The 106,348-nt window shown below is 31.9% G+C and overlaps 6 protein-coding genes across 9 annotated transcripts; 4 read left to right on the top strand and 2 right to left on the bottom strand.

Annotated features, from left to right (window-relative positions):
• Positions 1–12,326: 12,326 nt before the first annotated feature.
• Positions 12,327–15,179, top strand: LOC129906554 (ankyrin-1-like). Its single transcript, XM_055982361.1, has one exon. The coding sequence runs from the start codon at positions 12,427–12,429 to the stop codon at positions 15,088–15,090; it is 2,664 nt and encodes an 887-aa protein (XP_055838336.1). The 5' UTR covers positions 12,327–12,426; the 3' UTR covers positions 15,091–15,179.
• A 3,910-nt stretch (positions 15,180–19,089) lies between these two features.
• On the bottom strand, positions 19,090–36,431 carry LOC129906552 (ankyrin-1-like). Its single transcript, XM_055982358.1, has 2 exons — positions 36,312–36,431; positions 19,090–22,513 (listed from the first exon to the last, which is right to left on the bottom strand). The coding sequence occupies exon 2, from the start codon at positions 22,435–22,437 to the stop codon at positions 19,258–19,260; it is 3,180 nt and encodes a 1,059-aa protein (XP_055838333.1). The 5' UTR covers positions 22,438–22,513; positions 36,312–36,431; the 3' UTR covers positions 19,090–19,257.
• Positions 36,432–38,910: 2,479 nt separating this feature from the next.
• LOC129906548 (uncharacterized) lies at positions 38,911–43,821 on the top strand. The gene has a single exon (XM_055982352.1). It carries the CDS (start codon positions 38,967–38,969, stop codon positions 43,470–43,472), a length of 4,506 nt encoding a protein of 1,501 aa, XP_055838327.1. The 5' UTR covers positions 38,911–38,966; the 3' UTR covers positions 43,473–43,821.
• A 2,657-nt stretch (positions 43,822–46,478) lies between these two features.
• Positions 46,479–62,094, bottom strand: LOC129906567 (uncharacterized). The gene is made up of 2 exons (XM_055982376.1): positions 61,433–62,094; positions 46,479–47,599 (listed from the first exon to the last, which is right to left on the bottom strand). The coding sequence occupies exon 2, from the start codon at positions 47,583–47,585 to the stop codon at positions 46,485–46,487; it is 1,101 nt and encodes a 366-aa protein (XP_055838351.1). The 5' UTR covers positions 47,586–47,599; positions 61,433–62,094; the 3' UTR covers positions 46,479–46,484.
• LOC129906564 (uncharacterized) lies at positions 51,673–58,599 on the top strand. The gene is made up of 2 exons (XM_055982373.1): positions 51,673–52,839; positions 57,222–58,599. The coding sequence occupies exons 1-2, from the start codon at positions 52,837–52,839 to the stop codon at positions 58,476–58,478; spliced, it is 1,260 nt and encodes a 419-aa protein (XP_055838348.1). The 5' UTR covers positions 51,673–52,836; the 3' UTR covers positions 58,479–58,599.
• A 5,683-nt stretch (positions 62,095–67,777) lies between the features above and the next one.
• On the top strand, positions 67,778–104,215 carry LOC129906568 (endophilin-B1). 4 transcript variants are annotated; one of them, XM_055982377.1, is made up of 7 exons: positions 67,781–68,013; positions 68,091–68,524; positions 93,376–93,439; positions 95,443–95,478; positions 95,587–95,777; positions 102,793–102,961; positions 103,029–104,215. In XM_055982377.1, exons 1-7 carry the CDS (start codon positions 67,936–67,938, stop codon positions 103,152–103,154), a joined length of 1,098 nt encoding a protein of 365 aa, XP_055838352.1. In that variant the 5' UTR covers positions 67,781–67,935; the 3' UTR covers positions 103,155–104,215. The 4 variants fall into 4 exon arrangements, with proteins under 4 accessions (XP_055838354.1, XP_055838352.1, XP_055838355.1 ...); XM_055982379.1 differs by lacking the exons at positions 102,793–102,961; positions 103,029–104,215 and adding an exon at positions 96,043–96,559 and having other exon boundaries at positions 67,778–68,013; XM_055982378.1 differs by lacking the exon at positions 95,443–95,478 and having other exon boundaries at positions 67,782–68,013.
• Positions 104,216–106,348: the final 2,133 nt, after the last annotated feature.

Genomic DNA, 106,348 nt, shown 5'->3' with positions numbered 1-106,348 from the left:
GGGTATTTGTATGGAAAAAATTCCAAACTGACACATCAACGTTCGGGTGTGGAATTTTTTTAATACAAATATCGTTGCCGCTACCCGAACCGCTACCGCGTACCCTCCGGTGTGGCCAAGCCTTCAAGCAAGAAAACGGAGTCCAGAAAAGACAGTCCGACCTCCGACCGAGAAAAGCGGGGTTGCACTCACACACTTGCAACTTTTTGTGTATGAACACAAAGTCGAACGAGAATCGTGGTGGAAAGTGAGAAATGGAAAAAAAAAGTGAAACAGACATAGCCAACAAGAGCAAAAGCGTCATTTTGTTATGTTTCGTTGAAGTGTATAGTCGCGTCGCGTCGTGTCTCGTGTCGTTGTTATTATAATATTAGTATAATTATAAACAATATCAAATTATAAACAATATGGAAACAAAAAAAGGTATGTTGTATATATCGCTCAAAGTGTTTGGGTTAAAATGTAGTTTCTTCTTGTGTTGTAGATGTAATCTCTAAAGCCTGGTACGCTGCTCGCGCTAAATTTTAGCTCCCATACAAATTATCGAAAAATTTTATCTGAGCTAAAATGGATCCCATAAGCCTGGTACGCTGCTCGCGCTAAATTTTAGCTGAGAAAACATTCCCATACAAGTTATCGATAACTTGTATGGGATCCATTTTATCTCGGCTAAAAATTTTCGATAATTTGTATGGGAGCTAAAATTTAGCGCGAGCAGCGTACCAGGCTATACAAATTATCGATAACTTGTATGGGAATTTTATCTCAGCTAAAATTTAGCGCGAGCAGCGTATGGGATCCATTTTATCTCGGCTAAAAATTTTCGATAATTTGTATGGGAGCTAAAATTTAGCGCGAACAGCGTACCAGGCTTTAATGATGAAGAAAAATCTAGAAGGTGAAACATGCGATTGGGTATCTAAAAAAACACCAACAACAGCAGCAGCATCAAATGAAATAAAATGAAAAAAAAATGTATTGTATTTTATATTGTATTTATTATGAAAATTTCGTTTGCCAAAATAAAATAAAAATAAAACTGGTTTAAGCCTGGTACGCTGCTCGCGCTAAATTTTAGCTCCCATACAAATTATCGAAAATTTTTAGCCGAGATAAAATGGATCCCATACAAGTTATCGATAACTTGTATGGGAATTTTATCTCAGCTAAAATTTAGCGCGAGCAGCGTACCAGGCTTTAGTGAAAAAAAAATAAATCTTGTTCTTTTTTTGGTCGCAAATGCGAAATGTCATCCCTTTCTTATTCCTCTTTCTGGTAGGTTTTCGCTGCTCCGGCTCAGGTCCGCCTTCGGCTCCGTTTTCTCGGAATGGAGATTTTCACCACACCAATACATATGCAATCGACTTCGCGGTGATTATAATTTCCATACTAATTTGAGCCGCCTTCGGACCAGTTTCTGATCCGAAGTCGGACTCAGCTCCGCCTCAGGCGGAGCGGATTCGGACCGAGGTCGGACCTGTTTGCTTGAAGGGTCGCGCTAAATTTTAGCTCCCATACAAATTATCGAAAATTTTTAGCCGAGATAAAATGGATCCCATACAAGATATCGATAACTTGTATGGGAAAATTATCTCAGCTAAAATTTAGCGCGAGCAGCGTTCCAGGCTTAAGCCTGGTACGCTGCTCGCGCTAAATTTTAGCTCCCATACAAATTATCGAAAAATTTTATCTGAGCTAAAATGGATCCCATACAAATTATCGATAACTTGTATGGGAATTTTATCTCAGCTTAAATTTAGCGCGAGCAGCGTACCAGGCTTAATGATGAAGAAAAATCTAGAAGGTGAAACATGCGATTGGGTATCTAAAAAAACACCAACAACAGCAGCAGCATCAAATGAAATAAAATGAAAAAAAAATGTATTGTATTTTATATTGTATTTATTATGAAAATTTCGTTTGCCAAAATAAAATAAAAATAAAACTGGTTTAGTGAAAAAAAAATAAATCTTGTTCTTTTTTTGGTCGCAAATCCGAAATGTCATCCCTTTCTTATTCCTCTTTCTGGTAGGTTTTCGCTGCTCCGGCTCAGGTCCGCCTTCGGCTCCGTTTTCTCGGAATGGAGATTTTCACCACACCAATACATATGCAATCGACTTCGCGGTGATTATAATTTCCATACTAATTTGAGCCGCCTTCGGACCAGTTTCTGATCCGAAGTCGGACTCAGCTCCGCCTCAGGCGGAGCGGATTCGGACCGAGGTCGGACCTGTTTGCTTGAAGGGTCGCGCTAAATTTTAGCTCCCATACAAATTATCGAAAATTTTTAGCCGAGATAAAATGGATCCCATACAAGATATCGATAACTTGTATGGGAAAATTATCTCAGCTAAAATTTAGCGCGAGCAGCGTTCCAGGCTTAAGCCTGGTACGCTGCTCGAGCTAAATTTTAGCTCCCATACAAATTATCGAAAATTTTTAGCCGAGATAAAATGGATCCCATACAAGTTATCGATAACTTGTATGGGCTTAAGCCTGGTACGCTGCTCGCGCTAAATTTTAGCTGAGATAAAATTCCCATACAAGTTATCGATAACTTGTATGGGATCCATTTTATCTCGGCTAAAAATTTTCGATAATTTGTATGGGAGCTAAAATTCCCATACAAGTTATCGATAATTTGTATGGGATCCATTTTAGCTCAGATAAAATTTTTCGATAATTTGTAATAATTGATAGCGCGAGCAGCGTACCAGGCTTGAAGCCTGGTACGCTGCTCGCGCTAAATTTTAGCTCCCATACAAATTATCGAAAATTTTTAGCCGAAATAAAATGGATCCCATATAAGTTATCGATAACTTGTATGGGAATTTTATCTCAGCTAAAATTTAGCGCGAGCAGAGTACCAGGCTTGAAGGGAATGTTATACGAAAAATAGGCATGCAATGACAAATAGTGAACAAGAAAAATAAAACAAACTTAAAAAATATAATTTTCGCACAAAATTAATGTTCTCGGCAAATATTTGTGTTCCGAAAAAAGGTAGACACTTCTCCAGGTAAAATGGTATAATTTTTAATTTCTCTAGTAGAACAACAGCGTACAGCAGAACGAAAGTTTTCTTTTACGATTTCGTTGTCATTTTTGTGGGATTTTTCGTTTCGCATCAGCAGTCGTGTACTATTGTGAGGGTCTTAAGACGATTGTGACTTGTGAGATTTGCCAGAATCGGCCAGTAAATAATTTGATATCCATAAGCTTTTCTTTATAAAGCCTGGTACGCTGCTCGCGCTAAATTTTAGCTGAGATAAAATTCCCATACAAGTTATCGATAATTTGTATGGGATCCATTTTAGCTCAGATAAAATTTTTCGATAATTTGTATGGGAGCTAAAATTTAGCGCAAGCAGCGTACCAGGCTTAAAGCCTGGTACGCTGCTCGCGCTAAATTTTAGCTGAGATAAAATTCCCATACAAGTTATCGATAACTTGAATGGGATCCATTTTATCTCGGCTTAAAATTTTCGATAATTTGTATGGGAGCTAAAATTTAGCGTGAACAGCGTACCAGGCTTAATTTGAGCCGCCTTCGAACCAGTTTCTGCCTCGAAGTCGGACTCAGCTCCGCCTGAGGCGGAGCGGATTCGGACCGAGGTCGGACCTGTTTGCTTGAAGGGCAGGCTTAAATCCTGGTACGCAGCTCGCGCTAAATTTTAGCTCCCATACAAATTATCGAAAATTTTTATCTCGCTCTAAAATCGGCGAATTAAATTCCTGACCCAACGCTGAACCACGTTTGTACAACTGGCCCTTAAGCCTGGTACGCTGCTCGCGCTAAATTTTAGCTCCCATACAAATTATCGAAAATTTTTAGCCGAGATAAAATGGATCCCATACAAGTTATCGATAACTTGTATGGGAATTTTATCTCAGCTAAAATTTAGCGCGAGCAGAGTACCAGGCTTGAAGGGAATGTTATACGAAAAATAGGCATGCAATGACAAATAGTGAACAAGAAAAATAAAACAAACTTAAAAAATATAATTTTCGCACAAAATTAATGTTCTCGGCAAATATTTGTGTTCCGAAAAAAGGTAGACACTTCTCCAGGTAAAATGGTATAATTTTCAATTTCTCTAGTAGAACAACAGCGTACAGCAGAACGAAAGTTTTCTTTTACGATTTCGTTGTCATTTTTGTGGGATTTTTCGTTTCGCATCAGCAGTCGTGTACTATTGTGAGGGTCTTAAGACGATTGTGACTTGTGAGATTTGCCAGAATCGGCCAGTAAATAATTTGATATCCATAAGCTTTTCTTTATAAAGCCTGGTACGCTGCTCGCGCTAAATTTTAGCTGAGATAAAATTCCCATACAAGTTATCGATAACTTGTATGGGATCCATTTTATCTCGGCTAAAAATTTTCGATAATTTGTATGGGAGCTAAAATTCCCATACAAGTTATCGATAATTTGTATGGGATCCATTTTAGCTCAGATAAAATTTTTCGATAATTTGTAATAATTGATAGCGCGAGCAGCGTACCAGGCTTGAAGCCTGGTACGCTGCTCGCGCTAAATTTTAGCTCCCATACAAATTATCGAAAATTTTTAGCCGAAATAAAATGGATCCCATATAAGTTATCGATAACTTGTATGGGAATTTTATCTCAGCTAAAATTTAGCGCGAGCAGAGTACCAGGCTTGAAGGGAATGTTATACGAAAAATAGGCATGCAATGACAAATAGTGAACAAGAAAAATAAAACAAACTTAAAAAATATAATTTTCGCACAAAATTAATGTTCTCGGCAAATATTTGTGTTCCGAAAAAAGGTAGACACTTCTCCAGGTAAAATGGTATAATTTTCAATTTCTCTAGTAGAACAACAGCGTACAGCAGAACGAAAGTTTTCTTTTACGATTTCGTTGTCATTTTTGTGGGATTTTTCGTTTCGCATCAGCAGTCGTGTACTATTGTGAGGGTCTTAAGACGATTGTGACTTGTGAGATTTGCCAGAATCGGCCAGTAAATAATTTGATATCCATAAGCTTTTCTTTATAAAGCCTGGTACGCTGCTCGCGCTAAATTTTAGCTGAGATAAAATTCCCATACAAGTTATCGATAATTTGTATGGGATCCATTTTAGCTCAGATAAAATTTTTCGATAATTTGTATGGGAGCTAAAATTTAGCGCAAGCAGCGTACCAGGCTTAAAGCCTGGTACGCTGCTCGCGCTAAATTTTAGCTGAGATAAAATTCCCATACAAGTTATCGATAACTTGAATGGGATCCATTTTATCTCGGCTTAAAATTTTCGATAATTTGTATGGGAGCTAAAATTTAGCGTGAGCAGCGTACCAGGCTTAATTTGAGCCGCCTTCGAACCAGTTTCTGCCTCGAAGTCGGACTCAGCTCCGCCTGAGGCGGAGCGGATTCGGACCGAGGTCGGACCTGTTTGCTTGAAGGGCAGGCTTAAATCCTGGTACGCAGCTCGCGCTAAATTTTAGCTCCCATACAAATTATCGAAAATTTTTATCTCGCTCTAAAATCGGCGAATTAAATTCCTGACCCAACGCTGAACCACGTTTGTACAACTGGCCCTTAAGCCTGGTACGCTGCTCGCGCTAAATTTTAGCTCCCATACAAATTATCGAAAATTTTTAGCCGAGATAAAATGGATCCCATACAAGTTATCGATAACTTGTATGGGAATTTTATCTCAGCTAAAATTTAGCGCGAGCAGAGTACCAGGCTTGAAGGGAATGTTATACGAAAAATAGGCATGCAATGACAAATAGTGAACAAGAAAAATAAAACAAACTTAAAAAATATAATTTTCGCACAAAATTAATGTTCTCGGCAAATATTTGTGTTCCGAAAAAAGGTAGACACTTCTCCAGGTAAAATGGTATAATTTTCAATTTCTCTAGTAGAACAACAGCGTACAGCAGAACGAAAGTTTTCTTTTACGATTTCGTTGTCATTTTTGTGGGATTTTTCGTTTCGCATCAGCAGTCGTGTACTATTGTGAGGGTCTTAAGACGATTGTGACTTGTGAGATTTGCCAGAATCGGCCAGTAAATAATTTGATATCCATAAGCTTTTCTTTATAAAGCCTGGTACGCTGCTCGCGCTAAATTTTAGCTGAGATAAAATTCCCATACAAGTTATCGATAATTTGTATGGGATCCATTTTAGCTCAGATAAAATTTTTCGATAATTTGTATGGGAGCTAAAATTTAGCGCAAGCAGCGTACCAGGCTTAAAGCCTGGTACGCTGCTCGCGCTAAATTTTAGCTGAGATAAAATTCCCATACAAGTTATCGATAACTTGAATGGGATCCATTTTATCTCGGCTTAAAATTTTCGATAATTTGTATGGGAGCTAAAATTTAGCGTGAGCAGCGTACCAGGCTTAATTTGAGCCGCCTTCGAACCAGTTTCTGCCTCGAAGTCGGACTCAGCTCCGCCTGAGGCGGAGCGGATTCGGACCGAGGTCGGACCTGTTTGCTTGAAGGGCAGGCTTAAATCCTGGTACGCAGCTCGCGCTAAATTTTAGCTCCCATACAAATTATCGAAAATTTTTATCTCGCTCTAAAATCGGCGAATTAAATTCCTGACCCAACGCTGAACCACGTTTGTACAACTGGCCCTTAAGCCTGGTACGCTGCTCGCGCTAAATTTTAGCTCCCATACAAATTATCGAAAATTTTTAGCCGAGATAAAATGGATCCCATACAAGTTATCGATAACTTGTATGGGAATTTTATCTCAGCTAAAATTTAGCGCGAGCAGCGTACCAGGCTTTAGCTTATGAGTTATCGATTTCGATAACGAAAGTTACTCATCCCTATTCATTCTGTTTGTGGTTTAAAAAAAAATCCGCTGAAGTGCTGATCTGCTGACAACAAAAATCATCTTTGAATTTAAAAAAAACATTATTAAAGAAAAGTGTTCGTTTTTTGTTTTGTTTAAGTTTATTGAAATTAATATTGAAACATCGGATATTAAAACTTTATTTTCAATCATTGGTAAGTAATTTATAAAATTAATCGTATTGTATTATTGTATTTATTATTATAATGTATGCATATTTTTATAATTCAACCCCTAGTAACTAAATAGTTAGATGACTATAATTGTAGGACTTTATTGTTTATAAACATTTACTTACAAATTTCTACCACATTCTCATATCAAGTTACGTAATTGAGATATCAGTTATATAGCATTGTTCCTTAGAGCTCCGGCATCTACTGCTAAGTACCTGCTTCTGGTAGCATTTAACTGCGTCTATAAGAAAAATTCTTGAATACATTCTTAGTAATACATAATAGCCGTTTTTTATTATCACTTGATCCATATAGATCATTAATTAAAATGTATTACAACAACTACATGAGATCTTGCAAGATCACGATTCGTGATCCTGATGAAAAGCAAGATCACGATTCGTGATCCTGATGAAAAGCAAGATCACGATTCGTGATCCTGATGAAAAGCAAGATCTCATGTAGTTGTTGTAATACATTTTAATTAATGATCTATATGGATCAAGTGATAATAAAAAACGGCTAATAATACGCAGTATATTCTGGAGCCAATAGAGAAAAAACAAGGTTTCTTCACAGAGTCCTAACGCTAATAGCGGTCCTAGTCCTAAAGTTAATATTCAAATCAGTATCAACTAGAGATGTTGCAAATAATCGCATACGCACCCGCAAATGCGGGTCTTACGTATCCGCCTCCGGACCCGCAATAATCAATGCGGTTTTAATGCGGATGCGGATGAAAAGAAGTTGCGACAAGAAAGAAATTGGGCGGAGCAGGCGAATGGCGCGTATCAATGGGAGTCACACTGATTAATGGTCTGTGACACAGAAAAAAGCAAAAAATCTTAGGGCAGAATTCATATTCGTCACTCAAATTAAGAAATATCTGAAACATTCGCTCAAGCGAATCCTTATTCATAGACATCACTACTTGAGGAAACACTTAAGTTTTTTTGTATTAAACAATTAAAATTTGTTTTAATTTTAAAATAAAATAAATGAATCGCGAATACTTGTTTGAGTTGTACGAGTGTACGACAAATTTGACGAGTATGGCTGTGTTCCTTTGGGCTCAGCAAAGTACTTTTTAGTACTTCTGAATCTATTCAAAGACATTTTTTCAATAGCAGAAATGGAGTTGAACACAACCAGAAGTGCTAAGCAGTAGATACTTAAGGCCAAAGGAACACAGCTTATGTTGGCGAATTAATAAAAAAATGTTTTTTTGATGACAGTTAATTCAAATCAGTCAAATTTTCGAGTTTGAGAAAAACTTTCCTCAAGACAAAATTTTTCTTTACTCAAGTGACGGTCCTATTTTTAATTCCCTTGGCTTACCGGAGTTGAGAAAATCTTAACTCGAGTTAGAACCTAATTAATTTTTTTATTATTCTTTTATTTGGGCTCTATTGAAAACGGGCACCAAAATCAAATTTGGGCTGTAGTGAAAAAAGGCTATTAATAGAGATCTTTCTTTTCGGACAAAAAAAAGAGCCAATGTGGAGAAAAACCCTCTTCATAAAGAAGACTTTGAAGACTATTTGTACCAACTCTATAAGGCAGTGTTCCTAGGGAACAATTATTTAGTAGCGTGGGCTTAAAGTAACCGACTGCAGAGAAAGTAGCGGTATTATTTTTTATTAAGTATTGGTCACCTATTTTCAATTTAATTATATAAATAACTGCATTGTTATTTAAATTCATTTATATTCATTTTTTATATAAATTTTTTAACATTCGAATCCGCATCTGCAGATGTGAGCTTTCAAAAATCCGCATCCGAATTCGCATCCGCGGGTGTGAAAAAATCTACATCCGCAACATCCCTAGTATCAACTAGTGATGTGCCTCGGGTATATACCAATCGGGTGGGTATTTATAAATGGGTATTTACCGGGTTTATACCGGGTAAATACCCAAATGGCGGGTATATACCCAAAATGAGGGTATTTACGATTTACAGGCGAAAATGAAACATGGCATGCCCTTTAGAACGTTTTCAATCAATATTTGTATTTTTAATAAGCTCTTATTAGCTTCACTTGTAACAAACAAACTAACTAGCAATGTAATAAAATCGAAGAAGTTAATTTTGACCGACTTCCGATTATCATATCAGATATCAAGCTGAAACTTTGTACACATATAAATGTAGTTCAGACGTCAACACAATATTTTGGTGGTCAGGGGAGGGCGTGGTTGAGTCGAAACACCCCAAATCAATTTTAGCCTGCAACTTATTGTAACAAACGGAAGCTTAGAAACATTGAAACATTCCAAATCAATTAAATGGAAAAAATCTTGGAGGCTTATACATATACAACCGAAGTCGAATTTTGCTTACTTTCAATAATGATAAAAATAAAAAGTAAAATTATATAGTTTTAAAAACAACGCTTTTATCACTCTTTAAAAACTATAAAATTATTTTGTTAATTTATTTCAAATAGTTAGTTTAAAAAAAAACAGAAAGCGCTTTGTTCAAACTTATTAATAAAACTACACACAACCAAAATATGCTTTTTGATCTAATCATTTTAGATAAGTTAGCTCCTGATTATCCCAATAGTAACAAAAAGTACGTTTTTTCTTGATTTAAAAAAAAAAAATATTTTTTTTCAAAAACCCACTAGATTTTTGTTTGAAATTTATTGAAGATTTCAAAACACTCCTTAATTTTCTTGTGCAATCAGCGGATGCTGATTTATTCATGGGTAAAGACAAAAAGATCCTTGCCCGTTCAAAATTCGATATCTCATCCATACTGTGGTTTGGAAAGATTTTTTCCAAGTTTTTAGACAAAAGAAAAAAATTTAACACAACAAAATAACCTCAATCAAGAAGACCGAACAAGTGTGCCCCTGTCATGTTTATTATAATATCTCGGGCCTATTTCAGAGCTTACTACGTTGTTTACATCAATGACTTTAAACATTAATTGCGGCGGCCTGTTGGACTTCCGGAAGCATTTTTTTGAACATTTGCACTATTTAAACCATAAGAATTTCAATCGGACTCAACTATTGGCTTTTGAGGTTGCTGATGTAGTTAATTTAGCTGATGTAGTTGATGTAGTAGCTCTCAAACAGGGCCCTGATGACAAACAATCGAATTTGTAGCGATTATAAGTAAATACCCGTATTTACCGTCGTTTTGGTAAATACCCGGTATATACCCAGGGTATAAACCCACAAATGGTATATACCGGGTATTTGCCCATCGCTAGTATCAACACATTTTTTCGCCCAATTACTAAGTCCTAAAACTGTCAATTTAGGAAAGAGTTAGGATTTAGTCGTAGCTAGCTCCTCAAAATCGGCGAGTACCTACCTGGTTGTTATACCAATTATTTATAAGTAATCGAATCGTTACCAAGTGATTTCTTCAAAAAATTACCAAGGACTCGGGCTTGTCTATAAGTCATGGTAAAATATTGCGAGTTGACTTTTATTAAAAAAAAAAAATATAATCCGCTTTATTTTGAGTGTTTTACTGACCAGATTTATTTCCCTGTCGTGTTCGCCGATGATGATAGACAAGATCTATTTAAACCCGTTCAAAAGTATTTAATAATTAAGCGTTTGTTATTTCGATTAATCAATAAGGAAATTTCATACAATATAGTTAATTGATCCATCTTTTACTGTCTCCTTAAAGTACAATATAAAATAGGTTGCATGATAGCGCATCGTGTATGTCCAGTTTCTATTCATTCAGAATACTTTCCTCACACCACATAATATTGGGCCCTATCGTGAATATCCAGGGGAATTTTATTTCCCTCGGAATTTTTTGTGCGATCCTGAATCTCCCTCGGAATTTATTTCCAGGGAACAAAAAATAGTACGAAATTATGTCTAAATTCCTCTGGAAAATTGATTGCCGATACCAATTAATTCCGAGAGAGACTTTTTATGATCATTTTCAGGGAAATTTTTATTCATGATAACCCCCATTATGAAGTCGTGCGTACATAATTATTTACATACATATGTGTATTATGTAGGTTGTAGGTACTTCAGCTGAGTTGGCATGTGCTCATGACTATAAAAATTTCAACCGGTAAGCCAACTGCACCAGAACTTGTATTTTAATTTGAGTCTTGATATTGCTATTCTTACATTTGTACTTCGGGGGGATTAATTATTTAGAAAGGGTAAACTTTTTATATCCTCAGCTTAAAGCCTTCTGGATTTGAAACGACGATGCAGAAGGTTCAACTTTGCTCATCTGGACAATACGCCTGTCGTCTACGGCGGCCTTTTTTCTTTTTCTAACGCGCGTTTCGGGTCTTTCGTTGAGTTTATTGCATTTGCTAGCATTGTAGTGGAGCATCCTAATATAACCTTGAATTTCCAAGCAGGTTTTCCCTTTTTCAAACAGCTTTCGTATAAGTTTCCGTTATCCGAACTGCAGTGTTTTGCTCTTCGAACTTTAAATAGATTAAAACCGAAACAAATCGTTTTTTTTTTTTTGAAAAATTGTTCAAATTATATGAGTACTTACTTTTAAACCAAAAATAAATATTTTAAGTTATAAACCGATTTTAAATTCTTCTAAAATAACTTGAACTACTTTATTTTGAACAGGTCAATTTAGAAAGAACAACCAAAGGTCAATGCCAAATTATTTGGCAACTTCTTTTTCATTTTAAAACTACGATACATTTATTAGTAATTGACCGTTACAAACATTGACATCAAAGAAATTAAATTTTTAACCGTAGAAGCACCGTAAATATAAAAAATGTTATTTTGTTGCAGGCACTACTATTATTTTGAACACAACTGTACGGGATTTCCGAATGTTACCTACCCAAACCATACAAAAGAATTTCTACCGTTTGTTTTCCCTATTGCTTTTTCTTATAATAATCTCTAATAATCTCTCCGTTTTTCGATGTAAATCTCACGGACTGCTCTCCCAACAATTCTAATCCTCATCCTTGTATGTGATTGTCTACATGTTTCATCCAGCCAGAAGTTTTTTTTGCCTCGGGGCCCAAGTAGCACTTTGTTCGCCTCTGATGTATATCATACAAAATGGCTCAACTAGTTTTACTGATAATTTAAATAAAATCAAAAAAAAAATTGGTTTTTTTTTTCTACTCAAGTATTTTTTTTTCTTATAATATAAACAAAGCCTTGATTTAAAATGTTTATAGTTATTGCAGCGATTTCCTTGTTAAATGTTGATATATAAAAAATCCTACTGAAGATTATGTTGCTGTTTATCGTAGCAACAAACCTTATGTTTCAACTTGTAAACACGAAAATTGCAAAACATGTTTCTTTTTTTCTTTCAGACTTCTATTGTTCGTCGTCTATTATTTCAAAAATCAATTGATTGTCCATCGATGTTAACAATTTTTATAAATTTTCCAAATATTAACACAAAAGTTAAATCCTTACAATGAACGAAATAAATGAAGATCTACTTTTTTATGTTAAACATGGAGACATAGAAGTCGTTAGAGATTTAATAATTGAACATGGCCTTCAGTATTCCGAAGAACATGGATACTTTCTTCTTCTTAAATCCATCAAGCGAAACTATAAAAAAATTACTGAAATACTTTTAAACGCAGGATGCAAAGTAAACATAGAGCAGAACAAAAGAATAACTGCAAATACACCTCTTCACTATGCTATCGAAAATGGTGATTTAAAACTTACGGAAACTCTCATAGCTCTCGGTGCCGATATTGATGCAGATAATGCATGGGGCTTGTCTCCTCTCGTGCTCGCTATTTTTATGAATAGAGAAGAAATTGTTGATCTACTAATGACAAAAATTACTAATCTTAATTATACATGCGAAAATGGTATAAGTCCTCTTCATGCTGCAGTTCAATATGGTTCAAGCCGTGTAACTGAAAAACTTTTACAAAGTGGGGCACATGTTAACATAATATCAACTAATATAGAGGGTAATACGCCTCTTCATTATGCCACTGTATGTGGAGATCTAACCACTGTTAAACTACTTTTGAAGAATGGAGCATGTGTTCATTCGAAAACTGTAGAAGGACTTACACCTTTCCATACTGCATGTCAAAATGGAAATGTAAAAGTAATCAAGTTGCTTTTAAGCAAAAATGCTGATATAAATTCTCGTACGTTATGCAATATGTTTACCCCACTGTACTTTGCTATTGAAAATTCTCACAGAGAGGCTGCAAAATTTTTAATGGACCACGGAGCGAAAATTAATGATAAATCCGACAACAAAAAGACGGCACTTAGTTGTGCTGTTGAAAAAGGCTTATCTTCGATAGTCCAAGACGTTTTACAATACTCTCCAGATATTAATAACGCAATCAATAAAAACTCATTTATAAAAGCAGCAAGTAAACCGAACGAGAAATATTTACCAATCGTTAAAAATCTTATGATGTATGGTTTTTCTGTTGAAGCTAAAGATATAAATGATTTTGTTTTGCTGCAAAATGCTATAAAAATGGGTTATATAGAAATTATACAAGATCTTATCAAACACGGTCTTGATTTAAATTCTTTTAAAGAAGACAATTTTCACATTGCTGTTAAAAACAAACAATTGCAAATAGCAAAACTCTTGCTTATGCATGAACCTGATGTCAATGCAACTGACGAACATGGAAAACCTCCGATATTTCATGCAGTGCAAAATTCTGACATAGATATGTACAAACTTCTGCTACTCCATGGAGCTAATGTTTACAAATGTCCTGATTTGCTTAGAATTGCAGTGAGAAGAGGATGTAAGGAAATTTTTGATCATCTAATTGAAAACAAAGTTGACATTGAAGCTTCGGATGAGTTTGGTAGGACACCGTTGCACTTAACAGTGCCACACAAATATTCCGAAAATGATAAAAATATTCCCAATTATAAAGGCGAAAATAAACTTCACCTGGTTCTGGCAAACCAGTCTTATATAAATAAAACGACAGAAATGGCTAAAATACTTCTAAGAATGGGTGCGAATGTTAACGCTGCAACGTACAAAAATAACTTAACTACTCTTCATATTGCCTGTGAGGAAGGACTTGCAAGTATAATTAAAGTTCTTTTAGAATATAAAGCTGATGTGAATTGTATCAGTGTGAATGGTACACCATTGCATTTTGCTGCTAAAAACGACAATGAATTTATTATTGAAATGCTCTTAGCGAAGAAGGCAGACATTGATTTAAAAAATAAAAATGGTGATACGGCTCTTCATATTGCTGCAGAATACGATAACACAAAAGTTTTGAAAACATTGCTTAAAAATGGTGCAGATGTGGATTCTAAGAACATCAAACTTGTAACGCCCCTTCACGTTGCTGTACAAAATACAAAATTTGAAACATTTTCCATTCTCTTAGAGCACGGAGCTTGCATTGATGCAAAAGATATAGATGGCAATACTGTACTTCATAAAGCTATTATTATGGCCAATATTCATGTAATTGAATCTATTCTTGATTTTGGATCTGATATTAATATTTTGAATACCAATAATCTCACACCTTTTCGTTTAGCAGATGATTTACGTTATTCTGATCGTGATCGATGTCTAAAATACGAAAATACAAATTATGAATATCTTTATAAAGGTTTTTATAATAATTCCACAAATATCGAAGCATTTAAAATGTTGCTGTTACACGCTATTAAGTTCAAAGTTGCAAAATTATACGATACAGAAGGCGACAACGATTTATATTCATATTTAGATGAAGATTATAATGATTTATTGGATTCACACGAAGAGAAATGTACAATAGAAATAGTACAATTAAAGCTCCAAAATGTTTCAAGTAAAAAATTAAATTTTTATGATATTTTGACAAAAAGTACACATGCAATGGTACGCTGGGCTAGGCATGAAGATGTTATGGGAATTTTAAAATCAGATGATTATATAAACCAGTTTCCAATATATGGTTCAATGATTAAAAGAAAATTCAAAGAGGCTATTCATAGGCGCCAATTGCTCGAGACTGCTTATGGAGTTTTTAACTGTTATTTTGGAATTCCATATGAATGTGCTGATCAAATTTTATGTTCCTTGAGTAATGCTGATTTGCGGAATTTTATAAATGCATAAAAATGCCTTAGACTTTAAGAACTTAATACACTTGTATTTTGCTTAAAATAATATGTATGAAAATGTATGTATAGAAGGTACTTATGATAAAAATTAATTGAAATAAAAGTTTTTGTTACATTGTTAAAAAAGAAAGAAACAAAATCTGTTTAACTTTGTCTTTAAATAGAAAAGGGCTAAAAAAAATTCAGCGTCTTGAGGTATTCCGAATACTTCTGAAAGCGTAATTTTCTTCTTGAAAAAAAAAAAATTGAAAATGGATTTTGAGTTTGATTACAGATTTAAAATCAGAAGCATATATTCAAACCGTTAAAATGCTTTAAAGAATAGAAATATACAAATCCATTATCAAGAGGCATTTTTTGCTCCTTTCGGGATCGCCAAAATAATAATATATTGTACAAGGGAAAGACAAAGGCAATACAACGATAGTCATGACATAGAGCGATTAACCCTCTGTGCGCGAAAAGCACACGGGTGCGAATTTGATTTGTACTTTTTCATGTCGCTATAACTTTTTTTCGGTTTCAATATTTTATAGGGAATGAAAGCTAATGCTGGATTTACATACGTCTGCATGCAGAAAAGTAGAGAGGGATAGATATAATACCTGAAATCCGTACGTATGAAGAAGAGGCATTGATGTTCGTCTTCGCTATAATCTTCCTATAATCTGCATTTCTGAAGATCTCTGCATTTTCATCTGCTCTCTCTATCCAACATCTGTGGTTCTTAAATACTGTGTCTCCTTTCAATGCACAGATCTGGAAATGCAGACGTATGTAAATCCAGCAAAAACTTATGACCGTACTAATACCAAATAGAAAAAATTTCTATAGCAACCAGATTAGAAAATATTAGCTTTTTTTCGTTCAGTGTATTTAAAATTTCATCATCTTTCGTTTTTGGTTACCACAACCACGAATGAATGAATATAATAAATTTCTTTTTTTTTATTATTTTCCACACTAATTGACTAAAACAATGAGCATTTCAAAATTTTCATAGCTGTTGCACCTTTATCACAAAGTGCACGATTTTGTTGCTAAGCCGCCCGACTAAAACATCTTTTTCAAGACATTGAATTTCGAAATATTGAAAATAAAAACCTCTTAAAATTTAAATATAGATATTTAATGCAGTCAAATAAGGGTTCCACCTCGGAATGAATGCTAATAGAATTTTTTTGCTCAATATCTTTGTTTTGGCATTCTATAAAATACCTCAAAAGTCTAGAAAAATCTTATTTCCGCAAGTCGGGATTTTCAAGGTCAAAGCGCGAATAGAAATTTTCAAAATTAGCAATAATAGACAATGGTATTATATACACATATGATATATGACACTTTGAGGTATTTTTTAATGCTGATGTCAAAAAATCTAAAATCAAGACAATCTGGTGTCTCTGAAAAAAGTTATACCTGTTTTTCATCTGTCAACCCATATTATTATAACAGTTGCAAACTTACTACCGAAAAACCCTTAAACGTTACGGTAGAGGGACCATATTTTGCATGAACATTTTTATATTCATTATTATCATTAAGAATCAAAACAATGCAATGAAAAAACATTAATGTCTATGGAAAATTGGTATTTTTTGAGAAAAGGTCAAATTTTGGGATATGCACTAAAAAACATCCTGGTACAATCTTGGAATTAGTGCTAATAGGCTAATTTTTTTGTTTCTATGTTTGTTTGGATATTCTATAATTAATGTCAAAAATCTAAAAAAGTCTCATGTCCGCAAGTCCTAATTTGCAGGTTAAACTAAGTTAGGTGCAGATTTTAAAAAATTAATAAGAAAAGTTTAAATTTGTATATGTATACCAACATAAACGACATGATTTTATGGTATTTTTTAACACTTATTCCAACAAAACTCACAAACAAGCCAATCTGACCATCCCTGAAAAGTAAGGCACCTTATACATGTTGATCTGACACAAATATCTGAAGTGTTGTTTTTCAATTTTTTAAAATATGCATCTGCACCTTATCTTCAAACCAGGAAAATTAGGACTTGCGGACATGAGATTTTTTTAGATTTTTTACATAAGTTATAGAATAGCCAAACAAAGATAGAAACAAAAAAATTAGCCTATTAGCACTAATTCCAAGATTGTACCAGGATGTTTTTTAGTGCATATCCCAAAATTTGCCCTTTTCTCAAAAAATACCAATTTTTCATAGACATTAATGTTTTTTTCATTGCATTGTTTTGATTCTAATGATAATGGATATGAAAATGTTCATGCAAAATTTGATCCCTCTACCATAACTACTCTACCATAATACATAATATGGGTTGACAGATGAAAAACAGGTATAACTTTTTTCAGAGACTTCAGGTTGTCTTGATTTTAGATTTTTTGGCATCAGCATTAAAAAATAGTCATGTATCATATGTGTATATAATACCATGGTATGTTATAGAATGCCAAAACGAAGATATTGAGCAAAAAAAATTTCTATTAGCATTTCACCTTATTTTACTGTATTAATTGTATGTTTTAAGTATATTAGATTTTTTCTATTTATTTGACATTTTTAAAAAATTTCTCCAACTATTACACTGGTTTACAAGGGTTTTGTTGTCGAAACAAAAATATATAGTTTTTCCTACTTTTTGCGTTATAGATGCAGTACAATGCTATACAGTACACTGCTCTTTTGTGAACAAACAAAAATTTTAAAAATGTTTGTATTTGTGACAAGAGTAACAGTAAAAATTAATCTTAATTTTTATAAAATACTTTGATTTGTTATTTGAAGTTTTGTGAAATAAATTTTAACGTTAATAATGAGAGCCTTTTTTCTTATTTGGGAGCTATTTTTATGAACACAACTGTACACCAGCTGAGACTCTCTCTATCTTTAAAATGTCGGGTGTTACCTCTTAATTACAGACAAGTGCTCGGCAACCCTACGCAAATGCTAAAAAACACGAAAGTACATGCATAGAACCGTTTTCTTAATTTCACACTTTTTTTTAAACATTTTTGAAAATTTGTATTCAATTTTTTTTTTAAACGGGCCAATGAATTTTGTGTGTCGATTAATATTTTCTTTTAAATGACATACCGATTTTTTAAACAAAACGTGGTGGTAATAAACATTCATTCAATACCCTCTGTTGCGTTTTTCAAGCCTGGATTAAGTTTTTCTTTTTTAAATTAGCCATTTCAAACGAAAAAAAATTAATTAAATAAAGCCCCCATTCAGATCCCGAGGACTTAGAGAATGGTTAAGAGAAGGATTTGAAAAATTCCCAGAATATCGTTCCTTTTCTGTTTAATTTTTGTACTCTTTTCGTTAATAATAATGAAAAAGCAAAAATGGAGCAAGATTTCCCTTTCCTCGAAATTTGTCGTAAATTTCCATTGTTATTGTGAACTCTTACAGCTAAATTCAAAGATGCTGCTAGCTATAACACATTTTTCAATTTCTTATAACTACTTACGAAGTTTTGAGGGAGCAAAATAACACACTGTTCTTAGAGTCACTCTGTTGCAATTTTTTTTAAATTTAAATAGATTGTTTAAGAAATTTATAACGATATGTTTTCACTGTTAAAAGCTTTAAGAAAGCTCAGTTGAGTTTACTTACAAAAATACGGCAGGAAAGAAGACTTCATATATTAATTAATTGTGACAGTTTTTATTGAATAAAAAAACTTAATAATAATAACATTAAGAAAATAAATACATTTTTTTTTAATTTTGGAAAAAACTAACATATTTTTTGTGAATGTTTTTATTTAATAAAAAAAAAAACTTAAAAACAATAACATTAAGAAAATAAATAAATTTTGTTTGAATTCTGCCAAAACTTAAGCTATTATTTGTGACTGTTTTTATTGAATAAAAAAAAAAAACTTAATAATAATAACATTAAGAAAATAAATAAAATTTTTTTTAACTCTGCAAAAACACATTAAATCTGACAGTTTTTATTTAATACACAAAAAAATTAATAATAATAACATTAAGAAAATAAATTAATTTTTTTTAACTCGCAAAAAATCAACATATTAATTGTGACTGTTTTTATTTAATAAAAAAAAACTTAATGATAATAACATTAAGAAAATAAATAAATTTTTGTTTAACTCTGATAAAAATTGACATACATACATATATGTATTAGTATAATATAAAAGTCAAATCAAACATTTTCTTCCATTTCAAATTGACAAATTGTCGATAAATCTGTGATAGTTTTTAAATCTTCATTATCTAAATAACTAAATATTTTTTCACTGCAAACATATGGCAATTGCAGATATTTTTCAAAAAATCCATGACTCAAATTAAGCAAAGCAACTCTATCAGTAGCTTTTGTTACTTTTTGTTCAATTATGCGACCATATATCGGATATTTATAATGCGGACGGAAAAAGCGACGTGTTTTTTTTCCTAAAAATCTACTAAATGAATTGGTATTTTTTGTCAATACATCATAATAAGACATTCTATTTTTGTATTTCAATGTCTTTAACTTTGTTAGTTCTCTTTCACAATTAGTCTTATACCACTCGCCATCAAAATTACGTAACGCATGTTGATTTTTTTTGATCATGTAGAAACCTGCAGTCTTTAACTTAACTAAATGAAGTTTAATAATTTGCAATAGAGATTCTCTGGCTTGCCAATTAGGTACTTCATTACCATAGTCTACAGAAAATCGAGCAGAATTATTAAAAAACGCCAAAGCTAAATCAATAGGTGCTTCATTATTGAAAGTTTTAATATTAACGTCTGACCCAAATTTGAGAAGAGATTTAACATTTTCATGTTTTCCAAATTTACAAGCTATATGAAGAGCAGTTTGTCCTTCATTATCTTTATCATCAATAACAGCCCCGCGATGTACAAGTCGGCGAACAATCTTAACATTGCTTTCAGCTGCAGCCACATGAAGTGCTGTCGAACCTTTACTATCCTTGCAACGAATTATGCTGGTTGCCCCTGCTTTAAACAACATATACATGACATCATAATTTCCTCCTTTTGCAGCTAGATGAAGAGGCGTCTGTCCATTCCGAAGTCTATTATAATTATTTCTATAGTTTGATGAAATTCTTAATCCTTGAATTGCAGAAATGTTATTATATTCCATGTTTTCGGTGTAACACTCAATATTTGCTTTGTAATGTAAAAGAACTTTGATTAGTTTTATGTGATTACTTAAACAAGCTAAATGGAGGGTTGTTAAACCGCAACTTCTTTCTTTAGCATTAACATTTGCTCCATTTTCAAGGAGCAATTTAGCAATGTCTGCTTTGTTTTTACTTGGGAAACGCTTAAATTCATTTAGAGCAGTTATATGTAACGCTGTTCTTCCAAATTCATCAAAGGCTTCAGTATTCACTTTGTTTTTGAGTAATATCTCAACAATTTCTTTGCAAGCATTTGAAGTAGCAAGGCATAAAAGTTCAGGCCATTTATTAATATTTGCCTTATATTTCATCAAAATATCTGTCATTTCCACATTGGAGGTTCTAATTGCATAATATATAGCAGGTTTTCCAAGATTATCCGTTTCATTAATATCAGCTCCATGATCAAGCAAAATTGTGATAGTTGAAAAGTTATTATTTTTAACAGCAACATGTAATGGATTGACATCTTTAAATTCATCCAACAAACAGGGAATTTGTTTAAATAAATTTTTTAAAATGTCATCATATCCTTTTCTAACAACGTGATACAATGAATTATGATTTAAATCACCCGACACAAAAGTAAATCCATAGTCAAGAAGACTTTGAACTATCATTTCGTTATAGTTACAACAATTGTTTAACGCAATTTTGAGTGATTTTTTATTGCTCTCGTTGCTCTTGTCTGGAGAATATTTTAGGACTTCATTTACCATGGAAGACCAATTACGAGTAACAGCCAAATTGAGTAATGTATTGCCATTCTGGTCTTGTGTATTAACATTGGCACCATGTTCCAAAAGTAAAATAGCAATGTTTGTATTCATATTCCTGAGTGTATTGAAAAGTGGTGTAATTTTGTTGTTGGCACAACAATTTACATCTGCATTGTTACGTAAGAGAAACTTTACCATTTCTTCACGCATATGAACAACGGCTTTGTGTAATGGCGTATATCCCTCAAGACTTTTGGAATTTATAAATGCTTCATGTTTTAAAAGAAGTTCTGCAACCGGTAAATAACCTTCCTTGGATGCAATATGAAGTGGAGTTTCAGCAACATTGTTTTTTGCATCTACATAAGCGCCATATTTTAAAAGCATTATAATACATTCTTGTTTATTATTTGAAACTGCACAGTGAAGAGGTGTGTAGCCTTGGCTTGAACATGAATTTACATCGGCACCATTTTCGCAGAGTAATTCAATAATAGTGCAAGAACCGTTTTCGGCAGCAATGTGTAGAGGAGTTATTTGACTGGCATTTAATATTTTGGCTCGTGTAACCGAATATTCTCTGAAATAATAATCACAAATTAAATTTGCAGATAGGCCAGCCTTTAAAAGTATTTTTGTAATTCCAACTGCATTTTTGTCGACTGCAATATGAAGAGGGGTCACCGCATGGTTATTGCCACTAAATTTGGCTCCCTTATTCAAAAGTAATTCAACAAGTAATTCGTTTTCTTTCTTGACTGCACAGAAAAGAGGTGTTAAATTTTGTTTATCTAATGAATTTATATTGCTTCCTTTATTTAACATTTCTTCGACAACCTCTATTTTACCTTCTCGTACAGCAGTGTGAAGTTTTTTATTCAACATTTCTTGTTTCATTGCAATTTTAACTTTTGTTGGAAATAGTTCGCGGTTTTTTGGAATAATTTTTGAATTTCTCATATTGTGAGCCGAACATTGAATGGAAAAACCAGCGTCTTTTACTTTCTTAATCATTCTTTTTAAAAGCGATTTAGATGTATAATCTAAATAAACCATACCATTGTTTAACCCATAAATGCTTGCACCATTTCTCAATAGTATTTCAACTATGAATTCTTGTTCGCTAACAACTGCATAAATAATTGGAGTCCAGCCAATTTTGTTTTGAACATTTATATAAGCTCCTCGGTCTATTAGCATTTGTATAATTTCCAAGTGACCATTTTGCACAGCTAAATGGAGTGGTGTGTTTACATTGATTCTGTTGATTGTATTTACTCTAGATCCATTCTTCAAAAGTAATTTTGAGATTTCAATATGATTATATTCAATCGATCTGCATAAAAGACTATATCCTCCTACCCATGGTTGACCACTGGAAATTTTATTTCGATCTAATAATTTTTTTAGAACTTCTAAATTTCCAGAACGGACAGCTTTCATTAAATCGCTATTTGTAGTATTCATTATTAGTCTTTAGCGAATGAGACTTGAATCGAGTGTAAAGCCAAATTTGATTAACTTAGAAGTTTTATGGTAAAATCTGTAAAAGAAAAAAAAAACAAAAAATAATCGATATTAGGATTCACAAGTTACAACGCAACAAATTACGCTGGTAAAAAAAATAATTTTTTTTTTTGCCACATGAACCAAAATATACTAAAAATTGTTCCATTCTATTTCTGCCTTCAGCACCCCTTAAACCTTCAGAAAAGTATATTTTGTGTATACAGTAATTTGCAAAACATATTTATTTTTTCATGCTTCTGCTCATAAAAGAACATTGCATTAGCTTTTTAGAAAAATTATTATTCGTTAATGGGTTTTAAAACTAAAATAACAAAAAGATCATTTAATTTATTTGTGCAAAACATAAACAACTTTGTCTCCCATTGTAGCAAAATAATTGAATCATTTATTTTTAAAACATGATGAGTCCATTTGTTCAAAAAAAGCTTCTGACTAAGTATTTTATATATTAATATCAAAGTATCTATTGATTAATATGTATTTAAATTCTTAAGGATTAATAAAATCAAAATCGTTAGAGCCGTTTTTTTTTTTAAACTAGTGTTTTATAAATGTTTTTTTTTTGGAAAAAAGTTTTAAAATAAAACAACAAATTCAATGTCCGGTTTTCGATAATTTGATTTTTCAAAAAAAAAAAAAAAAAAAAATTTACTCCAAAAGTTATTTTTTTTTTCAAAATTTTATTTTAAGCTTTATAAGGAATCGGACTTAAAAAAAGGTTCTATGGCAGGTACGGTTAATAATGATTTTCATAATTTTTACTTGCGCTAAAGGGCATGTATTGGTTTCGTGTAAAAAAGAAATCGAGGTTTTAATTAAAACTAACATTACGATAATGGAGAAGTCCGAAAAAGTGGTTTTCGTCATGACGTCTGTCGGTGTGTGCGTCGCCAAAAAAAGCTGTACAAAAAGCTGCAGCCTAAACGAGTGGACGAATTATCTTGAAATTTGGTACAGATTATTTTTTTGTAATTTCCAAGGTTGTTTTTTTTGTTTTGTTTTTTTAATATCTCACTTAAATTTGATTAAATTTAACACACGTAATGTTGTACGTAAATCTAACATAACTGCGTTTTTAGTTTTTCTCAAAAAATGTGGATAGGTAATGGAAATATGGCGAAAGAAATTACAAAAAAAAAAATTTTAAAATTAAAATATATTGGCATTGCTTATGAAATTCTTTAAAAACTCAAATTATAACTAATTCAAAATATTTTTTCTTTAATAGCTTTGACATAAAAGCTATTTGTATCATAAGAGCAAGTACGTGCAACCCCAGTCGTGCATTTTATTTTCTTATTAAAAGATACCCCTTCTCTTAAAACTTACATTTGAATTCGTTGGAGCCGTTTACGAGAAACTACAACTTTACTAAAATCGGTATATGAAAAGTACGCTTTTTTTTTGGTCCAAAAAAATAATTCCAAAAAGCCCTCTGGAGAGTCGCCAAATAACGCTACATACCAAGTTTGACATTAATCGGTCTATCCGTTTAGGCTATAGCTTCGTTTACAGACGGACTTCGGGGACCCACTTTTTTGGCGTTCTCTATCATCGTAATGTTATGTATGATTGTTATCTCAATTTTTTTTTTCTACGAATGCATAACTTAATATACATATTAGACTGATTCAAAAAAATTTTTTTTTTGTTCAAAGTAATACCGAAAATATTGTTGGAAATTACGAAAAAAAATACTGTAAAAGTTTCAGCTCTTAATATTTACATTAAGTACCGCCGCAATTTCTATCTTCCATATGATTTACATGGGAAAGGTTGCGTTTTTGAGTTTGGAATAACTTTTTAATGGTTCATCAAAAAGGCTAGATTTAATCATTTTCTTGTATAAAATTGAACGCTCACAAAAAAGCTCAACTTTAATATAAAATGTAATTTTGTCTTCATTTTTTTTTCAATTTTTTGACGAAACTATTAGGTTTTTCAAAAAGTTTGGCAAACTTTTCGAATATTTGAATTCTATGTTGTGTTTTGGTTTCACAGATCCTTTTATATAACTCTCAAACCCCTAATACTATCGTATTAGATTTCTTCAATAAATTAAAATTATTATTTTTTTCAACTAAAAATTATTTTAATTAATTTATAAATGCAATTTTGTAGAGCGTTCAATTTTGTACAAGAAAATGATTAAATCTAGCCTTTTTGATGAACCATTAAAAAGTTATAAAATTCCAAACTCAGAAACGCAACCTTTCCCATGTAAATCATATGGGAAATAGAAATTTGCGATGCGGCGGTACTTAATGTTAATATTAAGGGCTGAAACTTTTACAGTATTTTTTTTTCGGCATTTCCAACAATATTTTTGATATTACTTTGAACAAAAAAAATTTTGTTTGAATCGGTCTAATACATATAGTATCTATACCGAAAGTAATAAATATAGGCCATACAACACATCTCTCCTTACAAAAAACCACAATTGAAATGAGGGTTGCTTTTGGAAAATACTTTGTATTGAAGCCTAAAACTCAATTAAATTATTTTCTTTTTTTAGTTACCCTAAAAAACTAAAAATATAATTAAGCAAAAGCATTACAATAAAATAATTAATTTGAGTTTTTTATTTTAAAACAAAGACTGGCTACCGTTATATTTATTAACTATGTTGATCAAAGAAACAAAGAAACTTTTTAGTCTTAAATGAACCAAACTAATGAAAAACTCTAGTTATAATAAATTAATTGAATTTGATGCCAAATTTACCAGTCACAATTATTTTGCTACACAGAGAAACAAAGTTGCACATACAAATTGAATAATCTTGTTTTTTTTTTATTTAAAAAAAAAACATTGAAGAATGATTATTTTTCTAAAAAGCTAAGAGGCATAAAGTACGTACCCTCTCATATGTTCTTTTATGAGCAAAAGCATGCACAAAATAAATAAGGAATACTAAGTTGAAACGGTTGCTTATGTTTTGCACAATAATGTATATTAGGGCGTTTTAAAACAAAATTATTTGATTTTCTCGGATCCAGGCTCAAAAGTTTTGTTCAGACCCAAAATAAGGTCCCAGAAAATGTCAGCTCTTAATATTAATGTAAAGTACTTCCGCATCGCACTTTTTATTTCCCATAAGAATATTCGAATAACACAGGAATTTTGTTTTTACTTCTAATTCCTATAACTAATGAAGGATTAACTCCACTGACATGCGACTCAAAAAAAAAAGTGAACGCAAAACAAAATTAGAAAATTGAAACGATCTTTGGGGGAGAATCGAAGAAGCGTGGTACCATACTCCACAGAGTGGATACCAGACGTTAGTTGAAAGTTCACCAAAGAGGTGCCAATGAACTTTGAAAAACCGTGGTCTACTAACAAGTTACTAACTTGGTGGTATTGAATTTATTGGAAATTGTAAGAATTTTTGCTTAGAACTGATTATTTATTATTATTTTCGGAATGTATTATATTTCCTTGTCCACAGACAAAATGCAAAAAGTCTTAATTTTATAGCCCGTTTTCACTAGAGCCCAAATGAGATAATTTCGCAAATTATCTCATTTCCAATTTCAATTCGTAACCTAATTTGCCAAATCATCAAATTTGGGTTGTAGTGAAAACAGGCTATTAATAGAGATCTTGCTTTCCGGACAAAAAAAAAATAAAGATCCAATGGAGAGAAAAACCCTCTTCATAAAGAAGACTTAACGACAATTTCTACCCATTCGCATGAGCGGATGTGAAAATATCCACATCCGCAACACCCCTACATCAGACATTGATAGTTTAGGCTGCTGGGCTGTTGCCGATGATTGGGGTCATTAAAATGAGTTAAATGACACATTAAAGTGAAAATGTCAAAAAATGCAGATTTGCGGTTTTGACTTTGTGCCGACGATTATGAATGATGCACCATTTCGTATAGTTTGCAGCAGCGGACGCAATGGGTGCGTTCACGTACGTATAGGATAGGCCATCCAAGATACCTTCACGATGAACAATTTTTATAGTAACCTCTGATGACCTCCGAATAGTTCACGAGATATTTGCGAAAAACTTTTCGTGACCTTTTGACCCTTATAACTTTTTAAGCCGGCACGATATCAATGTCGATTTTTCACATCCGGGCGACCAATTGAAAACACAAGTATTCGATACGTTTGTGAACACGAATCAGGTGTTCTTCAAATCTCCCATCAGATACACGAGTATCCAGAAATTTTTAAGGATACCTTTCGATTTTTTTGCTCGTCAACACATGTTCACGATTAGCTGTGATTTAACATAGGATTTCAACAATACAAAGGTATACAGTAGGATGTTTTTTTTGAGGCGACCATCGATTCTCAACACTCCCATTTCAAAATTCGGTTGGAAATCCCCAAAAAAAAAAATTCCTAAAAATTTGAGCCCTTAAAATTTAGATTTAGCACTCGCCATTTGATATTTAAGATTTCCCATACAAGTACCTGGGCGAAACGCTTTATAAATTTTTGGCGTTGAGGTCACTTGAACTTATAAATTGAATTTTTTAAATTAAGCTCAGCTGAATTTAATGCTATCTTAATGAATCAAAAAGCATATTATTCAAAATTGATCGGTAACATCCACCAGTGAGACAGGACAGGTCATGAAAGCCATTTTTTCACGATTTTTTTTTTTTTTTGTTTTTCGGTCTTATTTCAGAAATGGGAAATTCTACAACAAATTTTCATACGAAAAAGTTGTAGATCAATTAATTTCCTACAAAAAAATTCTTAGAGTAGAATCATTATTATCATTGAATAATTATATATAGAAGTGACACCGGAAAAAACGTCCGCTATGTTTCAGGGGTGGAGCCACAATCGTTTGAGGAGTGGCGCCACAATCGTTTTAGGATTGTGTATTTGATGGCCGAAAAATCCCTGAAAAGGACTTTTGGTTACTTAGTAACCACATCTATAATATTATTTATATTTGGTGTATTTGTGTTAGTTTTGTTTTGTGCTAGTAGTGTGTTTGTTTATTTTTGTTTCTGTAATATTGAAATTGAATTTATTTTAAATTTTTGTATTATTTTGAATTGAATTTTTATTTTTGAATGTTTGATTCTTATTATTTGAAAGGATTTTGTTTTTATTAACGACTAGAAGATTTTCTTCAGTTATAGAAGTGTTTATTTAATTTTGATTAGGGTGCTTTTTGTAATAACATCTAGGCCAAAGTAGTAGTAGTAGTTCACATTATTTGAATGTTTTCCACATGCACTGTGGCATATACTTACTATTTTCTTAAACCGCATAATGCAAGAGTAGATTAGGATCAAGTTCTACAATATGGCCATATTTCACATTATTTTAAAGTATTTTAATACAATACGAAACAATCTCGTTTATTTGCTTAAACTGACTTATGTTTGCGAACAAGAACTTTGTTCAAATTTGCAACTGTAAATGAAAATTTAAAGTTTTTATAAAATGTTAAATTTTGAAAAACAAAATCTTTTCGCCGCATTTTTGGATACTTTTCTTTTTTTTTAATTTATTATATTTTTTTTTATCTTAAATTTAAACGATATTTATTAATAATGTGTTCAAATAAACTCAAAAGGTAAAAAGGCCTATTTTGACCGCAAATGCAAGACAATGTGGTTTTTGGATAGTTCCAATGATTTTTCTATTTCACCATTTGAAATAAAATATTTGGTTCTTAGATCCTAAAACTAGAAGAACGTAGCTTTTACATGCTTTTTATTTTGTCATGATAATATACATATATAGTCAAGCTATGCATTCGTACAGAAAAAAAAGTTGAGATAACAATCAGATATGGGATTATTATAGCCCTGTTCCACTGGAGGTGGTAGTCTTCTAGTAGTAGATTTTTTGTTTAATCTAGTACTATCATCTACCTACTCATGCTCTTCTTCTCGAGTGGATACGATTTGTATTGAATTCGTTGAAAGTGCGTTCCATTGAAAATCGCTAGTCAACTACTAGTAGTAGCTACTTTGCCACCTCCCAAAGGAACAGGGCTTATAATAGAAAATGCAAAAAAGTGGGTCACGGAATTTCCGTTTGTATGTCTGTCAGTCTGTCTGTCTACAGCTAAACGGATCTACCGATTAAAATCAAACTTGGTATGAAGCATTTTTTGGAGACTCTCCAGAGGGGTTCTTAGAACTAATTTTTTTTTTACCAAAAATAACGATACCTGTCATATACCAATTTCGGAAATGTTTAATTTTCTCGAAAACGGTACCAGTGATTTTGGTTAAAAAAAATATATAATAGTTTTTGGGCAAACATGGAAATTTTTAAAAATTATTGTTATTATCAACGAATTTTTTATACAACAGCAATTATATGTGCCCATGATTATGAAAGTGGACTAAGTCACTTTTTGCATTGTTTGAAGATAAACTTACATAATAATTTTCTTATAACGATTTAATTATATTTGTTTTATGAAAGCGCTAGAGGAGCAATAAAGAAGTTTATTTACTACAATTTCGCTTTCAAATAAACTTTAAATAATAAATTATTTTTAGGCTAGATTTGATGCCATTTTTAGGAGTGACTTAGTCCACTTTCATAATTAAGGGCACTATAGTCATGAATTAAAGTTATCAGGTGTAGGTTAGCCTTATAGTAATTAAATGTTTAAGAGTGGTCGAATTTTCGGTATGCGGCCGAATCATTATTCGCAGCATCTCTAGATGGTACCGTTAAAAAATTTCAATTTTCCCTCCTTGGAATTAAAAATAAACAAAAAGTTTTAGCCAAATCGACTTACGTTGAGTTTATCTTAACGCTTTTCTTTTTTTTTAAGGGCCATTTGCTGAAATGAACCTTAAATAATTTTTTTTCAACATAAACTTTCATGCTCTACTTTTTCTTCGGTGTAGACTGTCACACAAGGATTTATGTTGTAATTAAATGCTTAAGATTCGATTCAGCAAAAAACGGAGCTTATTGTTACGCATTTCATAATATTGCCAAAAAAATATAATATAAAAAAATAGCTATCTCTGTGGGGATACGAACTCAGAGAGCAAAATTAAAGAGCAATCACCTTGTCACCTACGCTAATAGGACTATTGAAATAAGGGTAACTTTCATGCCCTATAAGCTATAACGTGCCTAGGATATACAACAATAATATTTAATTTTGTTCAAATTATCGTCGTTAATAAAAAATTTCTTGTTTTTAGTTTCGAGTTACTATGGATACATTTATAATGTCAACTAACTTTTCAATATTTTTGTTTGATATTAGTGTGATTTTGTATGTATGAGTAAAATTTCCTTATTTTATTTTTTCATTTATAGGATGTCGATACGATTTATTTTTGTTTGATATTTGTTTTATATTTTATGTGTGAGTAAAATTTCCTTATTTTTTTTTCTATTATAGGATGTCGACGTGTCGATACAATTTATTTTTATTTGATATTTGTTTTGTTACGTTTGTATTAGTGAAGTTTCCTTTTTTAAAAACAAATTTTTGGAAAAATAATTTTCTAAGACAAGCCCCATTCTCTGTGGGGATTTTTTAGTACATCAAATTGCCGAAAAAAATAAAATTCTGTGGCGCTAGAAACTATCGGTGTCACTTCTATATATAATTATTCAATGTTATTATTGATATTTCTCGAGATAATAAGCTTAGATTCGTTCATAACTAGCGATTTTCATGACTGCGAATCAAATTTACCAGCACAGTAAAATACATTTTTTCAAGGAAACATTATTTTAACTTGCTGATTTTAGGTATACTTGTTGGTATTGAGTTAGCTAACAATCTATGAAAACTCCTTCGGCTAAGTCCGTTGCATGAGATCACAAGTCACAATAGTTTTTATTTTAAAAACCATGTTTTAATTTGGTTTGATATTTCTCATTTTTGAAAAAAATTATGTTCTACAAACTTGTAGCTTAAATTATTTTAAAAATAATTGCTATATAAAGTTTTCTTGTATCACTCACCGTTCAGAAATTATAACACTTCAACCATGATACGCAAAGTTATGAAAACCGGTAGTAATGAACGAATCTTAGCTTATTATCTCGAGAAATATCAATAATAGAGATTCAATTCAAGGAACTTTTTTGTAGGAAATTAAATGCTCTACAACTTTGTCTAATGAAATTTCGTTGTAGAATTTCCCATTTCTGAAATAACACTGAAATATGACTTTTTTATAGACCGATCAATTCTGAATAGTATCCTTTTTGATGATTCATTAAGATAGCATAAAATTCTGCTAAGTTGTATAAATTTTTAAAAAAATCTCTAAAACTTGCAGGTATTTTGTATGGGAAATCTTAAATATCAAATCGTCGGCTTAAAGCAAAATTGTTCTTAATCCACTCTTTACCGAAAAAGAGATGGAGTTTTACTAATTCGAGGGTGATCTTTCCGATCACGGTTTTTGTCTAAAAAATTTCTTTTCAGCAGATAATATAATTTAATGGGACATAGAACGATAAACACAGGTAAGTAGCCCTCTAAAAATGAGACCCGAGTATTCTTAATTTTCTAATTCCCATCATATTTTGTTCTGTTGTCCGCTTTTTATTTAGGGAAAGTGCATACTTGTATGGGAATTCTTCTATGAGCTTATTCTCTAGTGAAGTACGTAGGATTTTTTGAAATATTAATTTTTAAAGAAATGGCATTAGTTTGAAAAAATTATTTCATTCCAAAAACAAAATTCGTTGAAAAAAAGACCATAAAATCGTTAAATTTTAATATTTCAAAAAAATCCTACGTACTTCACTAGAAAATAGTATTTTTAAGCTCCGCACAAAATTTCAGCCCAATAGGAGAAAAACTGTAGGAGTGAGTTGGTCGCCCGATGGGAGCACAGGATTTTACTATCATCCTGAACTACACCGCTATTTAAAAAATTTCACATCATTAAAAAATTTAACATTAGCCTATTCCGTTACCTATTAATATACTTAATTAAAACAAGCACCAAAAGAAAATAATATTTCTTCTTTGTTTTATACGGTGATGAAAATGACGCTCGATTTCGTGGTTTACAAGGTGTTATTACCCCTTAAGTTTTGATTTAGAAGAAATATCATTTTTACCATTATTCTAAACGAAAGAATGTTACCTTCTAGGAATCTTTGGCATTGATCTTTCATTACAAACAAAAAATATTAAAAAAGCTTGTCTGTTATATTTGGGCAAATGGTTAGAAAAGACAAAAAAAACTAAGGAAAAGAAGTCAAATGCTATATAGGAAAAAGTATTATTTTTGAAAGCTTTAAAAATAAGAAAATATGATTGTTATTATCAAATGCTTGTTTTTATTTTTTTTTTGTTTAATTTTACCAACAAGCTCAGTTAGGTAGAAACAAAAAAATAATGGGCTTTCTCTAATAAAAAGTTTTGGTTAATTTTTTCAATTCCTAAACGACAAGACATTTTCGCATCCGGTTTCCTCTTTTTAAATTAAAATTAATAAAAGTATTGAATCTTGAAATTAAAATCAGTACTTAATTACATACTATTTTGAGAAAAATTAGTTTGTAATTTTTGTTTGAAATATTTTTTCGAAACATATTTTCCCTCCAGGCTAAACAGAGGGGAATAAAACACCCCTTCCCTTCCAATACGATGGTCTTATCTCAATCAAATCTACACGCTATGGCTTTCTGGCAAATTGCTGGTGAATTACCTTGTATAAATAATAAAAAATGTTTAAACAAAACATAATTCATGTTTTTTAAGTTAATTCCACAAATTCACTATACTATGAAGCATCCTGAATATTTAAATGCCGGTAGCGACCTCTAAATATTACTCAATTTTTATAAATTTGTCAGACAATTTTTTTTTCATGACAAAGAACAAAATGGCGTGTTGGGACGGTCAAAATTAACAAAAAAATTTGTTTACCCAATATAAGGCGCACCCTAATAAAGGCAATAGCTACCAGGACCTCCTGCCTATATAAATAAAATTATTTATTATAAAGACATATAACACATATAACAGATGATATAAATGAAAGTGAATATAAACTAAATAACTATAATGCTTTTAATTGTCTATCGAACTCAAGACATACTGGTGGAGTTACTATATTTGTCAATAAGAAAATGAAATCAGTTAAAATCAAATCAAAAGCTATTGATTATAAAATGTGGATTTTAATGATCAAAATTAAATGTGAAAATGAAGTCTGGAATCTTTTGGGAGTCTATAGATCAGTTATGATGAGTGTAACTGAATTTAACACATCATTTAGTGAATTTGTGGAAACCAACTTCAGCTTTAATGAAAATATTTGTATAGCCTGCGATTTTAATATGGACTATAAAATTGATAGTTCTGAAAAAAGAAGATTTGATGCAGACATATTGTTCAGATTTGGTTTAAAACAACTTATAAATGAACCTTCCAGAAACACAAGTTCATGCTCTGAACTTATAGACTACGTTTTAAGTGATCAGGTTTCGGGTATAAAAGTTGCAGTAAACAAGAACTGGATAATATCTGATCATGAAGCTATTAAAATAGATCTTCCTGTGAAAAATAAAGGAAATGTAAAATCAAATATTTTAAGGTTTGTTAAATACGACAAAACTACTTTGAGAATATACAATGCAATAATGAATTGAATATCCGACAGCAATTCAAAAATATTATAGAACAGTGATTAAAAACTTTGATTAAATCGGTTAAAATAAACAATTATTATGTTGAATGGTTTAACGAAGAACTAATTTCTCTTAAACAAAATAAAATACATTCATATAGTTTATATACACTTAGGAGCAAAAAAATGGAATCAAACTGGGTTTTGTAAAAACGATAATTGAACAGGATGTAGTTGACACACATGAATGTTAATGATACCACTGAAAAGCTTGAAATTAAAGCTTTAAGTAAATGATCTTAAAAATCTGTACACTTTATAAAGATCCCATCAACATAAATGAATTATGTGAGGAAAAAAGACTGAAATTAAAACAGAGTGTACCTCCTCTGGAAAATTTAACATTAAAAAAATGAAGTTCAATTTACTGACAAATAACGCTAGTACTATCGTAAGGAAAAAAAGACTGCAATTTGAAACAGACAGTATCTTGAAAATTAACATTTAAACAAAAATTAAGTGCAATTTATTGGAAGATAGCGCTAATACTATCGTATGCATTTTTATATTTTTCCCAACAATTCAAAGTAAAAAATTCAAGCTTTAAAATGAGACCATGAGACTTTGAAGAAAAAATATTTTATCCATTGCAATTTTTGTTTTTAATATAAGAATTTATTTGATTCCGTTTTTTTGCTCCTAAGTGTAGTTCATTGAAAACAAACGAAAGTTGGGAAAACTACAGAATTCGAAATAAATTTAAAAATAAATCACAAAAATTAAAAATAATTATATTGAAAAGAAAATTGAAGAAAAAGCTGGAAATCAGAAAGATATGTGGAGAACTATAAAAAAATATGTACTAAATAAAGACTATCATGAACTTTGTGAAATTGAAGTTAATAATATTAAAATAAATAATAAAATCGATATAGTGAATAACTTAAATGAATTTTTTGTAGACAGTGTGATTGGAATAAATGAAAGTATACCTAATTTCCAATATAATGATGCATAACAGAATCTGAAAGTGAACTAGAACAAATAATTAAAGGTGGTAACAATAAAAACGATTTCAACGGCCTTAATACAAACATTTTATTGGACTGTAAGAACGAGATCTTCCCACTATTGTTAAGTATTATAAATACATCAAAGAGGGAAGGAGTTTTTCCTAACTGTTGGAAGGAATCAATTGTTGTACCTGTTGAGAAAGAAAAGAATGCAAACAAATTGGAGAAATTTCGTCCTATTAATATGATGCCTATCTACGAAAACAATTTGGAAAAAATGGTGTGCATTCAGTTAGAAAGCTACATGACTCAAAATGGAATTCTTTGTGAGGAGCAATCTGGATTTCGGAAGGGACACTCAACCGAAACCGCCTTAGTATGGGTACTAAATGAGTGGAAAAGAGACCTTGATTCGGGAAATTCGACCTTGCACTATTTCTTGATTTGAAGCGAGCCTTTGAGACTGTGGACAGAACAATCATTTTAACAAAACTATTTAAATATGGAGTACGAGAAACTGAACTGAAGTGGTTTGAATCCTTTCTTTCATCAAGGAAAAGTGGTAAAATTGGGCGTTCCGCAAGGAACAATTCTAGGAGTTTTACTCTTTTTAATTTATGTAAATGATATAAAAAATTGTTTGAGGTTTTCAAAAGTTTCACTATTTGCAGATGATACTTATTTACATTGTTGGCAAAGATTTAAATGAATGTGAAAATAATCTAAATGCTGATACAGCAACATTATTTAAATGGTTATGTATAAACAAATTAAAATTAAATGTAACGAAAACAAAAATTTATGTAAATGATATAAAAAATTGTTTGAGGTTTTCAAAAGTTTCACTATTTGCAGATGATACTTATTTACATTGTTGGCAAAGATTTAAATGAATGTGAAAATAATCTAAATGCTGATACAGCAACATTATTTAAATGGTATGTATAAACAAATTCAAATTAAATGTAACGAAAACAAAAAGTATGTAGGTATACAGGTAATAGAAGTTTTGATATTAGCATAAAAATAGATAACTGTGATATTGAATGTGTTAAGCAAATAAAGTATCTTGGGGTCTTAATTGATTGCAAATTAAACTTTAATAGCCATGCTGATTTTATAAGCTCTAAAATTTCAAAAAAATTAATTTTCTGCATAGAATAAGAAAAAGAATTTAAAAAAATGTGCAATTTGTATATATAACTCTATCATATTACCACATATTGATTGTTCGTCAATCTTGAGTTTGTGTAACAACGGAAAAATTGAAAACCTTCAAATTTTACAAAATAGAGCTATGAGATGTGTTTTCAAATGTAACAGAAGAACCCATATATCTGATATGTTAAATGAATTGAAATGGATGAATATTATACAAAGACTGAAATTTAATTTATTAATTTTTATATTTAAACTTAAAAATGGATTATATCCTATGTATCTCCAAAGAAATCTCCAATTTGTTGGGAATTACTATAATTTAAGAAATGTAGGTGATTTTAGATTACCTTTGTTTAGGAGAACTTTTTCTCAAAATAATATCTTGTACAAAGGAACACAGATGTTTAATAATTTAGACATACATATAAAACAAGAAACTAATAACGAAATGGCGAGTGCTAAATCTTAATTTTAAAGACTCAAATTTTTAGGGAATTTTTTTTTTTGGGCATTTCCAACCGAATTTTGAAATGGTAGTGACGAAAATCGATGGTCGCCTTAAAAAAAAGCACCCTAGTATACCTACAGATTAATTAAGATATGCCCGTGCACCCAATGAAGCTTACAATTGCTATCACAAGGAAACTACAAAGCTAGGTGGTTTGTTAGTAAGAAAAGAGCTCCCGTGAGCCAAAAGAAAACATGAACATTAGACTCGAGTGTGTGATTAATTCGAATCATTTTCAAAAGAACTTGAAATTTACTCCATTTTTTTTTAAAGGTTTAGTTTCAAATTTAATAAGAGTGGACCCAGCAGTGAGGCAATGTTTTTGATGAGCCCGAGGTTTCAAATTTAATAAAAAGCTATCTAATCTAGACAAGATCGGACAAGATTCGCTATCAACAAAGAATTATTTCAATAATTATTTAATTACTGCATTTTTAGCGATTATTGAAAAGATTTATGCTTTTCAAATTCAAAATTGTTTGGAAAACCAATTTAGTTTTTGTAAAATAATAAATAATGTAAATAACAACTAATTAAACAACAAATAAAAAATATTTACCTTTTTGTTTTAAAAATCATCCGAAAGTTCCGTTGTCTTTTTTGTATTTGATTTGGAAACAGTTATGTTAGAGATGTGCTGCTATGGAGGTATCAAAAACCCTAACCGATAACTTTGTATCGATATCGAGAATAGGTTTGTTCCACAGTACTGTGGGTTTGTTCGATCTACCCGCCACTCAAGTGTTCGATGACACACCCTTTCCGATCGGCACCGAAGTGAGTTTGAGCTCGGCCTCGAAACGGGCTCCATTCCGGTTTAAATTAGTTTGCAAATTATATAATCACCGTCACCGCGGAGCCGATTGCTATGTATTGCTGTGGTGAAAATCTCTATTCCGAGAAAACTGAGCCGAACTAGTACACGACCGAGTTGAAGCAGAAAACATGCCAGAAAATAAATCGAAAAAGGAATGACCAGAGAGGAATGACAAGAGAAAATAAAAGAAAATAGCTGTATCAAATTTGCGTCTTCAAAAAAATACTACTTAAAGCCTGGTACGCTGCTCGCGCTAAATTTTAGCTCCCATACAAATTATCGAAAATTTTTAGCCGAGATAAAATGGATCCCATACAAGTTATCGATAACTTGTATGGGAATTTTATCTCAGCTAAAATTTAGCGCGAGCAGCGTACCAGGCTTAAGCCTGGTACGCTGCTCGCGCTAAATTTTAGCTCCCATACAAATTATCGAAAATTTTTATCTGAGCTAAAATGGATCCCATACAAATTATCGATAACTTGTATGGGAGTTTTATCTCGGCTAAAATTTAGCGCGAGCAGCGTACCAGGCTTTAATTCGAAGATAATTTCTGCGGTTTGCGTCTTCGTTTAAGCCTGGTACGCTGCTCGCGCTAAATTTTAGCCGAGATAAAATTCCCATACAAGTTATCGATAATTTGTATGGGATCCATTTTAGCTCAGATAAAAATTTTCGATAATTTGTATGGGAGCTAAAATTTAGCGCGATCAGCGTACCAGGCTTTAGAAGCAGACCTACCCAACTAACATTTCAGCATTGGTAAAGTTATTACAAAGTTACATTTCAGATTCTTTTGAACTTTTAAGCCTGGTACGCTGCTCGATCTAAATTTTAGCTCCCATACAAATTATCGAAAAATTTTATCTGAGCTTAAAAATCCCATACAAATTATCGATAACTTGTATGGGAATTTTATCTCGGCTAAAATTTAGCGCGAGCAGCGTACCAGGCTTAAAATAACAACTAAAGCCTGGTACGCTGCTCGCGCTAAATTTTAGCTGAGATAAAATTCCCATACAAGTTATCGATAATTTGTATGGGATCCATTTTAGCTCAGATAAAAATTTTCGATAATTTGTATGGGAGCTAAAATTTAGCGCGAGCAGCGTACCAGGCTTAAAGCCTGGTATGCTGCTCGCGCTAAATTTCAGCTCCCATACAAATTATCGAAAAATTTTATCCGAGCTAAAATGGATCCCATACAAATTATCGATAACTTGTATGGGAATTTTATCTCGGCTAAAATTTAGCGCGAGCAGCGTACCAGGCTTAAAGCCTGGTACGCTGCTCGCGCTAAATTTTAGCTCCCATACAAATTATCGAAAATTTTTAGCCGAGATAAAATGGATCCCATACAAGTTATCGATAACTTGTATGGGAATTTTATCTCAGCTAAAATTCCCATACAAGTTATCGATAATTTGTATGGGATCCATTTTAGCTCAGATAAAATTTTTCGATAATTTGTATGGGAGCTAAAGTTTAGCGCGAGCAGCGTACCAGGCTTAAAAAAACAAAAAGAATTTTCTTTTTTGATTGGTTTCGATTTTTTGATTTTAAAGCCTGGTACGCTGCTCGCGCTAAATTTTAGCTCCTATACAAATTATCGAAACATTTTAGCCGAGATAAAATGGATCCCATACAAGTTATCGATAACTTGTATGGGAATTTTAGCCGAGATAAAATTCCCATACAAGTTATCGATAGTTTGTATGGGATCCATTTTAGCTCAGATAAAAATTTTCGATAATTTGTATGGGAGCTAAAATTTAGCGCGAGCAGCGTACCAGGCTTTAAGCCGAGGTAAAATTTCCATACAAGTTATCGATAAGATGCATCCCATACAAATTATCGATAAGGTGCATCTTATCAATAATTTGTATTTGATCTAAAATTTAGATCGGATCTGCTTACCAGTCTTCAAAAAGTAAATTTTCATACTCCAACGCCCTAAAAAAAAGATATAACTTCAAAATTACGTTTGAAAATGTTCACTTTTGCACTTTTCAAGCATTTATAAATTTTTGTTTACCCAATTTTATCGATGAAAACGTACCATTAATTATTTTTTCTCATGTCGGTAATACAGATTTTAGTACAAATTTTCACATTCAGTTGTCGCTCGTGAACTGCATCATTTTGACAGCCATCGCTGTCACCAAAAAAATTTTCTGTATAATTATTTTTACTCATCTTTTTTTTTTTATTATTGAGCTAAGAAAAAAAAAGTGTTATTCTTCTATTTGTTTAATAAATATTTCCAACAACAAATCAATAATAAGTGTAAATTATACAAAAAAAAAAAAAAGTATTTATAAAATCTGTATTAATGATTCCCATAATTTACCTCAAATATTTTATTTATACTCAAGGTAAATAACAATACAGCAAAAAATGGATATCTACATCCGAAAAGTACTTCGTGTATCAGTGGCACAAATATGCCAAACAATTGGATACAATTCCTTTCAATCCATTCCACTCGAACTGCTTGTTGATAGTTTACAAAAATTCCTCCAAGAATTCGCCAGAGATCTCCATCAACATGTTGAATTATTCAATCGTACCGAAGCCAATCTAGATGATGTTGCACTTTCTCTGCAATCCCTCAACATTAGCGTTGGCGATTTATTGGAATACATTAATCATGTCCAACCAGTTAGTTGTAATATCGAAATACCACAGCTACCAGCTACAAAATCCTCCAATCTGAATTTCCTTAAACCTGGCAGCAAAGAAGTTCTCACACGGCCAGTTCATATATACGAACATTTGCCGCCAATTCTGCGAGATAATGAAGACGAAGAAGACAAATCAAATATAGTATTGGCATCGCCTAATCCAGGACAAATAAATACAAGTCTTGGTTCCATATCCCATGAATCTGGGGAGGAAATAGACAAAAAACTGCCTGTAGATTTAAATGATACCAAGCCAACACCTGGCGAAACGAACAACTCTAATCAACTCCCTTTAGATATATCATCAAAGTCTACTTTTCCTAGCAGTGCAACTAGAGAAATTAGCAGTGTAATGATGACTTCGGGTGGCTTCATTTCGCCTGCAATCGAAGGCAAAACTCCAGAAAGTTTCATTCCCGACATTGTCGAGAAGTATTTTGGTCTGGATGCTCCACCTTCAACACCACCATTTCAGCCTACTCAATCTTTGGGTAACTCTGAAACTGGTGCCAATTCATTGAACACAAATTCCTCTCATTCACCTAAACCAAATCCAAATCATGATCAGGATTTCCCACCAAAATCTATAAAAACCAATCAAAATTCTGATAAAAAGAAAAAAATGAAGAAAAAGGCTTTAAGTAGTATGCCACCAAATACATTAGGAACATCACCCAATGCTATTACTGATAAAGCTCAACGTAAACGATTTAAAATGCTTCAAAAGTCCATGGCCAAAAATGGCTCTGGAAGTAGTATTTCTAGTATGAAGAGCAAAAATCATAATAGTCTGGGTCATGGTTCACAGGATAAGCATCTGAAGAAGCAATTTAAGCTTAAACAGAAGCAAATTCGTCAACAATCTATTCAGAAGCAAACTGAAGCTGCTTTAAGTGGAACTTCTCAAGTATTTCGTGGTAATTTGGATAAAAGTCTAATGCCACCACAAGAAATTGTTGATAAAATCAAACCTAAAAAAGAATTACCACCACCAGTTTCAATCCCAGAAGATCTACCGGCTGTCCCAGAGCCAGAAGTTGCTACTCCCACTTTTGGTACACAAGTTTTTCCCCATTCGAAGGGAATTTATCCACCACAGGCACCATCGTCGTTGGTGGGGTCGCAGGATCTGAAAGTTATTCCACCAATGCCAGCAATTGTTCATAACACTTCAGTAGCTCCACCTTCTTCATTATTGCATAGTGATGAGATTAAGCTAAACAACGAACCAGATCGAAGTAAATTGAATATATTTAAAAAGATATCATCATCGGGCAGGAAAGAACGGGGCGAAGGTCAAATTCAACAACATCCAGAAATTAAACCAGTTACTGGTCCATCTGGAGGAGGAAACACGACAATATTCGGTGATTCTCAGGTTATAAGTCTACCCTCGGGTACAACAATAACTCCAGCTCCACCATCAGGCTCGGGACGACATGTTTATGCTCCTCCTCCATCATCGTCACAACAATCGGGTGACTTTAATTCGGTCATTTCAGTTGATGATGGTAATGGAATTCCCGAGGGAAGTGCTGTTCTAATGCAGCGAGGTGATCTTATGATTCAGAAGCCTAAAAAACGTGGTCGAAAGCCTGGTAGTAAAAATCAACCAAAAATTCTCGGTTTGAATACGAAAAAGCCGAAAAAGATGAAGAAATCTTTCTTCGGACATCATTCGACTTCGAATCTTATGGAACCGTTGAATTTATCTCATAATTCAATTGACAATATAGCCAATATCCCATTGGGCATAGCAAGTACATTCCCCATTGATGGTGGAGTTAGTTTAAAAATGAAAAAAGAGCGAAAGAAGTCGAAAATGGGCAAGGAATCGGGTTTCATGCATAATCATAGCAAGTCATCATCATCGATGTCTAGTGGACGAAATATGGCTCCAACAAAAGAGGAATTCGGAACAATAAATCAAAAATTGATGATGATGAATACGGTTTTGCAGCCTGCTCCACCATTGCCAACTAGTAATAGTACGTCATTGCCTGGCAAATCGTCGAGTGGAGGTCGTTCGAGTTCGCCATCATTTTCGCCTGGTTCGATGCCGCACGATGTTGATTCGGCAATGCGAGCGAAAAAAGAACGAAAAAAGCAAAAACAAATGAAAGATCAAAATAAACAAGGTATGCAACAAGGAATTCATCAATATAACAGTCATCAGACAAATCAACCGAGTGCGGTGGGAAGAAGTCCATCGCCATACTCAACTCAGAATATGCCAAATGGCATTCCTGGTATGGACGGTATGCCGATGTTTCCTTTCTACCCATTTCCAGCTCGTCCTGGTCTGATTCCATCACACAATCTATTTTCTCAGCTGCCTAATATGCATAATAACGGTTTATTTATGCCTCCCCTAATGGGTTTTCCACCTTTGAATCACTCGATTCGGTCGTTTTTCAAAGATGATAAAACAAATGCTGCACCATTGCCAATGGCTCCTGAAGGGAGTTATAGCAAAGTTGCTCCTTTGGTGCCGGATACTATGAAATTAGAACTCTCACCGGGTGCAGGTTCGTCCAAATCAAAGACAATTTCACCTCGCGGCAGTGGTGGACAAGTTTTGCACAACACAAATGAACCTATGTCCTTGTTGTCACCGGGACATGTTGGTGTTATTCGCAAGAAGTCAGATGATCACACTTCACCAATGTCGATGAATGCTCTTAAAAATTCAGAAACTATTGAAGTTTCATCGGATGATTCGGTTCAGGACGAGATAAGAAATCAGCACTCGACGCAGTCGTTTGCAAATCGTCCTGCGGTGCCCTTAACCGGCATTCCATCGGGTCTATATCGACAGTCAAGAAATAATCAACCAACACCGACTAACAATACTGATGTGAATGTTTTGGGAGAGATTGATCGATCTATATCGGCGGAGCGTCGGACAAAAGAGCATAAGAAGGTTAAGAAAATTAACAAACAAGGAAAGAAACAATCTTCTCCAAGTGGAGGGGCGACAATAACTGAATTAAAAAATCCAGTTCGATTAGAATTGGGATCGGGAAGTGAAGCTATGGATATGAGCTCGGAATCTGGTAAGAAAAATGACGACTCGGCCAATTCATCTGGAAATGTAGCTATGGATTATGAATCGTCTCCGGAAAAGCGGAAAGATCATAAAAAAATGAAGAAATTGCTGAAAGAAACTAAAATTAAAAAGAAAAAAGACAAAAAGGATAAGAACAAAAATAAAGAAAAAAACATGGAAAAGATTGTGAAAAGCGAGAAATCGGAAAAAGAAAAACGCAAAGAAGAAAAGAAGGATAAAGAGAAATTGAAAAAATTGAAAAAGGACAAGAAGAAATGTAAAGAAGACAAAGAACGAGTCGATGGTGGCGAGGGAGCAGCACCAGGTGGAGTAGTGAAATTCACATCAGCTGGAGGGGATGGAGCTGGCTCGTCCACAGAAGCTTCGTCAGTTATTCCAAAAATTACATTAAAACTAGGTCAATCAGTACAATCGCCAACATCACTCAAAGCTGGATCGAAATCGTCTCTAATGAGTAGTGGAGGATTTAATATTTCCGAACGGGAGCAATCACCAGAATTGGCCAGAATATCACCATTAGTTACCCGGCCACCAAAACACAAGACAGGAATTGAAGACCTAGGAGGCAGTGTTGGTAATTTGGTTTCCGGGGCAGGCACTGGAGCATTTCATCACACTCCTTCTCTATCCGCTTCTTTAAATATCCTCAATGATTCGGTGATAGACATTGATAGCAATAGTGGTGGGCCTTCGACTTTTATGCTTCCTGCATCAGCGACGATTTTGGGTGGACTTGGATTGCCACAACCTAGTACCAAATCTCCTGGAAGTAACAATGCAGCGAGCTCAGCTTTCCACAATAGTTCGTCAAGTAATAGTCAACATACTTCTTCTTCAAGTAAACATTCGTTGCCTGTATCATTGATGTCGGAAGCTAATCGTCCAACTTCGTATGTTGATACATCGACCAAGGACGCTGAAGGCAACCGGGTGTGGATATGTCCGGCGTGTGGCAAAGTAGATGATGGGTCTCCAATGATCGGTTGTGATGGTTGCGATGCATGGTATCATTGGGTCTGTGTTGGTATATTGGTAGCTCCCGATGACAACGAGGATTGGTATTGTCGTGTCTGTATCGCTAAAAAACGCGGCGTTCATGGTGGTGATAAAAAACGCAAGCGAAACAAAAAGAAAAATGCAGATTTTTAGAAGTTTCCATTTTATTTATACTTACTTACATATATATTAATTTAAAAATTTTATTTTATAGAGTTAAGTAAAAAATTGGGCGTTTTAGTTTGTATCCATTAAAATTTTGTTTAAGTTAAATATGGCAAATTTTTTTCCCGTTTTTATTCAAATGACAATTTGTACATTTATACTTTCTATTAAGACGCAATGTTTAGGTATTTCTATAAAAAAATTAAACATAAACAAAATATAAATTTTTAGAATTAAAAAAAAAACGCAAAAATTATTCTTTTTAATCAATAGATTTAAGAAATAAGGAAACCATGAAATTGAACTTTTTACTATCATACAACGTTGTAATTTTTTATTTACACATTATTTGGTGTTTTTTTTTTTCATATTTTTCAGTTTAAATTTTTACAAATTTGTATTATGAAATATGTATATTTAGAATCAATTTATAGTAGGTTTATCCTTATTGCTCACAGCTCATGTAATTGATTGTATTGTTAAAAATATTAAAAATTAAAAATAGAAGTATTTCAATGCTATATACTTGTTTTTTTTTTGTTTGGTTTTTATTTGTCAAATATTTATAACATTGGTTATCGTTATTAGATGTCCGCTGGCACTCCTAGTTCAACAAATATTGGATAAGTTTTTCGCATGTGTGAATAATTGACTGTATATGTATTTTTAAATGTAAATGGAGTATCATAGTGTGGGGAGCCATTAGTCCAAATAAACCAAAAAGGTGTATTTTTTCGTATGTGAGTATGTTTATAAATACCTCTGATGACCTCCGAGCAATAGGTCGCGAGATATTTGCAAAAAACTGATTTTTGTGACCTTTTTTCGCAGATTGGTGTTAAAAATTACAAAAACTACTGGACTACTTTTAGGTGCACAAATTTTCATTGATATCTAAATCAAGAAAACGGATATTTTCCCTAAAAAGAACTAAGTTTAAGCGTTTTTTTCTTATACATTGCAATAAATCCCTATCCCACCCATTACTCTTTTTCTTTTAAATACAAAATTACCACTTTTCCCGACTGCGGTGTTTCCTAGCCAGGCGAGTAGCTCTATTAAATTGTTAAATGTTTATAATAGTTGTGTTTTATGGCAAAGCTACCCGCACACAGAGATAAATAGACCACATAAAATAGAACAAAAACAATATGATTTCTCTATGGTTTTCACCCAAGAAGGAAACCTAATTAAAACAATCGAGTTTTCCTTATTGTTATAAAATCTGCACTTATAAGGTTTTGCAAAAAAAAAAAACACGACCAGGCGGCAGGCCGAACTGAAGACTTTAAATCATTAGTCGCACACCTTACCACCTGAACCAACCTGCTATACAAATTTTATTGATCGCGACTTTTATTCTAGTTCCAAGTTGAAGAAAAAAATGAAATGAACTCAAATTTTAAGAAGATTTTCTCTATAAAAATAATAAGAAATCTCCTTAAAAGAAACTTCTTAATCGTTGATTTTAATGAGATTTCCTTATAAATCATATAGACAATAAAACAATGAGGCATATGCATAAAAAAAAGTAATTACTAGTAGTAAAAGGTTCATAGTAAATACTAGTACTACTAGTAGAAGCTGAAACTAATAGTATTTACTACATTCGGTATGCATAAACCTTAGTTTCTACTAGCTAGTACAAACTAGCAGTAAATACTGGATTCATCCCAGTAAATACTACTAATTCATCTGAAAGTAATAGTATATACTAGATACCTATATAAATGCTGTTGCTTTTTTTTGTTCTGTATTTTTAACGTTCTAAAATTTTCTTCTTTTGTAACCAATTTGTTGATAATAACAATTGGAGTCTAAGGCGGTTAAGGAGTTTTATACGCATAGGACAAATGGCGAAAAAAGCATTTTAATTTTAGTACACATAATTTCCTTCATGTTGCTCCTCCCCTTCTCTCAGATTGAGAACCTTGAGATTTTTTTTTGTAAAAAGGATAAATAAATTTATCAGATTCAATTAATTGCAAATAAAATATCTTACCCATAAAATATTCGCTTAGCCACTCAACGTTATCTTTCTCAAAACGGTAGAGCATTTTAAAATTATTATTCGCCGGCGTTCTTCGCTATTTATAAATTTTTTCAGATCTTAAATTGAAAAAAGCTGCCATTTTTATATTCGAAATAAATCCTCTGCAAACCGATTGCTTTGAAAGTAAAGTCGCGACTGATGATGTCGGCATTTAACATAAGAAAGTTTTTACTAGTAAATGTTCAAGTTGGTATTTAGAAACTTGAAAAATTAGCAGTAAATACTAGAAAGTAAAAGTTCGTACTAGTTTTTTATGCATACCAAAACCAGTATTTACTATAAAAATTCATCCAAAACTAGTAAATACTATTCTTCTAGTAAATACTACCTTTCCAGCATTTACTATGTTTTTTATGCATATGGAAAGTAGTAAATACTATTAAAATTTACTAGTAAAAGCATATGCTACCTTTTATGCATACGGCTCAATAGGGCAATCTGTTAGTTTTAAGGTGGTCATATTTTCTTCTTTGCAGTAGGATTTCCCTTATATCAACCCCTAGGGCAATTTTGGGCATGCCTTAAAAAACGCTGACTTTAATTTCTAACTAAACTATTCAAGAACAATACGTTACTTAAAATAAAACTTAACTGTTTTTTAAAGTTCATTTTCTAATTTAAGAGTCGACAGCATATTTTTGATGTAGAATTTGAATTAAAATGTAAGATCGAAGATTAAGCATGTCCAATTTTGCCCCTTGTTGCTGTCAAAAAAAAAAAAAATTTTCACTATAAAATTGCACTGGAGTATCAAAAACTATTCGTTTTAATTCTTTTTTTGGCTTTGTCCAAAGATACCCCTGTTCTAAACTGCCCCCCTATCCTTTAATTTTTTTTTTGATAAAATTAATCTGATTAAAACTCATCCGAAAGACCTAGACTCAGGTAATCCGAAATCTGTCAGCAACGCTGACTTTGCTATTCAGTAAAAAAAAAAACTATTTAATTTATTTAAAATTTTTAATTATTTCTTCAATATTTTTTATCATTTCAACGGCTATTCGGTACCTGTTTTCACATGTTCCATCCATGCAATATACACATTCAAAAAGCATTTGTTCAAGTTGGGAAAATTCGTCCGGTATCGGATATAGGAACCCTTTTGTGCGATCCTGTAATAAATTTTCACGAAGTAACTGGCATACGGAAAATATATTCACATCACTTTGGCCACTGGAGCAAATTTCCGATGGTGAAAACGCAAAACAATCATAACACTCTAAAAACTTATGCTTATGAATTGACTTTGAATTTTGCTGACCATCTACAATAAATATTGTATCCAAGTCTACGAATGAGATCTTATTTTCCAGGAGATTGTAAACGACGTTATCTTTATTAAGATCAGTTATGTATATTCGAAACCCATTGAATCCTTCGGAAAACTTCAATGCTCCTACAAGCAACTGCCTTGCTATTTGAAGCTTGATTATGAAGTCACTTGAATACAGATCAGTCAGAGGAACTCCATCTACAGATTGAAATATTGTAAAACCACAAGTGGCGTACGTTTCAGGCACAGGAAATCCTAATGAATGCATGTAAGGCAATATTATTGGTTGAATATTAACATTCATATGCATCCAAATCTTAAGTTCAGTATGGTTTTTTGTAAAAACATCAAGGAACCTTTTCACTGTTGATTCGGGACAGTATTGCATGCCCTCCAATCGAGTTTCATTAAAGAATCGTTGTGAAAGTTTTTTCACTAATTCCATTTCGTTCTTATGTTCTTTATAATGACTAAAATCGAAATTTTTTGCTAAATACTTTGCAAAAACTTTTTTACTAGCGTTGTTTTTATCATTTAAAACTCGGTTTTGTCGCACCCCAAAGAGTATGTTGAGGTTATTTGTAAGATTTTCATCAAATTCGTACTCCAGTTGGACTCGTTTACAAAAACTTGATTGGTTTGCGAAACACTTGGGACAACTTTCTATATCGTTGAGAATATGAGACTCAAACTTGATGAACTCTTGGTTGTCTTTATCAATTAGGTAACGAAGAATGAAAATTAGAAGCAACAAAACTTTTTGATTTGAATACATACTGGCGTTGAGATCTGAAAAATAAAAAATTTGTGAAAAAAGAATAATTATAATATTCATGTGATTCAGGAGTAATGTGCCAAAAAGCTAGAGCGTGTAGGTTGGGTCGATACAAGATAAAAATTTTATTGGAGAGGGGTTTTGGTTTTTTCTTAATTTCTCGAAAATGACAAGATATTTTTGGATCCAGTTTTCAGTTTTTGTTTAAAAACAAATAAGAGCATCGAATTTTAAAAATTAAATTAGTACTTAATTTCAAAAAATTTTGAAAAAATTTGATTGAAATTTTTTTTCGAATTTTTTTTTCAAAACTTTGATTTAAAAAAATTATTTTTCAAAAACTATGCAATAAAATGGCTTAATTTAAACAAATTTTTAAAAGACTAGGTTTTTGACTTTACACAAAGGTATAGCACGATATTGTAGGTATAACCAGAATAAGTCAATTTTTTAAATTGCCCCTCCCCGCTAAACGAGGGAGAATAGCCCCCCCCCCTCCTATACGATTTTTATCTTGTCGATCCTACCTACACGCTCTAGCTTTTTGGTACATTAATCCTGAATCACCCTGTATATAAAAGTGAAGGTGGAAAAAACAACAGCTATGAACGAGTTTTAGCGCCATCGTAGTTTTACAGGATTATGTATTCGTTAGCCAAAATATCCCTTAAGAGGGGGTGTCCCGTCACATAAACGGCTCAACGCGTTGCAACGTTTATAAATTGGTGGATAACTCGCATTTGTAAAGAAAATCGAATGAAATAAATTTTATTATTCAGTTAATAAACAAGGCTTAAAATATTTGATCTTCTAAATAAAAAAATATTAAGTTTTTAAGGTATCAAACAAAGAAAAATATTCAAAAAAGAGTTTTTATATTTACTTTTTCAGAAATCATAATTTAAATATTTTTTTTTACAAAGTAAAATTTTGTTCTTCATTTTACTTCTTTTTCCCTTAAATTCTCAAAAACAAAGATTTTTTTTTTGAAAAAAATCAAGGTCGTAATATTTGAGTTGAGCTTCTTAAAACTGTTTATTTTGATGAATTATATTGATGTATGCAGAAGTAACACCTGTCCAAACATTGCAAGGTCAAGAAAAATAGCATAATAGCTTTACTCCTAAGATTGATTCAATCTCAATCCAAAATAGTATTAAGAAAAATAAAATTTTTAGTCGGAGTAAGAAACAAAACACAAAATAAATAGGTGGTACTAAAACAACGACCAAAATTGTCGCTTTTTATGCTCTCTAAATTACAATTGCTCAAATTTAGAAATTGTAAGATCAAATATACTAAGCCTTGTTTATTAACTAAATAATAACATTTATTTCATTCGATTATCTTTACAAATGCGAAAGTGATCCACCAATTTATAAACGTTGCAACGCGTTCAGCCGTTTATGTGACGGGACCACCGCTCTTAAGGCTGAGGAATTATTTTTAGATATTTGATTCTGGATTGATGAAAGGATTTTGTCTTTAAATTTATATTAATTAACACTGACGACAGAAAAGATTAAGATTTTTTTTCAATTGTTGCCCCCAATTTGGATATGTTGGCACCTAGGTCAAAGTTTTAGTTTATATTATTTGAAAGTTGTCCACATGCACTGTGGCGTATACGTGCTCTATTTTGTATTTATTTATTGTTTTTTTTTTCAATGTGCATGAATAGGAGATATGGTCATATGACAGATTATTTTAAAGTATTTTATAATGCGAAATGGAAAAAATATATTGTAATCTTTTTTAAGAAAAGATGAATAAAAGCAAAACCTGCGTTGCAGTATATACTTTAACGAAGAACAAAAAGCGTTAATACAAATAATATCCAAGGTGAAAACGTGCTTTTTTCGACAATTAAAAGTTCGATTTTATAAATAAAGTTTTATTTTGTAGTAGGCACCTACCTAATGCAATTATGTTGTGCATGATTTGAGGCTATTTTTTAATGTTGACTGTTGAGATATAGAAAAACAAATCTTTTAATGCATTTTTTTTTCAGGTTGGCAAACACGCTTGAATCATGCTCAATCAATCATTGCTCCGAAGTTAAATTTAAGCCATAAAATCTAACTTTTCATTCTTCTCTAAAGAACACCCTTTTAATTTGGATAGTTACCAAAATTTTAACACATTAAAAAAAAGGTATGCTATCCTAAGGAAATGTTTTTATTTGAAACATAAGAGCGAAATTTCAAAAAAAAAAATCATCTATTTTCAACTTAGAGCATATAATATATGGAGTGCTTGTGCTGTTAGTTCCGTGAGCTTTTAAAGAGGGCTCTAGTTTCTTTAAGTTTTTCGATGAGTGCATGCCTCCATTTTATTTTCATTTGATGGCTGTCACCAACAAGCGTGTTTATTTACAGCTGCGGAGCCGAACTCGCACTGAAAAACGAAGGCAGCGACCCCTATTCATGCATATGGCGTTACAATGTATTAGGTATAGGAACAAGCACTCCATATATTATATCCTCTAAGATTTTCAAGTTTTCTTTAATCCAAAAATGGGTGTTTCCAAAATTAAAAATTTTATACCTATTATATTTAAACACTTCCATATAAATATTTGTGAAGAAATCGATTAGGTCACTTACGTGAAAGAGAATGCAAGAAAACGGTTTTATTACAAGTAGGGCAGAGGGGGGCATTTATAAAAATAAATAAATATTTATAACTCGAAAAAACCAAAATTTTAATCTGCAGTCGCTACTTTTACTTAAATGAATTCCAATGAAAAAAACTCGCTACTTTTTTCCGAAAAATCGATCCTCTTTAAATCTAATTTTTGAGACGGATTTACACAGATTCACACACACTACAATTTTGACAAATGCAAAACGTAAAACCAAATAGATTTTTGTAAAGAAACAAAGAATCATAGCCAATTTTTGTTTAATTGTGAAATTTAAATTCTTTTTAGGGAACAAAATAAACAAATTTTACGTTGTTTTGTTCTTACAATGAAGTTTTGAATATTCTTTTGTTTGTCATCGGTCACTTGGACACACACAAATTCACAAAAAGAAATCGCTACCTTTTCAAATTCCCTAAACAGCCAAAAAATAATTTTTTCTTAATATTTTTAATAACGGATTTTTTAATTTTTTTTTAATTTGTATTAAAACTACATATTTAAATATATACATAAGTTAATATTACCCGTGTTTTATTTTCCTCATGATCCAGATCAGATCATTGTTTTTATTAGCTTTACAACAAAAGCAGGATTTTGTTTTGTTATTGTTTCGCAAATAAATTAATGATCTAATCCGGATCACGAGGAAAATAAAACACAGCTATTAATGATTCGAGTATTTTTAAGCAACTTACATATTTAAATTTTGAACAGAAATGCGCATCTACCGGCAATATAGTCGAACCTAATGGTTTTTTTACAAAAACTCCTCATATTTTTAAAATTAAAGGAATATAAAAAAATTATACTAATATGAAATTAAAAGTAAAAAGTTTAAATATTTAAGTTAACTGATTTTATTTCCAAACCGTTCACTTTCATTTTTTGTCTATTAATGGTCGCCTTTCGTAGAATTAATTAATTTTTTGATAAACAATTTTTTGCTATCTAAATTATCTAATTAATTTATTAGCTTGTAACTTTTTTAATATTTCGAATATTAAAAAGGGTTCTTACTTCATTTTTATATCAAAATTGTAAGTAATCTGTAAGATTTATATCCGTAGATGAATAAATAAATAAATACTTCTTAACATAAAAGACGCAAAATTTAATTGTCTAAGTTTTTTGTATTATCAACTTTTAACTAGGATTAAGAGAAGTCGAGATATTTAATAAAAAACTAAAATCCAAATGGCGGCCAAAAGGTGAATTTCACGAATGCGAAAAATTAGGGTTTTGATATTCAGCCAAATCTCTATTGAATGAGCAAACGAAAATTGTTTCAACTCTGCTGCGTCACGAAGATAGGAATAATAAATTGAACATCATAAATACACTGTACTAATTTATAATGTAAATACAATTCGATTTGTCCACCTTACATTTTACATATCGACGGTTAAAGTTCATTACCTCGTAGGTCGAAAAATTCGAAAAAAATATTATTAATGCAAACAATTCAGAAAATTCAGAGCTATCTTTTGGTATATTCAGTTAAACAATGTTGTTTTGGACATTTTTCAGGATGACGAAATTCAAAAGCTCGTATTGATAGATCCCATACAAAAACAAGAAACACAACATATTGTTTTTTGATTTCTGAAAAACTTGTAAAAACGACTTACGACGGTCGATATGTACATACATACGGAGAAAAAAATTTAAACTCTCCGTAATGGTGTTCGACAACAAAGAAAACTGGGAGACTTTTGAACTCAGTATTATAAGGTCAAAACTCATAAACCTCCAAACCAAAAGAGTTTTTTTTTCTTCCATGAGGGCCCGAACATAATGGGCCCTCTGTACTCTTAATTTCTCAGTGGCCCTGGAAACCTAAATCATTATAACCAAGGTTTTCAATCTATTAGCTTCATCGATGCTGGGCAACTCGAATGCTCATTACTCTTTACATACTCTTTCTTAGAACTTTGGTAACCTGCAAACAATGAATTCGCAGTCGCAGAGCACACACTATCGCTTGTTTCTACTGAGTGATGATGCCAATTGCCAGGCAACATCCAGTCATGGAACAAATTCAATTGGTTCTAAAGACTGAAATCAGTCGGTGTTGCTTCGTCGCTTGGACAAGAACTGGTATAGAACTGCTTGTGACTGAATAAAAACTTCTTCTCATAGATAACTTTATGAAACAAAGTATTAAATCAAATTCATAAACATATCGAGTTAATGTTTTGCTACACTCAAATAGCTAAATACGCAATGAAACTTTAAAAACTCTTTGTATATTTACCCCACTCTGCACATCAAAACTAAAGAAACGCTCGACTCAATGAATCGTCTAAAGACGCGAGATTTATCGACTAGATAAACTTACTATCTATCAGTCTTTAAGATTTAAAAAAAAAACGAAGTTTTTTGTGATGATTTATAGTCTCCAACCTGTTTAACAATACAAATTAAAAAGCGCGCTGTGATATAGAATCTAAAAATACAACTAATTACCTATTCAATGAAATAAAGTAAGACTCATATTGAATTATAATAAATAAAAAAAACGAGTGAGCAGCCTACAAACAAACATCAGCATCATTGAATCAACTGAACGAATTAAATATAATCGTAAGGAGCAGCTAGAAATACATGGTAATGATTTTGTAACAAAACAATAACAAATAATAATATCGGCACTAAGGTTATTTGTATAAAATGTTTTTTTTTTCTAGTGTTTGCATTTTTTGTTTTCATATTTTTAAGTATCTACAGTGGTGATAAAAAGTGTAAGGTTAAGAATAAGCTTTTTGTAATATTCTATTTGAGGATTTATAAGCTATGTAAATGAACTTACGTAAAATTATTTACAAATGCATACTTAATATTAAAGTAACTAAAGCTAAAAAAGTACTTTGATTTGTTTCAAGAAAAAATCTTAGTTTTTGAGGGAAAAAAAAGAAAATGAAAAACTAAAATTTTACTATGTATTAAAAAAAATAGTTAAGTTATTATTTCTGAAAAAAAGTAAAAATAAAAATCAAGGTATCAATATTTGAGTTGCGCTTCTTATTTCTTTTGATGAATTATATTGATATATGCAGAAGTTACACCTGTTCAAGCATTGCAAGGTCAAGAAAAATAGCATTAGTTCCGATTAATTTTTTTCTATAAAAAACAATTTTTTTGATTCAATCTCTTTCCAAAATAGAATTAAAAAAAAAATAAATTTTTATTCTGGCTAAGAAACACAAAAACAAATAGGTCGTACTAAAATAACGACCTTAATGATGGGTTCTTACACCCTCTTAGTTACAATTGCTCAAATTTAGAAATTATAATATTTTAAGCCTTGTTTTATTAATTGAATAATAAAATTTATTTCATTCAATTATCTTTACAAATGTGAAAACTAACTTTGAGTCGTTTGTGTGGTGGTCCCACCTCCCCTTAAAGCAGTAGCATAGAAGGTCGCCTTAGAGCTTAGAAAAACAAAAACGTATTTCAAATAGGTTATTCTGAGGGAGTAAGATTTTGTTTGCAGATTTTTTTTTGTATTTTAAAAATTTCCCTCCATTGAAAAAAATTGCAACTATAGAAAGGCCAAATATTTCCAAAAAATCTTATCATTAAAATTTGTTACAAAATTTAATACACAAATTGAATATCTATACCAAAAGCGTTTAAAATAGTTACGTTTTTGTGCCACTATGACGACGTAAATTTCTCACAAATTGACAACAAACATAAAAAATAACATGCTCTTGAGTTCAAACTGCAAAAAACTTTTAAGATATTTTATATAGAAATAAAATTCGTTTTTCAAAAGAAGAAAACAGCATCTTAAATCAAATTAAGCTTCAAACAAGAGTATGCAATTTAATTTCATTTATTATTTTTAGAAAAAATCATTTCAAAACAAAACAAAAAAAATCCAAATTTTTTTAAAAGACCAAAAATTATTTTTTTTTTCAAAATCTTCCTTTTGATTTATGTATATTTAAATAATTGAAATCAAAATACTTAAACTTAACTTTTCAGGAGAGCGTTTTTAAACTTTAAAATGGTGGTTTGCTTATTTTTTTTTTAGCCTAATCACAGAGATTTGTATGTTTTTTGAAAAAAAATTACTCTCATTATGTTCTATCACTCAAGAAAAAGGAGTAAAAATTTAGAATACTCCTTAATAGAGTGAAAGAAAACGGCATAAGATAAAAAATAAAAAAATTTTTTTTGGCCAAACGAAGACAAAAATTGTAAAAATCAGTTTTTTGACAGATCGTCACGTGAGTTCTTATTTGTCCTGTAAACCCAAAACTTAACTTTTCAGGAGAGCGTTTTTAATTTTTAAAGTGGTGGTTTGCTTATTTTTTTTAACCTAATCACAGAGATTTGTATGTTTTTTAAAAGATTAGATATTTTCCCAACTATACATAAAGCAATCTGCACATCCTTCCAATTTAGGTAATTTTATTGGAAAGCTGACTGGAAAGTTAGGCAAGAAATTTTTACCTAAAAAATTAGGAAAGTTTTTTTTGTCAACATGACAGCTGATTGTTTTTAATTACAGAATTTCGGTAGCAGAATTGAATTTAATTTATGTGAAAAACGAGTAAAAAGTGCATTATCGGTTATAATTAATATTATTTATTTATTAAAGTGAAGTGAAATTTGGTGTCTGCCCCATGCAATCTTTAAAATTCTCAAGTAAATTTCCAAATTTGACAGTAATGACTTATCCAAACTAATTTAGTCAATTTAATTAAATTTCCGTTCAGAAAATGTCGTTACCTAAATATCTAGTCCCTAATATTTCCTGAACGTGCCCATTTTTACAGATCGCATGGGGCAGACACCAAATTTCACTTTTGATTTAAAAAATAAATAATATTAATTATAACCGATAAAGCACTTTTTAATCGTTTTTCAAACAAATAGATTTATGTCGTTTTCGATTGGCTCTCCGGAAGCGTCCGGAATCATTCAGAAGACTTCTGAAACCGTTTTATTGGCATGAAAATGACAGCCAGAACGCTTCTCAGAAGAGAAATTCTCTTCTCGATTTCAAATCAGAATCAAATCAAGAAGCACTAATACATGAATACTCACATGTCAAAGATACACTCAATCATTGTTTATTATTATTTTTCATTAATTTTTTTTTTCGTTTTCTGAAATTAATCTGTTTATTTATTTTCAAACAAATAAATTAAGCTTTTAAAATATTTTGCAAAACGAATTCCCGATTAATTTGTTGAATATTAGGTACTATTTTCTTCACATATTAATTATTTTTCAAGTCTTATGCCATTTTTGACATTTTAAATTTCACAGAAAAACAAACACAAACACAAAAAAATAGAATTGAGTGGAAGCAATTCAAACTGTTTTATTGGATTTCAGAATGAGTGAATCCTTGAGTGATTCCAATCGAAAACGACATTAATTTTGCTAACGTAATTAATTAATTAAAAATAATCAGCTGTCATGTTGACAAAAAAAACTTTCCTAAATGTTTAGGTAAAATTTTCTTGCCTAACTTTCCAATCAGCTTTCCAATAAAATTACCTAAATTGGAAGGATTTTTTTTGACAGTTTACCAATCAGAGAGCGAGAAACTACCTAAATATTAAGGCCCTAACGTTTCTGAACCTGCCCATTCTTTATTTGAGTTTAAAAAAATAAATGAAAATATTATACAAGGGTTTTAGTTTAGAGACAACTCAATCAATATGTCCTGAATATAACTTCATTTCCTTTTGTTCAATTCACATTTGTAATTTCAAAAAAAATGTATATTTCTTTTAAGAACTGAACAAAATTTGCTGTGTAGATACATGGTTCACGCAGAAACGGGACGATATGGATGATGTCCTTAATTTTTTCATTAGAGATGGTTACCTTAGCATTAAGCAACGATACTTTTGGCAATGCAATGACTTCAAAATTTGACTATTTCGCCTCTTCCTAGGAGGAGCTATTATGACGACGTTATTCATTTTGTGTGAAAAATATGACTTCATTGGATATAGGACATTTAAAGCCAGTATTTGTCCTACTGCATACAAAAACGTATATAGGACAAATAAGCATAAAATTCATCGAAAAAATTTGGTCTATAGGACCAAATTATTTTTTTTTTTATCTCGAAAACTAAAAGAAATAGGACGAATCTGATTGCAGCAATCGAAAGCGCGTGGTCGAAAATAACAGATGGCATCTATAACTCATTTTCGGCATAAATGGTCTATAGGACAAATAAGAACTCACGTGACGAGATCTCAATCAAAAAATAAACTGATTTTTGTACCAAACGAAAGCCCAATTAATTTACCAATCGAAAACATCATAAGTTTTGGGTCAGTTTTAGTTTCGTTCATTTGAATAATTTTTTCTTTTTAAATATTATGAAGCTTATAACTGATGAAATAATGACACATTTAAATTCTTTATCAAAAATCTGTTCTGCTGAAAAGTTAGGGCTGTATGCTTACTTCTGTGATTGATTGACTGAAAGTTCAGTGAGGAGAGAGGGGGTTCCAGATCTTCTGAACGGAAATTTAGTAAAAAGAGTTCAAGATATTTTTTTTAGCTAACTTTCTCATTCTCATTTCATCGACACTAAGCCAATCAGAGACCCTAAACTTTCCCAACTTTGTTCCTAACGTTGTTCAACCTGTCCATAGCGATAGCTAATCTACGTCGAATTGATTGTAAACATTTTTGGGAAAACCCGAATGTTCTGCATGTTTGAAGTTTGAACTGCTAATAAATAAAAATATTATTAGATCAGGGTACTCATCACTAGTCAAATTATTTGACGACTACTGGCTGATAGTTTGTAAAAAATACAGCAATATCGGGTAACCCCTTACATTCACATGCATGCATTGAATAGTTAAGCATATTAATAAATCTAAGTTATCTATATGTATGTGGATTCAAATTAATTATAACTATGAATATCTAACAATAAAAGAATTGGGTAAATTCAGCAATTAATCGACTATCTTTATTCATTTCTCTTTTTTATTTAGATGTCAATAGAACTTTATCAACGGATCAACACCTTCAACACTCCTGCGATGGCTTCGCTTAGTTCTCGATATGAAAAACTTCTCTTATCAGAGAATCACTCTGATTGTGTATTTTTAGTCGGTACTTCTATTTTCCGATGTCATAAACTAGTTCTATCAGCTGCCAGTCCAGTATTCGATGCAATGTTCTTTGGTTCTATGCGTGAAAAGGATGCCATTGAAATTTGTGACATGAACCCGAAAATTTTTCAAAAACTCATCTTCTATGTCTACACAGCTCGTTTAGACCTTGATAGCGACTCTATTGAGGATGTTTTAGAGTTGTATTATGGAGCAGAGAAATATCTTTTGAATGACCTCATTGTTGGATGTTTGAATGCAGTCAAACAAAAGCTACGGTTTGATAACATTTTGCCTGCACTGGAATTAAGTTTTTGCATAAATTTAAAACCTCTCATACAGATCTGCACACACTTCCTCACTCATTGCTGTCTTAATGATGTTCAGTTTATGACATATCTAAAGAACAACTATTTCCATATAACAAAAGACTGTGTCAAGGCAATTATATCCCACAATAAGGATTTAAAATCGTTGATATGGTTCGTCTTTGAATGGTGCCATCACGAATGCGAGTATCTTGGGTTGAAGCAAAATGATTGTGAGTTGATTACTGAGGATCTTCAACTGGATTTGTCTAAGTTGAAAACTGGTTACGAAGAAATCTGTGTTCGAATCAAAAAACTGTCTAACACAGTCGAGAGAAGTTACTACAAGGCGTGTCGTCCTTTTAAAATCGATTCGGAGGATTTCGAATGGAATATGACATTGAGATCTGACAGATTTATATCCCTATTAGGACTGATAATAAAAAGTCGTTTGAAGCCACTTTCAAGAGGAGTGGCTGACGATGCCACTGTAAGTTCAAACGAATACAGAGAAAATCTACAGATTGAGATACGAGCAAAAATGGCAGTGAACAATGAAACCGGCAACGAACGAGTGATTCTGCAGCATATTGTGGACAAAGAACACACCAGATATAATTGCGATCTAAACATTGTTTGGGATGACGCTGTTGTTCTTTCACCTGATGCAGAATATAGAGTTAGGCTCACTTGGCAAACAAATGCTTTTGGAGCTGAATACCCTTGTAGCCTTCAATCAGATGAAGTTGATGGTATACAGTTTAAAGACATCACTCATCACTTCGGCAGTATAGTCAAAGGCCTGAAATTCTTAAACTTAGTTGTTTAGTATAAAGTATTTTGATGCAAAATTACAAGATCCACTTTTCATTTTATTTTACATATTTATGCTTAGTTTATATTCTAATTTAAGTTAATTTTTGTCTGAAAAGTAAGGTCAATAAACTTGTGCCGGCTTTTTTTTTTTAATTTTTGTTTTATTTAATCATATTCTTATCTTCGACTTCGAAAAAAAACTTGATTTTTTAAGACGGAGCTTTGACCGTTGATGAATTAATATATTGAATATTATTATTTTGCTTTATAAAAAAGGTATTTATGGGTCACATACTAAGGGAAACTTGTTGATTAAATATAACAGGTTTTTAGGTCCATGCAGATTATATGCAAGTTTCTTTTATTAATAGAAATCTGAGACTATGAGTATTTAAGTTAATGATTCGAATTTAGATTTTGGGGTCTTGATTTGCATTATACTTTGAAATTTCAAGTGAAATTTTTCCGGAGCACAGAAGAGTGAAATCGATTCATGATGATCAATTAAATTAGATTCAAAATGTATACAATTTTGTCTTAGTCAAAAATATTTGTTTAATAGATACATAACTTCATATAGGCACCCATTCAGAAAAACAAAGAGAAATGATATATATCTGAAATTGAACCTCATCACTATTGTGTACTAGTACACAATTTCATAGGTATGGCCACAACAACCAGAAACGCGAGAGAATAAAGATACATATTCCGCATTCAATATACGAACGCACCTGATGTACCTATTTGTATAAACGAGAGGTCTTATTAATTTTTTTTTTAATTTTTCATATATTGAAATGATATACTATTGAAAAGATTAATTTGGGTAACATATTGCATTTTTATTGGTTTTAAAATCATACAAACATTTTCCTAAGCGTTTTATTTTGAAATCAAACAGTTGCGAAACCAAAAAGCACGGGTGCTTAAAGTAATTACCCTAAAATATAGAGGAGAAGAAAAATTTTCAAAAATTTTCGTTTGTCCACCTTTCAAAAATGTTTTTTTTTGCAAATTCTGAAAAATGAAAAATCGTCTAAAACGCTCAGATTTTGAGATGGACGTTTGCAACCAACCGCAAGTTTGCCCATCTCCATTTCTATATACATACCAAATTTTATCGTTTTTCAACCCTACGATTAGGAGATATTCAAAAAACCAATTTTCAAAATTCCCAAAAAAAGTTACGCATACACCACAGTGTTCCTATTGAAAATTTCAAATTCCCTAAAATTCCTAAACATATTTTTTTTTTTTAATTCAAACAACAACCGTTTGTCCACCTCGAGAAATGGATACAAACCAAAAATCATCGTTTGTCCACCCTACTTTTAAGAGATATTCAAAAAACAAATTTTGTACTGAAAAATTCAAAGTCCCATAAGATCCCCCAAAAAAAAAAGTTTTCCAAAAATTCTAGCACTAAAGGACGTATGCAATAAAAATGAGCTTAAGTTCTTATCTCACTTTTCAGTACATTTTCTTGAGATCTATCTCATTTTCTTTAGATAGATCTCTAAAAAATGTATACTGGAAAGTGAGATAGAGCTTAAGCCCATTCTTTTTGCATAAGAGCCTAAATCTTATTAAAAAAACCTAGCACTTTCATCACTAGATTAACCTAAATGTTTAACTATATGTTTTTATATTTATTTTTATTTCTTAATTTAATTAATATTTTTTTGTATTTTAATTGTTTATTTTTAAATTCAGGGTGATTCTGAAGAAATGTGCCATAAAGATAGAACGTGTAGGTTGGGTCGAGGCCAGAAAAAAATCGTATGGGAAAGGGGGTCTATTCCCCTTCGTTTAACCGAGAGCGGCGATTTTCTAAAAACTTGACTTAATTTGGAAAAAAAAATCATTAAAAATCAAAATCACGTTATACATTTTTGTAAAGCCAATAACCAGGTTCTTTAATTTTGTTTGTTTTTCAAAGTAAAGTTTAAAAAAAAATTTGCAAGCAAAAATTTCGAATCTATTTTTTTCAAAAATTTAACTAATATGGTACAAATTTAGATTTCAAAATTCGATGCTATTATTATTCTTTAATCGAATGCGTTTTTTACGTGGCTGGACTAAACTAGTAAACTAATTTAATTTGTTTTTTTAATAACTTCTTAACATAGGGTGGACAAACGATGATTTTAAGTTTGAATCCATTTCTCGAGGTGGACTGCCGTTTGAATTTAAAAAAAAAAGTAATTTTTGGTTAGGTATTTTGAAATTTTCACTGTGGTAAACTTCGTTGGTAACGATTTTTCAGTTCAAAATTTGTTTTTTAAATATCTTCTAAATGTAGGGTGGACAAACGATGATTTTTGGTATATATCCATTTCTCGAAATAAACAAACGATGGCCGTTTGAATTTTTGAAAAAAAAAAAATAATTTTTGGGTATTTTAGAAAAAATCATATTTTGTACCTATGAGAGTTGCTATAGTAAAAATCTTTTTGAAAATCACCTAAACAGAAGGATTTTTTGTATACGTAAAGAACCCGAGGTGGACAAACGACAGCAGTTTGGATTTAAGGGGAATTTCAATTTTGCAGCGAAAAATTTGTTTTTTGAATATCTCGTTGAAAAACGAAAAAATTTGGTATGTACATATATAGAACTCGAGGTGGACAAACGATTGCAGTTGGTTTTATACTTCTATCTCAAAAATTTGAACGTTTAGACGATTTTTCATTTTTCAGACTTCCTATAAAAAAAAAGAATCTGCTATAAAATTTTTTTGAAGGGTGGACAAACGAAAATTTTGGGTGGACAAACGAATTAGACAAGTTTGGTTCAAAAATTTGGAGTTCGCAGTTTTAATAAGAAAAAATTTTAAAAAAGTGAGCTATCAGCTGAGAACTCTCTGAACTGAACTCTCTATTGACACTCTGAGTACGATGATAAAAAGTAGACGAACAGAACTGATTCTAAATAAATTTGAAGCTAATTTTTGTAGTGGCCTACCTGTTTTGTTTTCGTTTTTTTTGAAAACTTTACTTCTTTCGCTTCTATCCAATGTGATCACTCAAGTCAATTTTTGCTCAAAATAATTTTGAATTCTAAACAAAATATTTCATAAGGAGGCACCAGAAACATAAACAATTCTAATTAAATAAAGAAATTTGTCGATGATGTTCACATTGATTTAGGCGCGATTTGATTTAAACGTGAATAGTTTTTTCGATCGGACATTCAGAACTGTTATTTGATATGACTCATTTTGAAATCCACCGGTCGCTTTCAAATTAAAATACAAATCTCAGTCGATGGCGAAATATAATAATTTTTTTATTTCATTAATAATTTTTCTAAACAACAAAAGCTCTGTTCACTGACGCTGTGCTGGACTGTTCTAGGCAGAAAAGTACAGCTTTTTGCTGTTCATTGAGGTTTTTTCTGTGCTGCACTGTTCTAGTTTGCTGTTCATTGACAAATCTAGAACAGTTTAGAACAGGATTTTCTGTTCTTGCTTTTGAGTCAGATCAGGTTAGAACAGATTCGTGAGAAGTGTCAAAATCAAAGCTGTCATTTGTTGTTTTTTTTTTATTTAATTGTACGAATATTTCTCGGGTGCTCGTGGTTTTTATAACTAATAAATAATTTATAATTATATTTTTCACAATAAAATTACAAAAAAAAATAGAAAAAATAAACGAGAAACGATAAACAAAAAATTCATATAATTAACAATTTGTTTTTTTTTTTTATTTTGACAAGTGACGTTTAAATGACTGTTCTAACTTGTTCTGACGTTTCTCACGAAACTGTGCTGTCCTGTCCTGTTCTGATCTAGAAAAATCCTCGTTGAACATACTTAAAGTTTCGGGCTGCTAGAAAAAACAGGTTTGTTCGTTTAATTTTTGGGACAAAAACTGTCGGATATTAAAGAACTGCAATTAGACCAGTTCAGATATTTGATGTCGAATTCCTTTTAATTTTTAAGATCTTAAAAATCAAATTTAACTGTTCTTCCGATTGTGGCGTGTGTGTGTCATTTAATATTAATTTTTACAGTAATGTCAAGCTAAAAAGTAAAACTATAACGGGCACTTTTAGCAAAGAAGTGAAAAAATGACAATTTTTCCGGTAACAGAATGGACTATGAGTTGGAAAATAAACAAATATGAGCGAAAAATATATGAATATAAAAAAATGTAATTCTATTTTAATCCACATCGATTAAAAGCCTGGGGTCGAATTACAGCACACGATTACGATCTGATTTGACTATTTATGTCTCTATTTAATTATTAGAAAATGATAGTTAAGCCTTAACTACATTGGCTCAAAAAGTGAAAAAGTACAAAAGTGAAAATTTTCAAAAGCATTTTTGTATAGTTTTTCGTTCTGAAAAATTAAAACAAATGATGCAGAAAGCTTATTTTTTGGTCTAATAAACAATTTTTTATACTCTTTTTCACAAAACAATTTCGCTAGGCAGAAAAAAAAATATTTTGACTTTTGTACTTTTTCAAAAAGTGGTGTATGAAGTTTAAGCCTTTACACATAGCAACCATTCGTTAACGAACGTCTGCCGTAGCCAGGGCTGCCAGAAATCATGATTTTGCGTGATTTTCATGTTTTTTTTTACTAAAATCATGTTTTAAGGTTTTTCTTGCCAAATCATGTTTTTTTTTTAATCCAAGAGAAAAATCTTTATAATCTTTTTGTAAACCAACAATCTTTTTCACTAGATGAACTGTTATTTTTAATGGGGGTTAAAGGCTTAACTACATACACCACTTTTTGAAAAAGTACAAAAGTGAAAATATTTTTTTTCTGGCTAGCGCAATTGTTTTGTGAAAAAGAGTATACAAATTGTTTTTTAGACCAAAAAATAAGCTTTCTGCATCATTTGTTTTAATTTTCCAGCCCGAAAAACTACACAAAAATGCATTTGAAAATTTTCACTTTTGTACTTTTTCACTTTTTCACTTTTTGAGCGAATGTAGTTATACCTTAAAGGCTTAACTACATACACCACTTTTTGAAAAAGTACAAAAGTGAAAAGATTTTTTTTCTGACTAGCGCAATTGTTTTGTGATAAAGAGTATACAAATTGTTATTTAGACCAAAAAATAAGCTTTCTGCATCATTTGTTTTAATTTTCCATCCCGAAAAACTGTACAAAAATGCATTTGAAAATTTTCACTTTTGCACTTTTTGAGCCAATGTAGTTAAGCCTTAAAGGCTTAACTACATACACCACTTTTTGAAAAAGTACAAAAGTGAAAATATTTTTTTTCTGGCTAGCGCAATTGTTTTGTGAAAAAGAGTATACAAATTGTTTTTTAGACCAAAAAATAAGCTTTCTGCATCATTAGTTTTAATTTTCCAGCCCGAAAAACTACACAAAAATGCATTTGAAAATTTTCACTTTTGTACTTTTTCACTTTTTGAGCCAATGTAGTTATACCTTAAGGCTTAACTACATACACCACTTTTTGAAAAAGTACAAAAGTGAAAAGATTTTTTTTCTGGCTAGCGCAATTGTTTTGTGAAAAAGAGTATACAAATTGTTTATTAGACCAAAAAATAAGCTTTTTGCATTATTTGTTTTAATTTTTCAGGCCGAAAAACTATACAAAAATGAGTTTGAAAATTTTCACTTTTGTACTTTTTCACTTTTTGAGCCAATAGCTGTGTTTTTTTGTTTATCTATATAGATTTTGTGCAAAAAAACGACATCAAGATTTTTGAAATCCATGCAAACATTTGGCACCACTGTACATATACTTTGGCAGCTGTCTGTCCAAAATGTTGCTTTTGTTTTTTTTTTTATTTTAACTACGAAGTGGGAAGGCCATTACATCCATGTTGGATGCTAACAAAAATTTTCATATGGCCATGGCATCCATGTTGGATTCAAAAAATTTTTTTTTCACAAAAAACCAAAAATTATCTGTATATTCTTAGCTACATTTTAAGACCATGACCATTAACATTAGTTGCGTCGTTCTTGTGTTATAAGGGTTTGAAGGTAGCCATATTGAATTTTTTTCGATTTTTTAAAAATCAAATGTGAAAACTTTTTTATTTTTATTTCTAATTTTTCGAGAAAACTTTGGTAATTTTATATACATATCTGTTCAACAATCTTATCAGGATCCATTTAAGACTTTTATCTGAAAAGTGCATTGCGTATATCCCGAGATATTAACATTTCAATGCAACCATGTCAAACAAATTTTTGATTATTTTTTTCTATCAGAGTTTTTTTCAAACCTCGTTTTCTCCGCTTTTTTTTTTTGTTAATATTTTCAGATATTTTTGTATGAACACAACAAATAAAGTACCTTGGCACTACTGTTTTTATCGAGAGAAAGTAAAATCTGGATAATTATCTGGATTTTTGAAAAATCTATACAGATAAAGTTTTTGTTGTTTTTAACACGTAAATTGTTTTGATTTCAAAAATCTCGATGTCGTTTTTTTGCACAAAATCTATATAGATAAACAAAAAAACACACCTAATGTAGTTAAGCCTTTAAGGCATAACTACATACACCACTTTTTGAAAAAGTACAAAAGTGAAAATATTTTTTTTCTGGCTAGCGCAATTGTTTTGTGAAAAAGAGTATACAAATTGTTTATTAGACCAAAAAATAAGCTTTCTGCATCATTTTTGTTTTAATTTTTCAGGCCGAAAAACTATACAAAAAAGCGTTTGAAAATTTTCACTTTTGTACTTTTTCACTTTTTGAGCCAATGTAGTTGAGCCTTTATCATGAATAAAAATTTCCCTCGAAATGTTTCCCATGTTTTAAATATGGGAGCGAAAATGATCATAAAAAGTTTCCCTCGGAATTTATTGGTATCTATCGGCAATCAATTTTCCAGGGGAATTAAGACATCATTTCTTACGATTTTTTGCTCCCTGGAAATAAATTCCGAGGGAGATTCAGGATCGCACAAAAAGTTCCGAGGGAAAAAAATATTCCGAGGGAAACAAAATTCCCCTCGAGATTCACGACAGGGCCCAATAAGTCATTCAATACCTACATGAAGTATGTATATATGAAATTAACCTTAAATGAGTACAAATTATAAACTGATTTATGTTTTCAAGTTTTATTCCCGCCATTTTTGTAATTTAAGTTATAATTACTATGGCCACCTTTTGAAAAAAAAAGTGGGTAAATTACAAAGGCAAATAATTATTTTTTCCTTCAAAGGGCTTCTACCTAACCTTCAAAGGGCAATTTTTCCCGAAAAAAAAACTATAAACGTTTTGAAGCCAAGATCTAAGAATTCTCCATCATAAATTGAGTTTGATAATTTTTACTTTAAGAATTTTTGCAAAAAGTACCCTGTGTAGTTATACCTCTGAAGGCTTAACTACATTCACCACTTTTTGAAAAAGTACAAAAGTGAAAATATTTTTTTTCTCGCTAGCGGGATTTTTTTGTAAAAACGAATTTACAAATTGATTTTTGGACGGAAAAATAAGCATTCTGCATCATTTATCTTAATTTTCTAGCCCGAAAAACCATACAAAAATGCGTTTGAAAATTTTCACTTTTGTACTTTTTCACTTTTTGAGCCAATGTAGTTAAGACTTGATACCTTAAACTATTTTCTAAAATGAACTCGAAATAAATTGTTTTATTCCTCCCTATAGTCACGATCATTTTCTTTCAAAATTTGCTTTTTTTATAAATCATGTTTTTTTGAACTGAAATCATGTTTTTTTAAATTTCGAAATGGCAGCACTGGCCGTAGTTTGACCCCCGTTTTCACTCTTCACTGAAGCCCCAATGAGATAGTTTCACAAATTAGATCAGTTCAAATTTCAAATTCAATTTTTTTTCTATAGAATTTCAAATTCGAAATGAATTAATTTGTGAAGTTATCTCTTTTTGGCCCAATGAAACCAGGGGTGGAATCGGCTAAAATGATATTTGACTATCATATTTTTTACTATCAAATTTGATAGTCAACTATTTTTTATCTGTGTAAGGTGATCGTCTTTAGATCATTTTTAATTTTGGTTTAGTTGGTATCACTTCGGTTTGACATCTGTCAAACGTCATTAAATTAAAAAAAAAACAATGCAGAGTTTCAGTTTTTCACTTCCATAGCTACAATAATTGAGAAGACAATTATTAAAAACGTAATTTAATATTTTTTAAAACGCTTAAAATAATAATTTATAACTTTAATATCTATCCAGCAAACACAACTCGAAAAGGATCGCTTACAAAGAATCCCACAAAATATTGTATAAACTTTGAATTCGATGGCAGATCCAAAATGTGTATTATACTCATAAAAAGTATCTTATGTTATTCGAAAATTTTGTTCGAGTCTATAAAAAGCACTAAATATTATTTCAAATTATTTTTTTTTTTTTTGTGTACAAAGGTGTGATTGCACATTACTTTGAGTCGGGGATGTAAAATATAATTTAATTTGTTCCTCAAGTCTGACTCTTCTATTTTCTATTTCATATTCAGTTACTTTATTTTAATTTTGTAGTCTTAAAATAATTGCACAGGCACAAAAATATTCATTTTTCCCAAACAAAGTAAAAGCACCACGAAAACCATGAAAAAAATATGCCACAAATGTTAAATTGTATCAAATTGACACCTAAATAGGTGTCAGCTGAAAAAGTCAAAAAAATATGATAGTCACTTTTGACTATCATCTTACACAGACGAATTTTCTTGAATTTGACAGTCAACTATCAAAAATCATCTTACACGATTCCACCCCAGGCTATAAAGAATAGGTGCGTCCCACAAAGAAAAATTCTGTGGGCTCAATAGGGGTATTCACGATCCGGTTCAACAAAAAGGTGTAAAATTGCTAAATTTTGTTTTTCGACTACTACAACTACAACAGACAAATTTTGCACCATTGTATTTTATTTTTGCAATAGTGTTAGTGTATAGCAAAAGTGTAAAAGTGTACAAAAATTGTAGTCTGTGTATTTGGTTGTTTTATTTTGAGAAAATGTTAAACTTTTGCACTTTAACAACTATACAAGACCATTTGCATCGAATCGTGAATACCTCTAATGTCATTTTGAAAGAGAGCAAAATAATTTTGTAGGGCAGTTTCTCACATGAATCCAAATTAAGACTTTGCCACACCGAAATGGGTATGCGGTAGCGGTACGGGTAATTGTATGGAAAAATTCCCACAGCTGAATATTGATGTTCCAGTTTGGAATTTTTTTCACTTTTTCCGGTGTGGTCTAGCCTTGATTCAGATTTTTCCATTGACCGCGACACGAATTTCATTTTGAAAGTTCAATAATTTTTATCAAAATTCCTTACAAACAGATCTAAATGTCAATTAAATTTCTTTTATTTTTACTGCTACTGCACTGTCGCAGTACAAAAAATAAAAAACAGAAGAAAAACGAAAAAAGCCCTTCAAAGAAAAAATTTAATCCAGCATTATAAATAAAACAAAGAAATTATTAAAATACAAATTGTTAATTCTTAAATCTATCCAAAATGAATATGAAAATGCCTGATTTCAACATGAAAAAACTTGTCAAAGAAGCTGGAAGTACTCTTTCCAGAGTTGTACAGGTAAATTCTACTCATCTTCACAGCCAACTATTATAACATAAAATAATCTGTCCATCATCCATTACCATTTAATTCAGCTAACTGAAGAAAAATTAGGTACATCCGAACGTACCGAATTGGATTCAGACTTTGAAAATCTTGCCGAAAGGGCAGAATGTACCAAGAACTGGACAGAAAAAATAGTACGCGACACAGAATCTGTGTTAATTCCTAATCCTGGTAATAGGGTGGAAGATTATATATTTGAAAAAATCGAAAAGAAAAAACCATCACGGCTGTCAAACTTGGAGTATCTGGCATTGGATATGATCGAAGCAGGTGGAGACTTCGGCCAGGATAGTCCCTATGGAATGGCACTCATTAAAGTTGGTCAGGCTGAACAGAAATTGGGTAATTGCGAGCGAGATTTCATTGCTTCGACTGGTATATGCTTTACACAGCCTCTTAGGAAGTTCCTCGACGGTGAAATGAAGACAATCACAAAAGAGAAGGGTATCTTAGAGACGAAGAGGTGAGCGGGTATCCATTAACATATTTATATCGTCATTTTAATGGATTTAAATTATAAATTATGACACTCATTAGGTTGGGTGGGTAACTTTGTATTCACACGCCAAATAAAAAAATAGGGACCAGCAACAAAATTGCAATCAGATCGATTTTTAACAATTTTTAACGTGTCAAAATTAAAAGAGGATTTTAGGCTTTTAAATTTTCTTTATTTGGGTTTTAATTTACTGTGAATTAAAATGAAATTTTCTTAAAAATTTGCAAATATCAAAGTTAGAGTTAGCAAAATCATTGACCTTGACATTATTCTATCTGAATGGTGACTTCTTATCTCAACGAGTTCGATTTTGTTTTTTATTTCATTATAAAAATCTTAGATGTGACATTAACATAACTTTCCTAACACATCTTTGATGAATAGGCAGATAAAAAATGTATGGGATTTTAGTAGGTATAAAGCGATGCTTTACGTCATTCGATCGAAAAATTGGATTCACGTGAATGAAAAACAAAATTATTTCTTTTTCAGTTCAAAATCTTAATTGCATTCAGTTTTGGTATACCACGTCGCACACTTGGGTACATAGTTTGGGAGACCGGAAAAAAGCTCATTTAAAAATGTAATACTGAAGAAAGAAAGGTGGAGGTAGTCAATAGAAAGACAAATCTAAATCAATGAGCACCCATTGTCACGCCGACTCAGAAAAAATTACATTAATAAAACTGAAACCCAGTTTTGTTTTTTATTTTTCGGATTTTGGAAAAACACCAAATTTTACTTAAACATTGCGTGATAAAGCCCTAGTACGTAGCTGAAGCTAAACGAAAAGTTTTTAAGTCTCCAAAGACAACAGCGAACTAGTTAAGGGAAAAAAGCATGAAGTGTTATGTCAAAGTCAAAATAATAAAAATACAAATAAAAAAATTCTAGAAAAAACATCAGAAAATAAGTTTTTAAACAAAGATACAAAAAAAAAATTCGCTCAAGATTTCGTTGTGCTATTTTTGTATAGAAAAGGAGAATGGGCATTTTGGACGTTGAGCGGCCATCAATAAAATTGGTATCAAACGAAAGGATTATAGCCCAGGAAAAACTTTTACTAAGGACGTTTCGCTGTATTGCGTTAAGAATGCAAGATAATGCAGTATTAGTATTGTTAATGCATTGTTCAATGTATGAAGGAAAAACTGATTTGTATTTTTATATGGAATATAAAATATGATGCTCTGTCATTTTCCCTGAGCATGAAGACATTAATCTTGAAAATCCGACCAATAGAACTCATAATATAAGATTTTTAAGACAACCATTTCAGGTTCGAAAGTTTTCAAAATATTCAAAGTAACAAAAACTTGAACAACAAAACTCTAAAAATAGGCTTGAATTTGTTGTTTTAAAATGCTTATAGTTTGGGTTCTAGTGGTTGGATATTCAAGATAAAGGTCTTCAGACTCAGGGAAAATCACAGAAAATAATATTTTGCACTTAAAATACAAAATTGAGTTATAACATTGAGACATATATAAAGTGTTAAATGAAAAAATGCATTTTATCCGTTATTGAAATACGTCACAGGGATAAAACTTCTGCACAATATATGTAAACCTTAATTACATCAAAAAATAACAAATTCATTCCTGGCCGCGTAACGTCCATGTTTCATACAAACTTGCCCATTCTCCTTTCGTTTCGTTTAGGGGCTTAAAAAGTTTCAATTTCATTTAGAAATATGTACAGAAATAGAAATATGTATATATATTTAGTATATGTACAAATTTGTATGGAAAGAGGTGTTGTATGGCCTGTAATTTTTAGATGATTGTCAAAAGCATGACTTCAAATTGTGGTTTTATCCTTATTAAGTTAAGTTTTAATTATTTAACACTTTCGTTTGAACTAAATAACGGTTGTTTTCCTATAAAGGTGCGACTTTGTCCATCAACATGTTTTTTGACATACACAGTTGCATATGTTTTGCACAGACAAATTTAATGATTTTTTGTTATTTTATTTTTAAAGCCCATTATTTTTTTTAAATAAAAAGTTGAGAGATACAAAGTATATTCCTAGTGCGTTTTCCCTCATAAATTGCATATTTCTTTTGTGAACAGAAATATGCAGAAAATAAATACGAAACAGTAAGTTGAAACAGTTGCATATGTTTTGCACAGCACTCTACATATGTATGTATGTACATAAAATCAATTAAAAATAATAATTAATATAACGTATATTATGATGAGGGAAACCCTCTTAAGAGCTATAACTACCAATATTAAACTTTTCCAACAATTAGCGGGACTCTAAAAATATTGTCAAAAATACATAAATTGCACTGGTTAACAAGGGTGTAACGTATTATTTTAGGCTTTCGGTCAGTGCTGATATGCTAGTTCCCATTTTAGCTCGTCGGTGGGGTGGGTTGTTTGACCTTATTATACCTTACAAAAAAAAATTTAATCATATCAGACTTTAAGCATCTATAGGTGTTTGAAGATGCGCAAGAATCCTTCTTGCCCTCCCTACCATTGTCGTCGTACTCGCTTAGACGATCCCTTAACTAGGTATCTTCTCACTCCCAGAACATCATTCTCTCAAACTGCCCTCCCCATCTCTATAAAATTACTCTATTCACTCTTAATAGTGAGATTCTCAAAATCTTCATGAAAATAGATATATTATATTCATATTGGTTTTAAATAAGAAAAATTTATTACTTAGGCCCATTTGCTGAAACGAGTCTTAAATATTTATGTGAAACATAAACCCTTAAGTTCTACATTACGGTTTGCACGAACTTCAAACTGTGTCATAAATTCCTCTAAGTTTAACATAACTTAGGGGGAAGAAATAGTAGAACTTAAGCTGTTATGTTCTACCTAGGCACTTTTATTTTATGAAAAAAGCAAGAATGTCGCTCAAAAATTGATGTCGGTAGTACAAAGGACATGAATTATTATCAATTTAATAAAAATAAACTTACATTCATTAACTTAAACCATCCACAGATGGTACAATTTACACCACAGTTTTTTGTATGAGGCACTATTTTGCTGTCATATTTCATTGACTAATTTTGACACACCAGCACATTTACACACACACACGAATAATTTTTGTTTAACCAATTAACACTTATTTTTGGCTCAAATATACTTTTTTACACTTTTATTCCGCAAGATAAAGACACAAACTTGAAAATTTAACGATATTGTTGTATATTAATTGCTAAATTGCTCAAAATCTATTTAAATTATTTGAAGTTTCTATTGATTTGACTTTTGAATTTGAAGTTCTCAGCGATTTATATCATGAAAGTAAATCATTGCTAGGTTAAACATAAATATTTTTTAGCAACTTAGAATAAACTAAGTAAAACACAAGAGTTATGTTCGACCTAGCTAAGATGAGAATTTATGACTAGTATGAGCAAATGGGCCTTAAAGTTTTATTACATTTGTTTTATTTATGATTATAAGTTTGTGTTTTTAATTCGTTTAAAAATTCAAATGTAAATCAATATTTATAATAAAAAAATTAAAGTTTAAGTTTCTTAGGCCCATTTGCTCATACTAGTCATAAATTCTCATCTTAGCTAGGTCGAACATAACTCTTGTGTTTTACTTAGTTTATTCTAAGTTGCTAAAAAATATTTATGTTTAACCTAGCAATGATTTACTTTCATGATATAAATCGCTGAGAACTTCAAATTCAAAAGTCAAATCAATAGAAACGTCAAATAATTTAAATAGATTTTGAGCAATTTAGCAATTAATATACAACAATATCGTTAAATTTTCAAGTTTGTGTCTTTATCTTGCGGAATAAAAGTGTAAAAAAGTATATTTGAGCCAAAAATAAGTGTTAATTGGTTAAACAAAAATTATTCGTGTGTGTGTGTAAATGTGCTGGTGTGTCAAAATTAGTCAATGAAATATGACAGCAAAATAGTGCCTCATACAAAAAACTGTGGTGTAAATTGTACCATCTGTGGATGGTTTAAGTTAATGAATGTAAGTTTATTTTTATTAAATTGATAATAATTCATGTCCTTTGTACTACCGACATCAATTTTTGAGCGACATTCTTGCTTTTTTCATAAAATAAAAGTGCCTAGGTAGAACATAACAGCTTAAGTTCTACTATTTCTTCCCCCTAAGTTATGTTAAACTTTGAGGAATTTATGACACAGTTTGAAGTTCGTGCAAACCGTAATGTTGAACTTAAGGGTTTATGTTTCACATAAATATTTAAGACTCGTTTCAGCAAATGGGCCTTAGTATAGATTTATAAGTTCAAGTTTTTTTTTTTAGTATAGATATATAAGTTTAAGTTTTAAGTAAGTTTATGTATTAATTTGCTTTATTATGCCACGGAATCACTTTCTTAAAATAATTGTTCTTCGCAATCTTATAAATACGTCTTCGATTTATTATATAGTTCTGGGATATAAAAATCCTCTTTAATTCAATTTTAATATTAATTAATTTATCATTGATCCCCACACAATATATACCCTTTTAACTCCCGCAATTATTATAATAAGTAGATATATATATATAAGTAAATAGGTATTTATGAAATCAATTTTAAAGAGAAAACTCACCCTTTATTTCCTTCTTAAGTGGCCACTGCTGAAGTAGGTGTTGATTTTTTGATTTTGAGGATTTCAACCCTCGTTCACTCACAAATTTCAAATTTTAATATTATATATATAACACTTTTAATTTCGTGAGTTACTTTACTTTAAGTACGGTTCGCGTACTGATAAAATTGTTCCAACACTTTTTTTTTTGAAGTAACGCGGTGAGCAAAATTATGGCAAATTATCAGAAACACTACTTATTAAACAAAAAATCTTATTTTAAAAATTAAAAAAATATAAAAAAAATTAAAAAAAATAATTTTTGAATTGGTTCGGCTCGGGATTTGAACGTCGAACCTTCCCAGCTCGTTCGCATATATCGGAGCGTAAGACCTCTGAGCTATGTACTTGCTGAAGAATCGGTGGACTATTTTTAGTCGACAGGTATTATGTTTCGGTCGGTTTAAATTTAGTTGATTTCAACTTATGTATTTCCTTGTTATGTCACTGCCTAATTTTCCTGCTCGCCTGGTATTATTAGGGATATTCGGTGAGACTTTTCCGGGTTTTTCCGGAAGCAATTTTCCTAATGGAAATTTCTTGTCTAGCACCAGAGTAGAATAGATGACGGCTCTTATATTCAAGAACCGCCTATAATTTAAAAAAAAATTATTAATTAAACAAAAAAAATTCAAAAACTAAGGGTCAATTAATTTACCTTAAAACTTGAGTTCACAACTTATATATAAAAAGGATAGTTTAACAACTTCACTGTCCAATGAATCATTTGTGATTCATGAATTGTATTTTTTTCATGTTTCCTACGTTCATGAATCATATAAGATTCAACAATATTACTAAACGAATATTATTCTACGTCCCCATATAAACTTGTAGAAAAACATCTCTACGTTCTTGCTTGGAAAGAAAACATCAATATGACGTCCTATGAATCACATTTGAACATTAATTATTTTTTGTACCGCGTTTACAGTGTCCATGAAGCATATGTGAACATGTATTTTTAATAACGGATATATTTTATACAAAAAATCAGAGAAATAATGTCCTTTTGTAGGTTTATACAGCCCCTAAATATGACTGCAGTAAAAATTGATATATATTTAAGAAAACGCATTTTCCCTCAATGAGATTTTTTTGTATATTCTAATGAGTAAATTCATTTAAAACGAACAAGAAAACATAAAAAAAATTAAATAAGAATGAACACACTTTTGTGTGCGGCGTTAAAGCATGTTAAGCAGTAGGTATGCAATACCGTCTTCACCATAAGGACACACGGGGTCCGTGCCTAGGGCCCGCTTTCTCAGGGGGGCCTTGAAGGAACGAAAATTTCTCTCACACATTAATTGTGCCCTTAATTATGAAAGTGGACTAAGTCACTCCTAAAAATGGCATCAAATCTAGCCTAAAACTAATTATTATTAAAGGGGTAAGGTTTATTTGAAAGCGAAATTGCAGTAAATAAACTTATTTATTGCTCCTCTAGTGATTTCATAAAAAAAATATAATTAAATCGTTATAAGAAAATCATTATGTAAGTTTTTCTTTAAATAATGCAAAAAGTGACTTAGTCCACTTTTATAATTATGGGCACAATTCTCAAAACATTTTTGTCGGGCAGACCATTTACCAAAAAATTTTAGTTTTTAAATGTCAACCAAACAAAGCTTTTTCTACACCTATACCAACATAACCCATATGATTTCAAGGTATTTTTTAACGCTGGTTTCAACAAAACCCACAAACAAATCAATCTGACCATCCCTGAAAAGTAATGTACCTACCTTATTCATGTTGATCTGACACAAATATCTGAAGTGTAGTTTATCAATTTTTTAAAATCTGCACCTTATTTTCAAACCAGGAAAATTAGGATTTGGGGACATGAGATTTTTTAGATTTTTGACATAAGATATAGAAGATCCAAACAAAGATAGAAACCAAAAACTAAGCCTATTAGCACTAATTCCAAGATTGTACCAAGATGCTTTTTAGTGCATATCCCACAATTTTCCCATTTCTCAAAAAATACCATTTTGCCATAGATAGGTACATATGAATGTTTTTTTTTTTTTTGCATTGCATTGTTTTGATTTTTAATGATAATGCATTAAGGGTTGACAGATGATATCATGTATCATATGTGTATATAATACCATCTTCTCCATTTCGCGGTTTGATTTTGAAAATCGCGAGTTGCGGAAATGAAATTTTTCTAGACTTTTGAGGTATGTTATACAATGCCAAAACGAAGGTATTGAGCAAAAAAAATTTCAATTAGCATTCATTTTTAGGTTAAACCCTTATTTGACTGGATTAATAGACGACCTGATCATTTCAATCTAATCTAAATTGAGTATTTTTATTACATGTTCTTAGAGTGTATAATCATTTTTAATGAGACCAACTATAACAATCATCTTAATCGTTTTTGGTCAATAATCATATTTGATTCATAGGAGGTGTTCATATGATATGAACACTTACTACGTCCATGAATCATATGTAAACACAAAGTAAAACTTCATTTTTAACAAATCAACAAAATTATTAATGGTAAAAAAGCATTTTGCCTCATATCTGAGTCAGTCGCAGTACTTTCTACCAAAAATAAATTTTGGACGTAGAGAAGATTTTGAATCAATTTATTTAGGGACGTAGAATATTTTTCATATTTATGATCATATATGATTCATGGACGCTGGAAATACAGTGCAGAAAACTTCTATGTATCAAATGTTATTCATGGGACGTAAAGAAAATGCCTGTTTTTCTGATACGAAATTATGAACGTAGCTACTTTATTTTACCAGTTTGTATAGGGACAGTGAAGTTGTTAACTATCTTGCAATCTTAATTGTCTTAAATTTCTTTAAATTTCTTTAAATTTCTTTTCACACACGAGAAGTACCACTTTTGTGTTTTCGTAATGACGGTAATTTGTCGAATGTTTTTTCCTACCGTAAGATAGCGTTGAATATATTTAAAATAAAAAAGAAAGCTTCTTTTACTGAAATCATTGGACCTTCTCTTTGGGCATTTGTCGCAACAGTTGTTGCCGCAACTTCACTCACAGCAACATGGTTGCACAATTTATTGCTACATTGTTGCACTATCGAGTGCAACATGGTTGCAGTAGCGACTACAACATGAATCTATCGATTCTTTTAAAACAAAGTGCCTTCTTATGTATATTAGATACAATTTTTAAGATACAATAACTAAAACGGTTACAGGGCTAAGCTTGTTTTTGAAGACAAAATTCTCGAAAACAACGCTTATGAACCCACGTTCGATAATCGTCAATCTATCCATGAGGATACACTCAAAACCAAGTGATAAAAAAATTCAAGGAGTAAGTTATTAGTGATATTATTATTTTTTTTTTTCAAACGTTAACATATAACCTACAATTAACTAAACAAATATAAACTAAACTCGATACGTCATTCAACCAAAAGAAACGAATGCTAGCAAATCACAAACGATGTTGTGTGACTTAAAATTTAACTGATTATATCTCCATCTTAACAACGTGGGAGCCGTACCTAACGCCCTAAAGTCTCTTGCCGGGCATTTCAGATAAGTCAAACAAACAAATTTTTAGTAGATGTTAATTGTGAACATTGTAATTTTCTTCCTTTTTTTTTCAGATTATTGTCTTATATCTTTAGAGTGGAAAACACCTAAACGCTTGCCATCACGAGTTTCGAGTTCGTACATACATGAACCGACTTTTCTAAGAACTCAAGATTTGAGAAACTTAGGCAATAATTTAGCATTTATACCTTGCGCAAAGCTACTTTGAGCAAAATTTCGATGAAAGACTTCCTGTCCAATTTTGTAATCAACCGGCTTGGAACGCAAATTGTAAGTATTTTTAGATTTTATGTGAGCTTTCTTCAAATTATCAGATAATTTTTGCCGCGATAGAATTACTTTTGCTTCTTTTGGTGTAGTTGTTATTTCGGGATCTGCGAGTGCCTTTAAGTTTCTCATTATTTTGTAAGAAGATGCATGAACTACCATGTTTTGCCCAAATAGTGCAAAATAGGGTTGACAACCTATTGCATCATGTACATCCGAGCGTAAAGAACACGCTATGCTCGACAAGTGTATATCCCAGTCGTTTTGTTCCTTAGAGATGACTATTCTTAATTTGCTCAAAATATTTCGATTTACTCTTTCAGAATTATTAGCTTGTGGAGAGTATAAGGCCGTTTTTTGATGTTTAACACCGTATTTATTTAAAAAGGTTTGAAAATCTTTCGACACAAACTGCCGACCATTGTCTGAATGAACTATTTCCGGAGTTCCAAATTGGTGGAAGATGTCATTTTCTAAAAATTGAATAATTTTAGTGGAAGTTGCTTTCGATAGCGCTTTCAAGAAAATAAATTTAGTAAAGTGATCTAACACTATAAAAACGTAAACGTTACCACTCTTTGTCCTTGGATAAGGTCCTAACAAATCTATAAAAATTCGTTGCATCGGCCTTTCGGTCATAACCTGGTTTTTGATGGGAGCACGTAACGAAATGTTTGGGGCTTTTACCGTCTTACAAATTTCACATTCATTTACGAGATTTTTAATATCTGCGGCCATTTTAGGCCAAAAGTATTTTTCACGGATTCTTTCATAGGTTTTCGCGAAACCACTGTGTAAGGATAGTCTACTTCCGTGAGCTAACTCTACTACTTTCTGTGTAAGTGTTTCGGGTAACCAAAGCCTCCAGAGAGAATCTTCTTCACCTATTTCACCACTTCTAAAACGAATTCTTTTGTAAACATATTTACCGGAGACCACTACGTCTGGAAGTGCATCTTGTTCCGAGATAATATTTTCTCTTAATTTAGAATATTCTTCTGAATCGAAATCTTCTGCTTCCAAATCTACTTCATCCCCAATGCATGTCACAAAAATCTCATCAATGTTTTCATCTAATTCAAACCCTGTCGTTGAAATATCTTCCATATCCATTCGAGATAAGGTATCGGGCACTACGTTGAGAGATCCTTTTCGGTGTTCGATGCTGAAATCGAAGCCTTGCAGCTCCAAGCTCCACCTCGCCAACCTCCCACTCAAGTCTTTCAACGACATTAACCATTTCAGACTTGAGTGATCAGTTATCACTCGAAAAGGTAATCCCTCAACGTACGCTCGAAATTTCCTAATGCTTAAAACAGCAGCCAGACATTCCAATTCAGTAACTGTATAATTTTTTTGGGCTTTGTTGAGTTTTTTTGACATATAAGCAATGGGTTTTTCATTTTGATTCTCATCTAGTTGGAAGAGAACCCCTCCAATTCCTTCCGATGAAGCATCGCATTGTATTGTAAAGGGTTTCTTGAAATCTGGTTGGTTTAATACTGGTGCTGAAATAAGTGCTTCTTTTAGATTACTGAAAGCTTCTAATGCTTTTGTAGTTAGCTCAAACTTTTTCTTCTTCAGACAATCTGTTAAAGGGGCTGCTAGGTCAGAATAATTTTTTATAAAACGCCTATACCACCCAGTGAGTCCCAAGAATCTTCGAACCTGTCTTTGAGATTTAGGGATGGGGAAGTCCACCATTGCCTCAATCTTGTCAGGATTAGTCTTCAAAGTACCTTGGCCGACTATGTATCCAAGATACTTAATCTCCCGCATGCAGAACTTGCTCTTATCGAGGTTTATGGTTAGATTAGCCCGGCGCAAACAAGAAGCAACTTCAGTAAGGATGCTAATATGACTTTCAAAATCTTCTGTACAGATCAATAAGTCGTCTAGATACAGGAACACATTGTCTCTCAGATGCGATGGCAGAACCTTATCCAGCGTACGACACAAAGTCTGTGCCGCATTACTCAGTCCGAATGGCATGACTTTAAACTGGTAAAGCGGTTTCCCGGGGACTGCAAACGCAGTTTTAGGCCGAGAACTTTCTTCCAATGGAATCTGCCAATACGCGTCCTTGAGATCAATGCCCGAAATGAAATGCGTATCTTTTATACGACTTAAAAGACCATCGACGTGAGGCATTGGGTAAGCATCTTTTACCGTGACAGCATTGACTTTTCGAAAGTCTAAACACAAACGAACTTTGCCGGGTTTTCTAACCAAAACCAATGGGCAACACCACGGAGAATTACACTCCTCGATAACACCAAGTTCTAACATGCGGTCCAACTCCTTGTAAACTTCTTCCTGACGGACCGGGGACAATGGGTAATGTCGTGATTTAATAGGAACCGCTGTACCTGTGTCTATGGAATGTATACCTATATTAGTTTTCCCCAAACCTAACTCTACAAAGTTGGGAAACAATTTTTTTGTTGACTCTAGCTTTACTTTCTGTTCTGGAGTAAGATCTATAAGCTCTGCCTCTTCCTTAAAACTCGTTTGATTTTCGTTATCGTGTAAGTCGGCTTGAATTTCATTTATCTGTGGTAACAAATTGAACTCTTTCCAAAAATTCATCCCTAGATATAGTTTTTGGGTTAAATTTGGGATTAAATAATAAGAAATGAGCTTAGATACGCCATTATATTTGGTAGGAATATTACAATACCCTACAATATCGTGGGACTTGCCGTCCGCTGTACGTACGAGATTTTTGTATTGTTTTACTTCGACTCCAATTCTTTTCACTAAATCCCAACACCCGTTACCTAACACCGAGATAGATGCTCCACTATCTAACAACCCGAAATTAGCTTCATCCTTAAGTAGTACGTTAGCGTACATCCTACCATCTGTTTCTGAACAGATTATCGAGTCTACAATGAGTTTTTTTATTTTTCTTCGATTTCTATATCTACCTCTACACCTTTGTATTTTTTTATTTACTAAATTTTTTGTTCCCATAATTCTAGCACGGGCTTTTTCGTAATTTAGCTTGCGATCATGGAGAGACTTAAGTTCATACGTGTGCATGGGATGACTATGAAGCTCTTCTGATACTTCACGTTTCAAGATTTTTGTTGGAACTAACTCTTCGATTTTACTCCCTAATTCCTGACACTGCTGATCTGCTCCCGGTTGTTGTAGGGAGTCAATTTCTTCAGAGGTGAGATTTTTATTATTATTAATGTTATTTATTGTTTGGAAGGGCCTTGATTGGTTTTCGAGGGACGACTTTCCCAGCCCTTCTTCTCGTCCCGTCGAAAGTTTCCCGCATGTTTTCCACACTCAACTGTAGTTACGCCTTTTGCTCCACAAATGTAACAAAACAAGTTACGTGTGTGCGAAGGACAATATAAATAGGAGTGTCCCTTTTCGTCGCAATTATGGCAGCTATAACTTGGTGATGACCCTACCCTATTTTGATGCGAAAAGGCCGCAATTTCTTCACCTTCTAGGTCTGGTTGGTCTAGTTCTTCTTCAAAAGTTATTTCATGAACTTTTGGCGAAGAAACCCGTTTAGCCAGGTATCTTTCTGCTTCCCTTGCCTTATTTCTTACTTGTTCTAAGGTTTTTACATCGGCAGAAAGCAGAATCTCCCCCAACTTATCTCGAACATTACTTCGTATGACGTTTGCCAACTTCTTGTTGTCGAAAGGTTCTTTCATTCTATCATTGATAGTAATAATGGCATTATAAAATTCGTCAAAGGATTCTTTAGACCCCTGCTTCCGAGTAAGTAAACGCATATAAATATCTACATCACTTTCAGGTCTTCCAAACTCCTTCCGCATCTCAGATTTTACTTCTGCCAATTTCGCTTCCGGTTTTTTGCGCAAATATCTCCAAAACCAGACATTAGCACTGCCACTGAGTATTGTGTGAAACTTTGAAGTACTTTGCTTATCTGAGTATCTGGAAGAAGCTTGACACGTATCTACTTGGAATAGGAAATCCCCTACATTAGTTGTGCCATCGTAATTTATGTGCCATCTATCGAGACGGCATTTTTCAGAATCATCTGAGTTTGCTAACGACATTGCACCAAAATCTCCAGTCAAAGGAGACATGAAGTGGTGTCTAAATTGTTCAGATGCAGCCGGTTGCGGATTACTTCCCGCAAAATCAGTGGTACCCTGTGCATTTACAGGTTTGCTGAGTGCATCTATGCGTTTATTAACGCTTTCCATAAACTGTTTCATTTGTTCGAATACCCGCATTTGATTATCGATAAGACTTCTCTCGACCCTATCAGCAAAATCATCACGTTCAATGCTTCCTGTACCAGTGACTGTGTTGGAAGTCCCTGCCCCAGGTGGGACAGCCTGTACTGTCCGTGTAGGATCTATTCCATTCTCAAACGTTTTGTTTGCTAAGTCTACATCTGACTCTGTGCTTTGATTCACCTCAGAAGGTTCTACTGAACCCTCTGCATTCGACATGTCGGCGCTATACTCTGAAATAATTGAATTTAATTCTCTTGAAAAATCTACTGACTGATCTAAGTTAAATCTATCTATCGTGTTATTAAAACGACGTACAAAGCTTTCGAATCTCGCTTCAGATATTGCTCGAAGATTTCCCCAACTACTGCCAAGAAAACTTTTCCTTGGTCCGTTTTGGCTCATGCTTTTGAACCCCAAAAAGATAGTTCTAAACACCTTTCAATTTTTCGTATTGAGTAACCGAAAAGTTTATTCACCAACTCGAACCAATTCAAAATTGTATTTGTATTTTGTTTTAATGAATAGATATGTTTATAATTCAGTTATAAAGATATGTTTATGTATAAATAAATAAGAAAAAAAATCAAAATCTATTTTTAAATATATTTTGTTTAAAAAAATTTAATGTAAAAACCAAACGTTTTTATATTTGTTAAATTATTTCCTTTTCAGAAACTTTGCATTGATTACTAAAGAGATGAGGATGACGATGTATGAGAGGATTAAAATCTTAAGAATGAGAAGACACCGTAGTCCTGCGAGCCAAGATATACAAAATTAAAATAAACTATTGGTATGTATCTGAAACTAATGTTACAATTATTAATAATGAAATTAAATTCTTTTTCTTTCAATAGGACATCAACAGACGCTTCCCATCTGAAAAGACTCTAAAAAAAAGAATAAAAGAATTCTGAGAATTTGTGGGAAGGACTTCTGCAAACACTCCCGCATTGGCGAGTCTTCTTCCCACTTAAATCTCCAAGCAAGGGCTAAATTTGTTCGGCGTTACGAGTACCAAATCGATACTCACAGACTCGAAACCTTATACCTTCTTGTATATGGATATTTCTTTGGTTTCGTCTTTCTTGTTGCAACTCGATACCGAATGCTCTACATCCAGTCATAGGGACTCACAAGAACGACTCTACCCAGTTGTTCAAAAATCAAAACAAAATTAAAATTCAATTAAAAAATAAATATTAAAAAAAATCAAATTGAAGTGGCTCAGTAAAATATTAGCCTCACTATATTGTAATAGTGGGCTCCACGTTGCGGGCGCCATTTTGTAACGTATTATTTTAGGCTTTCGGTCAGTGCTGATATGCTAGTTCCCATTTTAGCTCGTCGGTGGGGTGGGTTGTTTGACCTTATTATACCTTACAAAAAAAAATTTAATCATATCAGACTTTAAGCATCTATAGGTGTTTGAAGATGCGCGAGAATCCTTCTTGGCCTCCCTACCATTGTCGTCGTACTCTCTTAGACGATCCCTTAACTAGGTATCTTCTCACTCCCAGAACATCATTCTCTCAAACTGCCCTCCTCATCTCTTTATAAAATTACTCTATTCACTCTTCATAGTGAGATTCTCAAAATCTTCATGAAAATAGATATATTATATTCATATTGGTTTTAAATAAGAAAAATTTATTACTTAAAGTTTTATTACATTTGTTTTATTTATGATTATAAGTTTGTGTTTTTAATTCGTTTAAAAATTCAAATGTAAATCAATATTTATAATAAAAAAATTAAAGTTTAAGTTTCTTAGTATAGATTTATAAGTTCAAGTTTTTTTTTTTAGTATAGATATATAAGTTTAAGTTTTAAGTAAGTTTATGTATTAATTTGCTTTATTATGCCACGGAATCACTTTCTTAAAATAATTGTTCTTCGCAATCTTATAAATACGTCTTCGATTTATTATATAGTTCTGGGATATAAAAATCCTCTTTAATTCAATTTTAATATTAATTAATTTATCATTGATCCCCACACAATATATACCCTTTTAACTCCCGCAATTATTATAATAAGTAGATATATATATATAAGTAAATAGGTATTTATGAAATCAATTTTAAAGAGAAAACTCACCCTTTATTTCCTTCTTAAGTGGCCACTGCTGAAGTAGGTGTTGATTTTTTGATTTTGAGGATTTCAACCCTCGTTCACTCACAAATTTCAAATTTTAATATTATATATATAACACTTTTAATTTCGTGAGTTACTTTACTTTAAGTACGGTTCGCGTACTGATAAAATTGTTCCAACACTTTTTTTTTGAAGTAACGCGGTGAGCAAAATTATGGCAAATTATCAGAAACACTACTTATTAAACAAAAAATCTTATTTTAAAAATTAAAAAAATATAAAAAAAATTAAAAAAAATAATTTTTGAATTGGTTCGGCTCGGGATTTGAACGTCGAACCTTCCCAGCTCGTTCGCATATATCGGAGCGTAAGACCTCTGAGCTATGTACTTGCTGAAGAATCGGTGGACTATTTTTAGTCGACAGGTATTATGTTTCGGTCGGTTTAAATTTAGTTGATTTCAACTTATGTATTTCCTTGTTATGTCACTGCCTAATTTTCCTGCTCGCCTGGTATTATTAGGGATATTCGGTGAGACTTTTCCGGGTTTTTCCGGAATGGAAATTTCTTGTCTAGCACCAGAGTAGAATAGATGACGGCTTTTATATTCAAGAACCGCCTATAATTTAAAAAAAAATTATTAATTAAACAAAAAAAATTCAAAAACTAAGGGTCAATTAATTTACCTTAAAACTTGAGTTCACAACTTATATATAAAAAGGATAGTTTAACTATCTTGCAATCTTAATTGTCTTAAATTTCTTTAAATTTCCTTAAATTTCTTTTCACACACGAGAAGTACCACTTTTGTGTTTTCGTAATGACGGTAATTTGTCGAATGTTTTTTCCTACCGTAAGATAGCGTTGAATATATTTAAAATAAAAAAGAAAGCTTCTTTTACTGAAATCATTGGACCTTCTCTTTGGGCATTTGTCGCAACAGTTGTTGCCGCAACTTCACTCACAGCAACATGGTTGCACAATTTATTGCTACATTGTTGCACTATCGAGTGCAACATGGTTGCAGTAGCGACTACAACATGAATCTATCGATTCTTTTAAAACAAAGTGCCTTCTTATGTATATTAGATACAATTTTTAAGATACAATAACTAAAACGGTTACAGGGCTAAGCTTGTTTTTGAAGACAAAATTCTCGAAAACAACGCTTATGAACCCACGTTCGATAATCGTCAATCTATCCATGAGGATACACTCAAAACCAAGTGATAAAAAAATTCAAGGAGTAAGTTATTAGTGATATTATTATTTTTTTTTTTTTTCAAACGTTAACATATAACCTACAATTAACTAAACAAATATAAACTAAACTCGATACGTCATTCAACCAAAAGAAACGAATGCTAGCAAATCACAAACGATGTTGTGTGACTTAAAATTTAACTGATTATATCTCCATCTTAACAACGTGGGAGCCGTACCTAACGCCCTAAAGTCTCTTGCCGGGCATTTCAGATAAGTCAAACAAACAAATTTTTAGTAGATGTTAATTGTGAACATTGTAATTTTCTTCCTTTTTTTTTCAGATTATTGTCTTATATCTTTAGAGTGGAAAACACCTAAACGCTTGCCATCACGAGTTTCGAGTTCGTACATACATGAACCGACTTTTCTAAGAACTCAAGATTTGAGAAACTTAGGCAATAATTTAGCATTTATACCTTGCGCAAAGCTACTTTGAGCAAAATTTCGATGAAAGACTTCCTGTCCAATTTTGTAATCAACCGGCTTGGAACGCAAATTGTAAGTATTTTTAGATTTTATGTGAGCTTTCTTCAAATTTTCAGATAATTTTTGCCGCGATAGAATTACTTTTGCTTCTTTTGGTGTAGTTGTTATTTCGGGATCTGCGAGTGCCTTTAAGTTTCTCATTATTTTGTAAGAAGATGCATGAACTACCATGTTTTGCCCAAATAGTGCAAAATAGGGTTGACAACCTATTGCATCATGTACATCCGAGCGTAAAGAACACGCTATGCTCGACAAGTGTATATCCCAGTCGTTTTGTTCCTTAGAGATGACTATTCTTAATTTGCTCAAAATATTTCGATTTACTCTTTCAGAATTATTAGCTTGTGGAGAGTATAAGGCCGTTTTTTGATGTTTAACACCGTATTTATTTAAAAAGGTTTGAAAATCTTTCGACACAAACTGCCGACCATTGTCTGAATGAACTATTTCCGGAGTTCCAAATTGGTGGAAGATGTCATTTTCTAAAAATTGAATAATTTTAGTGGAAGTTGCTTTCGATAGCGCTTTCAAGAAAATAAATTTAGTAAAGTGATCTAACACTATAAAAACGTAAACGTTACCACTCTTTGTCCTTGGATAAGGTCCTAACAAATCTATAAAAATTCGTTGCATCGGCCTTTCGGTCATAACCTGGTTTTTGATGGGAGCACGTAACGAAATGTTTGGGGCTTTTACCGTCTTACAAATTTCACATTCATTTACGAGATTTTTAATATCTGCGGCCATTTTAGGCCAAAAGTATTTTTCACGGATTCTTTCATAGGTTTTCGCGAAACCACTGTGTAAGGATAGTCTACTTCCGTGAGCTAACTCTACTACTTTCTGTGTAAGTGTTTCGGGTAACCAAAGCCTCCAGAGAGAATCTTCTTCACCTATTTCACCACTTCTAAAACGAATTCTTTTGTAAACATATTTACCGGAGACCACTACGTCTGGAAGTGCATCTTGTTCCGAGATAATATTTTCTCTTAATTTAGAATATTCTTCTGAATCGAAATCTTCTGCTTCCAAATCTACTTCATCCCCAATGCATGTCACAAAAATCTCATCAATGTTTTCATCTAATTCAAACCCTGTCGTTGAAATATCTTCCATATCCATTCGAGATAAGGTATCGGGCACTACGTTGAGAGATCCTTTTCGGTGTTCGATGCTGAAATCGAAGCCTTGCAGCTCCAAGCTCCACCTCGCCAACCTCCCACTCAAGTCTTTCAACGACATTAACCATTTCAGACTTGAGTGATCAGTTATCACTCGAAAAGGTAATCCCTCAACGTACGCTCGAAATTTCCTAATGCTTAAAACAGCAGCCAGACATTCCAATTCAGTAACTGTATAATTTTTTTGGGCTTTGTTGAGTTTTTTTGACATATAAGCAATGGGTTTTTCATTTTGATTCTCATCTAGTTGGAAGAGAACCCCTCCAATTCCTTCCGATGAAGCATCGCATTGTATTGTAAAGGGTTTCTTGAAATCTGGTTGGTTTAATACTGGTGCTGAAATAAGTGCTTCTTTTAGATTACTGAAAGCTTCTAATGCTTTTGTAGTTAGCTCAAACTTTTTCTTCTTCAGACAATCTGTTAAAGGGGCTGCTAGGTCAGAATAATTTTTTATAAAACGCCTATACCACCCAGTGAGTCCCAAGAATCTTCGAACCTGTCTTTGAGATTTAGGGATGGGGAAGTCCACCATTGCCTCAATCTTGTCAGGATTAGTCTTCAAAGTACCTTGGCCGACTATGTATCCAAGATACTTAATCTCCCGCATGCAGAACTTGCTCTTATCGAGGTTTATGGTTAGATTAGGCGCAAACAAGAAGCAACTTCAGTAAGGATGCTAATATGACTTTCAAAATCTTCTGTACAGATCAATAAGTCGTCTAGATACAGGAACACATTGTCTCTCAGATGCGATGGCAGAACCTTATCCAGCGTACGACACAAAGTCTGTGCCGCATTACTCAGTCCGAATGGCATGACTTTAAACTGGTAAAGCGGTTTCCCGGGGACTGCAAACGCAGTTTTAGGCCGAGAACTTTCTTCCAATGGAATCTGCCAATACGCGTCCTTGAGATCAATGCCCGAAATGAAATGCGTATCTTTTATACGACTTAAAAGACCATCGACGTGAGGCATTGGGTAAGCATCTTTTACCGTGACAGCATTGACTTTTCGAAAGTCTAAACACAAACGAACTTTGCCGGGTTTTCTAACCAAAACCAATGGGCAACACCACGGAGAATTACACTCCTCGATAACACCAAGTTCTAACATGCGGTCCAACTCCTTGTAAACTTCTTCCTGACGGACCGGGGACAATGGGTAATGTCGTGATTTAATAGGAACCGCTGTACCTGTGTCTATGGAATGTATACCTATATTAGTTTTCCCCAAACCTAACTCTACAAAGTTGGGAAACAATTTTTTTGTTGACTCTAGCTTTACTTTCTGTTCTGGAGTAAGATCTATAAGCTCTGCCTCTTCCTTAAAACTCGTTTGATTTTCGTTATCGTGTAAGTCGGCTTGAATTTCATTTATCTGTGGTAACAAATTGAACTCTTTCCAAAAATTCATCCCTAGATATAGTTTTTGGGTTAAATTTGGGATTAAATAATAAGAAATGAGCTTAGATACGCCATTATATTTGGTAGGAATATTACAATACCCTACAATATCGTGGGACTTGCCGTCCGCTGTACGTACGAGATTTTTGTATTGTTTTACTTCGACTCCAATTCTTTTCACTAAATCCCAACACCCGTTACCTAACACCGAGATAGATGCTCCACTATCTAACAACCCGAAATTAGCTTCATCCTTAAGTAGTACGTTAGCGTACATCCTACCATCTGTTTCTGAACAGATTATCGAGTCTACAATGAGTTTTTTTATTTTTCTTCGATTTCTATATCTACCTCTACACCTTTGTATTTTTTTATTTACTAAATTTTTTGTTCCCATAATTCTAGCACGGGCTTTTTCGTAATTTAGCTTGCGATCATGGAGAGACTTAAGTTCATACGTGTGCATGGGATGACTATGAAGCTCTTCTGATACTTCACGTTTCAAGATTTTTGTTGGAACTAACTCTTCGATTTTACTCCCTAATTCCTGACACTGCTGATCTGCTCCCGGTTGTTGTAGGGAGTCAATTTCTTCAGAGGTGAGATTTTTATTATTATTAATGTTATTTATTGTTTGGAAGGGCCTTGATTGGTTTTCGAGGGACGACTTTCCCAGCCCTTCTTCTCGTCCCGTCGAAAGTTTCCCGCATGTTTTCCACACTCAACTGTAGTTACGCCTTTTGCTCCACAAATGTAACAAAACAAGTTACGTGTGTGCGAAGGACAATATAAATAGGAGTGTCCCTTTTCGTCGCAATTATGGCAGCTATAACTTGGTGATGACCCTACCCTATTTTGATGCGAAAAGGCCGCAATTTCTTCACCTTCTAGGTCTGGTTGGTCTAGTTCTTCTTCAAAAGTTATTTCATGAACTTTTGGCGAAGAAACCCGTTTAGCCAGGTATCTTTCTGCTTCCCTTGCCTTATTTCTTACTTGTTCTAAGGTTTTTACATCGGCAGAAAGCAGAATCTCCCCCAACTTATCTCGAACATTACTTCGTATGACGTTTGCCAACTTCTTGTTGTCGAAAGGTTCTTTCATTCTATCATTGATAGTAATAATGGCATTATAAAATTCGTCAAAGGATTCTTTAGACCCCTGCTTCCGAGTAAGTAAACGCATATAAATATCTACATCACTTTCAGGTCTTCCAAACTCCTTCCGCATCTCAGATTTTACTTCTGCCAATTTCGCTTCCGGTTTTTTGCGCAAATATCTCCAAAACCAGACATTAGCACTGCCACTGAGTATTGTGTGAAACTTTGAAGTACTTTGCTTATCTGAGTATCTGGAAGAAGCTTGACACGTATCTACTTGGAATAGGAAATCCCCTACATTAGTTGTGCCATCGTAATTTATGTGCCATCTATCGAGACGGCATTTTTCAGAATCATCTGAGTTTGCTAACGACATTGCACCAAAATCTCCAGTCAAAGGAGACATGAAGTGGTGTCTAAATTGTTCAGATGCAGCCGGTTGCGGATTACTTCCCGCAAAATCAGTGGTACCCTGTGCATTTACAGGTTTGCTGAGTGCATCTATGCGTTTATTAACGCTTTCCATAAACTGTTTCATTTGTTCGAATACCCGCATTTGATTATCGATAAGACTTCTCTCGACCCTATCAGCAAAATCATCACGTTCAATGCTTCCTGTACCAGTGACTGTGTTGGAAGTCCCTGCCCCAGGTGGGACAGCCTGTACTGTCCGTGTAGGATCTATTCCATTCTCAAACGTTTTGTTTGCTAAGTCTACATCTGACTCTGTGCTTTGATTCACCTCAGAAGGTTCTACTGAACCCTCTGCATTCGACATGTCGGCGCTATACTCTGAAATAATTGAATTTAATTCTCTTGAAAAATCTACTGACTGATCTAAGTTAAATCTATCTATCGTGTTATTAAAACGACGTACAAAGCTTTCGAATCTCGCTTCAGATATTGCTCGAAGATTTCCCCAACTACTGCCAAGAAAACTTTTCCTTGGTCCGTTTTGGCTCATGCTTTTGAACCCCAAAAAGATAGTTCTAAACACCTTTCAATTTTTCGTATTGAGTAACCGAAAAGTTTATTCACCAACTCGAACCAATTCAAAATTGTATTTGTATTTTGTTTTAATGAATAGATATGTTTATAATTCAGTTATAAAGATATGTTTATGTATAAATAAATAAGAAAAAAAATCAAAATCTATTTTTAAATATATTTTGTTTAAAAAAATTTAATGTAAAAACCAAACGTTTTTATATTTGTTAAATTATTTCCTTTTCAGAAACTTTGCATTGATTACTAAAGAGATGAGGATGACGATGTATGAGAGGATTAAAATCTTAAGAATGAGAAGACACCGTAGTCCTGCGAGCCAAGATATACAAAATTAAAATAAACTATTGGTATGTATCTGAAACTAATGTTACAATTATTAATAATGAAATTAAATTCTTTTTCTTTCAATAGGACATCAACAGACGCTTCCCATCTGAAAAGACTCTAAAAAAAAGAATAAAAGAATTCTGAGAATTTGTGGGAAGGACTTCTGCAAACACTCCCGCATTGGCGAGTCTTCTTCCCACTTAAATCTCCAAGCAAGGGCTAAATTTGTTCGGCGTTACGAGTACCAAATCGATACTCACAGACTCGAAACCTTATACCTTCTTGTATATGGATATTTCTTTGGTTTCGTCTTTCTTGTTGCAACTCGATACCGAATGCTCTACATCCAGTCATAGGGACTCACAAGAACGACTCTACCCAGTTGTTCAAAAATCAAAACAAAATTAAAATTCAATTAAAAAATAAATATTAAAAAAAATCAAATTGAAGTGGCTCAGTAAAATATTAGCCTCACTATATTGTAATAGTGGGCTCCACGTTGCGGGCGCCATTTTGTAACGTATTATTTTAGGCTTTCGGTCAGTGCTGATATGCTAGTTCCCATTTTAGCTCGTCGGTGGGGTGGGTTGTTTGACCTTATTATACCTTACAAAAAAAAATTTAATCATATCAGACTTTAAGCATCTATAGGTGTTTGAAGATGCGCGAGAATCCTTCTTGGCCTCCCTACCATTGTCGTCGTACTCTCTTAGACGATCCCTTAACTAGGTATCTTCTCACTCCCAGAACATCATTCTCTCAAACTGCCCTCCTCATCTCTTTATAAAATTACTCTATTCACTCTTCATAGTGAGATTCTCAAAATCTTCATGAAAATAGATATATTATATTCATATTGGTTTTAAATAAGAAAAATTTATTACTTAAAGTTTTATTACATTTGTTTTATTTATGATTATAAGTTTGTGTTTTTAATTCGTTTAAAAATTCAAATGTAAATCAATATTTATAATAAAAAAATTAAAGTTTAAGTTTCTTAGTATAGATTTATAAGTTCAAGTTTTTTTTTTTAGTATAGATATATAAGTTTAAGTTTTAAGTAAGTTTATGTATTAATTTGCTTTATTATGCCACGGAATCACTTTCTTAAAATAATTGTTCTTCGCAATCTTATAAATACGTCTTCGATTTATTATATAGTTCTGGGATATAAAAATCCTCTTTAATTCAATTTTAATATTAATTAATTTATCATTGATCCCCACACAATATATACCCTTTTAACTCCCGCAATTATTATAATAAGTAGATATATATATATAAGTAAATAGGTATTTATGAAATCAATTTTAAAGAGAAAACTCACCCTTTATTTCCTTCTTAAGTGGCCACTGCTGAAGTAGGTGTTGATTTTTTGATTTTGAGGATTTCAACCCTCGTTCACTCACAAATTTCAAATTTTAATATTATATATATAACACTTTTAATTTCGTGAGTTACTTTACTTTAAGTACGGTTCGCGTACTGATAAAATTGTTCCAACACTTTTTTTTTGAAGTAACGCGGTGAGCAAAATTATGGCAAATTATCAGAAACACTACTTATTAAACAAAAAATCTTATTTTAAAAATTAAAAAAATATAAAAAAAATTAAAAAAAATAATTTTTGAATTGGTTCGGCTCGGGATTTGAACGTCGAACCTTCCCAGCTCGTTCGCATATATCGGAGCGTAAGACCTCTGAGCTATGTACTTGCTGAAGAATCGGTGGACTATTTTTAGTCGACAGGTATTATGTTTCGGTCGGTTTAAATTTAGTTGATTTCAACTTATGTATTTCCTTGTTATGTCACTGCCTAATTTTCCTGCTCGCCTGGTATTATTAGGGATATTCGGTGAGACTTTTCCGGGTTTTTCCGGAATGGAAATTTCTTGTCTAGCACCAGAGTAGAATAGATGACGGCTTTTATATTCAAGAACCGCCTATAATTTAAAAAAAAATTATTAATTAAACAAAAAAAATTCAAAAACTAAGGGTCAATTAATTTACCTTAAAACTTGAGTTCACAACTTATATATAAAAAGGATAGTTTAACTATCTTGCAATCTTAATTGTCTTAAATTTCTTTAAATTTCCTTAAATTTCTTTTCACACACGAGAAGTACCACTTTTGTGTTTTCGTAATGACGGTAATTTGTCGAATGTTTTTTCCTACCGTAAGATAGCGTTCAATATATTTAAAATAAAAAAGAAAGCTTCTTTTACTGAAATCATTGGACCTTCTCTTTGGGCATTTGTCGCAACAGTTGTTGCCGCAACTTCACTCACAGCAACATGGTTGCACAATTTATTGCTACATTGTTGCACTATCGAGTGCAACATGGTTGCAGTAGCGACTACAACATGAATCTATCGATTCTTTTAAAACAAAGTGCCTTCTTATGTATATTAGATACAATTTTTAAGATACAATAACTAAAACGGTTACAAGGGTTCTGTTGCCGGAACAAAAATATACTTTTCTGAAGGTTTTTGGTGTGCTGAACTCGAATCCGAAGTCAAAAAAATTCTAGCAGCTCCCGTTTTTGAGATATTACCGTTAGAAAATGCAAAAAAAACGTTTTTTTGAGTTTTTCGGACCTTATTCTATTGTATAAGGAAAATTGTTTGAGCATATTTAGTAACGGTTTCTATTTCCCATCTTTCGATACCTGTTTAAATCTTTTCAATATCTTATGTATTGCCTGAGATATCTTAAACTGAAGTCAGTGGGTTTGGCTTCATATATCATAAAGAAGATAATGACATTATAAAATTTTTAAAAATATCAAACAACTGAGGATATCTCGGGAAGTAAAAAAGATATCGGAGAGATTTAAACAGATTTAAAAAGGTGGTAAATAGTTCTTATAAAAACCGTTACTAAATATGCTCAAACAATTTTCCTTATATAAAAGAATAAGGTCCGAAGTGCTGCACTTTCTAACGGTAATATCTCAAAAACGGGAGCTGCTAGAATTTTTTTGACTTCGGATTCAAGTTCAGCATACCGAAAACCTTCAGAAAAGTATATTTTTGTTCCGGCAACAAAAAAAAAGTTTAATTTTGTAAACCAGTGTTATCATTACAGTAAAATAAAAAATCTGGTATTGGGCTTTTCCATAATTATGCTAATCAAAATTCGCCCAAAGTTTTGTAAAAAATGTCTGAAATAAATAAATACTTTTAAATAATAAATAACTTTAAAAAAAAGTACTTAACAATAATACTTAAAATTGTGTTAAATATCTATTTTGTCTTCTTTTTTTTAGGTTAGATTTGGATGCCTGCAAGAATCGTGTGCGCAAAGCAAGGAGCATGTTGGGTCAGCAAACTGTAAGTACCTTTATGCATGACGACAATTTATTAAAAACAACATGTGTGCGTTTGAATAAAACGAAATAATTCTGTATGATTCTCTTTCGCCATTACTTTTTACAATTTGCAACGATGCTGTCACAAATTCCCAGTCCCGAATCCTTCCTCTACATTATATTTTCTCTTTTTTGAATAACTTAACTTAAAGGGTAATAACACTTTGTAAGCACGAAATCGAGTGTCATTTTCATAAGCCTATAAAACAAAGGAGAAACATTATTTTCTTTTGGAGTTTGTTTAAGTATATCATTATAGGCTAATGTGAAAATTTTTAATGATGTGAAATTTTGTAAGTGGCGGCGTAGTTCAGGGTGATCGCAAAATCCTGTGCTCCCATCGGGCGACCAACTAACTCTAAGAAATGGCATTAGTTTGAAAAGATTCATTCGTTCCAAAAACAAAATTCGGTGAAAAAAGACCAAAAAATCAAATTCAGTTCTAGAAGGGTTAAAAAATTAAATAATATGGAAAAATTACCTAATAAAAAAAGTCGGATTTCTTAAGAAAAATATTTTTATTTCCGTTATTTATGGAATATTCTCAACAATGTTATACTATTTTGAAAAGAGAATTGAACACACCAACTTTTAAGGTAACTTGCCGAAATGTCGCAGTGCATTTTTTACACTACGGTTCATTGAATTAGGGTCATGTAAAATTTGTGTTTACTTAGTTGGAAATTTGCTTTAAAACTGATGTAGCTGAGTTAAAATTTTTGAATGCACTTGTTAGCAGGGTTATTCAAGGTTCCGTATCAAAAGAAAAAATTGAGAAAACTTAAGATTTGTAGTCACGGCACATGAAAGACCGTCACAGGGTGACCATTATTTCGATTTTTTTTTTCGAATGCCCATAACTTCCAAAATATATGTCTGCGATTTTTTAAATTATTTTTCTGATAACAGTCACCACCTAACCTATCAACCGTTTTCATTTCAACGTTGACTTTTGGGGCACCCTGTATGATAAAAGTTTTCTTACAAGACCTCACAAATATTGAGAAAAACGTAAACAAACCTAAACTTCTCCAAACCCAAAAGTAATATAAGCAGAGAATAATGCTGGATTTACATAAGTTTGCATGCAGAAAAGTAAGGGGGATAGATATAATACCTAAATCCGTACGTATGAAGGAGAGGCAATGATGAAGACGAACATGTTCGTCTTCGCCATAATCTTCCTATAATCTGCATTTGTGAAGATGTCTGCATTTTCATCTACTCTCTCTATCCAACATCTGTGGTTCTTAAATGCTGTGTCTCCTTTCAATGCAGATCTGGAAATGCAGACGTATGTAAATCCAGCATACAAATCATAAAGTTCAGTTCTTATGTGTAGTTCATTTGGTGCTTTTATCACTTTTACTAACACAGACTTTCTTACTAACACAAACTTTCCTTCTAAAAATCATAACTAAATGTCACCTAACTTTTTAGGACATCTGAACAATCAGAGTCTTTAAAAATTCGGAATATAAGTTAAAGTGACCTGCGTTGAACAATTATCGTAACAGAAAACAACAACAAACTCATTTGGCAGTTCTCACGAATCTTTTCTAACCCTTGACTCAAAAGCAAGAATAGAAAATCCTATTTTATACTGATCCAGACAGCTTCAATGAACTTTTGTGTTCGGAACGGTCCAGAACAACCTCGTTGAACACACATATTATTAATTCCCTTGGACCTCAACATAATGTCCTTGAGTCATTTGCATTGAGTTTGAACAATTGAACGGTCCAGAACAACCTCTTTGAACACACATATTATTAATTCCCTTGGACCTCAACATAATGTCCTTGAGTCATTTGCATTGAGTTTGAAAAATTCATTAATTCAGCTTGAAATACAAGATTTTTAAATAAATCAGAAGAGGCATTTTTTTCAAATTCTAATGCCCTTAAAATATAAAAATTTATATATTTTTTTTTTTTATTTTCTTGCCGCTTGGAATAACCACAGAAAGATGGTATTTCTCCAGAGGCTGCTTTGGAGCAGGTATAACTATAAAATATTCAGTTTAAAACTGGTTATTTCTATACGTTCTTTAACACAAACGCTTATATTCTTTTATATACCAAAATATTTATTTAAATTTAATTATAGGCTGAACGAGATTTACGCGTCGCGCAAGCTGAGTTCGACCGACAAGCTGAAATAACTAAACTTCTCTTGGAAGGCATTAGCACTTCTCAAGCCAGTCACTTGCGTCATTTACACTCGTTCGTTGAAACTCAAGTTCGATATTACTCACAGTGCGTCCAAGTAATGAATGATCTTCAAAACGATCTAGCAAGGTAAAAAATATAGTTGCATCATTTATAAACTTAAATTTGTTTAGAATGTGCTAGTAATGAGTATGGTAATTTTTATTTGTAAAAGCATATTCTTTGCCTTATTTTTATTTATTTATTTATTTTTTTATACTCTCTATATTATTTTCTCCTCATTTAAATTTTTTTTTTTTTCATTTCCAATTAGAAACATTATTACATAATTTATTATAAAACTTAAGAAAAAGACAAAAACAAACGAAAAACATCTTCCTTCCTTGGTTTGCAGCATGCGGCCACACACACCTCGCTTACGTATAAACAGCGAAGATGTAGATGGGCCTCCCACTGTCCATCCCAGCAGCGAACAAACCATATCCTCATTTCACAATCAAAATTCACATATATTAAACGACATGAATATCACCTATGACACAAGTGATATATCCATACTTTAAACTACATCTTAATACTCCGGTTCGGTTTTTGTCCTAATTGTTATTCGTGTTCGTAATTCTATTCTCTATCTTTATATCTCTTTGGTCAAATACAGTATACAGACAAATTACACATTATCTTGTCTTATTATATAGTATGTACTATTTTTTCTGTGTAAATGTTTTTCTTTGTAAATTCTATGTAGTTATTATTGTTATTATTATTATTATTACTAAAAATGCTTATACCATTTTAAAATATAATATCAATATATAAAAATTAATGCGCATGTTATTTAATCTTCTCACTTACAAAAACAAAAATTATTATAATAAAAAACATTTTTTTTAAATTCTGTTGAAGTGTGTATAAAAGTTGGAACTACATTTGAATAATTTGTAAATTAATAGTTTAGGATAAATATATTTATAAAAAATATTGTTGAATTATTAAAATGATTAAATAATATATTAAACACTAGCTGACCCGGCGGACTTCGTTCCCCCTTTTCCAAGTTTTATTTCCAATTTTTGATTTTGTAATGTGTTAACCTTTTCCCATTACACATAGGTACATACATATGTAAAACTGTTTAAAATATTAAACAAAGCAAATCATTTGTTTGACAGCTATTACAAATTTTTATCGGAATTTATTCAACCAATAAAGGTTATATAATTCACAAATATACAAAAACTGGCTCTGGTTTCACTTCTTATTTTTTTTTGCAAAAAGTGCCTAAATCGATGAATCCCGCCTGCCATTATAGAAAAATATGACTCATTCTCCCTTTCTTTTGTGAAACTGTTAATGATTTGTGTTTTGCACCAGAGGCCTGGAATTCCAACACCAAGAACGATCTTTTTACTTTTTTTTTGTTTAAACAACCTGTTTTCTTATGACGTTATCACGTAAAATTATCGTCCGTAAACCGACTATACAAACAACCATTGTTTTTGTTTTGTTGACTTTCGTTTTAACTTCCAAAATTTTTATTTGCGGAATGTAGCATCCACTTTCAACGCTCATTTTTAATCCACTTTAAAAATAGTATTCTCTCTCTTACATATTTTGGTTTCATTGAAGTTTGTATTTGTTCGTTTCTAAACCGTTACCGTGTGAGTAATGTTGGAGCCAGTAACCGAAACAATAGCAATAGGATAAAATCTTAAAAAAAAACGATTAAAAATGAAAAGATTTCGTCTTAATTCTATTCATACATACGTCGAAATATTTCTTTAAAAAAAATAAATCATTTGATTTTTATGCGGAAATTGTATTAATGGTAGTTGAAACAACTTAAACAGATTTTAAGATGCAGTCATAAATTTAATTGAGATATACTGATGGTAAACAATTTTCTTTGCGGGACTAACATTTTAAAGAGTTAATTCATGTTTGTTTTTATTACCCTTGAATATGAGCGATTTTGAACCCCAAATATTGAATTTGCTTATAACTTGACAACATACCAGGTCCAACTATAAAACAAAACCTGTCTCGAACGAACCTTATCACACACACACACACACACAAAATTTCATAAAAATCTATATCTACTGTCATTCGGACTTCAAATATGGAATTTAACTATAACTTGACAACAGCGACACCTACTGGGTCCATACCACACACACAAAATTTCACAAAAATCTCTCCAGTCTGGTCAAAATATGCAATTTTTCTAAAACTCGACAACAGCGCCACCTACCGAGTCCAGTTATAAAAAAAAACCTGTCTCGGACGGACCTTATCACATAAACAAAATTTCACAAAAAATCTGTTCAGTCGTTCGTTCAAAATATGAAATTTTTCTATAACTCGACATCAGCGCCACCTACCGGGTCCAATTATGAAACAAAACCTGTCTCGGATGGACCTTATCACATCCACCAAATTTCAGAAAAATCTCTCCAGGGGGCCAATTCTGGTTCTGTGAATAAGTGAAACGAAAAGCTTTTCACTTGTTCACTCATTTTATTCTCGTTCTGTGAAAAAATGAAAACAAACATCAAAAATATTCATATAAATATATATTTTTTTCACTAAATTATTTGTGATATCATAGGATGAGAATCGTTTTTCGTTTCAAATGAATCGAAAAAGTGAAAAGAGTGTTTGAAAGCTAAAATGAAAAAGTTTTTTTTTCGATTCACGTTTTCACAGAACCAAATTGGCCCCCAGTCTGGTCAAAATATGAAATTTTCCTAACTCGACAACAGCGCCACCTACCGGGTCCAATTATAAAAAAAACCTGTCTCGGACGGACCTTATCACATAAACAAAATTTCACAAAAATCTGTTCAGTCGTCGTTCAAAATATGAAAATATCCTAAAACTCGACAACAGCGCCACCTACCGGGTCCAATTTTGAAACAAAACCCGTCTCGGATAGACTTTATCACATACACAACATTTCATAAAAATCTGCCCAGTCTTTCGTTCAAAATATGCAATTTTCCTAAAATTCGACAACAGCGCCACCTACCGGGTCCAATTATAAAAAAAAACTGTCTCGGACGGACCTTATCACATAAACAAAATTTCACAAAAATCTGTTCAGTCGTTCGTTCAAAATATGAAATTATCCTAAAACTCGACAACAGCACCACCTACCGGGTCCAATTATAAAAAAAAACTTGTCTCGGACGTACCTTATCACATAAACAAAATTTCACAAAAATCTGTCCAGTCGTTCGTTCAAAATATACAATTTTCCTAAAGCTCGACTACAGCGCCACCTACCGGGTCCAATTATAAAACAATCCTGTCTCGGATGGACTTTATCACATACACAAAATTTCACAAAAATCTGTCCAGTCGTTCGTTCAGAATATGCAATTTTCCTACAACTCGACAACAGCGCCACCTACCGGGTCCAATTATGAAACAAAACCTGTCGCTGATGGACCTTATCACACCCACCAAATTTCAGAAAAATCTGTCCAGTCGTTTAGAAGGAGTAGGCTCACAAACAAACGCACAGGAGAATTATATATATAAGATAAAATATACATTTTTACATGTAGTTAGGTACTGCATTTTCAATCTGGTTCAATCACTTTTTTATCTTTTTCTTTATTTTTTTTTTTTTTAAGTTTATACTAAAATATTTCTAACCATGTAATCAATATACATAGAATACATATAGGCTGAATTCATTAACGCAGTGAAGCTTTAATCAAAAGTATTCTGGTGCAAACGTGGTGCTTTGTAGTTGAGGTAGTGTTTTCTTTGTGATGCAGAGATGCGTTTATGAATTCAACCATACATAACATACATTATGTATGTATAATTTTATTTTTTTTTTATGTTAAAATGTGTGAAAGAATTATTTTTTTTTTTAAATTTAATCTCTTGGCTGTAGTTGTTTTTCATTTAATTAGAGAAGAAATTGCCGTCGTACCTGAAAATAATAGCACTCTATTTGAAAATCTCCTTCACAAAATGAGTGCTGTTGTTTGTTTTGGTCCAATATATTCTGTTCAGAGTTTTATTGACATGATAGTTTAGAAAATTTAGAATCTCGAATTTCCAAAAATATATATGTACTCATATGAACAAAACAGAAAAAATTCCATTTCACTTTGTCCGAATTGTGATTTTCAAATACATAGTTTCGAGTTTTCCATGCTTGAAAATTTAACTATTTTTTGGATAAAATTCGAAGCATTTGAAGGCTTGAGAGATCAACAAGAAACCAGTTTAGCAGAAACTGGTAATAACTTTTGAAATTGCAAGCGGGTGTACCAATGTACATATTTCGAGTGAAAAGTTTTCTAGGTGGTATTTTCAATAAGTCAATATAAATATGTATATTTAAATATACCTCTAATTCTACATCCGTATCATAGAATTAGAGAATATATAACATGGATTGCTTGTTGCTATCTCTAATACATATTGTAAAGCGATATGCATTGATAGGGGACACTTGGTATGCTTATCCTCTTTTCCAAGTATCAACGTGATTTTTCTTTGGTCACAGGCAGCCATCAAATGAAAACGAAATTACCGAAACAATAAAAGCTTCACGTATGGAACTGCACAAGCTCTCCATTTTATATATTCTCTAAGATCATAGCACACTTTGAAAACTAGTTGCAGGTAAGGTAATAAAACAACTTTAGAAACCATTCTAAACCAAAAAGCCCTCTAAGTTTTTAATAACATACTTTGTATAAGTAAGTGGCAAATGAGAGCTTCAAGAAAAGTAAGAAATTTAACTTTAAAAATAAGGACAGTATTCATAATTATTTAATAAGTGCTGACTTTGTCTTTCGAGATATTCTAGGTGAATAACAGCTATGTATAATAGCCTCACAACGATCTGACAAAGTATAAACAAAACTCAATTAAAGTGCAATGTATTGTCAAATTTGTGTACTGAGAAATTATTTTCTATCGAAAAGAGAACAAATTTGTTCATAACCTCAAGGACTATACAAAAAGAAAGTGTGAGGATGGTTTAAGTATCCATCCTAACAATTGATATTTCTGAGCTTAGGTTTATCGTTATATTTCTTTTTACAATGTCAATAGTACATTTTTTTTCAACACTAAAGTTATAGAACATCAAATTTCCAACAGTTTGTTGTTTTTGTTTGGAAGTTTTTTTAGTCCAAAGTTAAGAAACTGAAAAAAGTACCTAGTCCAGTTAAAAATTATTAAATACTAGGTCTGTTTAATGAATCTGATCCGCACAGAAAAAATCCAAAAATTACAGGTTTGTGTGTTTCATGAAGGAAAACCTTGCCTTAAACTGTTCTACAAACTGTCATTTTGTGTTTCATGAAGTTTTCCAGCACAGATTAGTTCATAGAGGAAGGAATACCTAGAGAGCCGACTCGTACCCCCCTTACCTAAAACACCCGCAAATTTAATTTCAGATAATCTCTCTTATTTTTCTCTTGTTTTCCTATCTGTGAATATTGTTTTTAATTGTTTTGAGCTCAACTCCACAGTTGAATGTGTTGGTGCCATTTAAAATGCACGGGAAAACTAACACATATAAGCACTGTGGAGTTTTTCCTCTCATTGCAGCTTGTAGGGTGGAAGAGAAAAACCAACCGAAGTCGCGTCTCTAGGTATTCCTTCCTCTATGGATTAGTTCAAGTTTTTCTGCTCCTTCTTTTGAGGTAGAGCAAACGAGTGAGAAGTGTCAAACAGCAAATGATTTGTTTTATTCTTTCAAAAATATGTTTAAATAATTTCAAAATAATGGAAATTTGTTAAGAATCTTCTTAATATGAAGAAAAATACAAAATGTAAACAAATATTCTGATTAATTATAATTTATTTGAATGAAAAGTCATAACAAAAAAAATGTATTTTAATTTTAAGTTTCAAAACTGATGGGCAAAAGTCAACCCTATAAAATAGGAAGGTGTACTTTTCTGATCTTTTTTGTTCTGACAGTTTTCAAGAATTTGTACTGTTCTGATCTTTTCTGTTTCAGTTTTTCTTCATTAAACAGACCTACTATTATATAGGTACATATACAGTGGTGGACAAGAGTTTAGCACATTAATAAAAGAAAAAAATTAAATTATATTTACAAAACTTGTTTCTCTTTCAGTATTTTTATTTTTCTTTTACTAACATTTACACATATAATTATATTTTTCCAAAAAATAATCTTATATTTTTAATATCTGAAAAAAAAAAATTAATGCATTACTAAAAACATACTTTTTTTGTGTGGACATAAATTTAGCACATTTTAATAAAATTGCTTGTTTATGCTACTTACCGTTACTAAAACTATATTTTGTTTAATATTGTTTTGCAAATCCTTTGTTCTTTAAAACTGAATTGAGTTTTCTTGGAAAGCTCTCGAATAGAGCCTCACAGCGTGCGTCGCTTAGGGTTCAGTTATATCTATCAGTAAAATTCATCAGTAAAAATTGAAACATCAGGAATCTGAAATGTTTTACTGATTGCAATCAGTAAATTTAAGTCATTAAATTAGGTCATTTTCCTTTTTTTTTTCAAAAAATTCATCCCAAGATCTTAATTTAGGATTTTGAAATTTCAGCCTTTATGTAGTTGTTTTTACAATACCCAAAATCCGCATTGAGGGGCAAATATTCTTGCTTGTTTACTTACAACCGATTTTGAAAAATATATAATACAATTCGATTAATATTATCACTAATTTTGTTTTAGAAACTAATTTTTTACATACAAAAATATATCGATAATAAATTTAAAACTCGTTTCCTGAAAAAACAGTTTTTTTGAGTTATGACTGTTCAAGTAAATGAGCGCCATTTTTTATACAATGTTGTATGACTTAAGTCAAACAAACATTAAATTCAGGTTGAGAAAAGCAATCATTCAAATAAATGGAGAATTTTAAATTTTTCAATATGAAGTTCTTTGAAATCGGGGACAATCCTTATGATTCTTGAAAGTACTCTATTTTTGTAGCCACATGTTTTCTTAGTATGTACATAACAATTTTTTTGATTTTTATGCAATCATAACATATACATAACTGTGTCGCATAATCTAAAACGTAACAAATAATTTTTGTTATGAAAATCCAAAAATACAAGCCAGCTTCACTGTTCATCATTAATTTCATCTCGCAATCTAGTCTGGGAGGTCCCACTCGATATGTACCCATCAATTCAGGCAACAACTCAAAAGCCAATGAAGAAAACAATCGTAATCCTGACATGAATCCGGATCAAATGAAACGAGCCCGTGTCCTGTGCTCTTATGATGCAAATGACCATACCGAACTTAGTCTTACAGCAAATGAGGTATAATTTTTGTAAATTCTTTAGAATTTTATTTCGAAAATGTCATTTTTTTTTCTTTTAACTTAAGGTTATTTTTGTGACCGAATGTTCACCACAGCACAGTGAATACATGTATGGTAAACAAGGCTTAATGAAAGGTCTTGTGCCGCGGGCATTCCTTGAAATGCTTGATGATGTCAACGAAAACGAATAAAAGAACTATGAGATGATTAATCAACTAAATTATTATTTTAAATATTAATGTACCTTACTTAATAAGAAACGTATTATCAACTCTCGAAAATGTGTTCCACGTAAGTTTTTGCAAAAGCATTTGTTGTAATAAAATAATAAATGCCCACATATTTAAAAAAGGATATAAACAAAACATAAAAAAATAGATAAAAACGTTATGAAAATATATATTATGTTGTATCTATAAATTGTTGATTAATAACAAGAGATTTATATTTATTTGTATTTATTTGTTAAGAATTTTAACTCTTTAAAATTTTGTATTGGGCTTCCAAGACAACCTTGTTATAAATTGTTTTAATTTTGTTCCAATTATATAATGTAAAATCAGTTTTTTAATCAAAACAAAAATTTAAATATACTCTTAAAATTTTAAATAAAATTGCGATAAATGTATCTTTAAAGAATTATTACAAATGAATTCACTGTGTCGCATTAGTCACAATTTTTTTATAAACAACGCATACACCACAGTGACCCAACTTTATAATTATGTAATTGAATTCAATGATATGCAAAATGAAAAAAATATTCTGTTCGTAGGCAAAAATTTAACGTTTTTTTTTATAAGGAATTTAGCAAACACTTTTCATACGACATTCATAGAATAAAGAACACACGAAGGGATAGCATTTCAATATCCATTTCATTAATAAATCACGGGTCGAAACTAGCTTTCCCCAGGTGATGACCACTCGCTTCTATCTGGTTTCCAACAATTAAACGTGTTTAGTTTTGCCCGCTGGTGTCGCTGTTTGCATATAATTTATCATCCATCAGATAAACTTCACCTTGCTGGCAATAAAAACAAACTAATAAATTTATTAAAAATTGTCTAGAGTTCTCGAGAATTAAACTTTTCGAATTTCAAGATTATTAAATTTTGGACTCAAAATAAATAATTGGCAATTGCAATTTTGGATATTACTTAGCAAATTCATTTTTTAATCGAAACTGATTTATAGCTTTCTAATAGATTCTATTGCCAGAACTGGAGTAAATTGACCACCAGCTTTTGAACATGAGGTAACAAACATATACAAAAAAAAAATACAGAACCTCATCCTTTTTGGAAATCGGTTAAAAAAATAGCTTTCAGCTGTAAAACAAATGAAAAATAATTAGGACTTTATTATAAAATAAAAGTTGGAAAACTGTCTTCAAGCTAGATTTTAAAAACTATGTCACGTTAACTTACTATAGTTTCGTCCCATTGTAATAATTTTATTTAAACAGCAGGGAAATAGAGAAAAAACGCTAAATGTTTTTATTGATATTGTTAAATTGCGATTACAGTTAACTATTAACGTTTTTTGAAAACGATGATCGTTTTCTTTTTCAATTGATACTCCTACATCGTATCGTTCTTTGTTGTTGTTGCAAATGGTTTTTAACTGGAAATCCTTTTTTAAAGTCTAGTGAAGCCTAACGCAAGTAAAAATAAAATTAGGAAGAAATTAATCAATTAAAATAACCTAAATTATGTTTTTTTATTTTTATTTTCAAAATTATGTTATATAGCCGGATAATGTAGCGCAATTAAATTGTGTCAATTTAAAAAAAAAAAATATATTAACAAATTAGTTTAAGTAACAAAATATGTATTAGCATTTACACACAATAATTTGAACAACGAAGAAAAGGTAATTTTTCCATAAAACAACAAATATATTTAAAGACATAAGTAAATTGCAACATTATGCAATAATATTAACTCGTATTTGTATTATTATTATTGATATCAATACACAATTAAATCTTCATTCCTAAATTGAATTTTAAGATTCTTTCATTTGCTTTAAAAATGCATTCTATATTTGTTTAAAGTCTTTTATGAGCAATCTTAAGAAAAAAAAAATTAGATGAATTGGTCAAATTATTGGATTGTAGAAAAAATGTATTTGTCGAATGCTATAAACTTATGCTCGAATAAAAATATATAAAAAATGTGTGCCTCGTGCAAGTGGCAATAACTTAAATAAATACATATAGCGTGCATTAGGTATTATTGAACAATGAAAAGTTTTATTTAGTACATATTAATGAAATATAATTTCACAACAAATATAACTAGTTATACTAATATCATTACTTTTAAAATGAAGAAGGTAAATGGCTGTAACATGCTTGATCTTTCCATATTATAAAGTAATAATAAATTATAATTGATATTAATATTTGAAATAAAACTATAACAAAGGCATTACAGTTCTTACTTAATTTTTTACATTTACATTTAGCTTACTTTGGTATACCTCGACTCATGTTAACGATAATTTCCCTGTTATTATTGATGGCATTCGTTAAGAAATGCGTTTAAATAATAGAGATATCTTCCTTTATTACTTAGATATTTATTTTTCATGTTCCAGTTTTCCTGCCAGTGATAATTTTTGTTTTTTTTTAACAATTTTTTTTTCCAATGGTGAGTTTTATCGTATTGAGACGAAGACATTTAAGCAGTAAAGCCTTCTCCCAAAGAACCAAGGAATCCCTGTGCAAGATCTTAATCATCCCAGTCCTGATGTATGGGGAGGATGCATTTAATTTGACAAGAGCGGATGAATGAGTACCTTATGGGTTGTTTTGAGAATCTTCGGGTGATGTTCGGTCCAGATTGGAGCGACGGAGTGGAGGAGAAGATACAACCAGATATAATGGCTAACATTAATGTTCATCCCAAATGTGAATCAATGGCAAGAAAAAACAAAAACTAAGAAAGAGAGTTCAATGGTATATAGGAAAAAAAATAATTTGCTTGAAACCTTAAAAAAAATATGATTTTAAAAATCCTTCAATATTTGCTTAAATATTTTTTATTATTTGTCATTTCACTGCGATTTTATTGCCTTAAGACCCTTACCGCTAGAACCCATGGGCGTTCCCGGCATATTAAAAAAATTCGCAGGTGAATTTTCAGGTGTTGTCAATGAAAAAAAGGATTAATACAGGGTACTCCGAATGTTTTAAAAAATAATCTGAAAAAGGATCATGTTTCATATAGTAATTTACCAACAAGTTTAGTCACATATAACAAAAGTAAAGTGCTTTCATCTAATAAAATTTTATTTTAATTTATCAAAAACGGCAAGAAATTTTTGGATCCGGTTTTCTGTTTATGTTTAAAAACAAATAAGAGCATTGAATTTTGAA

Source organism: Episyrphus balteatus, chromosome 1 (genome assembly GCF_945859705.1).
Source record: "Episyrphus balteatus chromosome 1, idEpiBalt1.1, whole genome shotgun sequence".
In the NCBI taxonomy this organism is placed as follows: domain Eukaryota; kingdom Metazoa; phylum Arthropoda; class Insecta; order Diptera; family Syrphidae; genus Episyrphus; species Episyrphus balteatus.
This window is presented reverse-complemented; position numbering and strand designations above follow the sequence as displayed.

Bases quoted from the DNA above. Each gene is read 5' to 3' on its own strand.
- LOC129906554 (XM_055982361.1), top strand. From the start codon at position 12,427: ATGAACGAAATAAATGAAGATCTACTTTTTTATGTTAAACATGGAGAC.
- LOC129906552 (XM_055982358.1), bottom strand. From the start codon at position 22,437: ATGAATACTACAAATAGCGATTTAATGAAAGCTGTCCGTTCTGGAAAT.
- LOC129906548 (XM_055982352.1), top strand. From the start codon at position 38,967: ATGGATATCTACATCCGAAAAGTACTTCGTGTATCAGTGGCACAAATA.
- LOC129906567 (XM_055982376.1), bottom strand. From the start codon at position 47,585: ATGTATTCAAATCAAAAAGTTTTGTTGCTTCTAATTTTCATTCTTCGT.
- LOC129906568 (XM_055982377.1), top strand. From the start codon at position 67,936: ATGAATATGAAAATGCCTGATTTCAACATGAAAAAACTTGTCAAAGAA. The intron at 68,525-93,375 runs GTGAGCGGGTAT...TCTTTTTTTTAG, and splicing joins GGTATCTTAGAGACGAAGAG to GTTAGATTTGGATGCCTGCA. The intron at 93,440-95,442 runs GTAAGTACCTTT...GAATAACCACAG, and splicing joins GCATGTTGGGTCAGCAAACT to AAAGATGGTATTTCTCCAGA.